This window comes from Neofelis nebulosa, chromosome 1, assembly GCF_028018385.1.
Source record: "Neofelis nebulosa isolate mNeoNeb1 chromosome 1, mNeoNeb1.pri, whole genome shotgun sequence".
Classification (NCBI taxonomy): domain Eukaryota; kingdom Metazoa; phylum Chordata; class Mammalia; order Carnivora; family Felidae; genus Neofelis; species Neofelis nebulosa.
The window spans coordinates 144,724,830-144,869,008 of record NC_080782.1 but is presented as its reverse complement, the minus strand read 5'-3'; the positions used below and the strand labels follow the sequence as shown (position 1 = coordinate 144,869,008).

Below are 144,179 nucleotides of genomic sequence, written 5' to 3'. Positions count from 1 at the left end.
GTTTTTGTTTGCTTTGGAAGTCTTCCCAGAAATGGACCTGTTGGAGCACATGTTAGCTCCGTTTCTCATTTTCTGAAGATCCTCCATAGTCAGTATTCCACAGTGGCTGAACCAGTTAACAGCCTCACCAACAGTACACACAGGCTCCCTTTTCTTGACATCGTCATGAGGACTTGTTACCTCCTGTCTTTCTGATCATGATCATTCGAACAGGCATGAGGTGATACGTTACTATGGTCATGATTTGCATTTCCCTGATAACCAGTGATGCTCAACATTTTTCACCGTGTCTTTTAGCCACCTGCAGGTCTTCTTTGGAAAAATGTCTACTCAGATTCTCGGCTTGTTTCTTAATTGGACTGTTGGTGTATTTGGTGTTGCATTGTATGAGTTCTTAAATTTTTGGATATAAACGCCTTATCAGATGCACTATTTACAAGTAACTTCTGCCATTTGACAGGTTGCCTTTTCATTTGGTTGGTGGTTCTCTTCAGTGGGCAAAAGCTTCTTCGTCTGATGTCATCCCAATTTAGTTTTGCTTTAGTGGATCTTGCCTGAAGAAACAAGATCATTTGATTTGCATTTTCCTAATGGCTAGTTGAATATCTTGTCACACACCTGTTTGCGTTTCCTGGGAAAAATGTTTACTCAGGCATTTTGGCTATTTTAGAAATTGGATTATTAGTGGCTTTTAAAGTTTATTTTGCTCTTGAGTTGTAGGGGTTCTTTATATATTTTGGATATAAACTCCTTACCCGATTTAAGATTTGAAAATACTCTTTCCCATGCCATCAGTTGTCTTTCCACTTGGTTGATTTTCTTTTGCTGTACAGAAGCATTTTGCATCGATGGAGTCCCACTTGTTTACTTTTTTATTTCATTGCTTGTGCTTTCGGTATGCTATCCAAAATATCATTGCCAAGACCTATGCCATCATGATGCTTTGTTTCTTCTAGAAGTTTCATGGTCTCAGATTTTAGATTGTGGGTTAATTTTTGTCAGTGATGTAAGATCGGAGTCCAGTTTCATTCTTTTATATGTGACTGTTCAATTTTTCTAGCACCATTTATTAAACAGACTGTTTTTCCTCCGTGAAGTATTCTTGACTTCCTTGCCAGTTATTTGTTGATGGTATATGCTAAGATCTGGTTCTGGGTTTTTGATTCTGTTCTGTTGATCTTTTTGTCCATTTTATGCCAGTATCATGTTGTTTTGTTTACTGTAGCTTGGTAGGGTAGCTTGACATCAAGAAGTGTGATGTTTCTTGCTTTCTCAGGATTGCTTTGCTCAGTTAGGGTCTTCCTAGGTTTCATAAAAAAATTGTGGGATTTTTTTTGTACTTCTTTAAAAAATGCCATCGGGGGCGTCTGGGTGGCTCAGTTGGTTGAGTGTCCAACTTCTGTTCAGGTCATGATCTCACGGTTCATGGGTCTGAGTCCCACCTTGGGCTCTGTGCTGATAGCTCAGAGTCTGGACCCTGCTTTAGATTCATGTCTCCTTATCTGTCTGCTCCTTCCCTGCTGTTTCTCTCTCTCAAAGTAAATAAACACTTAAACAAAAAATGCCATCAGAATCTTGATAGGGAAACACCACACAGTTTTTAACCAGTCCCTAAGAGATTGTTCGGGATGGAAATTACTAAAATTTATATGTTATTTCTGTGTTCAGGATATACTGAGATCATCCTGAGTGAGTGGAGAATATGTATTGCTAAGTTCTTTCTAGAAACAGAATCCAAACAAGACAAGTTAGTGTGGAAGTTTTTCATGAGTACCTCCTTGATGGTTTTTTAAATTTCACAATAAATATATGAAAAATAATTTTTTTGCAATATGACATATCTGGGGATAGTATTTTTTTTATATCCTAGAAAAAAACAGAACATAACCTTCTTTATGAAACTTACACTCCAGGCAAATATTGCCCCCAAATAGCTCCAAAATGGGATGAACTTCAGTGTGATTTTGTAGCAAAGTAAGAAGTTATGAATTGTTTATTTGCCAATACCAAAATAAATACAGAATGAAAAATGAACTTTTCTGGTATTAGAGCAAATCTAAATAAAATCAAATGATTTGACTTTTCCCCTAACCCACTTGAATGTTTGTTAGTCAGGTAAAGGTTATGCTGCAGTATTCTTGATCAGCTCTGTCTGTCTGTCTCTCTCTCTTTTATTTTTTCTTATTTAATGTCCATTTATCATCTATTCAACACTGGGTTGTTCCATGAAGAAAAATGGGAAAATTATTTCATCTGTAACTATAAGAGGTGTCATAGTTGCTAACAACAATAAAAACCCCAAAACACTTGGCTTACTAATCTTAAATTGTTTCATATTAATGTGCCTCTCTGCAAAGGTATGGTAAAGGTAGATGTGTGTTAAAAGAAGAAGGCAAAGTGAGCTTCAGCTCAAACTGCAATTATAGTTTGTCCTACTCTTTCTGCAGTAAGGAAGGGGAAGTAGGAATTGAACCAAATACCACTGCTGAGATGCTGTGATGATGCCCCTGGTAATGGTTTTGGTGGGAACTTGAGAGCACTTCATTGTGTATACAAGGTATTTAACCTTTCCTGATGTTATGGAACACTTCATAAGGAAATTTTTCTGTCTTGAGTCTCTGATATTTCATAGCCTGATAACACTGAGAGTCAAGTATGACAGGACATAATTTGATGAGTGTGAAGAGAGATAACCCTTGCTCAAGAAAGCTTACAATCTAATGGGAATAGCTATAAAGACTTCTTATTTTGGGGGGCCCCTTGGGTGGCTCAGTCAGTGAAGCATCAGACTTCAGCTCAGGTAGTGATCTCACTGTCCCTGAGTTCGGCCCCGTGTCGGGCTCTCTGCTGATGGCTCAGAGCCTGGAGCCTGTTTCAGATTCTGTGTCTCCCTGTCTTTCTGTCCCTCCCCTGCTCACGCTCTGTCTATCTCTGAAAAAATGAATGCACCTTTAAAAAATTTTAAAAAGACTTGTTATTTTTGGCTTTTTAAAAATTGTTCTCTGATTTAAACCGTGACTTGACAAAATCATAGCTAGATAAGCTAAAAATCAAAGCAAAATACATCAAACCTTTATTCCACTTTTGTTACCTGGTTGAAAAAGTAGGACGTTTTATTTTATTTTATTTATTTATTTTTTAAAGATTTTTTTAAATGTTTTTATTTATTTTTGAGACAGAGACAGAGCATGAGGATGGGAGGGGCAGAGAGAGGGGGAGACACAGAGCCCGACACAGGGCACGAACTCATGGACCGTGAGGTCATGACCTGAGCTGAAGTCCGACGCTCAACCGACTGAGCCGCCCAGGCACCCCAAAAATAGGACGCTTTAAAACTTCCTTCCTTCTTCTCTTAAAGTTGTGGTTTTCTAATTAATACTTAGTTATTTGCAAAGATCTCGTTTCACCCATTGGAGACTGGGAATGAAAAGGTACAATGAATGTAATGTGACCTATATCATGATGGATGATCCTTGTGTCCTAACAGTAGGGACAAGTATATTTCCTATAAACTGAAAAGGCGGTCTTGGGTTTTCTGTGCTGAGACCAGGAGTAATTCACATACGAAAGTTGTGCACAACAGGTGAGCATAGGTAAACACGAGTCAGATGGAGACATGACTGGAAAGAACACTTTGTTGCATCAACCGATTTACAATATGGTGACTGCAAACCCCAGTAAAAATCTCAGTGGTCACACAGCCAGATCTAAGGGTGCCCAGAGGTGTCAGAGGTGGCTCGATTGGCCCCAGGACATGGGATGGAGAGCCTCAACATTAGCACAGGGCACAATTCCCCCTCCCAAAGGATAAGCCATTCTTTTTTGGTTTTGTTGGTTTGTGTGTTTGTTTAAGGATAAACCATTCTTAAGAGAAACACTACTAAGGGATTCTGCTGAGAGCGGTATAAATTTTTTCCCAGTGTTCGAGACTTTCTAAATTTCATGACAAGAGTGGTTGAGCTATACTTTTTTTCACGCTTACACCAAAGATTTTCCCCACGTTCCATTGGTGACCTTATGCACTTAAAAACTTTTATAAGTAAATACCAAGTGCAGGCACGGGAAACAAGTACAGCTAAACACCAATTACAATAACACAAGCTCACGCAGGTCTCCCTGAACTCTGTAATTCGCGTTCCATAAATTTTACCACATCAGTTTCAAGGTAAATCCACACTGTCGGTGGATCTGTGGCTCAGCCTTCCAGCCCCACACTTCCCCTAGTGGTCTGAAAAAAATGAAAACAGATCTTCCTAGAGAGTCTGCCATACGACCAGGGGCTTAAACACATGCAGAATCTTTCTGAGTCTCTAGTAATTAATTATCATCAGTGGTCTCATTGACAGCTGGGGGCCACATTTAGCCGAACAGCTGTCCTGGGTTGGACAATGCTATGTTTGTTCTAAGCCTCTTGGGTGATTCTTGCTGTATGTAAAACAGCAGCAGTCAGACTCCCATTTGCTTCCGCGTAGATGCTTTATGACTTGTGCGTCAGGACTATGGCAACCCTTCAGGACCACTGAATGCCTGGTAAATACCGTGAGATGACTCCTTAGATGTGAGCGGAGAGAACAGGAAATCATGAAACCACAAGTGGAAGTGAAATAGAACACCCAGTAAAACGGCATGAAAGTATGGAGTTGGTGGAAGGCTGACTTAATTATCCTCCTCATTTGGAAATTTGTGGAGAGACTTGAGATGGAAGTTCAAACCCTCAACAAGAACCTCTGACTGCCCAGCTAGAGAAAACAGTTTGGTGTAACATACGTCTTAGCAGACTGTGACAAACGTAATTAAGAGAGTCTAGCCTGTTATTAGATCTTGAGGATCTGTGAATTACCAGATGATACTCTCCATGCAATATCCGGTGCCCTTATCTTATTCTTTAAATATCAGCAAGATATAGCAGTAACGCACCACAATAAATCTCAGCTTTGGAAGGAATATAGTGAAGGAGGAAAATCGGGAACTTGCTCTGTTACCCAAACACAAGTTCTCAGACTTGAGAGGCCAAGGGGTAATATATTCCTCATCTTGTCCTCAATTTCCTTTTGGTGTTTTCAACATGACCTATGAAATGACTTTAGTCTCCGCCAAGCGTGCGAAATACTTATTTTCCTATTCACAGGAGGCTCTGCAGATAAATTCCTTGTTTATCTCTTTGCTTAGCGCCTATCTTCTGAGGAGTTGTGGCTTATGAATTGAGGATTAAGTCAAATAAATGCCAGAGTGGGGAGTAGAAAGGAGTCTAAGGGGTCACTTGTGAGTTCACGGCAGCTCAATCATGTCCATTTTTTTTTTTTTTAACTTGGTCAGATTTATAAGAAGCACAATCCAGCAGGGTTTGTTCAGAGACTGTGCACATCGATGAAGACTTCTTTCCACTGTTGGTCACCTAGGATTTTCACTGGGAAGAGACATGGTCACACAAAGTGAATGGCAGTAAACATGGCAGTTGTGCTGGCCTTTGAGTATTTCTTTTCCTGGTTTCAACTTGACATTCCTCTGACATGAATTTGAAAAGCATTTCCTGGCTTTGTAAAACTCCCATCAACATCTGTTCACCACTATAAAAGTTTGTAGTTACGTGGAAATTTGAAATGTAAATCAGATAGCATTTTCTGTTACAACTTTCAATTAAGAAGAAAGAGCTGGATGTTGTAAGGGATTCAAGGTGAGCAGAAGGATTGTCCCATAAATACCTTTTTCTTCAAATCGAAATGCATGTTAGCCAATGTCACTTTCTCTTATGGTGTCGTTGTGGGTCTTTGTTTTACAGTTTGGGTCTTTGTTTTGCAATGGAAACTAAGGTCTTTCCCCCCACAATATTTCTTCTGATGGAAAACACTAAAAAGCTAATAGTATCAGGAAAACTGTTGTCTTAGTCTACACATGATTTAGGCTTACACTAGCGTTTGTTGATGAAAGTTGGAAACAGGCTTTGCTACATTCACACTTACTTCAGATGCCTCCCTTGTAAAGGGCAGGTTTCTCTGACTTCGAACCAGGTAGATTTTAACAATAGTGACATTAATGAAAAAGCTTTCCACAATGTTAAGTGCTTTGCAAAGCTACCTGGCATAAAATAGGCACTCAGTCATGGTTCTGGAATGAGTGAAGGCACAGAAGGAAAAAGGTACCATAACACCAGTGGAAAACTAGATAAGATCCTGATCATGAGCAGGAAGGCTTTTTATCCGTAGTCTGTGTATTTCAATGTCCTGATGGTTACATGTTAGCTAATATTTTGTTCCTCTTTTTTTTTAATTTATATTTATTTTTAGTTCATTAATTTTTTAAAAACTGATTTGAGAGAGAGAGAATGAGCAGGGGAGAAGGGCAGACAGAAGGAGAGAGAGAATCCCAAGCAAGCTCCACGCAGTCAGTACAGAGCCTGGTTCATGGCTTGAACTCATGAACTGTGAGATCACGACCTGAGCCGAAAACAGGAGTTAGATGCTTCACGGACTGAGCCACCCAGGTGCCCCAGTCTCTTGTTCCTCTTAATGAAAGAAATGTTTGGAGAAAATCATTGTTCAGCCAGTACAGGAAACTCCAGGAAATCAGGAACTATGTGAATAATTATTCCATATCAACTGGAGTGTTGGGAATTTAAAAACAAGTAGAGGCATATTGAAATTGATGGGTTAGAGGAGGTCTATCATAAAAGGGAAAATGTCATAAAGCCTTTCATTTTACGTCTTTATAATTCAACTTATTTCCCAGCCTCTATCTTTTTTATGGTCAACAGTGAACTTTGATATTGCCCTCAAGTCAGTTAATAGGTGGCAGTATACATTAATCACATTTTGACTCTAATCAATAGGATATACTGGTGGGCTTTGGTGTCAGACGGACCTAGCTTTGCAATTATGGTCAGCTTTTAAAATGTTTCCTCATGTGAAAATGGTCATAATGAAACTTTGCTTTTAGGGTTGGTAAGTATTAAGTCAGAGGAGATGTGAAAAGCATTTTGCCCAGTTTCTAAATGCGTAAGAAATAGCGAGATATTAACAAAACAACGTGGAGTGGTTCTTTCTGGTTAGGGTGACCATGTAATCTATCATCTGAGCCAGGGAGCTTTTGAAAGGAAAGCAGAGACCATTCAGAATGACACTGGGACACCAGGCATGAGCCAGAACTGTGGGCAAGAGGGGGACTAGAGTCACCCTGCTCCTGACGCATGTATCCCAAAGGAAAGAAGGTTTGCTAGACATCGAAGAGAAACAATACATAACATGTTGCTTGTAACAGTGATCAAGATGGCAATTGGAAGGTTCTAGAAATCCGCTTGATAGTGTGTGTTGTTGCATGGATAAGAAGATGTTAATCAGGAGAGGATAATTGTATTAGTGAGAGTTCTCTGGAAACCAAGAGAAGAGAAGAGTCCAGTGAGGACAACGATGCAGTGGGAGAGGTCTTTTGTAGGACAAGAGCTGTTCAAAGTGTGGTTTTTGGTCAGGCAGCATGGGACTCACTTGAGAACCTGTTAGAAATGCAAATTTTCTGGGCTCATTTCACCCCTCTGGGGTGGGACTATCTGGGTCTGGGGCCCAGGAATTTGTTTTAACAAAATCTTCATGTATTCTCCGCACACTCAGGGTTGAGGAGTACTGTTGCAGGAGATCGAGAGATTTCTGAAGTTGGAAAAGCAACCTTAAATGTAGGCCAATCTCCTCATTATATGTTAAAAAAAAAACCAAAACACAAAAAACAAGGCTTTTGCTTTTTAATGTTCATGTATTTATTTTTCAGGGAGAGAAGGCAGGGAGAGAAAGAGAGAATACCAAGCAGCTTCCATGCTGTTAGCACAGAGCCTGATGTGGGGCTTGAGCCCACCAACTGTGAGATCCTGACCTGAGCTGAAATCAAGAGTTGTATACTTAACTGACTGAGCTACCCAGCCCCCCCAAAAGAAACCAAGTCTTGATAGAGTTTAAATATGTCAATTAAATCCACAAAATTAATGTAAGGGACATTACAGGTACAATCGGGGTTTTTCCTTGGTCTGTTTTTCTAGCTCATTTTATTAATGGAATGCCTGTCTACTCATGTCCAAATATCCCTTATAATGGACTTTGGGATATAATCTGTCCATAATTAAGAAGGACGTACCTGTACCAATCAGTATTGTGTCCTAGTCCACAAATACAGAATAATTCAAACTATGCTTGCAATATATGAAAGTTTGGTGGTTCTTATCATGAGCTGTTTTTATTTTTGGCTCTGATGAATGTATGTTGCTGTAAGTCAGATATTCACGTGTTTTAAATGAAATGCATATGATTTATAGATACAGAGATAAGAGTTTAAAAAGAAGGGTGACAGAAACGAATAGAGCAGGCACCAAAATGAGGATGTTAGTCTATTGCGTGGCTTAGACAATTTCATGGGGAAAAAGAAACGATAGAGTCAGAAAAATAGAACGTATACCTCAGGATAATAATAGCGGACATTTATGGACTGCTAGTTCAATGCCAGGCAACATAGTGCTTCATGTGCGTTATTTAATCCTCATTGTTATCGTGATAGAGGTAATGTCATTATTTCATTTTTAAAAAGGAAAACATTTTTTTAATTTTGTTTTAGAATAAGAGCATATGCTTGTGGGCAGGGGCACAGGGAAAGAGAATATTAAACAGGCTCCATGTTCAGCGTGGAGCCTGATGCAGGGCTCGATCCCGTGACCCTGGGATCATGACCTGAGCTGAAATCAGGAGTCCGATGTTGCACTGACTGAGCCACCCAGGTGCCCCCAAATGAGAAAACATGTAAAGACAAAGGCAGGTTAAATTGATGTCCTTATATTTAATTATGTAGCCCACGATTTTAGATACTTCAGTTAGATTACATATACCCTAGGCTACGTCAATCAATAACAACAGCAAAAGCAACCATCGAAGGTTGCTCACAGAAAGATGGATGAAATACAGCATCATAAAACAAATTTAAAACAAGGAAAATGAAGGAAAAGTGATCACATGTTATGAAAATAGAAGCCGGAGAGAGGAGAGCGCACAAAATAAAAGCAGTACAATAAGTGCATTTGTTAAAAATGGGCCACATTGGCAACTAATATCGAGGAAGAAAATAACTTACGAGATTCAGAGAGTCCATAAAGTATAAAAATAGAGCAACATTTGGAAAAAGTTGACTGCTACGGGTACTGAGAACAGAAAGAAATTCCTCTAAGGGGCCTCACGAATAATAATAGTATTAATCGCCAACATTTAATCAATCCAGCACTTGGCTTCCATTACCCCATTTCATCATCATAGGAAATTGGGAGTTAGTCTAAACTGGAATATGGGAAAGTTGAGGTGAAGAAGAGTTAAGTTAAACACCTTAACATTGCACTGCTCGTGAGTAGCGGACCCGGGATTCCACACCAGGTCTATTCTGGGTCGCCAGCCCACGCTCTTGATGACCAAGTCACATGCATTCTTGCGAACTTCCGTGTTGTATACGGTGGAATACATTGAAAAGGAAACCTTGTGGGGCGCCTGGGTGGCTCAGTCGGTTAAGCATCTGACTTCGGCTCAGGTCATGATCTCGCGGTCTGTGAGTTCGAGCCCCGCAACAGGCTCTGTGCTGACAGCTCAGAGCCTGGAGCCTGTTTCTGATTCTGTGTCTCCCTCTCTCTCTGACCCTCCCCCGTTCATGCTGTCTCTCCCTGTCTCAAAAATAAATAAACGTTAAAAAAAATTTTTTTTAAAAAAGAAAAGGAAACCTTGTGCTTTTTCACAGCTCCCTTCAGTAGGGTACAATGAAATCAGTTGAGGCAGAATTGTGCTAAAACAATCCTAGTGGCCGCCAGCGTGGCAGGAGTGAAAAATGGATTGCTTGTGCTGAACTTGTGTTGCACCAGTGCCTCAGGATGGAGCTTCACAGGTGGCTGGCCATTCTCTTTCAATGTGAATGGATGATAGTGATGAGGAGAGGGGCATCTAATGTGTACCTACATGGATGGCAGAAATCGAGGGCGTCAGCTGTCGCTATTTGTCCCAAACTCCTTGAGCCTGCTTTAAGTGATGCTACCCCCTTGCCATGTGCTTTGGCATCCAGTTGGAGAACAGACGATCACTGACCGCATGACGAGAACTCCATGGAATTGTCAGAGGTGTTGGTGCTGCCAAACACAGCCCAGTTGTGGCCACCCAAATGTAGGGAGAGGTGAGGGAGGGCTAGGACCGGGCAGGGATTTCTGGCAAGTACAGAGAGATGAGTACCTAAATATTTTTCTTCCCACAAAACAAATACTTGTCTTTGTCATTGACGTGTCCTTCTAACTAGTGGGATGGTGACTCTCACATACTGCAAATGAGAACTTCATTAAAAACAAAAACTTGTTGTGGAAAAGTGTGATTGCATTTGAAATTCAGCATTACTTTGGATAATGGAAGAAAAACAAGAGCTGTTAGCTTTTTGAACTAAAAACGTCAACTGTTGTAAATTTCTTGAAGGATATGAAAAAGTCTTACACTTTTTTTTTTGCTTGCTGTTAACAGCTTTATTGAGATGTAATTGACATCATCAACTGCATATATTTAAAGTGTGTATAATTTGATAGGTTTGACATATGCCCTGTGAAACCATCCTGGAGTTAAGTGTGAACATATGGATCACACCCAGAAGTTTCTTCCTGTCCCCTTGGAATCCTTCCTTCCTGTTCCTCAATCCTCATATCTTCCCTGGCTACCACTAATCTGCTTTCTGTCCTGTAAATTCAGTTTGCATTTTCTAGAGCAGGTGTTGTTGAACTACATGGCCTTGGAATCAACTGCTTGTTTTGGTAAATAAAGTTGTATTGTTACACAGCCATGCTTATTCATTTATGCATTGTCCAGGACTGCTTTGGCTCGATAATATCAGAGCTGAGTAGTTGCAACAGAAAACCCCATGATGTGCAAATAGTCACCATGAGGGTCTTTACAGAAAAAGTTGAATCCCTAGTCTAGAGTTCTTGATGAATAGAATCTTAGGATATGTCCATTTGTTGGTCTGGCTTCTTTGATTAGCCTACTTAGTTTGAGATTTGTGCATGTTGTAGCATATATAACATATATTTTTTTGTATTACTGTGTAATCCATTTTAGGGATGTACCAAGACATTTATTCATCTATATATTTATGCATATTTGAGTTATTTCCAGTTTGGGGCTATTATAGATAAAGCTGCAGGGACCTTCCATATACAAGACATTGTGTGGTCATACTCTTTGTTTTTGGATAAAAACATAGGAGAGGAATGATTGGATCCTATAATACATACACGTTTAACTTAGTAAGAAACTGTTAAATGTTTTCCAAGTGGTGGTGCCATTTTTCTATTTCCACCAGCAGTGTATAAGACTTTGTCCCTCGCATTCTCACCACACTAGCTATGATCAGTTTTTAAAATTTCCACGGTTCCACACATGACCATATGTAGCAGTATCTCATAGTTTTAATTTGCATTTTGTTAATTACTAATGATCAAATTTCTTGTGCATTTTTGCCGTGTGTGTGTGTGTGTGTGTGTGTGTGTGTGTGTGTCAAGTGTCTACTGAAATATTTTGCTTGGGGCACCTGGGTGGCTCAGTCGGTTAAGCTTCTGACTTTGGCTCAGGTCGTGCTCTCTTGGTTCATGAGTTCAAGCCCCACATCAGGCTCTGTGCTGACAGCTCGGAGCCTGGAGCCTGCTTCAGATTCTGTGTCTCCCTTTTGGTCTGCCCCTCCCCCACTCACACTCTGTCTCTCTCTCAAAAATAAATAAACATTAGAAAAATTGAAATGTTTTGCTCACTTGATTGGCTTGTCAGCTTTACTTTTGTTGTTAACTTTCTTATTATTGGGCTTGAGGGTTCTTTCTGTGCTCTGGATACAAGTCCTTTACCAAATAAATACTTTGCAAATACCCTCTTTCTGCCTATAGCTTATCTTTTTTTTTCTCTTAAAAGTATCTTTTGAAGGCAGGAGTTTCTGAAGTTGGTAAAGTTCAATTTATCAATTTACTCTTGATGGATCATGGCTCTGAAGTTATATTTAAGAAATCTTTACCTAGCTCAAGGTCACAGAGTTACTCTCTTATTCTTTCTTAAAGCAGTTACATAATTTTAGAGTTTACATTTAGATCTGTGACTCATTTTGAGTAAATTTTTGCATATAGTGAGAAGTGGGGATAGTATTTTTGGTCTTTCTTTTCTTTTTCCTTTTTTTTTTTTTCTGCATACAGATATTCAATTGCTCCTGTAACATTGGTTGAAAAGATAATCTTCTGAAAGATCGTTATCATCTTTAAAAAAAAATCGGTGGTCTATATGTGTGGGAGCATTTCTGACCCTCTCTTCTCCACTTACCTATTTTTTTCACAGATGCCTTGATGACTCTAGGTTTTTACATTTTTTTAAATATGTATTTTTAAGTTTATTTATGTTGAGTGTGGGAGGAAAGGGCAGAGAAAGAGGGAGAGACAAAGGGTCCCAAGAGGCTTCTCACTGTCTGAGCAGAGCCCATCACGGGACTTGAACTCACGAACTGTGACATCATGACCTGAGCAGAAATCAAGAGTCAAGGCACTTAACCCACTGAGCTACCCAGGTGCCTCTAGATTTTTTTTTAACGTTTATTTATTTTTGAGACAGAGAGAGACAGAGCATGAATGGGGAAGGGTCACAGAGAGAGGGAGACACAGAATCTGAAACAGGCTCCAGGCTCTGAGCTGTCAGCACAGAGCCTGACGAGGGGCTCGAACTCATGGACAGAGAGACCATGACCTGAGTTGAAGTCGGACGCTCAACCAACTGAGGCACCCAGGGGCCCTGCCTCTAGATTTTTGAATCTTAAAACAAAGTAGCACTGACCCTCTGGCTTCCTACATTTTGAAAATTGTTTTGGGTATTCAGTGTCATTTGTATTTCCATCTGAATGTTAAAATTAGCTTGTCTGTTTTTAGATTAAAAAAAAAAAAAACCTGATCCATTTTGTTAGGCTTTCACGGACTCTATAGATCAAAATGGTGAGAAGAGAAATTTTAACAACATTGACTCTTTAGACCTATGACTCCATCTATTTAGATCTTACTTAATTTCCCTCACCAGTGTTTCATAGTTTTCCATATACTTTCCATTTTACATTTTAAAATCAGATTTATTCTTAAGTATTTCATCATTTCTGATGCTATATTATATTTTATAATTTTAATCTCTGTTGCTAATATATAGAAATACCATTCATTTTTGTCTGTGGATCTTGAATCTACCATGAACTTACTGATGCTAGGAGCTTTTTGTAGATTCCAACCGACTTGCTAGGTAGAGGTCGATATGATCTGTGAATGAAGATGGTTTAATTTTTAAGTCTCCGTTCTGGATATATTTTATGTATTTGTCTCACCTGACTGCACTTGCTGGAACTTGGAGTACAGTGTTGAATGGCAGTAGTAAGACCACACATCCTTGCCCTTGTCCCGATCTTGGGAGGAAATAATTTAGCTTTTCACCATTATGTGTTAAATTAGCTATAGATTTTGTTTCCCTCCCTTCCTCTCTCTCTTTCTTCCTTTCCTTTCCTCCGTTCCTCTTTTTCTCTTACTTTCTTTCCCTTTCTTTCTTTCTTTCTTTCTTTCTTTCTTTCTCTTTCAGTTTTTTTTTCTTTCGTCTCTCTCTCTCTGTATTTTCCTTTCTTTCTTCTCTTTCTTTTTTTTCTTTCTGTCTTGCTCTTTTTTCTTTCATGCCCTTTACAGGTTTTGAGGAAATGCTCCTCTACTCCTAGCTTGTTCAGTTTTCATCACAAATGAATGTTGTTTTTTCTCAAATGTGCCTTCTGCATCTACTTTAATACGTTGAGGGGTGCCTTGGGTGGATCAGTCGGTTAAGCATCCGACTTCAGCTCAGGTCATGATCGCATGGTTTGTGGGTTTGAGCCCCGTGTCGGGCTCTGTGCTGACAGCTCAGAGCCTGGAGCCTGCTTCAGATTCTGTGTCTCCCTCTCCTGCTCGTGCTCTGTCTCTCTCTCTCCAAAGATAAATAAATGTTAAAAAATAAAAATAAAAAAAATACATTGAGATGCATTGATTTTTTTTTTAAAGTTAAACCAAATGCATTCTTGGGGTAAACCTCAGTTTGTCATGATGTTTTATGTTTTTTATAGACAGATTTGAGTTACTAGAGTGTTGCTCGGAATTTCTGCATCTGGGTACATGAGATCTCTTGGTCTGTGAAATTCCTTTCTTGGAACGTCTTGATCCGCTATTGATAGGAGGTTAATGCTGGCCGCACAGAATGAGTTGAGGTGGGTGCCCTCCTGGTCAATTTGCTGAAACAAAATAAATAGATATTATTTTTTTCTGAAATATTTGATTGTATTGCCAGTGAAGTTCTCTGGGTCTACATTTCTCTTGGTGCCAATGTCGTTACTATGTATCCATTTGTTTTATTAGATACAAGTCTATGTAAGGTTATCAATTTATTCTTTTTAATGTTTATTTATTTTTGACAGAGAGAGACAGAGCATGAGCGGGGGAGGGGCAGAGAGAGAGGGAGACACAGAATCCGAAGCAGGCTCCAGGCTCTGAGATGTCAGCACAGAGCCCGATGTGAGGCTCGAACCCACATACTGCGAGATCATGACCTGAGCCAAAGTCGGTCGCTCAACCGACTGAGCTACCCAGGTGACCCCTATTTCTTCTTGAGTGAGCTGTTGTAGTTGGCATCTTTCCAGAATTTTGTTGACTGATTGAAGTGTTCAAACGGATTGACATAAAGTTGTTAATAATATTCATTGACTATCCTTTCATTATTTGTATGATGTGTGCTGAAATTCTCTTTCCTGACAGTAGAAGTCTACGTCCTCTGTCTTTTTTCCACCTGGTCAGTGTGGCTAGAGTTTTATCTACTCTATTTATCTATTCTCAATAAAATTTGATAAACAAAAGCTTATGGTTGCTTTCCTCTTTCCTCTTGTGTTGATTCCTACTGTAACTTGTATTATTTTCGTTGTTCTTCTTGCTTTGGGTCTAATTTCCTCTTTTCTGGTGACTTAACATGGAGACCAAGGTCATAACTGTGAGACCTTTCCTCTTTTCTAATGCAGGATCGCGTCATCATGTCCCCCACTAAGTATTTTTTTTAGCGGCATCCCACAAATTGATCCATGTTGCGCTTTGACTTGTACTCAGAACAAAACATTTTCTATGTCGCTTTTTGATTTTGACCCATTGAATTTTGGGGAGTGTTACTTTACAAATATTTAGGGATTCCCCGAGATAATCATGCTGTAAACTTCTATTCTAATTCCACTGTGCATAAAGAATTTAACTTAAATTCTTTGACATTTATTGAAATTTGCTTTTCAGTTTAGATTATGGTCTGTCTTAGTAATTGTTTCTGTATGCACTTGAAAACAACATGTAAAAAAAAATCTATCGTGCTCTTCTTGTGTAGAGTGTTTTGTGAGTGTCACTTGGGTCAAATTAATGGGTAGGAGTTTGCTACTGATTTTCTGTCCACTTTTTCTGTCCATTATTGGGAGGATGATCAAAACCTCTGACTATAAATGTTGAATCGGTATATTTCTCCTGGTGAGTCTTTCAATTTTTACTTGATTAATTCTGGAGATTTTGGAGATCTAAGTGCTTAAACGTTCAGGATTACTCTGTCTCCTTGATGAACTGACCCTTTATCATTTATAAAGTGACTTTTTTTGTCTCTGATAATATTCTTAACTCTTCGTTGTACTTCAGTAGTAATGTAGTCACCCCCACTTTCTTTTTATTGGCATTAATACGGTGGACATTTTTCCATCCGTTGACTTTTTAACCTGATTTAATCTATCTTGACATTGTAAGTGCTTGGTCTTGTAGACAGCATATGGTGGCCTTCTTTTTTCTATTCAGTCTTACGATCTGACTTTTAATTGGGATGTTTAGGTCATTTACACTTAATTTGATTGCCCATAAGCTAAGATTTCATGTCACTTTCCTGATACTGGTTTTCCATTCGTCCCATCCATTCTTTGTTAATTCTTTTTGTGTTGTATTCTGGATTGTTCAAATATATTTTATATCCCTATATCCCTTTGGGGGTTATTAGCTATACATACTTGGCCCTTTTAGTTATGGGCCTTGGTGATATATAGTCTACATCTTGGTCTCATGTTACCTTTAAGCAATATTACCTCACTGCAGGTACTGTAGAAGAATCTTACCATAGCAAGTTGGATTTCCATCATGGCCTTTATGTTTAAACAGTTAACTTTTGAAAACAAAAGAAATGATCTTCTATGTGTACCGTGTGGTTACGATTTCTTGTACTCTTCTCTTGTTTGTTTACGTTGACAGTCAAGCTGCTTTCATTTTTTATCCCATTTATATTATGTGATGCAAGTGATGATACCTCTCAAGTTTTCAGAGACTTTTGAATTTTTAATTTAAAATTGATATATTTTGTGAGAGATGTTGATAGCGTGAGTGGGAGAGGAGCAGAGAGAGAGAGAGAGAGAGAGAGAGAATTCCAAGCAGGTTCCATGCTGGCAGTGCAGAGCCCCATGCAGGGCTTGATTTCATGAACTGAGAGATCATGACCTGAGCTGAAATCAAGAGTCAAACACTTAACAGACTGAGCCACCCAGGTGCCCCTCTGTGAGAGAATGTTTTTCGTTTGTCTTAATGAAAGTCATCTTAGCTGAATATAGAATTCTCTGTGGACAGGTTTTTTTTCCCAACCCTTTTGGTACTGGAAAATGTTATTCTACTGTGTTTTATACTTGAATTATTTCTAATAAGGTATCCATCATCATGCTGATTTTTGTTCCTCTCTAGTAAATATCTTCTCTCTGGCTGCTTTTGAAACTCTCATTAAAGCTGGTTGTGAGCAGATCTCCTGGGTGGTTCTGTTGGTTAAGCATCCAACCCTTGGTCTCGGCTCAGGTCATGATCTCACAGTTGGTGAATTTGAGCCCAGAGTCAGGCTCTGTGTTGATAGCATAGAGCCTGCTTGGGATTCTTTCTCTACTTCTCTCTCTCTCTCTCTCTCTCTCTCTCTCTCTCTCTCTCTCTCTCTCAAAAGAAATGAATATATTAAAAAGAAAATGGCTGTGAGCAATTTGATTGTATTTTTCTTGGTGTATCTGTCTTCGTGATTTAAGTGCTTGGAGCTAGTTGAACTTACTACACTGAGGGGTTTAGAGTTGTCAAATTTTGAAAAAAAAATCTCATTAAATATTTTTTCTGTCTACCATCTGTCTGTGGTCTTTCAGAGACTCCAATTACATGTATATTGGATTACTTAAAATCTCTCCCTATCTCACTGATGGTCTTTACATTTTTTAAGTTGATTTTTTTCTCTTCGTGTTTGGTTTGAACAGATTCCATTGCTGTATGTAAGAGTTGACTAATCTTTGCTTTGGTAATGCTTAATCTGCCACTAATCCCATCTACTTTATTTTTCTTAAAAAATTTTTTTAATGTTTATTTATTTTTGAGAGAGAGAGAGAGACAGACAGAGCATGAGCAGGGAAAGGGCAGAGAGAGAGGGAGACACAGAATTCGAAGTAGGCTCCAGGTCTGAACTGTCAGGACAGAGCCTGATGCGAGGCTTGAACTCAAGAGCGGTGAGATCATGACCTGAACCAAAGTCAAATGCTTGACTGACTTAGCCACCCAGGTGCCCCCCCACCTGCCCACCATCTACTGTATTTTTTGTCTTAGAGTAGTTTTTTTTTTTTTATCATTGGTGGCTTGATTTGAGGGCTTTTTATGTATTCCACATCTGTGCTTAACTTTTAAAAATACATGGAATACAATGAAAACCATTCTAATATTCTTGCCAACAAGTTCTGACATATGTGGCAGTACTCGGTGTGATTTTATTAGTTATTGTCCTCCTTTTGATGTGTTCTCTGCATGCCTGGTAATCTTTCATTGGATGCCCAAACTTGTAAGTTTTAATTTTGGAATGCTATTTTTATATTCCTATAAATATCATTGTGCTTTTCTTCTGGGAGGTTGTTTGATGCTCTTGAGTCATGGTTTTAGGATTCCCTACGTGGGTCCAGAACAGTGGCTCAGTTTAAGGCTGACTGTTGCCTCTTAGTGGGCCAAGATCTTCATGATTCCACCCAATGGACCATGAGCTCTTAGTTTTCTTTTATTCTTTGACATGGCTTTCTACCTGGCTTTGGGTGTTTTTTCCTCATGTGAACTCATTGATCAGTGCTTTGCTAAATACTTGTGTGGGACTTGTGCACGTCTCCAATTAATATTAGTGAGAGTCACAAGCTACTCGGTGCAGTTCTTTTCTTGCCGGCACCCTATGAACTCCAGCTGCCATGAGAGCCCCGAGTTCTTAAGTCCCTCCCATTAACTCATGTGATCCTCTGGGTTCTGCTTCATTCTCCTGCTATATACCCCTTGCTGTAAGTGTTTCAGACCTGCAGGCTTGGGCCAATTATAGGACTTGCCTCATTTATTTTGCCTTTCAGAGCCCACCGTCTTTGGTTGTTGGATGTCCAGTGTCTAGGATATCATTCTTTCATATATTTTGTGTGGAATTGCTTGTATGAAGTGACAATGTAGATCTGGTCCCTGTTACTTGATCTTGAGCTGACTTTACACTTCTTGGTACCTGTGCCCAAACAATTTTCTCCCTCATGGTGGCTGTGGAGATTTTGAATACCTCATTCTGGAAAAGCCTTCCTTGAGAAATACATCTAGCCATTTTAAGAATTAAACTTGATATTGAAAGGTTAAGTTCACAAAAGGAAGCAAGATGTTTTTATTAAATGTTTCTGAAAGGATTTTATTTGGATGTTTTGTGTACATTTGATGATAATTTTCTTCTCTAAAGCTTTGCATTTCACAGTTATAATTACATAACAAGAAAATGTAATGAATTTTAAAATCTCTCCTCACTTAGTTTTCCTCAGACCCATCCAGTTTTCCCCGGTGTGTTATGCAAATACCATAATTTTTTTTTTCTTTTTTTTTTTTGTACCATAGCATAAGAAGTGCTGGGAAATGCTGACTTATACAATCTGGTTGTCTGAAAAATGTTGACCGAAATCCAATTTTACATGGAATTTTGGGACACTTTCGACCTGAAAACTGTTGGTGGAACAGTTCTCGGGGAAGGATTGCTGTTTACGTGAGTGGAGAAGAGGTAGACCGTCGCTTGACAAGCGTTGTTTCTTTAAGCTGAGCGCTTGAAAGGCATTTCTTAAAAATGAATTAAAAATAAAAAGAACTGCATCTTGAAGCAAGGGCTGGGTTCTGTAGTCAAGGTCTGTAGCCAAAATGATGTTCAGTTAGATTTACTTTTGAAATTCTCTTAAATCTTTGGTCAAGTGAAATATGCATGTTTGTATATTGAATCCTAGGCTGTAATTCTTCAACATGCTGAAATTTGAGAGCCATTGAGTCTAAAAGGAACACAGAGAATATCTAGGTATAGATGTTTGGGCTTCCAAAAATATCCCCAGTCTAAGATTTTCATTTCCTATTTTAAATAGGGGAAAGGTAGAAATGCCTTTTGGAGACCTGGAGGTAGAGAGCAAACACCTATAGCCGGAACACATGTAAATAGATTACTTTGTTCTTGTGAGGATTAAAGGAAACAGTGGAGTCTTAACTTATGAGGATTGGTATATAATGAAAATGGTTTATGATTTAAAGCCAGAGTAAATTAGGGGCACCTGGGTGGCTCTGTTGGTTAAGCATCCGACTCTTGGTCTGAGCTCAGATCATGATCTCATGGTTCGTGTGTTCATGCCCTGCATTGGGCTGACAATATGGAGCCTGCGTATGATTCTTTCTTGCCCTCTCTCTCTGACCCTCCCTCGTCTCTCTCTTTCTCTGTCTCTCAAAAAAGAAAAAAGCTTGAGTAAATAAAAAGCCCCTTTAAGAAGATACATATTTTTTTGGACTGCAGACCCCTAACTCTGAAATAAAGCATAATCTCATAAATTTCAAGAGTCCCTAAATAGAAGTTTTTCATCTTTTAGGCTATGATGAAGTCCAGGTGAAAAAGTAAAAGCTAATTAAATAGTTCATATTGGTGAGAGCCACGAACTTCTCTGAGCAGAGAACTGAACATGCACCCCAAGATGCTAATACCTCTTAATGTTTGGAAACCCATGATACAGAGAAAAAAAAAGGATTTCAGAATAGCAGTTGAGAAAATAAGAGTCTCCCTAGGTGTGAGAAGACTAAGGATTGAGTAGGCATGGTTTCCTGGGGTATTCTTTCATGAGGATGCCTCTTAGAATTATGGGATGTTGAAGAGTTAGGTACAAATAATTTTGAAAAGGGCACCAAGCCCCCAAAAGACAAAGTAAATAATACCTTGTTTAGGGATCTATACCTAAATGACAAAATATATACACACAAAAATGGGCAAGGGGTGATCAACTAAAAACATATTTGAGTAGACAGTGGGTTATGTCTGGGCTGAAGTAGGGTAATGGGATGGGGACAGAACTCCTAGGTAGTTGGAGTGGTAATATGACCACGGTCTTCTACTTCTGACTAGGGTGAGATGTTCACAGGGATTCGTTTTTGTGACTATGCTTTACAACTGAGATATTTGTCACATCTATGCTGCTGAAATATTAAGTATTAAATAATGCGATGCCCTTAGAAACTGAGAAACCAAAAAACCATAGTGTTAATCTTCCAGCGTTAATAAAGAATTTTGTATATTGGAGGTTTTAAGTAGATATAAATATGTAAGAGAATATGGCATAACCTTGGCAGCCTTACATCTCTATAGAAAATGGGCGAGTGATGGATTCAATCGTACAAATTTAAGAATTGTACCAAGTGCATAAACAGTGTGGGGATATTAATAATACTAGATTCACCATATTTATAAACTTAATTATGTTGAGGAGTTGCACTTTGGCGATTTGTATGGTCAGAGATAAGAACTTGAAGGAAGCGAATGTCACAGCTTTAACGAATGGTTGTTAAACATGTTAAAATGTTTTTAGCCAATTTTAGCCAGTTTTAGCTGTAATTGAGAAAGAATTGCTAAAGTCTGGTATATTATAAGTAGAGGGTATGATGGGTCGCCTGAAATCACAAGCTAAAGAATGAGAAGTTTTAATTAACGAATTTAATAAAAATAACGTGTTTTGTTAATAATTTTATTAATAAAATACGTGTTAAACCAAAACTAAATTTCCAGTTTTCCTTGTGAATAAAGAAAACTCCTTTTTATAACGCATAGCTAAAGTACACTTAAACAGGTTCACTCAGTTAAGGCACAGCCATGAATCTGCATTGAATTTACAGAAGGTTTGGTGTCCTTTTATGAAAATTGGCGACTCTTAAATGGATAGGTGCCGGATAGAAGGCCCCAGTACTTGCGCTGGCACAGGAGGTCACTAGTCTGTAGCAGGCATAGTCAAACCTTGTTAAAAAAAGGAGTTTACATTTGCTGTCAGGCGGAGAGAGATGCTAATGACGGGCTCCAATTTTAGAATGCAAAGGAAGATTCCAACTATTTTGTTCTGGGGAAAAATATTTCTGACTAGCGGTAACAAGAAACCCATCTCCACTCTTGAAAGAATAAAAATGAAGAAAAATATTTAAGTTCATTTATTTTGAGACAGAGCGAGAGTGCACGAAATGGGGAGGGGCAGAGAGGGGGAGGGGAAGAATCCCAAGCAGGCTCTGTGCTGTCAGGTGCTGTGAGCAGGGAGCCCCCTGATGTGGGGCTCGATCTCTCCAACTGTGAGATTTGGTGGCTTACCCAACTGAGCCACCCAGATGCTTCCCAAATGAAATTATTAATTAAAGCCCACCCTCAAGGTCTAGTAATTGATTAATGAGATGAACAAGTTACCATAGTCAGATTATTAGCTTTTACAATTAAAGTTGAGTCACGGCTTTCACAATTGCTGACACTCATTGGTCATTTTCCCGTCTCCTTGATGTCAAGTAGTTCGAAGTGGAAGGGAAGTAGCAATACCTACTTGATTTGTTGTCATTTTCTTGAGTTTTTACTAAAGACTCAAGATACTGTAGGGTGGTGAACTGGGAAATTGTCTTTCTTTAATATTGTCCACGAAGCACATACCTTGCTTACAGTCATGGAATCTTGAATCTGGCCCTGCCCTGGCATGGGAGAGAAGACAACAGAGTGGATGCAGAAACGTGTCAAAATGAAATGCCACCATTAAATCTCACCTTGAAAATCGAGATTGCTTATATATCATATTGTCATTATGGGTCTCCTTTGAGATTGGGGACCATATTCTACCGTAAAGGGAAAATGAATCCAAGACAAATTGTGGGAGGTCAATGAACATGGAGGCTTTCGGCAAATAAGAGCCCAGAATGAAAAGGATGTGGACCCTGGAGCCTACTTTGAAGATGAATGAAGAGTGGTTTCCTCTTTGGGAAGGAGCTGAGATCACTCTGTGAATTCAGAGATTTTTACTTTCTCACTGAAACGAGACAGAATGCAAACACAGTTTTAAGCATGGAGAAGATTGGAGTATTTTTTTTTTAAGAGCAAGGTGTTAGGCTTCTTGGGAGAGAGAAAATAATGTGATGGGTCAGGATATAGCGTGTGTATATGAGTACGTGTGTGAAAGAGATGAACAAGAGAAAGATATGTAAAGAGAGTGAGAGAATACTATCCTTTTTTTTCTTTAACTTTATTTTCAGAGAGAGGCAGGGGAGGGGCAGAGAGAGAAGGCGAGAGAGAAACTCAAGCAAGCTCTGTGCTATAAACGCAGAGCCCAATGTGGGGCTTGAACTCAGGAACTGCAAGATGATAACCTGAGTTGAAATCTAGAATCAGATGCTTAACCAATTGAGCCCCCATGTGCCCTGGAAATACTACCCTAATTATACCAAATCAATAACATATTTTTTTCTATAGAAGTGTTCTTTTTTTTTTTTTTTCCATTTATTTATTTTTGAGAGGCTGAGTGAGAGTGGGAGAGGGGCAGAGAGAGAGAGACACAGAATCTGAAGCGGGCTCTGGGCTGTCAACACAGAACCTGATGCGGGGCTGGAACCCACAAACCGTGAGATCATGACCTGAGCCGAAGTCGGATGCTTAACCAACTGAGCCACCTAGGCGCCCCATCTGTAGAAGTGTTCTAAAAGGAATGCATTGTTGTAGTTTCAATCCAGGTACTAGTTGTATAAGGGTGGAAAACCCCATTTAATTACGTCGATGGTACTTAAGGTCATGTAACCTTGTTAGAAAACTTACTTGACTTTCTTTAGACAAAGTGGAAATTCACTTGGTTTTAGCTTGGTAAAAATCCCCCTCATCTTCTCATTATACTTGTTGGTGCATGAGTAGGTACAGAGAAGCAGATAACACACTGACAACTTGGAGGCCCATGTGTGAATGTCTGTTAGCACAACTCGTGGCAGTTAGACCAGATGTTGGTGAAATCAGTGCGTTTTTTCTAAGTGTGAAGTCGCCCCCATTTCTGAACAGAAAAGACTTACCAACTCAAAACTACAAGGCTGTGCATGAGAAAGAGATCTAGATTCAAATTCATTAAGACAGAGATGGGTAATAAGATACCTTAAAATAACCAATGAGGAAAGTTCCTTGTGAATGATAAAGCTCCTAGATTTATATGTGAGTAAAATTTATCTCCTTGGAAACTTTTTTTCCCCCCGGGGGAAAATGAGAGCTAAATTTCCAAAAGTGGCCGAGAATTTCAATTACTAGAGCCAGCTGAAGAATTACGAGACATACCTCTAGGATGTGAATTAAATAAATCACGTTTTTCAGTGACTGATTTCTACTTAATTTTCTGCTAGAAGTAGAGAGTCCTGAGATTTGGCTGCCTCTCTTGCTGGTGATGTCCAGTGTCCCTGCATTAAGTGAGGGTTATCAGTCACGACATTATTCTAAGCCACGGACACATTGGAAAGCAATGGATCACCAAAGGTAACATGATATATGGTGACTATCAAAATCTGCATCAAAGTTTGCTTGGACAGTGATGATTCACGGTTGCAAAATATAAACTGTGGATAATAAATTTGTAAGTTGAGGAAGTTTCCTTCTCATGCTGTGGGAAAAGGGTATTTGCAACATTTAAAAAATGAGTGTATGCCGGTGTTCTGAAATGAGGGGATAAATCAGAAATCTTTTATTTATTCATAAAACAAAGAGCTTTTTTATCTTGCATTGCCTGTGACCTTAACCTCTCATAAACTGAGCGTAATCCCCCTACCCCCACTCCTGCCGTCAGCCTTTTCTTCTGCCAAGGAGAAAAGCTGTTGCCAAATTACCCTGATTGTTCTGAATAGTGGACAAATAATAATGGGAATGCTTTGAACTCAAGAAACACCTTTCATCCACAAAGCACGAAACACTTCAAAAAGAAAATAACCTCACACGTTCAGCATAATCACCGGCCCCCTTCTCGATGGGCGTGAGGGTGGGGTGAAGGGGAACAATTATGTGTTCTTCACGTTCAGAAAGAGAAATTAATACTCACCAAAGGAAATCTTCTTAGATAAGAAAGGGTTGAAAATACCGAGCGTAACTCAACAGGATCTAAAACTTACTGAACTCAATGATGAGCCAGTGGTTGAACGTGGATTTGAGGGAAATGGGGGCCCACCACAGCTAGGAAGGAGGGCAAAGCAAGAGGGGTGCCCAGGACAACTGTCAGAGTTGCCCAAATGCCTCACTGAATTGTGTGTGGGGCCACTTCTCTCGCTTCATCTTGGTGACAACGATTGTCCTGGTAGAGAGCAACACTTCTGCCTGAGGTAACATTGCTGCCCGGCCTGAGATACGTTGCTTGTGTGTACGTGTGTATGTATGTGTTGGGGTGGGGGGGGCAGATATTTTAGTTGGCTCCAAACTGTAAGGCAATACTGGCATCTGGCAGGCATTGGCCATCGATCATGAGATCCATGATTTTAATGGAGCTTGATATGGCTCCAGAGGCAATCAGTCCTCTCCATGGTGGGATTTTCCATCTCATCTCAGTAACTCCCAACTGAGTTCTGCTGCACCTGGTCTATTCAGAGACGGAGCAGATTTACATATTGAGCAATGGGAAGGGGACCCCAGTCTCTTTTCCCAGGTCATGGTTCAAAAAACTATGATTTAAATACTGATGGTGAAGAGGTTGGGCACTGTGAAGATTTTTTTTTACACATATTTTTAATGTTTATTTTGGAGTGAGAGAGAGAGAGAGACAGAATGCTAACAGGGGAGGGGCAGAGAGAGAGAGGGAGACAAAGAATCCAGAGCAGGCTCCAGGCTCTGAGCTGTCAGCACAGAGTCTGACATGGGGCTTGAGCCCACAAACTGTGAGATCATGACCTGAGCTGAAGTCAGATGCTTAACCAACTGAGCCACCCAGGTGCCCCTGTGACGTTTTATTATGATAATTAAATGTAAGACATATGACATACTTAGTCTTTGTTTAAATAGAAGTATAGAAAGCTTCTCTGTTTCTTATTCAGTATACATTCCAATACTTGGACCTTTCTAATTCTAATAGAACCTCATTTTTTCTTTTTGTTTTTTTCTTTTCTTTTTTTTTTTTTTTTAGGTATTAACCCTTTTCCAGTCAACTCTTTTGATGGGAGGGCATGGCGGGGGGGAGGGGAATGCTAAATCCAAGTCTGATGGCAGGGGTGGCTTCTGATTGGTTTAATCCTGGTGATCTCCAGCTCCCCTATCAACAATGGACTCAGGAGCCCAAGTGAGAGCGAATCAGCTAATTAGAGCTCTTCTTAGGGAGGTCATGGATATTGGTGTAAATTGGTCTGATCAATGTGAAGGAAAGAACTTGAATAGCATAACTGTGGAACTCTTCGTCTCTCCCACTGGACACTGCTCTGGTGGCTGCTAGCCTCAATCAAAATCACACAATCAAAAACGGACCTAGCTGATCCTGTTAAAGGCAGATCAGAGAGAGGAAGACAATCTGGGTTGTTGATAACATCACTGATCGATTAAATGAACAAAGATGGGGGGGCTATTGTGTGTGTGTGTGTGTGTGTGTGTGTATGTGTGCATGCGTGTGTGAAGTAATTACTGGTTAAAATCACTTTGAGTCTGAATTTACTGAATGAAAGATTTATTCACCTTCTCTCCTCTTCATATGGATGCCTGACGCTAGTATTATTTGGTGAATTGTACACCATTACGTGGGATTTGGAGACTAACCATCTTAAGAGCATGTATGTACAGCTTTCTGTAGAATATATGTGTATTTATGTGCAAATATACAATGTATTGAAATATACATACACAGTTTTACATATGTATTACTATACATATGTAATTACAGTTAATTACAGTTAATTACACTTACACATAGATTTTTGTATATGTAGATCCCCTATTAACCAATATTTTATACTTTTCATTTTTTATAATAGACGCACTCTGTTCTTTGTCCTGTAAAACACCCACCATCTCTTTGGTGATAAATAGTGCATTCTGAAATAGACTATCTCAATCAGGCATCCTGACAATTAGGTCAGTTTTCAGAAGGCAGTAGTGTTGGTGCAGATTCTATCTCAGGACATATGAATGAGACAGAGTAGATGATAAATTTTGAGATGAACTCTGATATGCAAGTAGAAGATGATCAAAAGTGAAGGGGAAGAAAAGCAGTGTGTTCAAGATTCAGTGTGTGGTTATTTATTTATATTTAAATTAATTAATTAATGAATTTAGCGACTTTCTCTGGGCTTCAGCCCCCTGTCTGAATTATATGTTACTGTGGGTTCACCCTGAATGTCTCACCTTCCCTCATCCTAAAAGAGCATTTCCTTCTTTCACTTTTTATTTTTTTTAAACAACATTCTTGGGTTTAATGATATCAATCTACGACACCACATGGCCATGGGCAATATTCTTCCTTTTTTTTTTTTTTAACATATGCAGCTAATTTTAGTAAGCAAGAACACAAAACAAAAACTGACTGTCCCTGCATCCTCTACCCCCCCCATTCTTTTTTTGTGTGTGTGCATTCTGATTTATTTAGTTATTTTTAAATTTACATCCAAGTATAGTGCAATAATGATTTCAGGAGTAGAGTCTGGTGATTGATCCCCTACGTATAACACCCAGTGCTCATCCCAACAAGTGTCTACCTTAGTGCCCCTTGCCCATTTAGCCCATCCCTCCACCCACAACTCCCCCAGCAACTCTCAGTTTTCTATATTTAAGAGTCTCTTAGGTTTTGTTCCCCTCCCTGTTGTTACATTATTTTTGCCTCCTTTCCCTTCGGTTCATTTGTTTCATATCTTAAATTCCACACGTGAGTGAAGTCCTGTGATATTTGTCTTTCTCCAACGAATGTCTCTTAGCGTGATAAACTCTAGTTCCATCCATGTTGCAAATGGCAAGATTTCATTCTTTTTGATTGCTGAGTCATACTCCATTGTAACATATACCACATCATCTTTATCCATTTTTTTTTAATTTTTTTTTAACATATATTTATTTTTGAGAAAGAGACAGAGCATGAACGGGGGAGGGTCAGAGAGAGGGAGACACAGAATCTGAAACAGGCTCCAGGCTCTGAGCTGTCAGCACAGAGCCGGACGCGGGGCTCGAACTCAAGGAACGTGAGATCATGACCTGAGCCGAAGTCGGAGGCTTAACTGACTGAGCCACCCAGGCGCCCCTCATCTTTATCCATTTATCTGTCAGTGGATATTTGCGCTCTTTCTGTACTTGGGCTATTGTTGAAAGCACAAGGAGCAGAGGATTTGTAAGAAAACCAAAAATGCCTTTCACTTTTCCTGTGAGGTTCAAGGCAGTAAATTTATTCTGAAGATCTTGTTGGATAGTTTAGGACTTTTGAAAATGGTGCACAATACACCTTCAAAAAAATAGTAACTGGTGTTTGTATTTCAAACTATACTTTCAAAGAAGTAGTGTAAGTCAAACTATGAATTAGCTCTTCTGGCCAAAAAACTCTTTAATATTTGTCAGAGGTAGAAGGTTTGCAAAGCCCATGACACCCTAAGCTGGGGAGTTCCAATGTCTGCTTGAAAAGGACTGTAGTAGGGAAAAGTAAAATTCAGTCAATGAATCCCGGAAAGTAAGAACCTGGAATCGTGTAGTAAGTCTTGAATGAAGAGTTTATATAGGTACTCAATAACCCCCATGAAGAAAACGGGTTTGTTGTAAGATGAATAAGATGGTGTAGTACATGCCTATGGCATTGGTGGACATCATGTCCATGCACCAAGGAGGTACATCTTGATTTTATGGCAACTAATGACCTCAGGAAACAATTTTTTTTTTTTTTTACTGTACGTGGAAAGCCCAAAGAGTTAACTGACTTCTTTGGCTTCTTCACACTGCCCTGTGCAATGCTTTATTCTTCATTTCTGCCTGCATATGCGTGGGTGGCAGAACCAAAATTTGATAGAGCATTTGCCTGCAAGGCAGACAGTCACATGGAAATGTAACTGGAGGAAAGTAAGTACCTACTCGTGCAAGAGTCCAAATTGTTTGCTCGTATATTCTGGAACACCATTGGAAACATTGCCTCCATAGAAGATGCCCCACACAGCAGCATCCTTGGGCCGCTTGTTAAGATAAAAAAAACAAAGGCTGTTACCTGAAATCTTAATCTTGTACGCAACAGAATTCTCTTCATGGATTTCCCTTCTTAAGCCAACCACTGGCAGGATTGCAGAGACTGGTTTACACAAACAAGTTTGCCCTCTACCTGCAACTAGGAATGGGGGTCAGCCTTTTTGTGTCCTATGACTGTGCAGTTTTCAGTGCTGGACCCAGACGGGGCTGCTGACACTTGGATAGCAACCAACAGGTGCTTCTGAGAACACCCTCAGGTACAGTCAGTTCTGTTTATGTTAGCATACTTTACATTTTAAGCAAAGCAATACCTGACCTCAACTGGCTTAATCAATCAAAGAATTGTATTGGCTCACTAACTGAAAGGCCCAGATCTACCCTGCTCTTTGGCATCGTTACAGGCGAGAGGTTTAGGAGATGACCATGGTTTCAGCCCTCGTTGTCTGGGACCTTCAGCCCTCAGCTCATTTCGGTAGGTACACGTCCTCTTTGTCTTCAGGCTGGCTCCTTGGGAGCAACATTGACTGCCATAGTTTCAATTTTATATTCTTAGGCCATGCTGTCTACAGGAAGAGAGGGTTTCCTTCTGGTCATTAGAGAAGAGAAAGGAAGTTTAGATCGCTGAAACTCTAGAAAATGTCTTCTCGTGACTTGTTAGCTTTAACTGAAGTTTATACCCATTCTTAGGCCAATAGCAGTGGCTAGGGATGGAATGTGCTGATTGGCCTAAGTATCAGGTTCTCCACCCCTGGATTTCACGCAGGGTCTGTCCCATCTATAACTCAGTGCAGACAATGGGGTTGGATTGTTCCTCATTGAAAAGAAGAGGAAAATGGATGACAAAACAATCAGAAAAGGTTCAATATGCAATTAAACTGCAGGTGGGGAAATTGAAGTACGTAGACATCAAATGTCTTGTGCATTGATTACAGATAATCCCCCAATGAAGGACTTTGAACTTGCACGGAGATGTTCCTTTCACTATACTACAATTTCTCTCTTTCCTTCATATTACATCTTAAAAAAAATTTTTTTTTAATTGTGTTTATTTATTTTGAGAGAGAGAGACCAACAGAGTGTGAGTGGAAGAGGGGCAGAGAGAGAGGGAGACAAAGAATCTGGAGCAGGCTCCAGGTTCTGAGCTGTCAGCACAGAGCCCGATGTGGGGCTCGAACTCATGAACGGTGAGATCATGACCTGAGCCGAAGTCGGACGCTTAACAGACTAAGCCACCCAGCTGCCCCAATATTATCTCTCTTTATAGTTTATTTATTATACTTTCTAACATTCCTATTGGGGGTTCTTTCCTGTATTTGAATATTATGTATATTTTCCTGGAGCTGAGTTTGGTTGACCATAAATTGAGTTTTCCAAATGTAAACATTATTTCAAATCTGCCTTGTGCAGAAAGTGCTTGTGGCATTCACTCCATTTGTGGTATATTAGGAAATGTAGTAAATCTTAATCCTTAATAGGCCAGGAGAAACTGATAATTTGGCTTTTCCTATTGTAATAAACCCTTTCAAAACTTCTGAGTATTCCAGATCAGGGGATATAGATCTTATTATCTTATATTCATAAATGTCTTGATGAATTCAGCTAAACTTAGTACTTTCGAATTAATCCTTATATATTGGTTTATAAAATGATTATCATAATTTACAATCTGTTTGATATTTATTCTCCATTGTAGCTCTGAGATATATTCTGTTGCTTGGCAGCTTGATGTGCATAGAAAGACATTAAAGGTGAAGAAAATCTCACTTGATTTATTTCTTTCATCTCAACTATTTGCTTGGAAAACAATGGTTAAATAGCTCATGAGGACTTGGGTCAAACAGTTGTCATTAATTTTAATTTTAATTTTATTATTTTTTTTTTTGAGAGAGAGAGAGAGGCAGAGAGAAAGGGAGAGAGAGACTACCAAGCAGGCTCTTTTCAGTGGAACCTGGATTTTTGGGTTGGAGTTTGTCCCAACATACTTTGAAGCCATAGGCAAGTGGGTCACGTATCAAATGAGATTGTAGCAAGGGACTATTGGTTGTCAGATAGTTTGCATACCACAAACAAAATCTGATATGGAAGCCATTGCATAAACAGAAAAAAGCAGAAGCATTCTAGTTGACCCCGTGGAAGGCTCAAAACTCAGTCGGCACTCTTGCCTCTTTCTGTCTGCCTCTTTCCCCTCACTTGGTCACTGAAGAACTTTGGCAGAACCCCAGGACTCGACAGAAGGTATTTAGAAAACCCCTGAAATGGAGGATTCATTTAGGAAATACTCATTGAGTATCTAGGAGATAGCAATCACTGGGCATTCTGTTGTGGGAACATAAAAAGTCATTGCTCTCCTGAAGTTTATGTCCTGGTAGGGAGACAGAAAAAGGCAAATAAATAATTAAGCAAGATGATTCTGGGAACTGATGAAAGTAGGAAAACATGAAGAGAGAGCTGTGAAAGCTTTTGGTATACCTCAAATCTCCCTATCCAGTGAGGGTAGACACGTAGTGTCACTAAGTTGACTTTTTCTTTAATGTTTATTTTTGGGAGAGAGAGTGCGCCAGCAGGGGGCGCAGAGAGAAACACACACAATCTGAAGCAGGCTCCAGGCTCTGAGTTGTCAGCACAGAGTCCGATGCAGGGCTCGAACTCATGAACCCAACCGTGAGATCATGACCTGAGCCAAAATCGGACGCTTAACCAACTGAGCCACCCAGGCGCCCTGCTAAGTTGACTTTTAAACTGGGTCCTGAAAGATGTAGGTGGAGGAACCACTTTTTATAGAAACAGATGTAGCTAGAAGGTCAGTGAGGGGGAAGGTGAGATTACAGAGGAAACGCAGGGACCCCGCCGGCTGGAGCCTTGGTGCCACTAAGTTCGAACTCAATCATGGAAACAAGTGGAATTGTGCTTGATGACTTCAAGCTGGGATTGGCAAGATTCCATATGCATTAGCATCATTCCTGTAGCTGCTGAGAGAGGACAGAAGCACGGAGTCCAGTTAAAAGGGTTTTCCTGGAGTCCAGGGAGAATATGACAGTGTAGATGCAAAGAAGTTGGGGGCTGGGGGAAAGGACTTCCTTTGTGGATGAATGCAACAGGACTTACTGATGGAGTAAATATGTGGGGTGAGGGACAGGGGTCAAGGAGGAAGTGTAGTTTTGTAGTTTAGCCCCTGGATACATGGGATGATGTTCCTGAAATGACAGGGATTGGAAGGGAAAGAGGCCAGGGTGGTGGAAATCCAGAGTTTTGTTTAAGATACATGAGATTTGAGTCAGCTTTTAGACTTCTAAACAGAGATGTCAGGTGGGCGATTTGATGTATAAATCAGGGGAAAGGTCAGGGCAATATAAATCTGGGAGTCATTGACATAGAGATGATATTTAAAGGAGCAACCTGGGGTGAGATCACCCGGGGGAGAGGGTGGGGACCCATGGCACTCGAGCATTTAGAGCTCTCTAGGAAACTCCAGTCTCAGTTCTGAAAGGTCTAATTATGACATGTAGGCTCCTCCTTATGGCATTTGTTGGGCTATTTCCACTTGAAGCTTTCTGCTGCCGCTTCAGACTTTGTTTCTCTGTTCCTTAGTTCTTTCCTTGTTCCCTCTCAACTGGGAACGTGGAAAGGGTACTGCTTAGCAGACGACGGATCTGTGATGTGTGCTGTGATGGTCAGATGGAGTCTTCACCAGTTAGGGTCGTGTGGGCTTCTTGCACTTGGTTAGGGGACAGAAGGGCTGTTGAGAGTTTCCAAGACTGTTGGATTTGAAGCCCACAGAGAACAAATCAGCATCTGAGACTCAGCAAGATTACTGGCCAAGCTTGAATGGCAGCCTAAACCCTATACATAATACACGTTTAGGTTTTGAAGCAAGAAGGGCTAGTCCTTTCTGAAAGTTCAATCCTTTGAATTGCGCCTCTATTTTTTTGTGCCAATTGACAGGTCCAGAGGGAAGTATGTCACCCTCCTTTGCAGGTATGGGAAACACAATGGGCAGACAGGCATTTATCTGTTGAAGGCAAGTGGGGGGTGGTGGTTAATCCCTAATCTGCATAGGCTCATTGAGAGGTTGTCTAGGAGACATGATAATCTGTCAAGATTCTTTTTTTTAATTTTTTTTAATGTTTATTTAATTTTTGACAGAGAGCATGAGCAGGGGAGGGGCAGAGAGAGAGGGAGACACAGAATCCGAAGCAGGGTCCAGGCTCCGAGCCATCAGCACAGAGCCCGACGCAGGGCTTGAACTCATGTACCATGAGATCATAATCTGAGCCGAGGTCGGACACTCAACCGACTGTGCCACCCAGGCGCCCCTCAAGATTCTTAATCCTGGCTTTCTGTCTGGTTCAATTAAAAGTAGTATCCTCACCCTAAAGCCTCATAAATGGAAATCATCACTGTTGAAAGAGCCAAAATCTGAAGATGGTGGCTGTAGTAAGGATTTTGAAAATGGTAATCCTAGCAAAGGAGTTGAGGGACTGGCTAACCGGCCATTTTATAGGTAGTGCATATATCTAACACCACCTGTTCTACATCCGTTTGGAAATCTAAAGACATTTCTGGCTGAAAATTAAAATGGCTAAAACTGGATTTGTAGTTCCTATCCCCTTTCCCAAGAACCTGTCCCTTCTGCAGATTTTAACTTTCTTTTCCTTTCCTTTCCTTTCCTTTCCTTTCCCTTCCTTTCCTTTCCTTTCCTTTCCTTTCCTTTCCTTTCCTTTCCTTCTTTTCTTTTCCTGAAATTTATTGTCAAGTTGGTTTCCATACAACACCCAGTGCTCATCCCAACAGGTGCCCTCCTCAATGCCCATCACCCACCCTCCCCTCCCTCCCACCCCCCACCAACCCTCAGTTTATTCTTAGTTTTTAAGAGTCTCTTATGGTTTGGCTCCCTCCCTCTCTAACTTTTTTCCCCCTTCCCCTCCCCCATGGTCTTCTGTTAAGTTTCTCAGGAGCCACATAAGAGTGAAAACATATGGTATCTGTGACCCACAAAAGCATGGCCAACTAATCTTTGACAAAGCAGATTTTAACTTCTTGATGAATGATGCCACTGTTCACCGAATTGCTGAGGCCCCAAACAGGATTTGCCTTGGTTTCTTCTGTTTCTCTCACCCACCTATTCAATCAGTTAATAAGCAAATGGTGAGCGTTCTACCTGCCAGATTCAGTCTAAATCTGATAGCATCTCCTCTCCTACATGGCTGTGAATCACATCTCATCCAAGTCACATTTCCCATGTACTAGTCACCCACTGTTGACCGTGCTGGTCAGCTATTACTACAACAAGGCTATGGCAACGCACCATTACCTACCCTCAGCTGGTATAGCAAAGATTTCTTCTTATGTCTACAGGTGGACAGGTCAGCCTTTAGAACCTGTCAGTTCTGGTGGGTAATTGACAAGCACAGGGTACATTTCTTTCATTTTTGCCAGTGGTAACTGATCTCCTGAGTGTCCCTGAATCTCTGTTGTTCAGACCTTCGGTTTGTTTGGGTGTGCTCTTTCCCATCCCTTTGTGGAAATTAGTTAAGACATGGCTGCGCATACTGTAAAATGAACGTTAGGCTTGGTGTGTGACCTAGCGCAAGAGGCACCCAGATAGCGTGAGGTGACAGGCTGTGTGCTTGGAAGGTGAGTTCCTTCTGCTGCTGCATGAGGGGGGAGCCTGAAGCTCCTGGGACCTCTCTTGTGGGGATTTTAAGATAAAGCTGAGGCTGGGAGGCAGGAGGAAGAGACAGAAAGAGCAGCTTTCCAATGATAACATTTGTCCAAAACTTGCCTGAAACCAGCATTACTCCAGGAATCGGTGCTTACAGGAGCCTTATATGTATTAATTATTTAAGCCTGTGGGCACTGGTGTTGTCTCCAAAGGGGAAGAAGTTCTGACTCATGGGAGACCTCGGATCCCAGCACCATCTCCCCTGGAGGGCGTGCCCTCTTTGTCGCGGAGGTAAAGACACTTAAGAGCACAAGGGAAACAAATACTCATGAAGTGCCTGGTGCCTTAGGAACATTCCCCAGATCCCCTCATTGAATCCTGAAGCAATCCTCATGGGTAAAGATTGGGCAGGGGAAGTCGAGGTTGACGGCCATGGGGAGAGTCCCCAAACTTGACTCTCATTCTGCTTCGATACAGGGTGGCCTGACGCGGGAAGCCATGTGCAAGGGCACCAGTGTCATTTGCAATGCAGTTGTGTTTCTAGCCTTTGACTCATCATGCCTCCTGCTCTCCTCCTTTTTATCCCCACACAACCAATTGGTTTCTCACCTGAACACATCTAAATGTATTTGCTAAATGCATTATTACGGGTCCTTGTGGCCATTCTGACAGGAGTGTAGACAGACTGCTTGATACTTAATGTTCAAGCATAAAGGTATCCACATTCTGGATGAAGGTGGAGGAGGAAAGGAAACATACTTTTAACAGCTCTGATCAATAAGACATTTGTCCAAATGAGCAGATTGATTTTATTTATACCTGCCGCAATGGGCCCTGGGCACCTCCCCTCCTCCCAGTGCATGCTGTTCAGAACATTGACAATGACAAGGCTGCTGATGATCAATGAGAACAGAAGCCACATTTAGCCATGGTTGGCTGCATCTGGAGATTTAGCTATTTGTGATTAAATGAATTAAAGGCAAAACGGTTGAATTTTCCCAGCCAATTCGACTCTCCTTAAAGAGCATTTCTGATCAGGTTAGAAGGTTTCTTGTTAACTCTCATGTGCTGAAAAGAGGTCTTCAAAGGATTGATTCGCGAAAGGGAGAGGAGGTTGAGGCTGAGACAGGAGCTGACTTGGGGGTGGGGGGGTGAGGATCTCACTGCACCACGCTCCGTTGTCTTATGGTCCTGGATTGTGAGTTCCATGCCAGACTCTGGACTCTCCCGGTGACTTTGACAAGACCCCATCCCCACGACAGCTAAGCAGCCTTCCAGAATTTTGATGGTGAAGTCCATCTGTGGGTGCCTTATGACTTTTTTTGAATTGTGTGTGTGTGTGTGTGTGTTACTATTTTCTGCAGTTCACAAATCATAGCCTGAAGCCTAACTTTCTCATCTTCTATTGTTACTGCTTAAAAATCTATGCTTGATCTCAACTGTGACTGTTAACTCCAACAACTTAGGCAGTTTTGATTAACATTTGGTAAATGTAGACCCTTCGAAACCCTGAGTTTCCATCTGACTGTCTGCAAGTCTGTCTGTCCTCGGTCTCTCCCCTGTTCCCCTCCATCCCTGAAAGGTGCCAGCAAAGCCAAAGAGGTCCCATGTCCTATATCAACTATGAATAAAAGTGGGTGGCCGCCTGGAGCCCTGGGTTAAGGGTTGAAGCCAGGCTGTGTCTCAGTTGAATTAGAAAGAATTCTGTAGTCAAGTAGGTACCGTTGGTGCCACACAGAAGGAGGGATGTCCTCACCTTTTCTAAGTGTCTGAAATGGGGTAGTAGAGGCTGTGCATTGGTGTTAGGTGAGGACAAAGAAGTACTTTTCATTCTCAGGCAGTCTTGGGCCTCCCAAGCTGCACCTGTCACATTGGCAAGATGGCTGAGAAGGCATTGTGAAGGCCATCAAGATGTGAGTGGCTTCCAGGGTCTTGTATGAAACAGTATGAGAATCAGGCTGAAGAAGCTGAAGAAGGTATTAGAGTCTTGTTTCTTGAGTTTCATCTGGGTGAACCTACCTGTCTGCCTGCCCTCAGAGAGCTGAAGTAACTTGGCGATGCTCAGTAAAGCCATTTTTACATGGATTTTCCTGTGGAAAATAATCACAATCTTTGGCTAAGCTTATCAGAATTCATTTTTCCCAGGATCATAAACTGTGCATAGTCTCTAACCATAATTAGTGCTTTTACGAGGGCTATATTTCTGGCGTGCCAAATCACCTTGAACACTTGGACTACGAGTTATCAGATGAACTCTTGTCCAGCTTCCCATAAAAACACAACATAAGATCCTAGTCGTAGAAAAATAGGGCTTTGCCAGAATAGGCCCCTCCCCCAACTTGTCTATTTATTAGCAACATAACCATCACTGTCAGGTTCCACATCTTTTATCAAATAATTTGTCACCTCTTGTCCACACCTATTAGTTAATCTGAATTTCAGTAGCATATACCAAGTTGTTCAGTATTATATCATGTTCACCTCCTATTTTTATTTTGAGGTTGTTTTCAGTTGTCTCCATCAAGAGAGTGATGGAGCTTGGGTTTTCTATTGATATTTATACTCTTGCAACAGTTACCAGAATAGAACAAAATGTATGAAGATATCTAAAAATATTAATATGAATAGTACTGTTTTTATCAAACGATGGCTTCCTTTGCTAGTCTAGCAATAAGAGACTAAGTAATAGGTCTGGCAAAAGAGAGCTCAGTATCTAATTCTTAGACTTCATTGCACTTGATGAAAACTCTTACAGATTCCTTCTCTGAGTTGGTCAAGTGCTGCCTTGCGTTGCTGAAACTCCAAGATTCATGTGGGTTTAGTTTTCTCTTACATGGTCAAGTCAGCCAGAGGAAGAATTTACAAAGTCAGTGAAGAACGTGGTAGGGATAATGAGCCTATTAAACATAACTTCATAGTAGAGGTGTCTCAGTTGTATTTCATGTGTTTAAGTCATTTAAACCCAATCTGTATAAAGAACTCTTTAAAAAGATTTTTAAAAAAAATTTTGTTTATTTTTGAGGGAGAGAGGGAGATAGAATCCAAAGCAGGCTCCAGGCTCTGTGCTGTCAGCACAGAGCCCGACATGGGGCTTGAACTCAAGATCTTACCGTGAGATCATGACCGGAGCCGAAGTTACGCTTAACCGACCCAACCAGACTGACACCCCTAAACCCTTCAATAGCACCTTTTTGGAATGTATAATAAAACTCACCTGAGAAAGATCGACTTCGGGTATAAATGATGCCTTGATGTCGACATCACAAAAAGTTTCTTATGCCCCCCCAAAGTGCTGCTAATTAAATTTATGGAAGTAGCTTCTCATTTAAGAGGACACATTTTGTTATTTTACGTATATTGTAGCCTTCTTATGAGTAAAACCTGAGATGTATGTCATAATGTATTCTACAGAAACAGAAAAAGCAAAAGCTTAACTTGGAGAAAAACAGTCCAGAATGTTCAAGTAACCCTGAAGGAATTGCTAAGTACGGCTCACAGTCTTCGAAAAGCAGAAATTGGTGTCACTGTTGCACACCCAACCTCTCTCATCTGAATTTGATGTCAGATGGAAGGGAGATCATTTTCTTTATGGTTTGAATTAGGCCAACGATTTGTAATGCCTTGCATCTGGTCCTCTCAATAAAAATGGACCAAAAAATGTTTTGAATTCCATTGTAAATTAAACTAAAAATTGTGTTATTCCAGATGTTGGTCTCCTGACTGGGAACTGTTTTCTGGGCAAGAATACTAATTCCTGAAATGTCAGTCTTCAGGTTCTTGGTGCTGTCGGTACTGTTGCTTTACCTTCCCTTTACATTTGGGATGAAAATACACAGTCTTAGAAGTGGAATGTTATATAGCCATTAGGGAATGGCCAGAATTAACTGATCAAGGTGTTTCAACTTGAACCAGGGGTTCATTACTTTGGTTATGAAAACTGTTCTATTCTTCTGGGGTCTTCTATTAAAAGATAAATATTCAGGGAGAGTTAAGATGATAAGCCCAAACTCAACGTGAAAAGGGTGAGGTGGATTATTTGACCCTGGATTAAGCTGTCAAGGAGCTGGAGGCTGTGGGAGGGGCATGGGACAGAGCCTGTGAGAAGAGATTCGGACTTGCCAGGAATACTCAGGTAAGAGGAAGAGAGTTCTTAAGCTTGCCTGATGACTAGAACTACCTGGAGAAACTTGTTGGCAAAATTATTTTTTCTTGTTGAGAAAAAAAGGAACAAAAGATTGTCTTTCTACAAATAATTTTTTTTTAAACTGGAAAAATGTCAAGGCACTCATTAAATCTGTAAAGGAAAGCTAGGCAGAAAGACATAGATATTGCCATGAGAAGAAAAAGAATGACTACCCTTGTATTCTCATCCTCGAGTCTGTGCGTTTAAAATGTAAATGACAAGTATTTTCCAGTCTATAAACTGAGATGAATTATTATCCAAGAAAGGCCATGGATGGAATTGGTAAGATCTCTTCATGAGCATTGAAGAAATGTGACGATGGCTTTTAGGTAATCGTTGAATAAATTTTAGAATGTAGCCGTGGATGAAGAAAGTATTGCTTTCAAGACAAGATGGCTATATTACCTCACAACAAAATATCCCTCTCTCAAATTCTTTTTTTTTTTTAGTTAGACAATAAGACATGGGCTTAGATAATTAAATAAGCAATGATTTGCTTTTTTGTGTGTGTTTCTGACAAGCGAATATATGGAAAGTATGTTGATCTTGGTAAGTCTTCTTAACACTAGTAGGTAATAATTTGCCTAGGAAATTATATATCACAGTTGTCGGATAATCATTTTTACATGGGAAAACTTAGAAACAGCTCAAGTCTATTTGTGTGTTAAAAATTGGAAAAATTCCCCCAAAGTCTTTGTTACATTTAGCATATTCAGTGATGTGAAGCTTAACTGGAAGGAAAAATCCAGAACTGAATAATTTGTGTTCTTTATCTTCGTAGCAATTCAGGAGCGGCCAGAATGGTGGATCTCAAAGCGTTGGTTATGTTGGGGGATAAACAATCTCGCAGGTTAGAACTGTGACTCTTGGAGCACCTGGGTGGCTCAGTCAGTAAGTGTCCAACTTCGGCTCAGGTCATGATCTCACAGTCCATGGGTTCGAGCCCCGCATCGGGCTCTGTGCTGACAGCTCAGAGCCTGGAACCTGCTTTGGATTCTGTGTCTCCCTCTCTCTCTGCCCCTCCCCTGCTCACACTCTGTCTCTCTCTCAGAAATAAATAAACATTAAAAACAATTTAAGAACTGTGACTCTTTACTGTGTAGAGCATAGGTCTTGTCAAACATCCATCCTTTGTAAATTATTTACTCTTACTTTGTTTAAGGCCCACATGACCATTACTACCTGAATAGAGTCATCAGGGACAAGGAATTGATTGTGCATTTCTCCTTTTCTGGTGACTGGAAGGTGTAGGAAAATTATTTCAGTGTCTTCTAGGAAGCCAAGTTCCTACCAAGTAAAGCAGTAGTTCCTAGAATGTCCTGGTGCAAGATACTCAATGATCATGTGACTGTATGAAGTGCTTTTAAGCAAAGACAATTCTGGAGGGAATACTGCAAATAGAATGAGGTCCTAAATGCATGTGTCACACAACTAGCTTTTACACATGTCCTGTGTGAAATTCTGCAATGTTACATTTTACAAATACGTGCTGTATTTGTCGTCTCCAAATTGCCTTGTACCCCAGGAAATCATACTGTTCCCACAAGGACACTAAGATGTAAAAAACAACCCAAAAACCAAAACCACACACACAAACACAAAAAAGCATAAATCCTCTCCTTTTTACAGAGAGAAACAAAGGCTTAGCAAGTGTCCAGTGACTTATCTGGGGTCATACCATTAGAAAGTATTTGACAGTGGAAAATAAAATCAGACCCAAAATAAGAACCGCCATATCTGGAATCTGATACTTCTGATTCATAGTCTCCTGCAGTAGCCCTGCTTGATCTTGTGAGCATTATCTCTAAGCTGTCCTTACGCCAAAAGGTCAACCATATCGGAGTGGGGGGAAAAGTAGAAGGTTTACTTACATGGTGCAGAGGCTTCGCATCCTGTGACGGGAAGGTGAGGGTAGTGATCACTTAAACTTTTGAGCAAGGTGATGCACTTGAAATCTAGGTGGCAGTGGAGTGGGTATTGAGGAGGGACACGGGGTTTAGGGAAAGGATTTGGTACGTTATTTTGAGCTCTCCTGTAGCGTTTCAAAGGTTATTGTGAAAGAATCAGACTGTAGACATCTCCCAAGGTGTCGAGAGAACACGCTTACTTACCATCTTAAGGCTTAGCCATGGAGCTGGAGTCCTGGAGAAGCCGGATATCAAGTGAGCTTGTCCAGGAATACAGCAGAGTTGAAAGCAAAGGGGCTGTCATGGAGACTTGGTTTGAAGGAGTGTGATTCTCTAGCCAACAAAGTGCTGCAGTCAGCTGAGAGACCATGTGGACGTGAATCAAAGACTTCGAGTCTCCGGACAGGAAAGCCAAGGTTAGACCCCCCCTTTCCCAAAGCCAGCTACCAGACCCTAATCAAGACAGGAGGACGAGGCAATACCACCAATTACCATTGTCCTGGAGAGGAGAGGAGCAAAGGACTTTGCCTGAGGGTCATAGGAAGTCTTTAGAAGTCAGACCTCACATGTGTCTGGCACTTGTGAAGACGGGGCCAAATCCATAAGATTTTCAAAATAGATTGGGGGTGCCCGGGTGGGTCAGTTGGTACAGCGACCAACTGCAGCTCAGGTCATGGTCTCGCAGTTTGTGAGTTTGAGCCCTGCGTCGGGCTCTGTACTGACGGCTCAGAGCCTAGAGCCTGCTTCGGATTCTGTGTCTCCCCCTCTCTCTACCCCTCCCCTGCTCATGCTCTGTGTCTCTCCATCTCTCAATAATAAATAAACAGTAAAAAATTTTTTAAAAATAGATTGAATTATCTTGAAGGAGATATATGTATGTGTGTGTGTATATATATATATATTTTATATGGACCAAACTGTTTTACAATTGAATAGCTCTCTGAGCTAAAAATATGCCTCTAACCAGCCATCAGGGGCTCAGTTACAAAAAAAACCTATTTTTTAAAAAAATGTTTATTTACCTGACAGAGGCAGAGAGAGGGTGAGTAGGGGAGGGACAGACAGAAAGGGAGGAAAAGAATCCCAAGCAGATACCATACTGTCAGTGCGGAGCCAATGCAGGGATCCAACTCAAGAACCGTGAGATCATGACCTGAGCCGAAGTCAACAGTCAGATGCTCAACTGACTGAGCCACCCAGGCACCACCAAAACACGACTGGAAAATTGCGGTGTGAATGAATTTTGGACCCCACTCCACTTAAATATACAGAGAAATTGTCCTTTGAAAGTTACTTATAATACACATGGATTTTCATTCAAAATCACGGATCCCAAATCGTACATCTTAGACTTTTATTTGGTTCAATAGCTAAAGCCTGAAAGTATTTGCAATTGCTATGGCTTTTATTTTATTTTATTTATTTATTTTATTTTATTTTATTTTATTTTATTTATTTTTACCAGTTAATGAGTGACTGGGTACAAAAATATATACACATAAGCTCAGAAAAAGTGCTTTTTATGATAGTCACTTAAATGGGAATGTTGCCATAAAGAAAGGAAGGGAAATGCAAATCTTAGCCTGAATTCCTTGAGGCAGCAAGAGTTGGAGGCCATTCACCTAGTGAATTGCATTTTGCTCACCTTTATGTGAGCTGTAGGGAGGGGAGTGGAACATTTTCCCACCCCTACTTTCGGACATCATACAAGCAGTGAGCCTTTCTAAATATCCCATGGTTATGAAAACTTGAAGAGAACCAACCATTCGCGTACTTACCTTAGTGTTGGAGTTTTTGTGGCATTTGATTCGGAGTCAAGAGCATCCGATAATTCAACACAACTTTGAGTGATGTCTCTGGGTCAGAAGTTTGATTATGTATTGTTCTCATTATGGCTGTAAGTTCTGTGATTTGTCTCCTCCCCCCACCCCCCCACCCCCAACATTTGGAAGATTCTCATTGTTAATATGTTAAATCTTTAATTGCCCACAGCTGGAAGTTTCTTTCGGTAATTATGAGATTCTTTTCTGCATTTATATTGTTTATCATCCTGTGTGAAATTCTGTAACAGCCCTCATTTAACTCTTCTCCAGGGCTTGAAAAATCGCCACTTTGGAGACAGGAACAAGATCCAATTAGATACTTAACGTGCTTTTGCCATTAGAGCACGTTCCTGTTTTAAAGTCGGCATGATTAAAATATTTTTGAATCATTCTCAATTGTGGTGATATTAAAATTCCTTCTAGATAGAGGCTTCAAACTCCTGATTGGAGCCTGAAAAGTTTTTTTCTTCTAAGGAAAAGTTGTTCCATTCATTTTTAATTTTTAGAAGCAAAAAAAAAAAAGCATTATGTGCATAAATGCTGGAGAATTTCCAATCTTTTCCCATTTGAAAAGTCATAAACTAGCTAGATTTCTTTGTAGACAGATTTATGAAATTATTACTTCATCTATTATCCTATCCAGTTTGAAATTTATTTAAAAACAGATTTTTCTGCCTTTGCCTTTGGCTTCATTTAATGTAAAGCTTTTAGCCTCAGTGAGATCCACTGAGTTGAAAATGACAGCCCTCTACAGAGATTTACTCACCATCACCACTTGGCGATCAATGGTCTTTTGGTTGAGAGGCAAGAGTGTAATTTACATGATCAAAGTACTCAACAAACATATATTAATTTCCTCTTCCAAAAAAGAGAGGTGAGATTTCCCTCTAAGTATGAGACCTTAGCTCAGGAGTTAATACAGACGTTTAACTTGGATCCTTGAAGCGTGGTGACGACTTCTTATCTGGGTGATGGCAAAGCAATTTCAGTAAGCGCTAACTCGAATCGTTCGATCTCTACACAGGATCTCTGAGGGGGGGGGGTTTCTTCCATATTCTGTGTAATGTGCCCCCCCCCCCCCCCGCTTTTGCTCCTATTCAAAGAACACTTGGTTCAGCACCGTGTGTTGCTGGCTGGTTGGCTGTGCCTGCATCTGGTGCGTCATGCCATGCAGTGGTGTGAAATTGAGTGAGCATTACCCACATAGCCTCTGCCCAGGAAGGACTTGCCGCACAAAGCGTTAACTACAGGGAATCAAGAAGACTGATGTACCTCTTTCGCCCACACACCAGAAGAGTCCATTGGTTCTCCTGTAAGAGAGATAGACCCCATGCAGAGTATTTTGCAGCAATGATAATGGCTCATACTTAGTGAGAATTTATTGATCTGCGTCGCCTGGATCATTCTGCTTCATTCTCACTGGGTCTTTGTGTAGTTGGGGCCATTACTTAGATGCGTGAAGCCTGGGGAACAGAAAGTGGTGGTTATTGCTGTGCCCGGGTCCCTCAGCCAGTACATGGTACGAGCAGCATGTGGATCCGAGCATTGTCCTGTAGAGCTTGGGTGCATAAGCTTCTGAGCTGTGCTTTTCCTAGGCTGAGGTAGACCCCACTTACCTTGATTGTTTGAAGTGTTGAATGATGGCAATGTGTGTCCAGGCTGCCTGCAGTTACTTACTTACTTTCTTTCTTTCTTTCTTTCTTTCTTTCTCTCTTTCTTTCTTTCTTTCTTTCTTTCTCCCTCCTTTTCTTTTTCTTTCTTCCTTTCTCCCTCTCCCTCCCTCACTTCCTTCCTTCCTCTTTCCTTCCTTCTTTCTCTTTTCTTCTTCCCTCTCTCCCTCCTTTTTCTTTCTTTCCCCTCCCTCCCTCTCTTCCTTCCTTCCTTCCTTCCTTCCTTCCTTCCTTCCTTCCTTCCTTCCTTCCTTCCTTCCTATCTTTCTATCTATCTTTCATCTCTAAGCAGGGACCATGAATACTGTATAGAGAGGAGGTAAAGGGAAAGGTCACCCCAGGACCCCTGGAGGGGGACAGGTGTGGGCATCAGGTGACCACAGTGGGCAGAACTGGCCAGGAGGTAGTGGGCACATATGTCCTTACCTATTTGCCTGCTAGGACACATTTGTAATCTGGTAACTAATAATACAGTGGTCGTTCTTTCCATCTCTCACTGTCTGTCATCCAGTAACCTGCACAGTACGGGCACTTAATTAACATTGACTTGAATAAATGAATCATGTAGATGCACCCTGAGAAAGTATAAATAAGAATGTAAAGCTACGTGCAAATTCTGGCTTATCTAGAAGAAGTGGTTTCTGGGTAGCCTGAATGAACCTTCTTGGGGGGCTCGGTAGCTCTGATAGGAGGTGGGTGAGTCATTGGCATAAGGTGAGCTTCCTCTTGTTCTTGGGGACAATACTGAACAGAAGAGCTGTTTGTGCCTGAAAATCTGCTGGCCTGCGTTCTCTAGTTCATCTTGATAGTGGTTTAACACCTAAATCATTCGAGGTACTGGGAGCACTGGCTATCTCTGAGTTAGTACATTTTCGATGTGAGAATTTGATATAAATTATTTTTGAGTTGGTTTTGTTTCCTTCCCTTGGTGGCAAAGTGGACATCTGCTGAGGCATAAAATACACTTTAGTCAGTGGCCTAAAAAGTGATTTAAACATATGCTTCCCTTTAAAGGAAGCTTTAAGGGGCACCCAGGTGGCCCAGTCAGTTGAGTGTCTGACTCTTGGTTTCAGCGCAGGTCGTGATCTCCTGTTTCGTGAGTTCGAGTCCCGCGTCGGGATCCGTGCTGATGGCTCGGAGCCTGCTTGGGATCGGGATCCGTGCTGATGGCTCAGAGCCTGCTTGGGATTCTTGTTCTTGATCTCTCTTACTCTCTGCTCCTCCGCTGCTCACATGATGTGTGTGTGTTTCTCTCTCTCTAAATAAATAAAAGAAAAAAAAATAAAGGAGAGTTAATAAGGAGTTGGACAGATGGGGGAATATTAATGCATTTTTAGAAGTAGTTAATAGCTTACAATTTATCCAGGAAAGGTGACACTCTTACTTCTGGAAATTGAAACGCAAATGTAAGTTGGGTGTTGCAATATATAAACATAAGTTGGGTACTTAAATTTTCTGCCTGGGCTGTTGTGGCCACACAGTGATTCTACAAAGCAGATGGAAGAAAGTTTACCATTGTCACAGGAATGCCAGGGGAACTATTTGGTCAACCCAACCGTGTCATCATGAGGCATCCTCACCATTGCTCTGGGAGTCCGGGTGGGCCTGGACACTTGTCATGTGGATGCCCAAGAGAGGAGGGAGACCAGTCCGGCATTAGGGTTTCAGAGGAGTTCATGGGCGATATGAGAGGCACACAGTAAATACTTTAAAATGCTGCAAAGCATTCTCTCTGGGCATATCAAGCGCTCACCATCAGGGGAAAGGAGTGTGACAGATGCCCTCCAAGTTACCTTGCTGAGCGGATTTGTGGACTCATGCTGCTGTTTGATGTGGCTTCCAGCAGCCCTTTCATTAAATCCATGCCTTGGGCTGACCTACAGTGCTCGCCTCTGCTCCGGTGCCCTTCTCTGCATAGGCAAATGGCCAGGACCACAGAAGGCTGTTCCATGAGCCGGGAACCTCTGGGGGGGGGGGGGGGGCGGGGGTGGTGGGCAAGAGGTGCCCTGCCCCTGTCTCCACAGGCCCTGGCAGATAGTGCAATTCCCTGCCTGGGAGAGCCATTAGTGTGACCAGAATGTGCCCTCCGAGAACCCGGGCCTCGCAGAACCTCACAGAAATAGCAACCAGCGACGGGGGCTGATTACCTCTCAGACATTTAAGTGTTTTCAAATGGAATCAACTTAGAAAATGGCTGAACTCTGGTAGCCTCTGCGGCGGTCTTGGCCCGTTTCTTGTCATTGGGTTTGCTTGGGCTGCCTGTGAGGTGCACAGCAAGAGGGAATTTTATGACTGCCTTTCCTCAACCTTTGCTGTTCAGAGTTACATGAGAGGCATGTGGTTCGTGCAGAACCAAAATGTAAGTAATGGTTGATTAGTGGGAAAATGAGCCTTGACTGTTAAGGAATTCCTCCTATGTGAATGAATCCTTGTGTTTGGAACTAGAAGGAATTTCTTACTTTGCAAGGCTTGGGGCCTTTGGTCAAGGTTTGACTCATCCACATGACAGCTTCAGGGCTTCTAGGCAGCAAACATGTTACCATTAAAAAGCAGTATCTTGGTGTAGTAAAATTCAGGAAATGGCTTTTGTACAGATACTGCAAGATGGGGCACCTGGTGGCTCAGTCGGTTAGGCCTACAACTGAGCTCAGGTCATGATCTCGCGGTTCATGAGTTCCAGCCCCATGTGGGGCTCGTGGCCTGGAGCCTGCTTTGGACTCAGTATCTCCCTCTCTCTCTGCCCCTCCCCCGCTCACACTCTGTGTGTCTGTCTCTCTCAAAAATAAACAAACGTTGAAAAAAATGAAAAAAAGCTACCGCAAGCACTTTTGCAGGATGACAGTGATGGTTCCTGGCCACCTCACTCAGCATCCATGTCCGCTGCTCAAATCGGAATGGGTTGCCATTGGAATGATATTGTCAGCTCTGTGGGACAGTCAGAGCACCAGACCCTATGCAAATTACAGCAGGGATGGGCTTTGCCCTTGAACAGCTTGCTTGTGAAAAGGCAATCCAGGTTCAGAGTGGCGTTGAAAAAACTGGTGGATGAAGTGGGTCCATTAGAGTCTCCCTCCCACCAATCTTGTCTGAAGCCTTCCTCTCACCAGGTGGACCTGGGATATTTATTCTCTCCTGTCCAAAGAGACATGACCTTACAGAAGTCAAGGGACAGGGCTTTTTTTTTTTCTTCCCTTTCTGCATTGTCCTAAATTTCTCTAAAGGGAGAAACATCCACAGATAGCACAACTAGCATACAAATTCTGCAAATACGTTTTCAGTTCCAAGAGTCATGGTGAAAGCGGCCAAGTTTTTCACCTGCCCATCTTTTGGACTGGCCCATGAAATGACTTGAGGCAAATGAGGTAATCCCTAGGGCTTCAGTTTTAGACCGTGTTAATTGAAGGGAGTTTTTTTGGGTTTTTTTTTTTTTTTTAATGTTTATTTCTGAGAGAGAAAGAGCGTAAGAAGGGGAGGGGCAGAGACAGGGATACAGAGAATCCAAAGCAGGCTCTGACCCATCAGCACAGAGCCCGATGTGGGGCTCCAACCCATAAATGGTGACATCATGAACTGAGCCGAAGTCAGATGCTTAACCCACTGACCCACCCAGGCACCCCTGAAGGGAGTTGGTTTTAAAGACTATTAATACTAATGTCCTGTTTGGATCTCAAGCCTTCTGATTTCCCTTGTCTGAATTTTTACTTTTTAAAAATTAAAGTGTCATTGACACACAATATTACACTCATTTCAGGTGTACAATATACTGATTTGACAAGTCTATATGTTAGGCTTGCTCTCCACAAGGGTAGCTACTAATCTGTCACCATACAACACTGTTACAGTCCCATTGATTATATTCCCTATGCTGTGTCTTTTCATCCCTGTGACTTACACATTCCTAACTGGAAGCCTCTGTCTCCCATTCCCCTTCACCCATTTGGCTCATCCCCCACCTCTTCTAGTATGGCAACAATCAGTTTTTTCTCTTAAAGGTCTGCTTCAGTTTCTTGTTTGATGATTCATTTATCTTGTTTTTTAGTTTCCACACATAAATGAAACTATATGGTGTTTGTGTTTGACTTGGTTAACTTATGATAATATCCTCAAGGCCCATCTAGGGTGTCACACATGGCAAGATCCCCTCCTTTTTCTTATGGCTGAGTAATATTTCATTATATATACACATTATATAATTCACACACACACACACACACACACACACACACACACCACATCTTATCTGTTTATCTATTGATGGATGCTTAGGTTGCTTCCATACTTGGCTATCATAAATAATGCTTCAGTCTACATAGGGCTGCATATATGTTTTTGAATTAGTGTGTTTATTTTCTTTGGGTAAATGGCCAGTAGCAGAATTCCTAGATCATATGGTAGTTCTATTTTATTTTGTTTTATTTTATTTATTTTTATTTTTATTTATTTTTGAGAGAGATGGGGGGGGAGGGTGAAGAGGGGAGGGGGAGGGGCAGAGAGAGAGGGAGTCACAGAACTCAAAACGGGCTCCAGGCTCCGTGCTGTCAGCACAGAGCCCAACGTGGGGCCCGAACTCACGAACTGTGAGATCAGGACCCGAGCCAAAGTTGGACGCTTAACCCACTGAGCCACCTAGGCGCCCCATGGTAGGTCTATTTTAATTTTTTTGAGGAATTTCTATACTGTTTTCCATAGTGGTTGCAAGAATTTATATTTCCACTAATAGTGCACGAGCATTCCTTTTTCTGTATATCCTTACCAACACTGGTTTTTCTTGTCTTTCTGACCGGCGTGAGGTGGTATCTCATTGTGGTTTTGATTTGCATTTCCCTGATGATTAACGATGTTGAGCATCTTTTCACGTATCTGTTAGCCATCTGTACGTCTCCTTTGTAAAAATGTCTATTCAGGGGCGCCTGGGTGGCGCAGTCGGTTAAGCGTCCGACTTCAGCCAGGTCACGATCTCGCGGTCCGTGAGTTCGAGCCCCGCGTCAGGCTCTGGGCTGATGGCTCGGAGCCTGGAGCCTGTTTCCGATTCTGTGTCTCCCTCTCTCTCTGCCCCTCCCCCATTCATGCTCTGTCTCTCTCTGTCCCAAAAATAAATAAAAAACGTTGAAAAAAAAAAAGTTTAAAAAAAAATGTCTATTCAGGTCCTGCACCCATCTCTTGATCAGATTATTTTTATTTTTTTATTTCTTTATTTTTTTATTTTGTTGGTGTTGAGTTGTATAAATTCTTTACACACTTTGAATATTAACCCCTGAATGGACACATCATTTATGAATACCTTCTTTCCGGTGGTTACCTTTTTGTTTGGGGGATGGTTTCCTTTCTTGTAAAAAAGCTTTTTATTCTGATGTGTTCCCGATGTAGTTGAATTTTGCTTTTGTTTCCCTTGCCTGAGGAGACATACCTAGAAAAAAGTGTGGCTGAGATCTTCTTTCTTACTAATGATGCTTTAGAGTCTACAACAGAAACATTGGCCTCATCGGGGAACTTGTCAGAAATCTAAATTCTTGAGTACCTGCCCCAGACCTACTGAACCTTAACTCTGGAGTGGGACCGACATCTGCTGCTGATACTGATGCATACTGCCTGGAGAATAGTTGGTCTTGGGTTCTGATGATTTCTATTTTTTAAAACCTATTTTGAGGGGAATGAAATCTAATATAATTTATGTCTACTGTGGTACAGCAAGTATAATGAGGGCTGAGCAAAAGTCCATTAACTTACTAAGTGTGTATGCATAATACTGAATAGACCCGTATCCTATGATACACATGTGCCCTCTTCGAAGGGCTACTTACCTGGTAGTCACAGAAACAAAATAGCTCCTGTCCTGCTCACAACCTGCTTGTTCTCTCACTCCTTCGCTCTTCGCAGACCTCTTCCTTCAGCAGAAAATAGTCTCTTACCTCACATTTTGCTTTCTTTGACTTCTGCTTTGATTGGACGGCATTGTCTTTGAGGGGGCTGGGAGACAAAGAGACCGGAAGCTTTCCTTACATAGAGCATAACACAAAGCTTTCCACGGCAGGAACAAAACAAAACTAAGCAAGCGATGTTTCTTCGAGTGACTGAGGCCATGATTTAAAGCCTGTTTACCTGGCTAATTATTAAAACGTGATAAACACTTTTTTTTCCAAAGACATGAGAAAAAGTGCAGTTTTTAGTCTACCTTCTGCTTCCACTGGGCTGCGCTTCCAACAGATGGCAGGAGGCATCTGGGAAGCACGCCAGTTAGGCGGGCTGATGGGCCCAGTACTTACATGGCAACCGCTCCTGGTCATTTCCATGAGTCAAGAGTACGGATCAGAAGGCATTAGCACTGAGCTTAAACATAAAACCTGAACTGTCTCCCAGAGTTAGACCGGAAATAAAAGGATCATTGAGTTGATAGAACTGGGGGAGGATTGTTAACTTTCTTGCATTTTAGGAATGATTTGTGTGCAAAAGAATGAATATGTGTGTGTTTTGCTCCTAATGACTCAAAGGTTACCTCTTCAATTTAAAGGACCACAGCCAGCAGTAATTAAGCATGTCGTTCCCTGCTGGCAACTGCTTGGTTGACGTGCTGTTTTCATCCCCATTTAGCTGTTTTCTGACGTAAAATACTCTAGAATCAACAAGGACGTATATGCGACAGGGAAAACATCAACTCCTTACAATTAGTGTCTCATAAAACTATGAATGGCAATATCTGAGAAGGCAGTTAGCTTTATAGAGCATGCAAAATTTATTCATGAATAGATCTGCAAGGATCCTTGGGTAAATACCGCCGAGCACTCCCAAGACACTGAATAACTTTGCAATTCTGATGACATTTCTTGGAGCCGGTGTGCAGCATAATGAAGGAACGTTCACATTTTGTGAAATGAATTGGAGGCAGCAGGATAAAAAAGAGAAAAATGCATTTGCCTTTAAAAAGTGAAGCACGTTGGACTTGAAAAAAGGCAGAAAGCAATGGGAAGGATTGAAATTGCAACAAGGGTATTAGGTTCAACTTCAAATACCCTCTTCCCCCAAGTATTTCCTTAATATGCCGTGGAGTTGTACGTAAAACGGAGTAACACAATTGAAAGGAGTATCAAAACCCACTTCACTTAAAATGAAGGTACAGTGGGTAGCAAGAGTTCCAGGGCTATTTCCTCCCCTGCCCTGCCAATACCAGTTAGCGCTTTTCTCTCCATCTCTTACGGGGGCCCAACCATTCTCTCCTCTAGCTGTAGCCCTAGGTTGCTGATGAGCAACTCCATGAAGCTTTGAGATGCTGCAAGTATTATATCTTTCCATTTTTGTGTTCCCCGTTCCCCAGTTTATAAGGGCTTAATAAGTGTTGAATGGGCCATGCCTGAATGAGTCCATAGGGAGCCTCTGGCTCAATAGACTGTTGGCCTGTTACCATCCTCAACTCCTTCTTCATGGTCTGTTGGTGCCCCCTGCTCATCTTCGGCCCCTTGCCCAGATTCTGACCTCGCATTAGCTTGGCTTCCTGTCATTTGGCTTCCTGATCCCTTGTAGCACACAAGACAAGTAGAGCGGGAACGGAGGAAGCTCTTATCGGAAGTTTCTATTAACAAAAGGGGACATTGCCTGGCGGTGGATTAATCGCTTAATTTTTCTCCTTCCTTCTCGTGTGAGGACCCCCTTAGGGCAGGATGAAAAATGTCCATCCTCCTTTTATGAATCTTTTGTGGCAGTTTTTTTGCAAAAACAGCTAGGTCTTTGCATTCAAAGGAAGTAGGAAAATGAATTGTATTGTTCATGATGGCTGGAGAGAAAGATTCCTTGGTGTCACTTTGGAGGCAAGTGGTGGCCGGACCTTTTCTCATCCCCAAATTCCTTCTTTCCACTACTTACCAAGCCCACAATTCTATAATTGATATTTTTCCCTATTGAATAGAAAAAGAAGGCAAATATCCCGGGAAGAAGTAAAAAAAATTACCCATGGTACAATACATTTGTAATAGAGGGAGATCACTATGAACAAACTGACCAGATCTTTGATCATAGAGTGGTAAGAAAGGAGGGTCTTGTACAAGAGGAACAAATGCTTACACAGAGAAAGGGAAGCTTCCTTAATAGTCACTGCTATGTATCCAAAAGAATGCTGCACTACTTAATGTCCCTTGCCAGCTCAGCCAATGTCCCCTAATGGCAAAGTGACAGGCTATGTGGGTGTTGAGTATGTAAGTCCTCGTAAATATGCTGATGTTTGTCTCCACTCTCTGGAAAGCTGTTCACCAAGTGATAGAGATAATGACATTAACTCTTTAATTCTGGGTGAGTGAATCAAGTGCGTGCCTTCCATTTCATAGCTACTCTGGAACATTCCCATGCTCTAGAAACAGGTAAATTATTTCTCCATCAGTTTAAGTCAGGAGGTTTCATTATCAGATTTGATGGACCGTCTTGTGTCTGGCGTTCAAGGACAGAAAAATCCTCTGAGAAAATTCCCTCAGAGATTGATTTTTTTCAAGGCTCAGGATATTTGGAGTATTTATCATCTTAGAGTTACTTTTCTCATAACTTCTGTTCTCTACAAGGAATTAGCATGTGTGGTGCTCAGTTGCTTGTGGTGGCTGAGAGTCTCCTGTTTTTCCTATGCAATTGCTGAGTTTGGGATTTAGTTATCATCATATGATTAGTGATTCATCACCTTACTTCTTCAAGGAGTGAAATGATGGCACTGATAGGCATGTAGATCAGATTGTAAATGGTTTATCTGTTCTTTGAACCCTAACTACATCCATGGCTGGTAAGTTAAAATCTCAATATTGTTTCCTGTTCCTTTGTGGCTTCATTTACATTCTTTTTTGTTTTGTTTTATTTTATTTATTTTTGAGAGAGAGATTCAGCATGAGTGGGGGAGGGGAGAGAGAGATAGGAAGAAAAAGAATCCCAAGCCGACTGTGCTATCAGCACAGTGCCCTATGCGGGGCTTGAACCCCTGAACCATGAAATCATCACCTGAGCCGAAATCAAGATTTGGATGCTTCTCCGACCAAGCCCCTCAGGTAGTCCTATTTACAGTATTCTTATTAGCCAATCCAGTTGGATGTTTCTGAGGAATCTTTTTGTAATGTGCCAGAATTATTATAGAATATATCTGAACACAATGAACCAATCAGAACAAACATCCCAGGATGGAAAAGCTTTTTCCATCGGCAGACCAATAACATAGGGTAATCAAAAAGCGCTAACCCCAACAAAACATCAGTAAAACAAGGGAACTCGGAAGGCCCTGTGTATGTCCGTAACAATAGGAGTTAGCTTCTAATCATACAGTTGATAACTGCTTGATAACATATTCTTGATAAAAGTAATAGGTCTGGTAGCAATAGCTTCTCTTTGCTTTGGGGCAGTGGCTTATGGAAAGCACATTATTTTGTGCTTACAACCACAGAATTTTAAATGCGGAAGCTAATTTAGTCTTATTTGGTCTAGCCTTCCTGTGAAGACTGTGCCTGGGATTTGGACTTTGCCTGAGGCAAAGGCTTGTACTTCTCCTTTACCAGAGGGTTTGATCCGAGGACACAGAGTGAGGGAAGAAGGGGACGATGAGGCAGGAGGAGATGTGAGAATACGTTGGCAAGCTGGAGGCAGTTAGGTGCATCTGAGGGCTCCGTTCTGTAGAAATCTCCTCCAGGAATCCATGTGAACTGTGGCTGCTGACAGTCAATTCTGGTGACAGATGGACAGGAACATGTTGATGGTCCAGTTTAACCACCATCTCCTCTTTCTCTCCTTAAGGGCTATTTTTCTTTTCCACTGGCAAATGTTCTTTGCTGGCCCACTTTTATTTCAGCGCTGTCTCCTATCTATTCAAAGCATTGTCTTGGCCTGGTTCAGAGCTGTGTTCCCTTTTCCTTTGACAATTGTACCGATCTCCTAACTTGTATTCACTTTTCTCCTGACTAAATTCATCCCATATACCATGCTCAGATTAATTTTATACACATCCTGTCCTGACAGTTATTTCGGGTTGATTCTCAATGTCCTCTCTGTTATGAGCGAGTCCACATTCCATAGCTTGGGTGTCCCGGTGAAGATGCTTTCAGATGCAAAACCATTAGAAAAAACAATTCTCGGTGGGTTAGGCAATACAGGAAATGATTTAAGAAATTCATAGCTGTGATCCAGCTTTTGCTCCTTAGCAGTTCTTTTGAGCCTGTGTTTGTGCTCTTGTTGGTTCCATCTTGAGGTTGATGATATGACCCCTGTAGAAGTTTGCAGATCCATCAGTAGAGGAAGACGGACCATTTCTTGCTTGTGTAAGAGTTAAGTGGCATTTGCCAGAAGGCCCACATCAGACAATCTTCTCATCTAATTGACCGTGGGCTTCTCATGAACCAATTCCTAATTATAGGTGGCTAAGGCTACCATGACTGTCCTAGGATACTGAGAATTGCTGTTGGGTTTGAGGATGGCATTAATATCACTGAGTCATGCAGGAGAGGGCAGACACCCAATAGTATCTGCTCCATACCCTCAAGACCCACCCACCGTGCTCCAGCTCTACTCATTTTTTAGCTTAATTTCCCACTATTTCCTTCCACCCACATGATAGCCACAGCCAACTGCTTGCTATAGTCCATTTTTCTTTTTTGGCAGTTTTTTACCCTATAAAATACCCTTTTTTCTTTGCTCCCTGTTAAAATCAGACCCATCCTTATAGGCCTAACTTCAATCTAAGCTTTTTAATAATTCTGCCCTTTGTTACTGAATGCCAAGTGATCTCCTCCTTACCTAACAACACAGTTTTTAGTATATTCTTTATCTCTTGTGTCAGATGGTCAGCTTCTCGAAGGAAGAGCCTGTAATTGATTTTGCACCCCTCCTTCCTGAAGCAGCAAGCCCCAGACTTCATACTTCATGTTTAACAGTTACTTCCTGAGGAAGTATGTTAAATATCTAAGAATTAGATGAAACCTAGGGTTTCAATTTGGGTGGTTTCTAGGAAGTAGGACCCTTGTGTTTTTCTCAGCTTTTTTGGTAATTCTACCACCCCATTGGGTTTAACTTCCTCACAGTATCCTCTAGAAGGAATCAGTTGTCTACAACTGAAAAAAAAAAAAGGAATACGAATTTCTCACTGAATATAATCCAGAAAAACAAGGCTCACCCAATGGTGAGATATTGCAAATACCTGGACTTACCAGTCGTTTTCTGGATTTAGGTTTTATGAAAACGAAACTATTCTTCTCCATAAGATGAGAGTAATGAGTGCTTTGAGGGCAAGAGCAGGTTAACTAAATCTGGCCGGGGAGAATTTGAGGTTGTGAGAAATTGGTTGGAGGCTGAACGTGACCACGTGAGCCTTCTGGAGTGGACATAGTGTGGCTAGTCTACTGCTTAAAACATGGCAGGGATTTTCAGCAATAAGTCATTAATTGAGACCACAAAGATCATGGGCTCATCCCTAGATGTAATCATGAAGGATGTGATAACGCCTATGAAGAGTGCATAGAACTCTATCGCCATGCCACCCCTAACTCCTTCATAGCCATTATGAGTGTGCAACGTCTGTTTCTGGCTGTAAATCTGTCATGACAGCAGAGAATCCAAAGAAGACATTTCCAGTTTATAACTCAAAAATTCACAAGTATGTAGATTAAAAGCAAACACATCCTATAAAATACTCACAATGTCGCTTGCATTGAATGCCACAGTGAAAGAAATGAATAAAGCTTGTTCTCCTCATTCCTTTATTAGGACAGCATTTCACCATAAATTGGCATTCTTGAAGGCTGACTTTGATTCTGGAATTGAAATAACATAAAGCATTATTAGGTGATCTTGCATCAGGTCTGAGATACTCTCACTGCTTTATTCCATAGTGGTAAAATTCCTATATTCAGGTAAAATTCATTTATACAGTAAAATACAGTAGATTTGGTGTTGACTTATTTGAGATCCGGGAAATGATAAGTAGATTAATTGACTTAACTTCTCTGAGTGTATAAAATATATTGGATAAGTTACTTAACCTCTCTATCTCATTTTCCTCATCTCTGAAGTAAGGATAATGCTAATAACTACGCTTTATGGTTGTTGAGAGGATTAAAGGGTTGCTATAGAACTGTCTGATGATGGAATTGTGCCATAATGTAGCCACTAGCTACATGAACCTACAGAGCATATGAAATGTGGTTAATCTGATTTAGGAACAGATCTATAATTGAATTTAACATAGTTAAAATTAGGGGGCCTGGGTGGCTCAGTAGGTTAAGTGTCTGACTCTTGATTTCATTTCAGGTCATGATCTCATGGTCATGAGATCAAGCCCTGCATCAGGCTTGACACTGACTGTGCAGAGCCTGTTTGGAATTCTCTCTTCTCCCTCTTTGTCTGCCCCTCCCCTGCTCTCTTGCACATGTACACACACACACACACTCTCTTTCTCTCTCTCTCTCTGTGTCTCTGTCTCTCTCTCTCTCAAAATAAATAAATAAACATATTTCAGCAGTCACATGGAGCTAGTGGCCACCATATTGGACTGCACAAGTTTGGATGAATCCCTGACTTACAAGAAACGATCGACAAGTATTAGCTGTGTTCAGCTTTTTCTCAGGACAAAATGTGCCAAAGAAAGGTTTCTTAGAACTTCACATATGTATGGCTTCTACCAGTTTGAAAGAGTTCAACAGAACATACCTAGGAAGTTGTTCATAACCCCGTTTTCCCCCATTTTTACAGCTGGAGAAACTATTTTGTATGGTATCAGTGGATACAGAACATTATGTATTTGTCAAAGCTCAGGGAAGTCTACCACACAAAGGGTGACACCTAATGTAAACTGTGGACTTTAGCTAATAACAGTGTGGCAATATCAGCCCAACAGTTATAACAAATGAACTGCGCAGATGCAATAAGTTGATAATAGAGGAAACTGTGCGTGAAAGGGTAGAGAGGGCTTTTGAGAACTTGGTACATTTTTGTTGTTCATATTCCTTACCCATTTTGTTGTGTGCATGTGTGTTTACTTAGTGAATTTAGTACTTTTCCACTCAAGAGAAAATCTTCTCAAGGATTTTCCAAATTTTGGCTCATTGCTTTACTTGCAAATAAAAGGGTAGACAATATAAACCCATACGAAAACTTTGATATAGCTAATAAACAGTTTAAATACTGGTTTAAAAAAATCATAATATTGATGGAGATGTTAAGAAATAGGTACCCAGTGCAATCCCAATGCACTAATATTTTCTGTTCCACCTGCCTGGGATGTTCTTCCCACACAAATACCTGTATGTCTTGTTTCACCATTCCCTTAGAGTTTCGCTTTGATGTCACTTTAAAAAAAAGGTTATATTTGGTCATGTGTATTGTGGCCATCTTGAAGGAAGTTGTGCCTTCACTCTATATACCTTTCAACCCTTAAGCTGTTAGATTTTTCTTTGTAACATGCTTAATTTCTTTTCTTTTCTTTCTTTCTTCTTTCTTTCTTTCTTTCTTTCTTTCTTTTTAGTTTGTTTGTTTGTTTATTTATTTATTTATTTATTTATTTATTTATTTATTTATTTTTTATTTGAGAGAGACCACATGAGCGGAACAGGGACAGAGAGGGGAGGAGAGAGAAAATATGAAGCAGGGTCCTCACTGTCAGTGTGGAGCCCCGTGTGGGGTTTGATCCCAAGAACCATGAGATCATGACTTGAGCTGAAACCAAGAGTCAGACGCTCAACCGAATGAGCCACACAGGCTCCAACGTACATAATTTCTTAAGACATTCTTAACTTATGGCCTGTTTATTGTTGATTTATGTTCACTGTTTTCACAATTCCTTAAAAGATGGGATTGTGTTGAAAATACATTTGTTCAGTGAAAACTTGGAAATCAACCAAATGTCCCTCCGACTCTAATATAATGAACAGAGTGGAGTGCTATAGGATCAAACCAAGGGGTTAAATGTTAACAATGGTGCACAGATTTGGGTGATTCAATATCAACCATTTCCCCACCGTGTATTTCCTGTGTATGCCTCTTAGCTTTTTACGTCATACTTTTTTTTTTGCGTCATACTTTTTGTTGGTGACTTTGGGAAAAAGTACAAAAATATATTTTGGTTATAAAAAGTCAAGCAATGCACAGATAACATATAAAAATGATCTTGTCATTCCTTTGTTCATGATCCTCAAATGGTTTTCTATCATCAAAGAACAAAATACAGCCTTACTGGAGCCTTCAAAACACTACATGTTATGTAGTCTGATTACCCTCTGATGTCGTCAGCTTCTGCCCCTTGAATGACTCATAACACTTCAGCCACAGTGATCTCCTTCATCTTTGACTATCAAAATATTTCTGCCTGCGGCTTTGTACTTGTCGCCCTGGCTCTCCTCTCTTAAAATACCTGTATGGCTTGTTCCCTCATTTCTTCCAGATCTTTCCTGTAATGTCACCTCCTGTACTGCTCATTATCTTCTGATTTCCCCTGATGGAGTTTTCTTCATAAATTTTCTTGGTATTACATTGTATTTGGTTGATTCACTTCCCTACAATACAATGCTTTATCTGCCTTGTTTACTTTGTTATTCCCACCGTAAATATTAGATGCCTGTTGAATACAACAAAGGATACATGTGATTATAAATACAGTTGTAGTAAGAGTGTTAGGAGAGAACATAGAAAGGTGTTTTGTGTGTGTGCGCGCACGCGCGTGCGTGTGCAACATAGGCATCAGCAACATTCATTTAACAGGTATTTCCTGAGCAACTTGTATGTGTCAGTCATTGTAATGGGTCAACGGGGATATAGCAGAGTACAAAACAAGTTCATGCTTTGTGGAATTTACATTCCAGAAAGATAAATAATGAGCAGAATAAAGAATCATAACATATGTTAGAAAGTAACAAGTGCTATGAAAAAAATGAAAAAATGAGAGCAGCGTCAGGGGTGTGCCGAGTACGTGAACGATACAAAATCAAGCAGCCGGGGTGGGCTATACTGAGAAGCAGAATTTGAGCACAAATTTAAGAGCTGGAAAGAGCTGGCCAAGGGGGAGTTGTTATTTTTTTTCAATTGAGGTATAAGTGGCGTATGACATAGTATTATTGTTAAGGGTATGACATGATGATTTGGCCTATGTTATCTTTTGACCACCATTACCCATTTAGCCCACCCTCTGCCCCTGCCTCTGCTAACCCCTGATCTGTTTTTTATATCTGTGAGTTTTTTTTTTAAATTTCTCATAGATTTCACATATAAGTGTGGTCATAGGGTGTTGGGCTTTTCCTGATGGATTTTTCATAGCATCGTGCCACCAGGGTCCATCCATGATGTCAAAAATTGGCAGGATTTCATTCTGCTTATGGCTGATTAACATTCTGTTGAATATGTATGCCCTATTTTCTTTACTCATGCATCCATCCCTAGATACTTCAGTTGTTTTCATGTCTTGACTGTTTTACATGGCAGTAAAAATGGGGGTGCTGATATTTAAGGCAGCAATTTCATTTCCTTTGAATAAATACAGGTAGAATTACTGGATCAAATGGTAGTTCTACTTCTGGTTTTTTGAGGCACGTCCACACCGTGTTCCATAGTGGGTACACTAATTTACATCCTCTCTGATGGGGCACAAGTATTCCTTTTTCTGCACACCCTGGCAAAAGGAATCATTGCTTACCCTTCTGATAATAGCCATTATAACAGAGGTGAGGTGATATTGTGGTTTTGATTTGGATTTTCCGTGTTGTTGAGCACCTGTAGGTCTTGTGTGGAAAAAGATGTATTCGGGTCCTCTGCCCATTTTTTAATTAGAATTTTTCCCATTGAGTTGGTTGTGCTGTTTATACGTTGGATTGTAGCACCTTATTAGAGAGATAATTGACAACTATTTTCTTCCAAAGTTGTTTTTTTTTAAATTTTGTTGATGGTATATTTAGACTGCACAGAAGCTCTTTAGCTTGATACAGTCCTATGTGTTTATTTTACTTCCAGTTGCCTTTGCTTTTGATGTCAGATCCAAAATACAACAAGAAGACTGTGTCAAAGAGCTTAACTCCTATGTTTTCTTCCATGAGTTTCACGGATTCAGGTATCATACTTAAATGTTTAATTTATTTTGAGTTGATATTTGGGGGCTCCTGGGTGACTCAGTTAAGTGTCTGACTCTTGATTTCGGTTCAGGATGTGATCCTAGGGTCATGGGATCGAGTCCCATGTCTGGCTCTTTGCTGAGCCTGGAGCCAACTGAAGATTCTGTCTCTTTCTCTCTCTCCTCCTTCTCCCTTTGCTCCCCCCGCCCTGCTCTCTCTCTCTCATAATAAAATTTAATTATATATATAGGGGAGGGGCAGAGAGAGAATGGGGAAGAAAGAGAATCCCAAGCAATTTCCACACCATCAGTGCAGAGCCCGATACAAGACTCAAACTCACAAACCATGAGACCATAACCTGAGCCAAAGTTGGATGCTTAACCAACTGAGCCACTGAGGAGCCTGAAATAAAATACTTTGAGTTGATCTTTGTATATTGTGGAAAATAGTGGTCCATTTTCATTCAGGCTATTGATATGGCTGTCGAGTTTTGCCAACACCATTTATTAAGCAGACTGCCCTTTTCCCATCCATGTGTCTTTCTCTGACTGACTTCACTTAGTGTGATGCCAACAAGGTCCATCCATGTTGTCACAATTGGCAGGATTTCCTTCTTTTTATGGCTGAATAGTATTCTGTTGCATATATATGCCACATTTTCTTTATCCATTCATCCATCAATGGATACTTTGGTATCTTCTTGGCTCTTTTGTCATAAGTTAATTGACCATATATGCATGGACTTATTTGTGGCTTTATATTCAGTTGCATTGACCTGTGTCACAGTTTTTATGCCAATACTCTACTGTGTAGATGACTATAACATCTGTAATAGAGTTTGAAATCAAGAAGTGTGATGCCTCCAGCTTTGTTCTTCTTTCTCAAGATTGCTGTGACTAATTGGGGTCTTTTATTCCATACAAATTGTAGAATTGTGTTTGTATATGTGGAAAATACCATTGGAATTGCCTTGAATTTGTAGATTGTTTTAATAGTACAGACATTTAAACAGTACTGAGTGTTCCAGTTCCAGGATGTATTTAAACATTTATTTGTGTCTTCTTCAGTTTAATTCATCAGTGTTACAGTTTTCAGTGTATGGATGTTTTACCTCCTTGGTGAAATTTAGTCCTTGGTATTTTGTCTTTTTGATGTAATTGTAAAGGAAAATTTTTTTTCCTTAAATCTCTCTTTCTGATACTTCATTATTAGTTTAGAGAAATAGCAGTGATTTTTGTATATTGATTTTCTATCCTGAAAAATTACTGAATTCATTTATTCTAATAGATTTTGGGTAGAATTTTTAGGGCTTTCTATATGTAATATGTGATCTGTCACTAATGACAGATTTTGCTTTCACCTTTATGATTTGGCTACCTTTTATTTTCCTTCCCTAATTACTCTGGCTAGGACTGCTAGTACTATGTTGAGAAAATAGTAAGAGTGAGTATCCTTGTGTTGTTCCTGATCTGAGAGTAAAAGCTTTCAGCTTTTCATTATTGACTCTGATGCTTTCCTTATATGACCTTTATTATGTTGAGTGATGTTGAAACTTTTGGTAATGAAAGGGTGTTGAATTTTGTCAAATGCTTTTTCTGCATCTATGAGGTGATCGTATGATTTTTACTTCTAATTTTGTTAATGTGTTGTATCATATTGGTTTGCAGATCTAGAGCCATCCTTCCAACACTGGAATATGTCTCATTTGATCATGGTGTATGAACTTTTTTTTTTTTTAATGTTTATTTATTTTTGACAGAGAGAGAGAGAGAGACAGAGCATGAGTGGGGGAGGGGCAGAGAGAGAGGGAGACAACAGAATCTGAAGCAGGCTCTGGGCTCTGAGCTGTCAGCACAGAGCCTGACGGGGGGCTTGAACCCACAGACCGTGAGATCATGACCTGAGCCAAAGTCGGATGCTCAACCGACTGACCCACCCAGGAGCCCCAGAACTTTTTAATGTATTGTTGAATTCAGTTTGTTAATGTATTGTTGAGGATTTTTGCATTCCTGTTTATTAGGGATATTAGTCTATCATTTTCTTATATTCTCCTTGTCTGGTTTTGGTCTAAGGGGATGTTTCCTGAAAGGAGTGCCTGCATGAGGGACAATTAGAGTACAGATTGTAGGCTGGAAGCATCCTTGTGTTGAAGGAACAACAAAGTGTGCCTAGAGCAAAGTGAGTCGAGGCAGTAGCGAGAGAGGGGATCAGAAAAGTAACAGGGGACCTTTCTTTTTTTTCTTTTTTTGGCTGGGTGTTGGAGACCACATAAAGGACTTTGGTTTTTCCTTGGAGTTAAATGGAGAGCTAATGCAGTCAACTGAGTTAAATGGTATGCCATTAAAGGAGTTGAAATGAAAACTCTGAAACAGAAAAATTTTCTGACGTTGAACTATTTATGATATAAACGTAAAAATCCAATGCAGAATACAGGTGCACTTGTCTTTAGGAAAATCACTGATACCAAATGCCTGAATCACATCAATGCAAACCTTGACTGTGATAATTCCCCCATGTTTAACTGAGGGGTTAAGTTCTAGTTAATCTTTTGTTAGAAAATATCAATTTTATAAACCAGATAGTAGAACTTCTAATAGTCTTGTATACATGCTTACAGTTGGCAGGAAATTTTGAGAGTTTAATATGCAATATTGCTAAGGTAGCTGGTCAAGTCTTCTAAAGACTAGAAAGAATAAAAATACTTGTATTTATAGATTGTATTAGATATTTCACAATTTGTAAACTGCTTTTCATAATAAGTAGTAAATGTTACCTGACAATTTATGACACAAATCCCCAAGATTGAAGGTGTATAGCCCAGGCATTAGTTTCATAGAACAATTCATGTCTGTGTATGCTATTTCTGCTGTTTTTAATTCAATTCAATTCTACTCTATATTTGTTGTGATCTCTGGCTTTAATATATATATTTTTTTTCTTTTTCTGGAGCAATACCTTGCTGGGTCATTCATGACCTGCGGACCCCTCTCTGATCTTTCCATTACATTCAGCTCTAAGAAAATACATGTACAAACTTATAATCAAATACAAATGACTGTCAATTCAAATGTTGCCTTTCTTGGAACACTCTCCAGGAGAAGAGTGGAGGTTTGCCTGGAAAAATATCAGACAGATTCTGGGCAAAGGCAAACTGGTGAGCATCGTGTTGGCCCGGAAACCTTTGCGTGCATGGGGAGAGGTCTGACCCTGAAGGCAATAAGTGCGGGTGCCATGGGCCAGCTGAATCAAAGCTTCTGCCTTCAAAGAACCTGCGACTACCTCTGTTCCTCAGGCGACTGAGGGCCAGCTAACCTCATTTCTGAGGTGATACCTCGGATCATAGGAGGTCCCAGCAACCAGGGAAAGAAGAGTTCTTAGGAAAATAAAAGCAGCTCCCCCTAACTGAGCACTTGTCCTGCACTTACACAGCTACACAGGCTCTAAGGTCCTACATTTCCAATTCTGCAGGTGTTTCCCAGGATTTAGAGCAAATTCCAGAGTCCGAATACCGATTTTCAATTTTTAACTAGATCCCCTACATACTAATTGTCCAGTACATTCTACTAGAGTAATTAAATTTTCCTGAGAGTCTCGTAATGCCAAATAAAGTAAATGGCCCAAAAGAATATGGGACATTTTTGTGTTTTCAAAGTCAGTTGGTCATAACAGTGTGTAGGAGAGCTGCTTAAATATTGTGATGTGAATCTATACCAAAAACCATAAAAAGCACATTATGATTTATAAGCATGAACCTAGGGAACTGCTCTTTAAAAGTCCTAAGGTATCCACTTGGGATGTTAGCTGTGTAACTTGGAACTTAGTCCACCCCTCTGAACCTCAGTTTACTCATTTGAGGAAAAAAAAAATAGTGGTTGTATTTTCATTGTCATTCAGTTCAAAATATTTAGAATTTTTTCCTACGAGTTTTGTTTTCAATACTTATTCATAAGTCTGTTTAAATTGCAGATATTTGGAGTTTCCCTAGTTATCTGACTGATGATTTTTAATTTAATATTGGTGTGGCCAAAGAGAATGCCCCATATCATTTCAGTTTTTTAAATATATCGATGCTTGTTTTATGACAGTACATACTCTTTTATAGTGCACAAGGTAGATTACATTCACCATATGAATGTGCAATGAAAATATTTATTTTGCAGTTGTCAGATATTATGTCCCTTAAATGCCAGTTAGATCCAGGTGGTTAATAGTGTTGTTCTGACCATGCAAGTCTGTACTGATTATTTTTGCCAACATGCTCTACCAATTGCTACTGTTAAGTGACTGTGTAATTGCTTATTTCTCCTTTAATTTTGTTCATTTCTGCTTCATGTATTTCAAAGTTCTATTATTAGGTGCATACATTTATAATTTTTATTTCTTTGTGATGAATTATCCTTCTTACCATTATGAAGTATCCCTCCTTAGTAATACTAGTTTCCTTGAAGTTTGCATTATAGTAACTCAACAGTTTTTATGCTTCTTGTGTTATATATCCTTTTCTTTCAAGTTATTTTCCTTTAAAAAATTTTTTTTAAATGTTTATTCTTTTTTTTTTTTTTTTTTTTTTATTTATTTATTTTTGGGACAGAGAGAGACATAGCATGAACGGGGGAGGGGCAGAGAGAGAGGGAGACACAGAATCGGAAACAGGCTCCAGGCTCCGAGCCATCAGCCCAGAGCCTGACGCGGGGCTCAAACTCACGGAATGCGAGATCGTGACCTGGCTGAAGTCGGACGCTTAACCGACTGCGCCACCCAGGCGCCCCTTTAAATGTTTATTCTTGAGAGAGACAGAGAGAGAGAGAAAGGGCGACAAAGCATGAATGAGGGAAGGGCAGAGAGAGAGGCAGACAGAGTCCAAAGCAGGCTCCAGGCTCCAAGCCATCAGCACAGAGCCCGATGTGGGACTCGAACTCATGAACCATGAGATCATGACCTGAGCTGAAGTTGGATGCTTAACCAACTGAGCCAACTAGATGCCCCACTATCAATTTATTTTCAATTTGTCTGTCTTGTAGAAAGCATGTAATCAAGCCATCTTTTTTTTTTTTTTCTTAATTTTAGTTTTTTGGGAAGAGTTTCAGAAGAATCGGTATTAATTCTTCTTTAAATGTTTGGTCGAATTCTCCAGGGCAGCCATATATTTCTGGCATTTTTTGTGCTGGGAGGTTTTTGATAATTGATCAACCTCTATTTATTATCGTTCTGTACAGATTTTCTATTTCTTCCTGATTCAGTCTCGGTAGGTTGTGTGTTTCCAGGAATTTATCCATTTTTTCTAGGGTGTCTAATTTGCTGGCATAGAATTGTTCATCATAGTCTCTTAAGATCATGTTTCTATACTATCAGTTATAGTGTCTCCTCGTTCCTTTCTGATTTTATTTGAGTTTTATCTCTTCCTTCTTAGTTTAGCTAAAGGTTTGTCAGTTTTGTTTATCTCTTGGAAAGACCAGGTCTTAGTTTCATTGATTTTTTTTCCCCCTTTTATTTTTACTGTCTCTATTTCATTTATTTCTACTCTGATCTTTATTATTTCCTTCCTTCTTCTAACTTTGGACTTAGTTTGTTCTTCTTTTTCTAGTTCTTTGTGGTATAGAGTTAGGTTGTTTTTCTAGGATCTCTCAAATTTCTTAGTATATACCTTCATCACTGTAAACTTTTTTCTCGGAACTCCTTTTGCAGCATCATATAGATTTTGGTATGTTTCCATTTTTAATGTTTTGAGACATTTTAAAATTTTCCTTTCTCTTTTGACCTGCTGGTTGTTAAGCATGTTGCTTCATTTTTAGATTCAAATCTTAATGTTGTCACCCATGCTGATAATCTCTGCCTTTGGTTGTGGTGTTTAGACCCATACCATTTACTGTGATTATTGTTATGATAGGAATTTGGTCTGAAACTTGATTACCTATCGGCCGTTTGTCTTTACTGTTACATGTTCTCGTGTCTATCCTTTGGGCCTGCATTTAGATTTTTTCATTATTTTTGTATTCCACTTAAAAATATCTGTTGGCTTTTGGCTATCCTTTGTGTGTGTGGGTTTTTGTTTTGTTTTGTGTTTGTGTTTTTTTGGAGTTGTTGTAGTGGTTATAACACATATAACGAACTTACCACAATCTACTTCGGGTTAATCTTGTATCCATTGAAAATATAAACAGTTAACAATAACAACAGTACCTTTATCACCACCCTTAATATTCTCATATATATTACTTTCATTTATATTGGAAACGCCACTAATGCCCAGATATCAGACCTTTATTTTCTTTCACCTTCCATTGTTTTTCCTACAAGTAACTTTTTTCACTTACTGGCTGTTTGTAATTTCATTCTATTTCTCTGTGTAGTATGCATATTTTTGTACAAAAATATCATGATGGTGAACAGAAGTAAGCCAAAGGAGAATATTAACAGGCGATATAGATAGGGGGCATGGAGCCAGACCATGTAGGGCTTTGTAGGCCATTGTAAGGATTGTGGCATTTAAGGTGGGAGAAATGAGACTTGACAAGTTCTCAGCAGAAGGATTGGCAAAATCATATAAAAATGCTGCTATGTCAACAATAAACTGTGGGGCGCCTGGGTGGCTCAGTGGGTTGGGCATCCAACTTCAGTTCAGGTCATGATCTCAAGTTCATGGGTTCGAGCTCCGCGTTGGACTCTGCACTGACAGCTCAGAGAGGGAGGCTGCTTTGGGTTCTGTATCTCCCTCTCTCTGTGTCTCTCCTCTGCTTGCACTGTGTTTCTCTTTGTCTCCTGTTAATAAACAAACAAACAAACAAACAAATAAATTGTAATCGCTTAAGGGTAGAAGCAGGGAGGCCACATAGCGTGTAGGTGCAATGATCCAGGCAAGAGATATTGGTGTCTCAAATCAGGATGTGGCGACTACTGTTTGAATTGCTTACAGATTTTGTTAGTAATGCCAATAAGATTTTCAGATGGGTTGGATGTGGAACACGAAAAAAAGAGAAAAGTTAGGAAGGACTCTCAGATTTTTGACTTCTGAAATGGAAAATTTGGAGTTGTCATTCAGTGAGAAGGGAAAACAATCAGATGCAGTTGTTTCGGTGGGGGAAGAAACTGAGTTCACTTATGGAGATGTCATAAATGCAATTCACTTATGGTCAATGTAACTCATGAAAGGGTTTTGGACAGAAGATAGACGTTTGGAAATTACCCCTTAGAGATGGTATATAAAGGGATGAGACGGATGAATTTCCTTGCATAGAAAAAGTATAAATAGAAAAGAGAATAAGAAAAAAAAACCCTGAGCTCCAGCATCTTGCTATAATTAAAGATCTAGAGGAAAAGGAGGAAAGTAAGGGATTTGGGAGGAATAACTATTTAAAGAGAAAGAGAATGAAGGATGTGTATTGTCTGGAAGGCAGGTGAACCAAATCTCTGAAGGAAGTGAAATGAATGTTCTCGGTCAAATGCTACTGATAGGTCAAATCAAATGACACTTGAGACTAGACCTTTGGGTTTAGCCGCCTGGAATTGATGTCCTTGATGAGAGTCATTTTGGTGCAGATGTAATGGCAAGAGGGAAGTCAGAGTGGTATATGATTAAGAATGGATGGGGAAAAAGAAAAAAACAGGAAGATGGGGAAATTGGAGGCAAGGTGTAGAGATAATCTTTCCAAGTAGATTTGCTGAAAAAGGGAGGAAAGAAATGGCAAGATGGTGATAGCTAATGGGTAAAGTGAGGTCATGAGATGATTAATTTTTTTTATTTTTACAATTTTTATTTACTTTAAAATTTATTTGGGAGAGCGTGAGCCAGAGAGAGGGGCAGAGGGAGAGGGCGAGAAAATCTTAAGTAGGCTCCATGCTGAGCATGGAACCCAATGCATGGCTCTGTCCCATGACCCTGGGATCATGACCTGAGTTGAAATGAAGAGTCAGACACTCAAGTGACTGGGCCCCCCAAGGGCCCCAAGAGAAAACTTTTTTTCTTTAAATGGAAGGGATGAGGGTGTATTGGTATGCTGATGGGTATGATCAAAGAGAGAAGGGAATGCTGATCAGGAAAGGAAAAGAGTCACAGTTTCCTGACCAGTGTCCTTGAGTATGTTCACCAACACAGAGAGATTGGGTAAAGTTGAGTGCATGGAGAGATTGTTTTGCTAAAAAGTTAGCAAGCAGAAGTTGTAGGGTTAGATGCTGACAGTTAGTTGAAGTGGTCGGTAGAGGATGGGAATATTGTCTTCTGACTGCTTCTGCTTCCTTGGTGAAGTGAAGCCAGATCATCATCCGCAAATGAATGTTGAGGAAGAGGATTTGAGCTTTTGATTGAGTGAGAACTTAAAAAACCATCATCCAGGAGAGTCAGTGGACACTAGCAGTATTTTATTTCTTCTGAGTGTTTGGAAATTCTAGCAATGTACGTTTTGGTGTGGCCTTTTTATATTCATCTTGGGGGCCCTTGGTGGGCCCTTTTAATCTGAAAAACTATTTGTTTCTTTTACTTCAGGCACAAAGAACATCATGAACAAGTTCAAAGAGCTCCATTAAGAAGAATCCTTATGCAACAGAATGTTGGAGTGATAGTTTAGTGAAAGGATAGTAAGTTTCTTCAGTAGATGAGAAAGTTTTAAACATTAGTAAACTCACGTGTTGACTAGCATGTTTTAGGAAACATATTTGCTTTGTACCAAGTCCTTCACATGGAGTTGATTTTCCCCATTTCACCATCCCGTGGTGTGCCTAAAAGCCAAGCATGTATATTAAATTTTTTTTGATGTTTATTTATTTTTGAGAGAGAGAGAGAGACACAGTGCTAGTGGGGGAGGCACAGAGAGAGGGAGACAAAGAATCTGAAGCAAGCTCCAGGCTCTGAGCTGTCAGGACAGAGACTGATGCGGGCTTGAGCCCACAAACAGTGAGATCATGACCTGAGTCAAAGTTGGACGCTCAACCGACTGAGCCCCCAGGCACCCCCAGGCATGTGTATTAAATAGTAGCTTGCTTGAGTATTCGTTCTTTTTACCTCCTGTTCTCCTGTTAATTGCGCTGAGAAGTTGCTTCTTCAAACTCAGCCTTCTTGCTTTGGATTTCTCCCTCTGGATTCCTATATTTAGGAACCTCTTTGAATTACTAACTAGTGTTTGGCTCTCAGCTTTGCCTCTCCTTCATGACAATATCCCTGTATCTTTGAGTGGTCCCGTTCCTTCACTGGGCATTTGCTTTGTGTGACTATCTACCAGTGACCATAATTTCTGGACCTTAGTCCCTTTCTACCAACCCACAAAACAAATCACAGGGAAATAAAAGAGGTGAGATCTTTAGGTAGAAGTCTAAAGTGGGTTAGAATAAAGAGACAGACTGGAAGCTAGGAGAATATGCTATAGCTAGGTCCCTGGTGAATAAAGTAGTAAGGAGGTTCCAAATTAGGGCAGTACAGATTTTATTCTTCAACAGTTGTGTTGTGACAAACATTACTCAAAAGGTGGTATTTCTCATATATGCTTGGGACCACTTTATTTCATTAAGAGTATACATTGAATATATTGAAATCGCTCAATAAGTTAGTAGTAACTTTTCAGAAAATGGAGATAACACATAGAAATGTGCAATTGGGTCCAAATTGTCCTCGATGTCTTTAGCTGGGTCCAGGATGTTACCTCATGCTATTACCACTCAAATGTGCATCACAATTATGCCAAAGATACATAGAATACTTTTCAATTCTTAATTCATTTTCCGTTAAGATCTGATCTTCTTGGGGCACCTGGGTGGCTCAGTCGGTTAAGGGTCCGACTTCAGCTCAGGTCATGATCTCACAGTTCCAGAGTTCGAGCCCCGCATCAGCCTCTGTGCTGACAGCTCAGAGCCTGGAACCTGCTTCAGATTCTGTGTCTCCCTCTGTCTGCCCCTCCCCCACTCACGCTCTGTCTCTCTCTGTCTCTCAAAAATGAATAAACGTTTTTTTTTTTTTTTAAGATCTGATTTTCTCTTCACAGTAGAAAGTTACAGGTACATTGTCACAGCAGACACCTGTGTGCAGTATTTAGAATGAAAACCGTATTTATCTTCTATAATGAATGTTAGATTGATAGTCGCTGTCTCAGCTAGCAGACGTCAATTCAAATGGGATTTACTTAATAAGGAATTCATTGCAGAGATAATTTATTGTAGAAAGTATATTGTAGAATTTGACACAGGGATGCTAGGAGTTTCTACTAAGTCACCAAATACTCAGGGGACTATCAGTGTGTTCCTTGTTCACACATAAGGCATCTCCTACAAATGCAGATAGTGACAAGATCAGATGGGGCTTACCTTTGGGTAAAAATCATTACTATTTGAAAGGATAACTTCTGTTTGTCTACACAAAGGTAAAATGCTTTTATGATTGACTGAACTTTGACTTCAGATTCTCGGGTTTTGCTATCCCATAACCCATTCGTTAACTTCACCTGGTGGGTTCTGCCCAGGTTTATGGCATTAAGCCGCGACAGAACTGCCTGTTTCTGACCCCACTCTAGACTTTGAAGGGGAAATGGTGGCTTGTTGGAGGTCTGCCTCTGCTCAAATTATTGACATATTGCTTGGTAATTCATTTGGTTTTGTGCAGGTATAACTTCTAGTATATTTGTGCAAATCACTCCTTTGTTTCCATTTCTACCTTTGCTTTGTCCACATAGGTCCACAGAGTTGGACATGGGCCAGTTTTTCTAGACAATTTCATGTCAGTTCAACCCCAGAGTGTCTGGAGAAAACTCTATAGCAACAATCTCATACATTTTCATTCAATTTATTCTTTGAATGTTAGGAAAGGAACTGAGCAATCATGGCCCTGATATTTCAGTGGCTAAACTTGTTATTTTGGAAGCAGCCTTATGATTTAAATAGAACTGAACACATCGACCTTTGCACCCCTGCCCTGGTTTTCTTATACAGCATTCTTCTCATGAATGGCTCCAGAGTGTCCTCTGGGTACCCTGCCTGGCAGGAGAATGGGTCCTTTTGATCACACAATTGATTCCCAGGGTCTCCTCACACACTGACAATTTTTACTAATCAAATTAACATACGGTTCATCACCCTAGTGGAAAATATTTCTCATTTAGAAGGAATTACTAAACCATGCTAAAAATGGGTGTCACAAACACTATAATATGCTCGCATTACGTGCCACGGTAAAATCTGCCATAGGGCACAGAGAGATGCTTGGAGGGCCAGAAACACATGGAATATGAAGGATTTCTTAAGCTAGAGAAGAAAAGCAATAAGATGGAGGGGAAAGCCAAAGGGAAAGTGACCAGTGTCCCCTCTTGAACATGTTCACTGCTGAGAGACACCCTCCAGTTTCGATTTTTGTTGGGATCTTGACACATTAGCCTGACAATGGGTCTGACCTACTTAACGGTGTACAGAAATGGACAAAGTGACCAAGAGAAAAAGGTGGGGAAGCTTCTATCTGTTATATCTAAATATTCTCTCAATTGAGCTTCTATTAGGTGTCCTGCAAAGCACTGAGTCACTTTACAGGTGCTGTCTTATTTAATTTTATGTATAGCTCCATGATCAAATGAGGAACCAAGAATAGCTGTTTAGAGACTTAAAACATTGTGAGAAGAAATGCACTGTGATGAATGGGACTTTTTAAAAAGACACTAGTGGGCATGGTTGGTACAAGTGTAAGAACTCATGGTGATCATTTAGGAAGAGAAAAACAGACACATCTGTTAGATACAGCTTACCAGATTAAGTGTCCCTAGGACGGAGGAGGGTTGTGACTGACTTTCTGTCGTCTGGAAACCGTAGCATTGGGTTTCATGAATTTTTCCTGATCCTCCTGTCCCTCAGGTGCACAACTGTCCACGTAACCAGTTCTACAATTTGTTCTGGGGACTTTAAAAAATGTGTCTCAAGAAAAGCAATTCAGAACGTCAAGACCAAGACCCAGAACTGTTGGGGCAGTAACTTAAAATGTCTTCTAGCCTCTTCCTCTCTTTCCACCCAGTGAGTTCTTAGTTATGCCAGTAGGGCAAATGTTCCATGCAAAGAGATGTGGAAAAGACAGGGCGTGACACACCCTGTCTTTCTCAGTGCCTTCACTGGTAACAAGAATGACCTGGAGAGTTTTGCTTCTATTCTGGTGAAATGTTTGTTTGAAGCATGTCTTTAAAAGCAGGTGGGGTTGCATGCTTGTTAGGTCTCAAATGGGTGGTTGAGTGGTTCGAAGATAAAGTCTCTTAAACCAGCTTTTTCCCTCTTGGACTTTCCAGCCCTCTTCTCTGGCAAAATGCACCAACACAGAACGTCACGGTCTTAACCCTGATCTTCGTTCTTCGTTTGCTTATACCGTTTAATAGCTTTTGCATTCATTGTCACTGATAGACCTCAGATTCTACCTGTGATTGATTATTAATATAATATATTGAAGATTTTTTTCCCCATGGATGGTACATGAGTTTAATAAGACCCTATCCCTAACAAGTACCGCAAGACTCAATCCTGGGCAAAAATATTACACTGCTGCTCTACCCTGCAGAACTGGAAATTTTGAACAGCTGGATTTGTTTGTCCTGAATGTTCCATGTTGTGTCTTGGAGTCAAACATAGTGTCAGAAAAGTTATTAAGAGCTTCACCTGTTCTTAATGCCAGGGCCAGTTGGAAGCTGACAGGATTTTCAGCTCTAATGTCTTTGCCAGGTTTGAAAAAGCAATTTAATAGTGCCTGGGACCTCTTTATGAATGTGTGGTTCCCCACTGCTTGTGAAGAGTGGCTCTTGCCCCCGAATCTTTGAACAATCACCAAAGAAGACATTGCACGAGGGGGGTGGAAATGGTGCATATTAACTGCGACAATCGCGCACAATCCAAGATGAATGGTTCTTTCTCCTCTCCCCTCATCCCTGGTGATTAGAAATAAATTTGTTAGGTATGTCTAGGAGACTAATTACATCATCATGAGGAATATCCCAGTGGGAAGATCTTTTCTTTTCAGATCAAAAGGATGGCCAGCGGCTACTGTGTTCAATCCAGTAATCTGCAGGAGATAGTGCTGGGGATGGCTAAGCGGCTCCGCTCCTCGGGAACATCTGATCACAGAAAATGATGGGAAATTAACCATGTATTGGGGAGGCAGCTGCAAAACCTACAGCAAACGGGAATGAGGGAAGCACTCACCAGGTCAGAGGAGATAAAATGGGAAAGGAGCTTATGAAAGGTGGAGGCCGGGTGCAATAAGAAGAATCTTGATTTATTAGAGAAGCATTTTATTTATTATTATTAATATTATTATCATTATTATTACTATTAAGAGAGAGAGCAAGCTGGGGAGGGGCAGAGAGAAAGGGAGAGAGAAATCCCTAGCAGGCTCTGCACTGTCAGCACAGAGTCCCATGGGGGGCTTGAACTCATGAACTGAGATGGTGACCTGAGCTGAAACCAAGAGTCGAACACTCAACTGACTGAGCCACTCAGGCACCCCACAGAGCAGCATTGAGAGGAAGGAATCCTGAATGTTAAGTTTTGGCTCTGATCCTTATAGACGGTTTCTTGTCTCAAGAGTCTTCCCCAGATTGTTAGGAAGATTATGTAAGTTAAATATGAAACACCGGATCTTGTTTTCATAGTGATACCCGATCTCATTATTTTTTTTTTTGAATTTTTTTTAACATTTACCTATTTTTGAGAAACAGAGGGAGGCAGAGCATGAGCAGGGGAGGGGGAGAGAGAAAGAGAGGGAGATACAGAATCCAAAGCAGGCTCCAGGCTCTGAGCTGTTTGTTAGCACAGAGCCCGACGTGGGGCTCGAACTCAGGAACTGCAAGACCATGACCTGAGCCGAAGCCGGACGCTCAACCAACTGAGCCACCTAGGCGCCCCATACTCAATCTCATTATTGATATTTCAGCTGACAGCCACTCATTTTTCTTACACTTAGAATGTGGCATGCAATTGATGGGCATATTGGTCTCAGGTTAGAGCCCATGGAACTCCCAACCAGGCCCGGAATGCCAGGAACAGCCAATACTCAGTCAGTTTCAGTGACAGTGGAGAGATGTTTTTATCCAAAATATATATGGTAAAATAATAGTACACAATTCTTAAAATACTCAGAGAAAGTCAGATTCTAAAATAAAAATATTTATGAAATAAAGCTTTGAGTCCTATACGTTTTCATGACCTGGGAGAGACTACAGATCATCTAGTTCAATATCCACAATTGACAGAGGGAGAGAAAGGCCAAAAATGTCTAGCGACTGGTTGTATGGTCTGGTAGAGAATCCTGGGCATAAATCAAAGATATCTGCTCCCCTTCCACAAGGTGGAGCAATTGCCAGAAAGTGACAGCGCAGGGATAGACCTTCCCCGGCTCTTTCAGAAAGGTGGGGCCATTCACCCACATCTTGGCAGGAGAATGTGAGTGACAATGATGTCAATCTGTTGAGAGACAAAGGAGGGGTAAGAAACTGGTGTGCCTATATTCCTTCCCTCGTCCATGGATTGGGATTCCGTGCCATGGATAGCTTTGGAAGCCATATGTTCAAGATGACACAACCATATTTGGGCCCCTGGATGATTGTGTGTAAGGAAGACTTTCACTCTTTCTACCCTGAACTTTCTTTTCCAGTAATTGGTATTTCTGAGCAAGACCCAGATTTGTTTGGTGTTAAGCCAGGGTTTCTTTATTGCAGCAGTTGGCTTTACCTTAATGATGTGGAACTTTTCATAATTTACCTCTACAAGGACTATTTTTCTCCACCTTGTACCCAAGTAGAAAACATGCCACTAGCCATCTAAGCCTTACCTTACTTTTTTTTTTTAATTTTCAAATGTTTTTTATTTATTTTTGAGACAGAGACAGAGTATGAGCAGGGGAGGGGCAGAGAGAGAAGGGGAGACCCAGAATCTGAAGCAGGCTCCAGACACTGAGCTGTCAGCACAGAGCTCAACGCGGGGCTCAAACTCACGGACTGTGAGATCATGACCTGAGCTGAAGTCAGACGCTCAACTGACTGAGCCACCCAGGTGCCCCAAGCCTTACCTTACTTTTAAACACGTTTTTGGATCGCTTCTCGGCCTTTTGGCTAAGATCAAGTATAGTATCTGTTCTTACCAGTTGAAACACACTTTTGGAGGTAAGTACTTCAAGGAGAGAGACAGTCTTTCAGAAATAGGGAATCAGTAGCGTCTGGATAAGCCATATTTTGCATGTCAGCTCCTGAATAATTAGATTAATAATTAACCCCCCCACTGTATGATTGTTTTCTTCTTCTATAAGAATAAAAGTTGAAGGGAAATTTTTACCAGCATTATGGCATTTATTTGCATTTATTTAGCGTGGTTGTTTTTACCACCTGTTTGCATATTTATTTCTAGATGGATTGAGAATCAAGGCAAAGCCAAAGGCAAGTTTCAGTGTAGTCAAACTGGTAATCACATGTGCTTAGCGGCTCAGGAGGCAGATTGTCTAGGGGTAAATCCTGAAGATAACCCCTGTCAGCTCTGCCATGTGGGGATATTACACCTCATTTCTGTGGTCTCAGTTGCCTTACCTATAAAATAAGATTGTGATGGTCCCTATTTGATAGAGCTGTTAAAATGGTGAGATGAAAAAAAAATCTGCAAATCGCCCCACATAGGACCATACTCAACAGATACTGTCTTGGGGCAGAAAATGAAGAGGGAACACCCTATTTGATTAATGACTTTTGTTAAGGCATCCAATATGAAAAGCCAAGAATTGTGAGAACAAGTGTAGGAGGCTTCCAGAAGCTGACCTACATGTTGATAATGTTTTTGTTCTTCGAACATCAAGGTGGGGGTCTGTAAGCTGTAATGCAAGTAAGAAACCATCAACTGCTTACCATCAGCATGTTGTAAGGTTCGTAAGTGGATTTAATAGGTGTTATGCTCCTTTGGCTTAGCTCCATGATTTCCCATAGTGACTAAATGATAAAGTATGGAAAAGATTCTTCATTAGCTGTAATGTTCTACTACAAATGCACCCATTTGTTTCCGCATTTGCTATAGGTGTATCAAGTGTTGATCAGATACCCTACACTTGGTTAAGGACTGGCATGGTACTTGAACGTGTACCATGGTGTAGTCATAGGTTCTGCCACCAAGCAACATCAAGTCTAGTGACAGATGACAGACAAGTACATGAAGCTTTATAATCAAATGTGCCATCGTGCAGGGATCTACAGAGCAGTACGGAAATAGGAGAAAATGACAAATGATGTTATTGTTGTTGAAATACCCTTTCCTTCCTCTTTAGAAGAATCCACAATCTAAAATTTCCTTCAATGAGATTTCAAGGTCAGGATGGGGAGATTATCATATCTTGATAAAATTATTAATAATGGAAGGACGCCTGGGTGGTCCAGGCATGGTCTCTTGATTTGAGCTCAAGTCATGGTCTCACAGTTTGTGGGATTGAGCCCATGTCAGGGATTCTCTCTCTCCCTCTCCCCTGCTCTCTCCCTCTCAAAATAAATAAATAAACATTAAAAAAATTAATGCTTGCAGCATAATACAAAATCTGCATTTCCTGAATATTATAGTTTATTACCTAAGCTAAAATACTGGTTTGGGTTTGACTTTGGTCAATACTTACCCCATGTGGCTCCGTTGCTTGGCTGTCATTACAAAACGTCCATTTTTAACATCATAGTGACAAACAGCTGTTACATAAGCTTGGACTTTATCTTTTGAATTTCGCTATGCGTAGACTATGTTCGTTGTACGTCCAGTTGGCAATTCATGGAGGAATCTGTGAGAGCCCAGGTTTACTGTCCTCCAAAGGAAGCTGTTAGAATTCCTTCAGATCTTCATGTGACAGTGGCCTCCCTTTTCCTGACCTCTTGTCATTGGGGCAAACTCTCACTGCTAGGCCGAAGACAAGGTCTTCAGAACAAACCCCGAGATATGCAGCCACAAAGGTCCATGGGCAGAACAAGTTGGGGACAGAGCAGAGAGGATTTTCTAAGGAAGCATGGTCTTTCCTGTTGACCAGTCGTCAACCATATGCCTAGAGCGTATGACGAATGGCACTGTGATCGTCGATGCATTTGAAGGATGATGTGCTAGCAATACAGTTTTAAGTTTTAATCTAGTAACTTTTTTGTTACACAAGTAATGCATGCCTGTTGTGGAAAACAACTCTAGATGAACAAAAACATAAACAAAAATTACCTATTTCCTACCTCCAGTGGTTTCTAGGTACTTTCTTTGCATATATAATAAAACCTTGGATTGGCAGTAACTTGTTCTGCAAGTGTTTCACAAGATAAGCAAACATTTTTTTTTTTAGGTTTTTAATGTTTATTTATTTTTGAAAGAGAGACAGAGTTTGAGTAGGGGAGGGGCAGAGAGAGACAGAGACACAGATTCTGAAGCAGGCTCCAGGCTCTGAGCTGTCAGCACAGAGCCCGATGCGGGGCTCCACCCCACGCACTGTGAGGTCATGTCCTGAGCCATTGTTGGATGCTTAACAAACTGAGCCACTCAGGTGCCTCGACAAGCAAACATTTCTAATAAATTTTAACTTGATAAACAAGCCACGTCTCGCAATATGAGTAGTACCTGATGCCGAATGTCACACGATCACAACTGAGCCAATGGTTCTTGAAATTCACTTTGATATACAAGTGCTTGGGATTATAAGCATGTTTCTGGAAACAATTATGCTCTCAAATCAAGGTTTACTCTACACATACATATTATTCATGTTGTATTGTAACCCTCACATTATTATGAACATTGAGGAAATATCTAGAACTAGAATATTCTTGGAAATGATCGCAATGCCCCTAGTATATTTGATATTTTATGATACTTTTGCTATATCTTATATCAAATAAGACTTTGAATAAACTCTGGGGGGAGGGGGAGATTTATGCATATCGCTCTTCACCGAATACTCTGCAGCCCTGTCATACAGTGGAAAGAACATGAGTTTTGGAATAGGACAGAAATGGCTGAAATTTGAGTTTGTACACTTGGTGGTTGTGTGATCTCGGCAAATTATATAGGTTTAATCACATGAAACTGCCAACATCTAATCCTTTTTGACTGAAAAATGGTGATTTCCTCTGGTTCAGTCTGAATCTTCAACTCTCCGAGTATAGCTTTCTTAACTATTAAATGTAGAATGCTACTCTCTAACAGAATTGACGTTGGAATTAAATCAGATAATATTTATTTTTTTTCATATTACTTATTTAACTTTATTGTTTTTTTAATATGAAATTTTTGTCAAATTGGTTTCCATACAATACCCAGTGTTCATCCCAACAGGTGCCTTCCTCAATGCCCATCACCCACTTTCCCCTCCCTCCCACCCCCCATCAACCCTCAGTTTATTCTGTTTTGAAGAGTCTCTTATGGTTTGGCTCCCTCCCTCTCTTACTTTTTAAATTTTCCTTCCCCTCCCCTATGGTCTTTTGTTTAGTTTCTCAGGATCCACATAAGAGTGAAAACATATGGTAAAATCAGATAATATTTGTAAAATACCTAGTGTATAGTAGATGTTTGACAAATATTAATCCCTTACCCTGACATCTTCACTGGGAATACACAATACCCTTAGGGGATGTGTGAGTGTGGATCCTCATGGAAGCAAAGGCTAAGATGGATTAAAGGGGCAAGAAATTTGTTGGGAGGAATGATTTTCAGGGAGAAGGAGGATCGATTCAGGAAAGGCCAGGGAAACTGTCAGACTGTGTTGGAGGTCTGGTCTTGACTGAAGGAGAAAGAGAAGAAGGCAAGATTGGGGTCAGATGTCTTAGACCACTGTACAGTTCTGAGGGAAGTCTGTCAAGGCTATCAGCAAAGGGGAGTCCTGTGTCATACAGGCACCGGGTTGCCTTGATCTCTCTACTAGGGTCATTTGTTCCCTGGAGGCAGTAATGTTCCCTAGAGCACAGAAACCGGTGGGATTCTCAGAGGGTAGCTCCTGGAGCTACCCCGGCAGAAATTGGAGGGGCACGTTCTTCTGGCCACCATTTGTGAATTCCAGACATTAACCAGTGCAGTGTGTTCCTCATTATTTTTAGCAAGATTGAAATTAGAATTTGGGAATGATCAGGATTTGGAAAACGGATAATTTAAATTTTTTCAGCATTATTTATGGCATCTCGTCAATATTTGCCTCCACATTCCCCTCACAGTGAAATCCGGACTGACTTGACTCTGGCCCTGTTCTTGGTCACGACTTGGATCCCTTGTCTTTTGGCTTCTCTTCCCCTTTACATTCTTGGAGCTTTCTAGGCCCTGAAGAATGACACTGGGATTTTAATAATCATTGATTAGCAGTCTCTTTTTATTTTGGTTTTGTTTTTCGTTCTTTTTATTGAGATTATAGGAGTTCTGATGTAACATAAACATAATTTTGTCTCTGAGTAAAAGAATCCCAGAGACAGAAAATAGAAAAGCTGATTGGGTTAATACCCAGGGACCAGAGTCATCACGACTCTCCAATTACTGCCAGTGATATTACCGCCTGTAGTTAGGATAATGATGTTGTAGTTTTTGAAGTATTAATAAGCTGATGAGATAGTATGATGCCTCAGGATAGAGTCTCTGGCTTTATTTATTTATTTATGTATTTATTTAGGGGTGTTCTATAAAGACAGAGGAGGAAACTGTAAAGAGTGATACAGTATTTTAGTGTTAGGCTGTTAGGAGATACTATAATGTCATTTTTCCAGTTAAGAAAAATCACATGGTAATGTCACATAATCAGGACCAGAGGTGATTTACAAACCTGTCAGGCATACACATTTTTCCAGCTTCTCTAGAGATTTCGTACATTTCGGCAGTCATTGTAATTGCGTTAGAGTTTATTCTTTGCAAAGCCATCAAAGTCAATGAGCTAATATCAAAGTTTATGTTAACAACTCAAAATAGTTCCAACCTTTAAATTGTTGACATGGAAACACATCTTTCTTCACCTTATCAGAACTCTGCACGTGTGCCTATGTGGACTGGGTCCTGGATTAATCAGAAATGTACTATTCGATCATGCCTTCAAGTCAGCAAGAGTTACGAAGAGAAAATTATTATTCATATATTCTGTGTATCTACAGAAAATAATCAGTCTAATGGTGTTGTGATGTTGGCTGTTTTTAGGCTGTTTTATTAAACTGGTAAAATCCTCAACACAACCTGAATTTTTCCAGCCCCAGCCCCAGAGTAATTAACAGATGTTTACTTTGAAAAAGAGGTACAAACCCTATTTCTCTGTCAATGTTCCATTTAAAAGGTGAATATATTTTGTGCATGTAGTGTGCAGCACTAAGAAGCAAATATGAAGGAGAAACTATATTCTGAACTGCAGACTCTTAAACCATGTTAGAAAAAGACCGTGGAGGGATCTGTGTTAACCATGTAGCTTCAGGAACATAAATGTCTGAACTTCATTGGCTCAGACAATGGCTGAGAACAATGGCTCCTTGTGCTTTTTTTTTTCTCCTTCAAATTGCCCAATTGTTTTCGTCTTCATTTCATTTGAGTTCAGTTAACACACAGTGTTCCATCACTTTCAGGTGTACATGCGGCTGTTTTGTGTCGCCGTACAAAGATATTACGATATTGATGATGTTCCCTGTGTTGTGCCTTTCATTGCTGTGACTGACTCATCTCATACCTGGCAGCCTGTGTCTCCCACTCCCCTTCACTCATTTTGTCCACATCTCCCCAACCCTCCTAGTCTGTCACCCATCAGTTTGTTTCCTGTATCCTTGTGCTTTATTTGAACCATTAGACCAATCATTTGGGACTGGGGGAATTTGTTAACCTGGGTAGCAGCTTGGCCGTGATGGCCAGAGTGAGGATCCTCATGCTGTTGTGCAACTGTACTTCTCACCTGGGTTGCTGCACTAGGATTTGTTTTTTGTGCAATGTTTGGGAAAATGTTTGGTGGAACCGTTGGGCTATTTTCTGGATACCAGGAGAGGAAGGTAGGATACCTTATTCAGAAGGAGGTGGGCAGATCAAGGGATGAGTAACCAGTTCACATATATAAAAATCCATTTTGGAGATTTCTTCCTCACTGTCCCTAGGTGGATATGAAATTTAAAACCGAGTGGAGGAAACTCCTGGCATACTTCCCTGGGATGTAACATAATTCATATTGCCCCCTTTGTAGATCTTCAGACATTTTCAACATTAGACCTACTGTGATTCTACTCTAAGAACCTCATCTTCTTTAGAATAGAATGTAATTTTCCTTTTTCTGAATTCATAAGACCATCAGAGGATAAGGATTATGACTGATGCTCTAAGTCAGTGAATAAAAGGAAAAGATGGATAATTTTACACATGACCCTAAGTAGGGGTGCGGTCAAGGATAATCAATTTGAGCCTCACAATAAAGGATATAGGGTCTGTGAGTTAATTGATAAATCCCTTTGGGTTTCAACCTTTATAAATGAAAAGCTGTCTCCCCCTATGTTGTTAGCATATAGGTCCATAGTCAGTAGCTTATTCATATATCCATCCATCCATCCATCCATCCATCCACTCATTCATTCAACCAACACATATTTATGAAGCATTTGTCATATGTCAGGCACTGTGCTTGATTTGGGGACACAACAATTCCTGCTTTGTTGGATTATAGATGTTCATGGCACGGGTTATAGGGCCAAGAGAGTATCGAATATCTATCTCTTTTAACTCTATTGCCAGGTCTTAGAAAACAAGGTACATGTGTCCTCAGTGCCTAGCCTAGGGCTATGCATTGTAAAATGGTATGTTGACTTGGATACACCTGGAGTATTTTTCCTTTGATTTAGAGCATGTAAAGTCTCTTTATTTAGATTCTTGCTAGTAGTAATAAGACAATCAATGATATGGTAGTTGGCATAGATCACACTTTCCCTGTCACATTCCATCAACTCCTGAACACATCCACAGAGCCGGTGGCTAATCCAGAATTCATTCCTCATAAGCTTTTCTGTGTGGGCCCAAAGAGTCAAATAAAACCATGCTCTCCCCTCAGGTTTATAGCAGCTGGAACAAATCCGAGTTGTTATTGTCAACTGTGATAATAGCTCACCGACTTTAATTAATTAAATCAAGAATAAATCCCCATACAGTTATCTTGACTCCAACATCATTGATTAAATTTTGGGGGGAAAGGGTGTAAGTATCCCATTTTAGGCGTCTTATTCACTGCATCTACATGATGAACTTCATCCTAGTTGGTCCTTTCTGGTCAATTTCTTATTTTTGTTGTAAAAATTACTGTATGCCAACAAAAAGATGGCTATCTGATTTTATTTCACGGGGTAGAACTGAGGAAGGGAAAAATGTAAATAATCAAAACCAAAAGTCCACATGTTTTTATGTGACTCTCTGCATTATTCTATGTTAGCCATGATTTTTTTTTTTAAAGACATCATTGTGGCACAAATAAAAGACATAGATGAAATGCCAAGTTGCAAACTTGGTTTAAGAATTCAGATATGTTTATAATATTAGTAGCTATCTTCTGGAAACTTATACTTAATGGAACCAAATACCTGTCTGCAAGGATTACCTAAAGGTCAAAATCTCCACTGTCCTTGGACAAAAGGTGCTGGTGTAAAAAATTCACTTGCTATTCCTTCTGGCTTGGATTTCAGGCAAGGAGCCAGGTGGCTTAACAGCTAAAGTTATGTTAGTTTCCTAAGTAGAATTTTAGATCACAAGAAGTCTTTTTTTTTTTTTTTTAATTTTTTTTTTTTTTTAGCGTTTATTTATTTTTGAGACAGAGAGAGACAGAGCATGAACGGGGGAGGGGCAGAGAGAGAGGGAGACACAGAATCAGAAGCAGGCTCCAGGCTCTGAGCTGTCAGCACAGAGCCCGATGCGGGGCTCGAACTCACGGACCGTGAGATCATGACCTGAGCCGAAGTCAGACGCTTAACCGACCAAGCCACCCAGGCGCCCCTATGAAGTCTTTTAAATGTCTGAGAAATTGGGGACCAAAGGATTCTGCAGTGAAGCGACCAGCTTCCAGAACCCGAGTTTGACAAGTGACAAGTAATCATAGACTGCCAATCTTCCCCTGAGATGCTAATGAACCCCTACCCTTCCATGACCTCAATAATTCACCAAATTCTTCCATGGGCATTGGTTTGCCCATTAGGTTTTCCTCTAGAAGGGGAGGCATCATTATCTCTCTATTACAAGTAAGTAAACTGAGGCTCACAAAAGTGAACTGATGAAGGAAGTTCACATGGCTGACAAGCAGTGACATGGAAAGCCAAGGGGCTTTCAATCAAATTAACATCTTTCTGTCTTCCTGGACACACATGGCCTAGCTCTCTTTCACTAATCTCCCACTAGGCCATGCAGAGGGAAACGATTCAGTGTCATAACTCCAGAGACACTTATCTATTTACTAAAAATTTTTTTAATGTTTGTTTATTTTTGACAGACAGAGAGGGAGTGCACGAGGAGGGGAGGGGCAGAGAGAGGGAGGCATAGTCCGAAGCAGGTTCCAGGCCTTGAGCTGTCAGCACAGAGCCCAACGCGGGGCTCGAACTCACGAGCAGTGAAATCATGGCTTGAGCCACAGTCAGATGCTTAACAGACTGAGCCATCCAGGTGCCCCACTCCAGAGACACTTTTTAAAGATTAGTAGTTTCCTAGCGAAATCGCTATTTTTGACAACAGTGACCACATGTGTCCACTGGCAGGGTACAAAATTAAAAATTAGATGATCAACAGCAGAGTCAATCCATGACAGACTGTAACTTTACTAATATTTCACAGAATGTATGACAAGGAAATTACATGAGCATCAACACTGACATTACTGTCATCGATTAGGGGGCTTCTTTATAGTTAACATATCATTGTATCATTTTGGCAAAGAAGTAAACGATAAGATCTTCTAATAAAGAAGTTTATTATTTTTTCCTGTAGGTTTATTCAGGGTTGCAAAAGCATGTAAGCATTTGTATTTTCTTTGAATTGCTTTCAAACCTTGAAATGGGTAATATCACCAAGGGATCGGTTGAAATAGAAAGGTGGACAAGTAGGTCTAGGATAGGGCCCGAGAGCTACATTTCTAACAAGCCTCTGGGTGTGGCCACTGCTTTGGCTGCTGATTGAAGGGCCAGGCTGGTAGTGACAGTGTCCTGAGCTTTCTGGGGGGGACTGACTACTATCTTTTCAGCTAGCCCCTTCCATGTTGCCCATGGAAACTTAGCGTCTGTTTTAAGTAGGTGGTTAAAAACGAAGTCTTCGACAGCAATTTTGTTGTGTTTTCACACGTTGTGTGGTCCTAATAGATGACTTCCTTCAAAATGTGTCTGTATCCCTTACACCGGACTTGTTATATGCCAAAACAGTTGACACAGCCCATCTTACCAGTTCTGTGAATGTCTTAGGTAGCCAATAACTCATCATCTCTTAGTTCCTACCTTCGAAAATGTGCTTCTTCCTATCTCAAGTGTTCATTCCAGAACTTCACGCGATTTCGCCTTGAGTAAGCATTTTCTCCCATGGTAAGTAAGTCCCTGTTTCATGTACATGGTTACTTGAAGACATTTATGGACTGTAATCATGTTTCCTGCTGAGCCTCCTCTTTTCTCGGCCATAAAGACATAGTCTCCGACTTTATACTTTCTTGCTTTATATTCCTAGCCCTTGTTATGTGTGTTCAATCCTTCACGTATTTTTATGCTGGTTTGCTGTTTCCTCCCTAAATTGGGGGTGGGCAAAGTGAAGAGAAGGTTATGTATAATTGAGAGACGGTGCTGATTTAGTCCTTGGAAGGACTATTTCCCAGGGATCTGAGGCACAGCAGGACATAGGGCAGTAATTGAGTGGATCCAGCTCTGGTCTCTTTTTGCAGCCCAGCCCCTGAGTGCTACTCACATTCATTGTTCATACTCCCATAAAGCACATGGTAGACTCTGCGTACCTAAAGACATCTATTTTATGGACTGCGTCTCCGCTAAGATTCCTTTGGGTCTTAAGATCTCTCTCATGTTATTTTGAATAAGGGAGGAAACAAACAAGGTTCAAGCTTTTCAGATACTTGTACGTATATAAAATAAACGCTAGTACAAAATGTCATCTATATTAGTCAGGGGTCGACCAGAGAAACAAGTAAAAGATACATATAAGGAAACAAATGGCAAGGAATTGGCTTATGTGATAGCGGTGTTGGCTGGGCAAGTCTGGAATCCACAAGGCAGGCTGTCTGGAAGGACAGGCTGGAAACTCAGGCGTATGCTGAAGCTGTGATCCACAGATAAAATTTCTTCTTCTTCAAGGAAGCTTCAGTTCTTCCCCTAAATCCTTGGAATGATTGAATCTAGGTGGTGATCTAGATGAATCTTCCTTACATAAAGTCAACTGAAGATAAACTTTAATCCCACTTAACAAAGTGTGATTGAATCCCAGTTAATCACGTTACAATGTGCCTTAACAGCGGCCCCAGATTAGTGTTTGATTGATTGGGCACCGTAGCTTTACTGAGCTGACCTAAAACTGACCATGATGTGACACATGGAGCTTTTGGCTATGTCTCCTATAATTTAAAGTGTCAAGCCACTTGTTTACCTTTGGGGAGATACTAAAGATACTTTGATGTAGTGTATGGGTCCCTTCCTTTTTGGTAAAGTGTGGTTATGGTCCTGCATCTGTTGTGGAACTTATTCACATGAAGTGTCCATGCCCACGTGTATGGAGATTTTCAATCCATGCATGATGGTGGGTTTCCCACTTCTGAGTCACACAGGTGTAGGCCATAATGACAGATGTAACCATGAAATAGAGGAATGCTTCTCAGACTTGAGTCATTTTAATATAACCTTCGTGATTTTGTGTCTGCATGCATTATTACTTCCACATGTATAATCTTCTAAATATATTACTTTGAAGTATATTATCTGTGTTTGTAGTTCTGGTAGCATGGTGGATTGAGGTAATGTTGAATACCCTCTCGCTGAAAAGCAGAAATTCTATTTTCAAAAATAGTCATGTTTAAAGGACCTAACGGGCTTGAGGGCCAGGGCAATGAGCCTGTGAGTTGATGCTAGGGAAACTGGGACTATATTAGGTCTAAATAGGAGTTCTAAGAGAGGCAACAGATGTTGTCCTGTATCTTCAGGAGGCAGGGAGATTGACTGAGGCCCTTTTTTGAAGATGAGATCCTAGAAGACCTGCCCCTTTCGACGCAAGAAACATATCTCCAACTTTTAAGGGAAGGGACAAGAAAGCTGCAGGTAAAAAAAAAAACAAAAACAAAAAAACTACCCCATTAGAAATCAAAACCTGAACTTGATTAAATAAATATAGATACAAAATTTGCATGTATTTTAGTTATGATATTTGGAACTGAGATGGAAACATGAGTGCAAAATCTAGTTCCCCATGATAAAAAGGAAACAGAACTCCTCTGGAAGGACACTTCAACAACATAGGGCACCTAAGAATTTCCAGAAGTATGGGTTGAAGGGCACATAACAGTGAAGATGAGCTCATAATGGGGAAGAAAATGTACACACTCACAAACAATGTTAGGAAACGTATGCAAGCAAGAATCAGAAGACAAGACCTAGGATCTTAAAAACTTGAATTAGCAATATGAGTCTGTAAAATACAAAGATGAAAAGTGATAAAGGAGATAAAAGTAGGAATAGAAGCTACAATGAAAGAATTGGAATCTATTGGCGGCAAAACATAACTGTAAAGATCCAAAAGGAACTTGGAGAAACAAGCAAAAGACCCTGAAATGTTAAAAATTCATGGATAATTGAAAGATTGTTCATATTTTTAATGTTCCACTGGTTTTCTTGTGTGGAGTGGGGTATTCCTTACTACTTGTGGTTGTTGAATGTTCAAAATAATAACCTTTTGAATCTTTCAAGCACAGGTAGCTCTAGATACTTCTGCTAAAGATGTAAATGTAGACATTTGAGAAAACTTGAGACTAGCAAACATAGGTTTCAAATTTTCCAAACCTTTATAAGAAATCGACAAGTCAAAGAAGTCAGATTATCCGCAATGCTTTATATACTCTTTAGATACTTCTTTAGATAAAGAACACAGACTCTTGACTAATGGTAATAGAACATAGTGATAGGATGTGACGTCACTCCTGTGATTAGGTAATCTTGCATGACACTCATGAAGGGCTTTTGGGGATAGAATTCAGATTCCAAATCACTTGCTTTGAATTGATAAAAAAAAAAAAAAAAAAGGAGTTTATCCTGATTGGACCAAACTTAATTAGTTGAAAGCCCATAAGAGGAAGTGGTCATGCCTTACAGACAGAGCTGTCCTTCTGCTGGCCTTGGAAAAGCAAATGGCCACGTCGAGAGCTCCATTTTTCAGGGAACTGTGAGCAGCCTTGAGACCTAAGGGCGGGGGGATTCTAGCTGACACCTACTGAGGTAAGAAGTTGACAATGGAGCTGCACGGAGAGGAATTCTACCAACTGAGGGATCGTATTAGAAGTGGATTTTCTCTTCAAGCCTTTGATAAGACTTTGATCTAGTCACACCAGAATCGCAGCCTGGTCAGACTCCCAAGCAGATAACTCCATAGAACCATGCATGGAATCCTGAACCTCGGAAACTGAGAGACAATAAAAATAGGTGGTTTTAAGCCCCTTAGCTTGTGGCACCATATTATGCAGCAATGGCAAGTGAATATATTCACACTGATAGAGTTTATGCCAGTAGTATGGTCACACTGGGACATCCCCTATGAAGTAGAAGACAGTTGTTACTCTACCTCTTGGACCTTTTTGGCGTCGAACATACTTGAGATGAGCGGTCTCATGCATTCTTGAGTGATTCTTAGAGGCGGGTCTAAATTAAGAGGTTTCTGCAGCAGCTGCAGGTTGTTTCTCTGCTGCTCAGTACTTGATTTAAAACACAGTTCCTGGGACGCTGTACCATAATAGAGACCGAGGGCCTGATTAGAAGATACCCATTGTTGATGCATCTAGAGCTACCCATCAAGAGCCGTGTGTTACCAGATGTACCAAGTCATGAGATCTGGCGAGGCAATAGTAATCTGTTGTGTGATGAACATGACGTACTTGGGATCAGGCCTGGGTAGAACCAGAGGACACTAACAAGTTACGTAAATAGGCGACCCAGACCTGTGTGTCTCCTATTACATCAGCCCCTTCATCAGCTCTTTTGGGAGAGTTTGGAAGGGTTTCTCTACAACCAACTCAAGAACATGCAAAATTCAGGAAGGGTTCACAGACGGGTCTTGGTGGTAGAGGGGAGCGAACCACCAGTCTGGAGCGAACCACTGTTACGTTATTGTTCCCCTCAAGGCTAGCCCTGCAGGGCATTATAAGTTAAATTCTTTTATTAGGCAGACATGTGAACAATACACTTAGTCATTCACTTTGGAAACAGAATTGTCTAGAGATGGGAACATGCACTGAAAGCCTGGCCAGTGGCAAAAAGTTGGTCCAGCTGGTCAAGACAGAGACCAAGTGTATGGGATGACTCATTCGATCCAGCTTCTCTCTTCAGTCACCTCCATAGCACAGTGGGCACCTAGACGGTGGCCACGATGGCAGGAATGAAGACTATAAAGTCTGCTCCTCCAACTTCGATACAACGTTGTCTTATCGTCTCTGCCTCGAGAAGAAAGATCAAATAAGATAAGGACTGGATGTCCGGGGTCCCTGTGAGGCAGAGTGGCTGCTGTGGTGGGGATGGAGCAGGAAGTGAGATTCCAGCGGGCTGAGGAATGAATGGGTGTGTGAGGGTGGACAGTCCTTGCAAGAAATCTGACTTTGAGAAAGAGGACCGAGATGAGGTGGTCCCTTGAGATGGGCATGAAGTTTAGGGAGATCGCAACACTGAGGTAGGAAAGAATGAGATACATTAAACTATGAGTAAGGAGGAGGCAGTAGGGGAGGAGATATAAAGATAAAGGATAGAGACATGCTAAACTCTCAGGTGCCTAAGAAGGAGGGAAGAAAAGGGGCCCAAGAGAGAGGGACGCACTGATTTTCTGGTCTTCAACAGAGGACTAAAATGAAAAGTGTCTTCTGTTTCGATACACAGTAAGATTTTGTATATCTGGAGCTCACTAATTTCTAATGCAGATGCCTTCAGAATTTGGAGTATTCTATTGGGGGGCAGAGCTAAAAGTCTGTAGCTTTGTGACATGTTTTATAACTATATTATAATTGCCTTTACCAATGAAATCAATAGTAAATAGTAAAGAGAATTTGAGAAGGATGTTTGTGCCACTGAAGAAATCTTAAAGAAAACAGCCAAGGCAAGAACCTAAAGCATTCTATTTGCATACCAGCAATGGTGTGCTAATTACAAATTGCTCTTTTGGACTACGGATTATTAAATAGGCTCTTTGGTTAATAGCAATCGTTAGCCTGGGGCTATAAAGTAATACAATGGCCGTATTCCAAAAATATTGTGTAATTCCTTATTTTAACTTGGAAAGCCCAACGCCTGCCTTCTTCCAATTATTCCAAACTAATGAGCTTTCGCTGCCACGCATAGAAGCATAGAAGGGAATTTGGAAAACATTGCCCGGTTTGCTGACCAGTACTAGAAAAACTTGAAGCTCTCTTTGTCTTTTTTCTTTGTTTCTTTTTAACCCAAAGCCCTTTTCCAGAGTCCGATTCAAGCTGGGCTCCTTTTGCTCACACCTGGTGCAACCGTTGGTTCCCACTTGGCACTGTTAAGTGGAGGGGGCCTGACAGCATACTGTCCTCCCAGACTCTGGGCCTCTGGATGCAGAAAGCCAATTTGCTTCTCGCTGCTTTGTCTTGGGCACCTCACAATGTGCTCTAATGACAGCTCAGCAGTTCTAATAGCCCTTTTTAATGGCTAAAAACAGACCCGGTCTGTCCAAACATAGCCTATTCACCAGCTCTCGTCAAAACAATTCAGTTTTGCTATATGATGATGCAGCAGACCATGGAAAGCAGTCACACAGACTCTATTCAAGTCCCAAGTTGGACCCTGAGGCAAAAGCAAGTCGACCCAAGCAATGGTCATATTAAATACTTTTTTTTTTTTTTTTACTGTCTGTTTCTGAAATAGGGCTTGTGTTTCAAGGGACAAGGCAGGCAGGCTCCATTTGCAAATGCAGCTCAGCACAATTTGAAAAAAATGAGTAAAGAAATTGGGTCCTTGAAGGGGTGAGGGATTTTCATTTTGACTGTAGTATATCATTTATACTTGACCACCTGTGTTTCACAGCACAGAGAAGAAAGTCTAAGGCTAGTTTGTAGGTAATGGAAGTCTCAACGCAAAGGATCAGTGACCATTCTGTTTTTCTCTTAAGGCAACAATTATGTTACATATCTGTATCCTTACTGTGACATTTTGACTTTTAGATCTTGGCCATCCGGTGGTTTTCAGCTCAATTTCCTTACATTGTCCTGACCTACAAAGTATAGCAATAAAGGGAATACCAAGTGACACTTAAAATAAAAAATAACTAGTTTCCCTGGGCCCCCTTAAGGGTGTAATTTTAAAATGTAAATGTATTAATGATCCTTCAATGAAAAGGTTCTTTCCCTGCAGTCTGCACATTTTTTTTTTAAAGGTGGATTTCTAGGCAAACATTAAAAGCACATTTAATGATGCTTGCCACAAACTTGAAACCGTTCTTGTCATATGCACAAAAATTATAAAAAGTTGGATGATTATTTGTCTTGGTCAGTGTGCAAGGCTATAGTTTTCAGAATGAACTGTATACATGATTTAAAAATATGGCTAATAGTCAATGGGACTGTATGTCAAATCGCTGATTACCCCATTGGGACTCGATGGAGTAGTAACAGAGACTTGCAGCCCCAGATGACAGGTGTATGAACTCAGGATCTCTGCTGTACATGACCTTCAGGGATGCAACGATGGTTGGAAGTCTCCAGAAGCAGCGTAGAAAAGTTAAGAGTTAAAACCTATTTTCTAAGGGTGCTGTATTTTTAGTGGACTGAAAGCAGTTGCTTTGTTTCTAAGAAATGGGACTGGTTGTTGAGGGCAGGGAAAAAAGAAATAATCTGTTCAGCAGGATTAGTTAATAAATGCAAGCTGTAGGAATCATTAAGCCATAGAAAGGTACGGAGAGTGGAGTGGTTGAGATGAGGTCATCACTGGTAATGGGACCTAACTCAGGGTAGCCTCTGAAGGGGAATGTCCCAGGAATCCATGAATAATGGATTCTTGACCTCAAGCCCTGTGCTCATGGAAGTATCCACTTCTGCTTGGTCTCCTTGTTGAACCGGGATGCCTGACACATGTCGAGACCAACAGTAAAAGGCAAGGAATGACATTGAAAGCCAAGAGAGGAGCAGAGACGACTGCTTTGCTCTGGAAAGAGTCTGGAGCTGATTGAGTGCAGTCAACTTTCACCTGGGTATAGAATGGGGTTCCCCGTGGCTGCTGATGCTTGGAGCAACATGTCCCTGCAAGAAGATGTAGCTAGTTCAAAGACAAGTTCTGAGAGAGTAGCACATGAACACAGCAGTTAAAGCAAAAAATTCTGCCTGGGTATGCATAGTGACTTCTGGCCTGTGTCACAATCAGTGTACCGTCACAACTACAAAGTGATTCCAACTAAGGTGGCCTAAGTCCCAAGTATAAAAGATCTGACCAGTGCCTAGTGTGCCAGCTGGAGCATATGTGCCAGACTTGAATCGGTAAATCCATCATATTTTGAGTTTCTGAGTGTCAGAGTCACGTCTGCCCTTGCTAGACCCTGAAGAGGTCTCATTTGGATACAAGAACCCCCATTTTGTAACCCAAGTTCAAAATGGATGGCACTGCTAGCTTCAGGGAGCAAAGATACAAATATTTTCCCGATGCGTTGTTGTAGTTACGCCTGCGTCTGGTTTAGAAACATCTGGAGGCCAGCGCATTAATACATTAGGGTTTTGTGGAGGGGGCAGGCATGGTGGAACTGAGGCAGATTTTTCTGTTTTGTCATGCCACGAGTCTGCCGTTTTGTGCTCTGGAAAGGGGGACAGCTCCCAGTTTCCTTAGCATTGTAATGCCTCAGGCGATATATCAAGTTCACCTCGAGTTGGTGGTAAAGCAAATAATTTATAATATCTCTCCTCCGTTGTCCTTGGTAGTGAGTTTTGCTTCAAGCTAGTTCTAAAATTCAAACAAGAATGTCCCAAATAGGGCCTAATAGGGAAAGAGAGCAAGCGGGAAGGATCTGGAGCACATTTTATTTTTTAGCACCTTTAATGAGGTACTCTGAGCCTGCCACTCAAGTGATTGACTGGCTGCCTTCAATATGCTTTCCAAGGCATTTAAGAAGTGCAGTATTTTCTTTTTCTCTGTTGCCTATATTAGTGACACTAAATATTTAATCACTAACTAGGGCTACAGTAGCTGCAGAAGTGATGAATAATGGGCCCCTGTACACTTGTGAACTCTCTGTTGTTGGCTGATTAGGTTGGCTTTGCCTGGAGAGATGGAACGCGGATGGCTCGCCACCTGTAGTCAAAGAGAAAAAGGGGATGCTGACAATGGATGAAACTTCATGTAGGAAGGCCGCTGTGTCACTGCCATGTAATTACCACAGTGGCTTGAAGAATTAGATTCGGCTAATTTTTTTTTTTTTTTCAGATCTACCACAATGTCTTTTAAATCCATTCTGAAGGTACCATTTTGTAAGGCTATGACCTACTCTTGTACCCAGAGTTACTCTTCCTTTTTTTTAACAAATAGAGAAACTACATCATGGAGAAACGAAAGGACTGGTCCTTCATTGTACATCAGTAATAGTGTAAAAATGGACTAGGATAGGCCGATTTTATTTTAAGAGGCTCCTATCACAAACCTAAGATAGAATCTTCCTATCCTGGCCTTTCTTACAGAAGCCGTGAGACCACGGAAGTTACCTACCTTCCTTAACCTGGGAGTTTTCTCATCGGTAACACGGGGACGGTAACACGTCTCTCAAATAGAAATTTGTTAGTCTGACCATCACTGACGCGCGTCAGTTGCCTGGCCTGGTTGCTGCACAGAGCAGGCATTTTATAGATGGCAGTGTCTTGGCAGTGGCTGATACTGTCTGGGCCTCTCGAATGTGTTAGTTCGCTACGGCTGCCTCCACAAGGTATCACAGGCTGGGTGGCTTACGCAGCAGATAAATATTTTCTCACAGTTCTGGAGGCATAGCAGTGCTGATTCCTTCTGAAGCCCTGGCTCAGGCCTTGTCCTTGGCTTGTCCTTGGCCATTTTCTCCCTTTGTCTTCCCTTGGCCCTGCCTCTATACAACTTTACGTCCAAATCTCTTCTCATAAAGGACACCAGCCATGTTGTACTAAAGGCCACCCGAATGACTGCATTTTTACTTCCTCCCCTCTTGAAAGATCTGGTCTCCAAATGTAGTCACTTTCTGAGATGATGGGGCTTGACTTTAGCATAGGAATTTGTTTCTGTTTGTTTGTGTGTGTGTGTGTGTGTGTGTGTGTGTGTGTGTGTGTGTTGATGTTTGTTTTTTGTTTGCTTGTTTGTTTTTTTCAAGGGAAGCAACGCCTTCAGCCCATAATACTAACTTTGAATAATAAATAACATTAATCTGATTTACTTTATTATCTTCTGGTGGTATATTTATTCTAAGGGGTGGGGAGAGCAAATCATATATTTCTGTAGAATACAGAAAAGCAGTTGCTACTTTCTATTTATGTGTTGAACCACGTTTATTCCCAAATAAGTGACTTCATCTTGTGGGGTAACTAGATGCAGCTTTTCTTTTTCTTTTCTTTTTTTTTTTTTTTTTTTTTTTTGGTGGGGAGGCAGGGAAGTGATCCCAGGAAGTGTCAATAGGAGAAGGAAAATGGAAGGAAATGGAGAAGACCGGGCCGCTAATTCAGGGATCGTTGGTGACTGGGTTCTGTGTGGACAGTGGGAGCTCTTTCCCACTGGGGAGACCTGGTGGAAGGGCTTTGAGATGGCCTCAGAGCTCTCTAACGCTAGGGATGGGGAAACTGGGTGTTGACACACAGATTCCTGCCTGTCTTTTGAGGGCTGCCCCTAGGGCCATGTCCATTTCTGGAAATTCCCTCTGTTTGACATTGGCAGGAGTTGAGGGATAGTATAGTGGTGGCAGGAAGCCCGGGTGGATACAGTAAAAAGGGTGAATGCAGAGGAGACAGGTGTAGGGCAATTTTGTTTTGTTTTGTTTTTGGTCTTACTTGCATACAACCAGTACATGTCTACTTTGGATTTTGATGGTTGATCACAAAAACACAGTGTTATTCTATTCTATTCTATGTATTTAAAAAATGTTTTTAATGTGTATTTATTTTTGAGAGAGAGAGAGAGAGAGAGTGCATACAAGTGGAGGAGGGGCAGAGAGAGAGAGAGAGAGAGAGAGAGAGAGAGAGAGAGAGAGAGAGAATCTGAAGTGGGCTCCAGGCTCTGAGATGTCAGCACAGAGCCCTCTGCCGGGCTTGAACCCACAAACTCATGACCTGAGCTGAAGGTGGACGCTTAACCACCTGAGCCCCCCAGGCGTCCCATAAAAACACAGTTTTAAGAGTACTAGTGTGGCTACAAAACATCTTCAGCACCGTCTACAACTACCTACATTGTCCTGAATGGCAGTACAAGCTACCCGCCATGTTGAATGGAGAGTAACATGAAATAAATTGGCAAAGGCACGGTATAGCTTAGTAGTTCAAGCTACTGGCTTTGAAACCAAACCAACCTGAATTTATATGTGAGATTTGATGCTGATTAGCATTGTGAGCTTGAATAAGGCACTCCTTGAGTTTTCTCTTGAGTAAATGGATATACTAATAGTTGACTCATTGAGTTGCATGAGGGGTATATGAAAATCTTGTTATAATAACTTTCAAGTCATCGATGCTCCATAGAGTAGCTATTACCATTAGGAAGATGATAATACCAATAAACAGGAGGATTTGGGGATTTTGTGTCAAATAGGTTTCAGTAGCTGTGACACATGATTAGGGACTTCTCTTTTGGTCTAGTGTCAGGAGTTGTGCGTTCTAGACCTCAATTACTCATTTGTGAGTCAAGTCATCTGCTTACTTCCTTTGTCAAAAAGAAACAGTATCAGGTCACCTGGGTGGCTCAGTTGGTTGAGCCTGTGACTCTCGGTTTCAGTTCAGGTCATGATCTCTGGGTTTGCAAGATTGAGCCCTGCATCCAGGGCTACATCAATTTTATTTAATTAATTAATTAATTAATATTTAAAAAAAATTATTTATTTATTTATTTATTCATTTATTTTTAAATTTTTTTTTCAACGTTTTTTATTTATTTTTGGGACAGAGAGACAGAGCATGAACGGGGGAGGGGCAGAGAGAGAGGGAGACACAGAATCGGAAACAGGCTCCAGGCTCCGAGCCATCAGCCCAGATGCCTGACGCGGGGCTCAAACTCACGGACCGCGAGATCGTGACCTGGCTGAAGTCGGACGCTTAACCGACTGCGCCACCCAGGCGCCCCAAAAATTATTTATTTTTGAGAGAGAGAGAGACAGAGCACAAGTGGGGGAGGGGCAGAGAGAGAGGGAGACACAGAATTGGAAGCAGGCTCCAGGCTCTGAGCTGTCAGCACAGAGCCCGACATGGGGCTCGAACCCACAAACCATGAGATCATGACCTGAACCGAAGTCGGATGCCCCACCAACTGAGCCACCCAGGTGCACCTCAATTTTATTTTTAAAAATAAAATAAACAGCATCAAAACCTGTGGATATTTGCCATTTTGACCCAAGAATTTTTGGGAGGTTTAATCCGATTGATGAAACTATATGCAATCAGTAATGTATGAATATAAGCATTTTTATAATCCACAATGGTGTTGTGCCAGCCTTTTCCTCCTCTTAAATTTGTCAAAGCAGGATTGAAATATAACCTTGAAATCTTCTAAGACTTTGTCCCTTCTTTGCCACAGATCCTGAATACATTCTATTTCTAGTTATTCATTTAGAGAGTGAAAGCATGGAGTTTAAGTTTGAGAACATTGAGTGTCACATATGTCCAGGTAGATAATATGTAAGTTCAAAGAGTATCCACTGAATCTGATTTGATAAATCTTAATGGCCTGGTTCCCTGCATTCATCATTGGTGTTCACTTACATCTCTGTGGAATCTTGCCCTTTTCTCTCAGTTGCAGGTATAACCTTGTGATATCAGATGAAAGTTTCACTCTTTTACAGACACATTATCTTGAGCAAATGTTTGCCATTTTGTGAACTGCCCTCAGCGCTGTGTGAGAAAAACTCCCTACTCTAAGCTGTTACTTTCTACCTCTCTCACTCTCTCTCTCTCTCTCACTCTCTCTCTCTCTCTGTTTGTCTCTTTTGGGCACATTTCCTTTTTCCTTGGATAAAATCATTGTTCTTTCCAATCCATTTGATAACATTTTTTTTTAACTATAACTGCCTTCGGTGACCCACATCTTCCCACCGAACTGAATTTGCCTGTCAGTCAAACCCAAAATTAACCTTCCTAAAACAAACCTTTGTATTTGCTAAATGTAAGCTTTGGGAAAGATGGGTGGTGGTAATCTGATAGAAACTGGTGAAGGGGTATTTCTGAACAATGATGTGGTTTATTATTTAACAGAAGTACTATAGAGCTTGAGGTCATATATGCCATGGAGCTTAATTGACTGAGGACAGCCCCCCTTTGTCCTTCCCCGAGACATGAATTCCATTCTATTTGAGTCATTCTCTTTCATGCCATGCTACCCTGCCCCATCCCATCGCATCTGAATCCCTTTCTAATGCATGAACTATGAGCATGGCATTTTTTCTAGGTGGTAAGACCAGTGGAAGTCATCTGGAAGATTTGTCGGGCCCAAGGAAGTCTTTAATAGTAGGAAAGCAGGAATCTAAGTTCCAGTTTATTTTTCAGGCCAACCATATTATTCCAACATGGCTACTGTGAGTATGGATTTAGGAAGAAGTAAAACTCCTTCAAGGTACTTTCTTTTTTTTTTTTTTTTTTTTTTTTTTTTTTTAAATTTTTTTTTTTTTCAACGTTTTTTATTTATTTTTGGGACAGAGAGAGACAGAGCATGAACGGGGAAGGGGCAGAGAGAGAGGGAGACACACAGAATTGGAAACAGGCTCCAGGCTCCGAGCCATCAGCCCAGAGCCTGACGCGGGGCTCGAACTCACGGACCGCGAGATCGTGACCTGGCTGAAGTCGGACGCTTAACCGACTGCGCCACCCAGGCGCCCCCTTCAAGGTACTTTCTAAGATGAGCTCAAAAGGAGTCATTAGTCTCTATGCTTTATGGAGTAAAGAAGAGGCAGTGGTAGGCTAATGTAGCTCTTCGATGAGATTTAAATTTGCTTGTGGAAATAGGAACAAAGAAAAAAGAGCAATGAATGGAACTCAGTAGTAAATGAGTGGACATCATGGCACTCGAGCCAATGACCATGGCCAGGGAAGCTGATGTTCTCAAACTACACTTAGGCTCTCCCTGGCTTATCTGGTCCTCCTCTGCTGTGATGCTCTTAGTTCCCAGGATAGCCTAATATGCTAAGCTGGGCTATTTCATTCACAGACTGAGAGAGGGCCACCATTTTTCTTTTCTCCTTGATTCCTAAGAAGTGAACAGAAGCTACAAGGGACACCAAAGATTTCTAAGTCTATAAATAGTTGAAGAAATGAAAGCATAGTGTAGTGGGGAAAAAGGAAAAGTAATTTCATGTTCGTTGTTGAAACTATCTCATTGGAAGAGTTTAACACGACGGTGATAGTGGAAAGCCTTTATGGGTTTACTGAAAAGATTGGAACAGACACTAGACTTCAGACAATTCTATTCAAAGCTCCATTATTTATTTGCAGAGACAAAGCTACATATCCAATAAAAGGAAATGGCCTGCCGGCTAAACTTGGCCCTGCTATGTGTGACTTTCCGACCAAGTTTTGGATCATCCACAGTTAATTCCACACATATACTACAAATGGAAAAATTTACCTTACGTCAGTACATTTATTTTGAAGGATGGTAAAAATTCTCGAGATCAGCATGGTTAAGTTCACAGTGTTTATACCTTTAAAGTTGATTTGTATGCTTTGGGTTACTATTTTTATTGTGAAATAACTCCTAATATAAATTTGCAAGAAGGACTATAAACACTCTAGTGTATCCTTCATCCAAATTTGCCAGTTGAGAACATTTAGCCCCATTTGATTTCTTTCTTTCTTTCCTTTTTTTTTTAAGTTTCTTTCTTTATTTTGAGAGAGAGAGAGAGAACACGCATGAGCAGGAGACGGGTAGAGAGAGAGAGAGAGGGATAGAGACAATCTGTCAGTGCAGAGCCCAACATGGAGGTCGATTTCACCCCGAACCGTGAGATCATGATCTGAGCTGAAATCAACAGTTGGGCGCTCACCTGACTGAGCCGCCCAGGCACCCCTGCCCCATTTGCTTTCTCATAGTCGCACTCTGTCCACCTATAAATAACACCTCTTTTCTTTCCACTAGAAAGTGAATTGCCATTGACCCTCTTCTTGCCCTCCATACTTTCAGGCATTTCTCGCCACCAACCACTAGCATCTGTTTACATTTTGCCGATTCTACAGATAGGACCCTTTGGAGAATTTCTTTTCTTTCTTTTTCTTTTTCTTTGCAGTCCAGGATGTAATTTCAAGATTATGCATTGCATTTTGTTGTCATGCCACTTTGATCTTCCACCTAAAGAACTTTCCCAGCCTTTGTTCTGAATGAAACTGACATTTTTGAAGAGTACAAGTAATTTACTTCATACATTACCCCTTAATTTGAATTTGTCTCCAGTTTCCTTTTAATTACCTTCAAGTCACGGATTTACTGCATAAACGATGTGTTATTTTCAGTGTGTTACACTGCGAAGGTGGTCACCTTTTCTGTTAACTTAGATCACTTGGGTCAGGTAGTTTGCATTAGATTTCTCAACTCTAAAATGAATGTTCTACTCTTATAATTTAAAGGTAATTTGAGAAGACATACATTTTGACTATGTAAATATGCTGTACCTGACAAAGCGTTGACTCGTTAGCCCTAGTGTCTCTTGAGGATTCTTGCCTGAATCAATTGTTACAATGGTAGTTGCAAAAATTCAGTGATTTTTAAATTCTGTCATCTTATATTTATTAGTTGGCCTTCTGCTGGCTTTTTAATTTTCCTTTTTGTCAATACATTCTAATTTTTTTTATTGTATTAAATTTTTTTTTAACATTTATTTGTTTTTGGGAGACAGAGAAACAGAGAAAGACAGAGTGTGAGCAAGGCGGGGGGAGGGGCAGAGACAGAGGGAGACACAGAACCCAAAGCAGGCTCCAAGCTCTGAGCCATCAGCACAGAGCCTGATGTGGGGCTTGAACTCACCAACCACCAGATCATGACCTGAGCCAAAGTCAGATGCTTAACTGACTGAGCCACCCAGGCACCCCACTAATTTATTTTATTGAGTAGATTCTAATCTATTACTGTCATTATTTTGTTTTGAGGATTAAAGTATCCAGGCATTAGGAAATATTGTGGGTACCATGGTTGTTCCAAAACTTAATAATTTAAACTTGGCCACAAGATTCTATGCAACTTGGAGGAGGAAGTTGTTCTGTATCTTCCATTCTGTTCTGCCTACTGTCTGCCTTCAGAGCCCAACCTATATATGTGGAAGCCCTAGGTTCTTTTTTTTTTGTGGTTTCTAGGTGAGTTTGGCCCATGAGGAGAGCTTGCCTATAGGTGAAGGGGGGATGCAGAGTGAGATTAGCTATTTTTCATGTAGGGTCATCATTAAAGATGATTTAATTTTTTGAGAGGTTGTGAGTAAAGGCAAAACTCTTTACTCTGGATGAGTCCAAATACTTGCATTGTCCTTATTGTTCTGCCGTCTCTGATGTGTCTAGGTATAGTTTGAAAATGTATCTTGTTGAGGATTTGTTCACCTTCTAGAATCAGCACTCTAAAAAATTCCAGATATTTTCTCTTTTAATATCGGGTCTCGCTGTTCTCATGAACATCTCCTTTTAGAAAGAGTTTGGGGGGCACCTGGGTAGCTCAGTCTTAAGCGGCTGCCTTTGGCTGAGGTCATGATCTTATGGTTCATGGGTTTGAGCCCTGCATTGGGCTCTTTGCTGGCTGTACAGATCCTACTTCAGATCCTCTGTTCCTCTCTCTCTCTCTGCTCCTCCCTTTCTTGTGCGCGCTCTCTTTCTCTCAAAAAAAAAAAAGAGTTTAGAATTTTTCATGCTCTTCTTTGGGTCTCTTAACAGCCTTTTTTTTTTTTTTTTTTTTTTTTTTTTTGTATTTTGGCCTGATTTCTCTCCACTTCATTCTAGAACATATTCTCCTATATATTTGCAGTTCACTGGTTTTCATTTCAGGTTTAATTTGCTTTTGAACCCATCACTGCATTTAAACTTTTCATGACTGCTTTTCTTACTCAGAATTTCTTTTTGGTTTCTTTTAAAATCTAACTTGACTCATGTGAACATTTTATTTATTTATTTGTTTATTTAAATTGTTTTTAACATTTATTTATTTTTTGAGAGACAAAGCGTGAGCAGGGAAGGGGCAGAGAGAGAAGGTGACACAGAATCCGAAGCAGGCTCCAGGCTCTGAGCTGTCAGCACAGAGCCTGATGTGGGGTTCAAACCCGCGAACCAGGAGATCATGACCTGAGCCGAAGTCAGATGCTTAATCAACTGAGCCACCCAGGAGCCCCTCTTGGAACATTTAAAATACGCTTTTGTCAAAAAATTAGTTGCTGTTACATCCCTCGATTTTTCTGAAGGTGTCTATGCTAGGATTTATTTTGCTGCAGATTCTTTGTCATGGAAATTCTGCCATGTTTTATTTTGTAATTTGAGAATTGGTGTTCTCCTCGGTGGTGATTTTGATGTGGGAACTCCTGTGAGGCCTATCAGGTGTTGGCTTATGCCAGGAGTCCAGGGTTCTCGTGACGATTTTTTATGTGATTTCTCAGTTTGGAGACAAATAAAGCATGTGAAAGGCATAAACTGGAATTCCAAACTGCCAAGAAGTATCGGTCACTGTTAGGTGACCCTCAGTCCTGGATAGGATTGGCTGATGACCATGTATTGGCGGGTGGTTTGTTCTTGTTGGTGTCTTCATGGAGAAGCCCAAACAGGGTCTAATTTAATGCAGAGATGCCTCCCTTTGATTTTGCTTTCTCTAGGTCCATGGTCTCTTCTTGGTGCTTTGACTCCAGTGCTGAGATGAGACCAAAAATCCCATCTAGGGAATTGGGTCCCTCACACATTCATTGCTCTTAGTTCTTAAAGTTTTTTTGAGATAGAGAATGAGAGGGAGAGAGAGAATCCCAACCAGGATCTGCACTGTTAGCACAGAGCCCAACACTGGGCTCGATCTGACATCTCACCGGGCTCGAGTGACATCGGTCATTGTGAGATCATGACCTGAGCTGAAATCAAGAATCAGATGCTCAACTAACCGAGCCCTCCAGGCACCCCCGCTGCTCTTATTTCTAATTGTTACTTTATTTCTGCTTTTTAAGAGCTATTTAGATAAACTTCACCTTCCATAAATTCACCCATTTAATGCACACATTTCAATGGGTTTTTGTATGTTCAGTTTTCAGCTTTGACCACAAGTAAGTTTAGAATATTGTCATCACCTAAAAAATAAACCCCTTATCATTTAGTGGACTCTCCTGATGTCCCTCAGGGTTCATCACCCTGAGCCACTAATCTCCCTTCTATCTCTGTGGATTTTCCTTTTCAGAATATTTCATGTAGATAGAATCCTACCATATATAGTCATTTGTGACTGGCTTCTTTCCCTTAGCACAGCATTGTCAAGGTTCACCCATTTGTACCACGTTCCAGTATATTCTTTTGTGTTGCCAAATAATATTCCATTGCGTAGATACACCACATGGTAATTATCCATTTTTCAGTTAATGGGTGTTTAGGGAATTACCACTTTTTGGCTATTATAAATAATGCTGTTATGACTAGTCACGTACAAATTTTTGTGAGGACATATGTTTTTATTTCTCATGGGTATATATGTAGGAGTAACATTGCTAGATCTTAGAGCACCTCTGTGTTTAACCTCAGAAAATGTAAAGTAATATCTCATTATAGTTTTGATTTGCCTCATCCTTAAAAAATTTTTTTTAAATGTTTATTTTTTGAGAGAGAGAGAGACAGAGTGCAAGCTAGGGAGGGGCAGAGAGAGAGGGAGACACAGAATCTGAAGCAGGATCCAGGCTTTGAGCTGTCAGCACAGAGCCCTATGTGGGGCTCGAACTCATGAACCATGACGTCATGACGTGAGCTGAAGTTGAATGTTTAACTGACTGAGCCATCCAGGTGCCCCAGATTTGCCTTATCCTAATAGCTAATCATTGAGCATTTTTTTCTTGTACTTATTGGCCATTTTTGGAGAAATACCTGTTGATATCTTTCATTCATATAGGGATATGGATATTTGTCAGTCTCATAATTGAGTTCTAAGAGTTGCTATGTTTTCTAGATACAAGTTCATTATAAAATATTTGATTGGTACAAATTCCTTCCCATATTCTGTGGGTTGACTCTTCACTTATGATCCCTTGAAACCCCAAATTTTCTAATTTTGGTGTCAAACTTACCTTTCTTTTTCTTTTTTTTTTTTTTTTTAATTTTTTTTTTCAACATTTATTTATTTTTGGGACAGAGAGAGACAGAGCATGAACGGGGGAGGGACAGAGAGAGAGGGAGACACAGAATCGGAAACAGGCTCCAGGCTCTGAGCCATCAGCCCAGAGCCTGACGCGGGGCTCGAACTCACTGGCCGTGAGATCGTGACCTGGCTGAAGTCGGACGCTTAACCGACTGCGCCACCCAGGCGCCCCTTACCTTTCTTTTTCTTGTGCCATTTCTAAGAAACCATTGCCTAATCCAAGAGCACATGTTTATGTTGTAAACATGTTGTATGTTTAGCTTTTGCATTTGAGTATTGAATGTAGTTTCAGAATTTTTGTATATGATGTGAGGTAGAGGTAGAAATGAATTCTTTGGCATTTACATATCGAGTCTTCCCATCACCATTTGTTGAAAAGGCCATTCTTTTCCCTTAGAATGATCTTGGTACCCTTGATAAAAATCATTTGACCATGCATGTGAAGGTGTAGATTTGGACTCATAGTTTTCTTCTATTTATCAATATATCTGTACTCAATCCAGTGCCACACTGTGATGCATGCTTACTGGGGCTTTTTAAAAAAATTTTTTTTAACATTTTTATTTATTTTTGAGAGACAGAGACAGAGCATGAGCAGGGGAGGGGCAGAGAGAGGGAGACACATAATCTGAAGCAGGCCTCAGGCTCTGAGCTGTCAGCACAGAGCCTGACATGGGGCTCAAACTCATGAACCGTGAGATCATGACCTGAGCCGAAGTCAGACACTCAACCAACTGAGCCACCCAGGTGCCCCGTTGGGGCTTTGTAGTAAGCTTTGAGATGGAAAAGTATGAGTTTTCCAACTTTGTTCCTTTTCAAGGTTGTTTTGATTTGGGTCCTTTGAATTTTTGTACGATCTTTAGGATCAGATTGTCAGTTAATACAAAAAAAGATGAAAAACATAGGTGATTATTTTTTGGGGGGTGATGTTTTTCTTGGGGTGGCATGATTTTTTTTATTGTTGAAGTCAAAGTAAAATAACTTAGTGTTAATAGTTATAGGTGTATACTATAATGATTCAACAATTCTATACATTCCTCAGTGCTCATCAAGAGAAGTGTATTCTTAATCTCTTTGATCTATTTCACATATCCTCTCGCCTACTTACCCCTCTGGGAAGCCTCAGTTCTCTATATTTAAGAGTGTTTTTTGGTCTTGTTTTCACCTTTGTTCATTCGTTCTGTTTTTAAATTCCCTGTACGAGTAAATCATATGGTCTGTCTTTCTCTAACTTAGTTTGCTTAGCAAGATACCCTCTAGGTCCATTCATGTTGTTGGAAATAGCAAGACCTCATTCTTCATTATGGCTGAGTAATGTTCCAGTGTGTGTGTGTGTGTTGTGTGTGTGTGTGTGTGTGTGTGTGTGTACATACCACATCTTCTTTATCCATATCCATGGATACTTGGGTTGCTTCCATAGCCTGGCTATTGTAAAATAATGATGCGGTGTGCAGAGGGGTGCTTATATGTTTTTGAACTAGTGTTTTCATTTTCTCTGCATAGGTATCTAGTTATAGAATCACTGATCATACAGTAATTCTATTTTTATTTTTTTTTATTTTTATTTTTATTTTTTTTTAATTTTTTTTTTTTTCAACATTTTTAATTTATTTTTGGGACAGAGAGAGACAGAGCATGAACGGGGGAGGGGCAGAGAGAGAGGGAGACACAGAATCGGAAACAGGCTCCAGGCTCCGAGCTGTCAGCCCAGAGCCTGACGCGGGGCTCGAACTCACGGACCGCGAGATCGTGACCTGGCTGAAGTCGGACGCTTAACCGACTGCGCCACCCAGGCGCCCCCAGTAATTCTATTTTTAGTTGTTGGAGGAATCCCCATACTGTCTTCCACAGTGGCTGTACCAGTTTGCCTTCCGACCAACAGTGTGTCAAGGTTCCTTGTTCTCTACATCCTCGCCAACACTCCTTATTTCTTGTGCTTTTGATTCTAACCATTCTGACTGGGGTGCAGCGATAACTCCTAATGGTTTTCATTTCTACTTCCCTGATGATGAGATTGTGCATCTTCTCCTTTGTCTGTTGGACATCTGTATGTCTTCTTTGGAAAATTGCCTATTCAGGTCCTACACCCATTTTTAAATCAGGTTATTTGTGGGTTTTTGTTGTTGTTGTTGTTGTTGGTGGTGGTGGTGTTGAGTTGTGGAAGCTGTTCATATATTTTGAATGTTAACCCCTTAACCAGATATATTGTTTGCAAAAATCTTGTCCCATTCAGTAGGTTGCATTTTTGTTCCGTTGTAGGTTTCTTGGTGGTGCAAAACCTTTTCATTTTGGGGGGTAGTCTCAACAGTTTAACTTTGCTTTTATTTCCCTTGCCTGAGGAGACATCTCTAGAAAAAAAACATTTCTGTGACTGCTGTCACAGAAATTACACCTATATTTTCTTTTAGGAGTTTTATGGTTTCAAGTTTCACATTTGGGTCTTTAATCCATCTTGAGTTTATTTTTCTGTATGGTATGAGATGGTGGTCTACGTTCATTGTTTTGCATGTCGTTGTCCAGTTTTTCCAACATCGTTTGTGGATGAGACTGTCTTTTATCAGTAGTATATTTTTGCCTTCTTTTATTTTTTTTTAATTTATTAAAAAAAATTTTTTTTTAATGTTTTATTTATTTTTGAGACAGGGAGAGACAGAGCATGAACAGGGGAGGGTCAGAGAGAGGGAGACACAGAATCTGAAACAGGCTCCAGGCTCTGAGCTGTCAGCACAGAGCCCGACGCAGGGCTCGAACTCACGGAGCGCGAGATCATGACCTGAGCTGAAGTTGGCCACCCAACCGACTGAGCCACCCAGGCGCCCCTATTTTTGCCTTCTTAATTAATTGAGTGGGTGAGATTTTACATGGATTCTATTGAATCTGTAGATTAATTTGGCGAATGTTGCCATCTTAACACCTGTGAGTCTTTAAATTAATGAACATGGAATGTTGTGGCATTTACTTAATCTTGACTTTCTCTCAATGTCATTGTGTAGTTTTCAGAGCAACAGTTTCTCTTGTTTCGTTAAACTGTTGATAGCATTTTAAATGAGATTGTTTTACTGGTGCTTTTTACTATTATACACTGCAAAAGTATAGGAATAAAACAGATTTTTCTATACTTTATTAATTTAATTAAAAAGACATTTAAAAATACTTGTATGCTGTAACCTTGCTGAGCCAGTTGTTTTCATTCTAATAATTTTCAGTGAATTTCTTAGGATTTTCTATATACAAGGTTATGTCACCTACAAATAGAGATAGAGGCTTACATCTTTGCAATCTGATGGTTATTTGTCTGTTTGTTTATTTATTTGTTGCCTAACTGCACTTCCAATACAATGCTAGTTGGAATTGATGAGATCAGACATCCTTATCTTGTTTCTGACCTGAATGTTACACCTACTTTACCCTTGTGGGATAGATCCCACTTGTCAAGGTATACAATCACTTTGTGGTGAGGCTTTTTAGATCTATATTCATAAGAGTTCTTGGTCTATAGATGTTTTCCCTCGTGATGTTTTGTTTTGGATAGCAGAGTAACCCTCCATCACGGCGTAGGGACCACAGACTCTGCCTATTCTGACATTCAGTCACTTTTCTTAAGTAAGTTTTCCTTTATTTGCTGTGTATTTGTTTCCTATGGCAGATGTAGCAGATGACCACACACCTTGTGGCTTAAAACAAAGAAAGTTATTGTGTTGCGATTCTGGAGGCCAGAAGTCCTAAATCGGTATCATTGGACTAAAATTACAGTGTTAGCACTGAGTTGTGCTGTGTTGGGGTTTCTCGGGAAGGATCCATTCCTTGCCTACTCCAACTTCTGGTGGCTACTAGCTTTCCTTGGTTTGTAGCCACACCACTTTAACCTCGGTGCCCATAGGTCATAATATCTTCTTGGACTTTGTCTTACCAAATCTTCTGGTTCACTCTTGTAAAGATACTTTCAATTGAATTAACAGCTCAACAAGATAATCCAGGTTAACCTTTTGATTTTAACATGATCACATCTGCAAAAAAACCTTTTTCTTAAATGTGAACAGTTATGGGAGTGCCTGGGTGGCTCCGTCAATTAAGCGTCTGACTTTGGCTCAGGTTATGACCTCATGGTTCGTAGGTTCAAGCCCCACATTGGGCTCTATGCTGACATCTTGGAGCCTGGAGCCTGCTTTCGATTTTGTGTCTCCCTCTCTGTCAGCCCCTACCCTGCTCATACTCTCTCTCTCTCTCTCTGAAAAGTAAACATTAAAAAATGATTCAAAAAAGATAACAGTTACAAATTCTGAAGCTGACGACATGGGTCTCTGGGTCGCCATTATCCAGCTTACCACATGCTTGATGCCCTTAGGACAATTTCTCCAGACTTGAAATGTTTTTCCCTTTTAACTAATTTTTACTAGTTACGATTGCTGGTCAAAAATAGGTGGCAGATCTCCTCCATTGCCATTCCAGAAACATTAAAAAAAAAGATTTTATTTAAATTCCAGTTAGTTAACATACAGTGTACTATTAGTTTCAGATGTACAATTTAGTGATTCAACATGTAAAAGTTTTTAATCTAACATTTTCAACTATTTTTGGAAGAGTTTTCAGTTTATATTTTCTGTCCCTTTTGGGGACCTGGAACTCAATAATTTTAATAAACTCAGCATCACGTAAACCCAATTCAAAGCAGAACAGTCATGAGGTAATGACCCCTGGCTGCCAATAGGTATACATGCATTCGTGTGTAGAAGTGTTATTTCAACGGTGGGTTCTAAAAATGGATGCTATTTTATCCTAGTGGTTGATAGAAGTATCTGACAGAAGAAAGTTTTTAAAGGGGTCTTAGCAAATTCTACCTCTCATCACACATTGAAGGGTATTGTGGGGAGAAACATACCTGAGGTTGGCTATGATGATCAGAAGCTTGAAGTCTATGGGTTGGACGAAATCTTAGTGTTGACATTGCCAATGTGCATTCTCTTCTCTTTAGATAATTGAAAGTTGGTTTTCCTTTGGGAAGGGACCCGACCCTCATTCTCTGTGCATGGGGTGCAAGATGGACTCCATGCTGTTTGGCTCCAAGTTGCAGATGTTGGCGCATGAGTCAGCCATGGAAGGACAGCCTATTACCCTTGGCCCAGTGATAGGTGTATGAGTTAAACAAAGAGTGTTGGTGTTGTCAATGGTAGTTGTAGTAGTGTGGTTTGCTTCTATGTGTATGTATGCACATGTGTGTTTTCCATTGAGATTCTTTTTAATACAATTTATTGTCAAATTGGTTTCCATACAACACCCAGTGCTCATCCCAACAGGTGCCCTACTCAGTGCCCATCGCCCACTTTCCCCTGTCCCCTACCCCCATCCACTCTCAGTTTGTTCTCTGTATTCATGAGTCTCTTATGGTTTGCCTCCCTCCCTCTCTGTTTGTAACTTTTTTTTTCCCCCTCTCCCCCTCCCCTGTGTTCCATTGAGATTTAAACTGGGAAACTGTTGCTGGAACTATGTGAAAAGGGATGCTCTTTTTGTTGCATGATGGATGAGGTAAGAGGATGTAAGCCTAGAAATGCCAGATGCCAGTTTTGCTACTATTTGAGGAACACTATGGGAAAATAAACTCAAGAAAGAAGAATGTGGAGAAGGGAGAGAGATGGTTCTACGTAAGGCCATTTGGTAGGATCCAGCGGTGACCACTACCGGCAACAGTATAGGTTGGTCATTTATCTGAGGAAGTACATCTCTCCCCATATCCAACCTACTTCTGTGCACATAGACCTTCCATTTCTTGTGCCTGGCCAATCTGGGTTGAACCTCTGCCCCTTGAAACTAAAAAAAAAGTTCCCTGAGAAATAAGTGCATTCATGTTAATTTTCCAAAAAACGTATAAGCCAGATATCTCATCTAACATAGGTATCACACAATAACATTACTCCCCGGTCAGAAGTTGATCTAGTGCTCTTTGAATCCTTAAGATGCACCCGTTGCTAATCTGCCTGAGAGCTTTAAAGGTCGTTGGAATTAGGGATTTGTGTAGAAGAGGATGTGATGGTAGCCTCATCACTGTTTAGAGATCATGATTCTTTGTCTCATGTCTGTTTCTCCCAGGCAGAACCTCGCCGCATTCATACCCAGGTGGGGGAAGCATGTGCTTCCTAAAACTAGGTACTTAGGTCCTTCCTAGGGACACCCAATTACAAAGATCCCTTGTCAGCCAGACTGTTGCCCTCTAGCAGCAAAAGCCAGGAATCATCTAAAACCTTCTCCTGAGCCTTCATTACTACCAAGAACTCCAAACACAAACACCTGAGGGAACAGAGAAGCTCTAAGTCAGGATTCCTACCGAGCAGCAGGCATATTTTTGAACAAGCTTGAGTTGTCTCCTGTAGGGATCACGGGGAAAAGGAGAAATTGTAGGCTTAGAGTGTACGGTGGGATATTTTTGAGGTGTCTTGATACGGTGTATTGTGCTTGCTCGTGCTTCTGAAGTTTTGGGAGCAGAGCATGGAAGGTGGGTCGCTTGGCTTTGCAGGGACTCTGACACATCTGTGCAAATGGCAAGCCTTTCTTGGAGACAATGAGGGAACTGGGCCACAGGAGAGTAAGGTTTGGCCCAGCTGTGGTGACTTATTCTCTTCCCCGGGAACCAAGTATACAAAGTGGGAAGGCCAGGGTGGGGTGGGAGGGTGGGGTAGGCTCTGCTGAAAGTGCTGGTTATGGGTAGTGGAGAGAGCAGGGAAGGGTTTTGCTAAATTAGGAAATGAAGGAAAGAAAAGGATAAGATAACTCTTGTGATTTTTTTTCCCCCCAGTGAGATAGTTCTTTTATAGTTTGATGTCAGATCTTGGATAGAGGCCGTCTGTCTTTACTGTTCTAGGATTTCTTCCTTTCTTTTCTTTTTATTTTCTTTCCCTTTCTCTTTTCTGGAAAACATCCCTGGGACCTCAGTTATTACTCAGATATCAGAAATATTTTGTCATGTTAACTTAGAAAGGATAGGCCACCTGCTTCTTACACAGATCCCTAAACACTTGCCCCACCCCCCAACAAATCTCTATGGATATTGGCATGTTGAGATATTACTGCTTAATTTGTGGGAAGTAGACTCCTCAGAGACAGATGACCAAGAGGTGGAAAAAACAAAACAAAACAAAAAACAAACTCTGAAATGGCTTCCAGAAGGTTTTAGTGTTTTGTGATTTTGAGTTCTCTGGGGACAGACGAGAGGGATAGTCAAAGGAAACGTTGATATTTTACATGGTGAGATTTAACATCAATTTCCTCAACAGAAACACCTTCAAAAACAAATGAAAGCTGAGCTTTGAAATACTCAGCAGTGAAGTGTGAGTCTTACTTGCTCCAACATTATTGCTTTTCTTTTTCGGGCATACCTGGCCCATAGAAAGCTATTTATTTATTTATTTATTTATTTATTTATTTATCATTTTTTGTATTTTTAGGTTTTTCAAACGTTTATTTTGAGAGAGAGAGCGTGCGTGAGCGAGAAGGGGAGGGGCAGAGAAGGAGGGAGGGAGAAGCCCAAGTAGGCTCTTCCACTGTCAGCATGGAGCCCAATGTGGGGCTTGATCTCACAAAGTAGGAGATCATGACCTGAGCTGAAATCAAGAGTCTGGTGCTTGGGGTGACTGGGTGGCTCAGTTGGTTGGGACTCCGACTTGGCTCAGGTCATGATCTTGTGGCTCACAAGTTCGAGCCCCACGTGGTGCTCTGGGCTGACAGCTCAGAGCCTGGAACCTGCTTTGGATTCTGTGTCTCCCTCTCTCTCTGCCCCTCCCATTCTCCTGCTCACATACTCTCTCTCTCTCTCTCTCTCTCTCTCTTTCTCAAAAATAAATAAATAAATAAATAAACATTAAAATAAAATTTGAAATTATTCTATTTGGAAATACTTGGAGACTTGAAATAAGCTGTATAAATAGTACACTGGGTTCCTGAATGTCCCTCCTTCAGCTTCTCCCAATGATAACATCTTATGTAAGCATCGTACAGTATTCCGAACCAGGAAATAAACGACTCTAAAGACATTATTTAAATGTTGCCCTTTGTCCCTCCTAATGTCTCTTTTTGTTCTTCTTAGTTTATAATCCAGGATCCCATATTTCATTTTGTTATCTCTGCGTCGTTTCCTCCAGTCTTGGGACAGTTAATCATCTCTCTCTCTCTCTTTTTTTTTTTTTTTTTGTTTCTTTTGTCTCTTCACATCCTTGACACTGTTACAGGGTATCAGCCAATCACTTCCCCGAATGTTTCTCAGTTTGAATTTCTCTGCTTGCCTATCCACCGATGTTAAAAATTTTGTCAAGAGCGCTGCAGAAGTGAAATTGTGCCTGTCTCCCTGCCTTGTGTCAGGAAGAACTTGATGTTGATACATCTTTTCCCTGTTGATATTTCCTTCAGTCACTGACTAAAAAGTGGGGTCTCTGTGTTCTGCTACTGTGAACTTACTGCGTTGGTTTGCTAGGGTTACATGACAAAGGACCACAGGCTGACTGGCTTGAGGCAGTAGATACTTATTTCCTCATAATTCTGGAGGCTAGACATCTGAGGGCCATGCTCCCACCGGAGCCTCCAGGAGAGAATCTTTCCTTGTCTCTGCCAGATTCTGGAAGCCCCAGGCATTTCTTGGCTTCTGGCAGCGTAATTCCAAACTTGGTCTCCATGGACACATGGCGTTCTCATTGTTTCTGTCTACGCCTTTCTCTTCTTATAAGGAAGCCAGTTAAATTGGATTAAGGGTGCAGGAAGAACATGAACGTGAATTTTGGGGCAGACTGTCCTGTTCAGTTGGGTTACTTTTACTCTTTTTGTACCTTAAGTGCTTTGTAGGGGAGTTACTTTGAGATTGTGCACAGATCCATTTTCTCCGTAGACTTTGGCCCATTCATTTTAGAATCCCAGAGTGATACTTGCCTGCATCATTGACCGCTGTGGTGTTTGCAAAACGAAGAATTTCATTCTCTACCATTTCTTCTAGACTTATCAATTAGAATTCTACCATAAAAAAACTGTCTCTTTTCTTCCATGTATGCATATTTTAAATAATTTTTTTGGATTAGTATGGTCTCACTGGTTGCTATTAGGTTTATAGATTATAACCTATTGCTACTATATATATACATATATACACACGTGTGTGTGTGTGTGTGTGTGTGTGTGTGTGTTAGTTATATTTTTTTAATAGTCCCATATTTGGTCACTGGAAACCTTTTAATTTGGCCCCCAATGTTTTTTTTTTTTTATGTTTATTTATTTTTGAAAGACAGAGTAAAACAGAGCACAAGCAGGGGTGGGGCGGAGGGTGGGGGAGCCGGACACAGAATCTGAAGCAGGTTCCAGGCTCTGAGCTGTCAGCACAGAGCCCGACATGGGGCTCAAACTCACAAACCGTGAGATCATGACCTGAGCCGAAGTCTGATGCTCAACCGACTGAGTCACTCAGGGGCTCCTGGCCCCCATTCTTAAAGTCTGGCCACGTCTTGATCAGCGAAACCAGGAATGATTTCTTACGTCTCTTGATTTTTCTCTTTCTTTTCAAGATTAGGTATTGAATCTCCAGATTGAACTCAGAGTAGGGACTCGGGTTATTCCAGCACTGTTAATGGGTGTATTGTTTCATGAAATCACAGGATTCTTTAGTCCTTTTCGAATAATTTAAGACCTGGTTGTCTGACGTTCCTTTCTGAATATCACAGCTTTCTCCTTTGCCCTGGCATACATTTCTCAGCACCTGGGTTTCTTTGTGTTAAATACTAAGTACTTCTGACAATGCTTGCTTGGTTTTAAATTTCCTACTAACTTTAATTAAATACGCCCAGCAGCTTTTTACCCACTTCCCCAAAGCCTTAATTATAAGAGCATATCAGTACACAGAAACAATTACTAGTTCCTTCCTGTGACAGGGCGGAGTAAGTACATCTGGATAAATGTTTGTCGAAGGATTAAACCAAAGAGAGCCAATTTTCGTCTCCATTCTTTGGGCAAATGCATTTGCAAGTAGCTTTTGCCAACTTCATTTTGGACTGAACTGGTGAATACCTCCATACCAGTGATAACTTGAGGACTGGGGGTTGTTTGCAAACCTATTGTATCCCATCCGTGAAGCTGCTTCAGAAGTGAAAGGCATCGATCCTAATTGCAAACGCTCTGAAAAGTCAGGTTTCACCCCGAGTGTCCTTTTTATTGCATTTTTGGAAGATGGACTGCACCTCAATTGAAGACAGTACGTGTGCTCTGTAAAAATGTAGAGCATTTTGCTTAAGTATGTGCCCTTCTGCAAAGAAGTAATAGCATATGGCCTCAATAGAATTAAAGAGGATTACTTGTCACACATGGCCACCTGTTTATCCACATGGATGCATATTTTCATAAACCCTTGAACACAGACCTAGCATACTGAGACTTACCGGACAGGACTTGTTTGAGATTAAGAGACTCTAGGCAGTATTTTCTATCTAACTTTATTTGTTTCTATACTTACCGTAGAGTAAGTCTTTAATATGGGATGAACATTATATTCAGAATAATCTGCAAATTCCACTGACAAAATGGTTTTGTGAGGAGGAAGAACCTTGTTGAGTGGAGAGGCGTGAGAGTTGGGGAGTTACTGTGGGGAAGAGCTAAATTGTTCTGCACTTGGCATTTGAAGGGCAATGTGGGAGGCGGGAGACAGCCCTCAGCTATGGGATGTGAGACTAAAATCTGCATGGGTCGGGGGAGGAGCGGAGAGGGGAGCAGGGTCAGGAGAGGAAAAATGGAGGTAAGAAGAGGCAAGCCCAAATCCATACAAATAAAAACTTCAGGGAAGAGACATGTATGATGTGGATTTTGGATTTTTTGGCTTTGTGTCCCCCATCTTATAACCAGCGGTTTTTAGGAAATTCCAAAGTCTGAGTGCTATCCTGTCAGTTTTGCCCCTTGGTTTAATGCCAGCTTTCACAATGCACAGTGAGGACCAGTTTTTCAAGAGGTTAAAGAGACCCATGAGAAGCCAAGTTTTCTTCTTTGCACTCCCTTGTCATCTTGGAAATAGTTGTGAGCTCCGAAAGTAGGAGAATGGGCTATATGGAGCCACTCTTACCTGATCCCTGAGGAATAGGGAGTCTGCACACTAGGTGATCCTTCGTGGCAGGCCAAACAATGCAGAATTAGGCCTTCTCATCTCTATTTTACATGCAAAAGAACTGAAGCTTAGCCAGATTACATGGGGCAGGTAGCCAAGCCAGATTTTGAACCCAGGCTCTCTGATTCCAAAGCCACACAGGCCTCCTAAATTCTAGCCTTTACGACAAAGGGAGCTGTCAGTAAATGTTGAGTACAGTTCGGTAAGAAATGTCTTGAAGACCTCTTTTCAATAGAACATTGGATTGCTGGTAATGGAGGAAGGATGGAGTTGGGCAGAAAGTCATGATATCAACCCTTGGGGTGCATGAACACTCATGTGTGTCTTAGAGGAGTCCTACGTGGTGATCCTGGAGGATGGGATAACTTGCCGAGGTTCTAGGACTGGAAGTGGCAAACAAGAGATGTGCATGCAGGCAGCAAGGCCACGGAATCTCTCCTCCTAACTTTGTCCTGTACATTCTGTCCTTGAGATACAGAGTTCCGTGTGACGGAAGCGTGCCCATTCCACAGAGGTGTTGTTGTGATAATCCCCAAATATGCCCGAGTTAGTAGTCATATGCAACGATTGGTAGAAGGACAACCTATTTGTATCCATGTGGAGGGGCCTAAGAGTAAATTCCCTTGCAGCTCAGGTAGACTTCCTTACTCCCTCCCTCCTTTGTGCATTTCACTTCTCCCCAGTCCTACTGGCTTCACCCTTACAAAGATTATGAATCATGGTGGTGGTGTCTACGGCTAGGAGTCTACCTGACTCCATTTCACAGAAAGATCTGTTTAGCAGAGCTGGAGAGCAGCTCCCTTCAAGGTCTAAAATTCCATCCTTCCAGCACAATCCTCTAAATTGGGGAAGCGAGGGGAAAAAAAACCAACAATGCTCAGTGCCCCGCACTAGTTATGGCGGTGGATAGATCCCAGCTGTCAGGGAGTAACCCTCTTTTCGTGTGGATTCCAACTCTCCCATGGATGTGTATTCCAACTGGCCCCGTCTCCATCTTTAGCCTCATTTCCTCACGAGAGCATCAGCCAACACAAAGATTCTTTTTCGAACGAGCTGGCAGGGCTGTGAGTTCACTGCTGGCTCTTCTCAATGGCAACTTTCACAGTCGGGGTTTTGGCGAGAAGATCTACAGCTCCTCCTCAATTCCAGCCTAACAGGCAGTGCTAGGACTTGTTCCTGGAGAAGAATAGACAATCACCTCCCTAGAAAGAGATGGGTGGCTTTTAAGGGGTTAACACGGAATGATCTTGCTTAAAACAATGGTGGGAAGGGTGTTGGTAATGGTGAAAACATACGCCCCTGATTCTTGCTCTGTCTTATTTTACTTGGCTGCTGTCATAAGCAATAAAACTTCTCCTTTGTGTGACTGCTTGGCATTGTCGGAGGTGAGAGCTAGAAAATGGTGCCCTCTTTCTGGCTCTGTGCTGATTTCTCACATAAGCAAAATAGTTCACCACAGTGCACCTCTTTGCCTTTCCTTGTCTAAGAGAGCTAAAGTGCTGTCCTTGCTTAGACACCTCTGTCCTCTGTTTCCCTTTGCAGCTTAACCACCTGGCACACTTGGGGCTCTGGATTGTGGTAGAAAACCGGGAACGAGTCAAAGGCTGGCACTGGCGAGAGAAATCGCTAAATAACTGAGTGAATTTAGTGTCCACACTGGACTGTTAGCATTGAATTTGGCCATTTCCAACAGACTGAAGCCTGGATCCTTGGAGAACAGGGAGAGCTCTGAAATCACGAGCTTCATTCACTGCACAAATGGTATCAGCACACCATTGTCTGGTCCATCTGGTCAACCATGAGGCCCGAGCAACTCTTTGTCCTCCAGGAGAAAGAGAAATTACAAGAACAAGTGGTTTGGAATAGATCACTCTTTCATATAGCTTATAAATACATATGTGAAGCTGTCTACACAGATTCTGGTCAGATTAGAAATGTGCATTGTGGAACGCTGTCACTTGGGAAATGTTGCTACATTTGCTCGTTTCCATGTTAGGATGTTGTCCTCAGAATAGTCTGCCACAACCTCGTTCTGGGCCACGTGGGAGTGATTCTGAGTGTTGGTGGGCAGGGGACCAGGAGCCTGGCACACAAAGAAATGGTAAGAAAGATTAAGAGTGTCTCCTCCCTGGACCTTTTGGTCTCATCTGTAAGTGGAGAACACAGTAGGGCACCGCTGTAACTAATGTCAGAACAGGGCAGTGCCTCAGTCTACAGTGAACTCCTCGCTTGCTGACCCCTCAGAGCCTGGAGCTTGCTTCGGATTCTTTGGCTCCCTTCCTTTCTGCTCCTCCCCGGCGTGTGTTCTCTCTCTCTCGCTCTCAAAAATAAATAAATGTTAAAAAAGAAAAATAGAGTCTCTGCTCATTTTATAGGAGGGGCTAGAGAATTCTCATTAAGAAAAATGCTGCAGATGCTTATGTGGCTGCTGAGGTTGATGAGATAGTAAAACAGGAGAGAGAGTTAATTAAAAGCGGATACATCCATTTGACCCTTGAACAATGCAGACGATGAGGCGCCCACCCCCCTGCACGATTGAAAATGTACGTGGAACTTTGGGCTCCCCCGTAACTTAATAGGAGCCTCCTGTTGACCAGAAGCCTTAGCAATAATATAGTCAATGAACACACATTTTGTATGTTATATGTATTAGATAGTGTATTTTGACAATAAAGTAAGCTAGCTGAGAGAAAACATTAAGGAAGAGGACACCATAAGGAAGGAGAAAAACATTTACGGTACTTGATGGTTTTTATCAAAAACAAATCCACAGGTGAGCAGACCAGGCCAGTTCAAACCTGTGTTGTTCAAGGATCAAGTGTGTGTGTGTGTGTGTGTGTGTGTGTGTGTAATTGTGTATGTGCGACACACATAGGTATCTATAAATGTATATCTGTATATATACATATTCATACTTGTATATATTCAAACACATATCTCTGATAGCTTAACTTTGAATACATATTATATGGTAAACCGAATTATATTGTCAGTGATATACGTCATAATGGTGTTCCTCCTCATCTTTGAAACACACCAGAAAATAAAAGCAATCTTTAAAAATGGACACTGTTGGGGACGCCTGGGTGGCTCAGTCTGTTAAACATCCGACTTGGGCTCAGATCATGATCTCACAGTTCTTGAGTTCGAGCCCCACATCTGGCTTTCTGCTGTCAGGACAGAGCCGGCTCTGGATCCTCTGTTTTCTTCTCTCCCTGCCCCTCCCCCACTCATGCACACACACTCTCTCTCTCCATCTCTCCCTCCCTCTCTCAAAAAATCAACATGAAAAAAAAAAGGACACTCATGTTTCAAGACCAAAAAAGCTGACCCTGTTAACATGCTTGCCCTGTGATTTTCTTAGGTTTTCATAGTCTAAAAACTCCTCAAGGAAAGTGTTGGTAGCCTCAGTCAGCTTTCCTTCATTAGGAAAGCAATGTTCCTTCCAAATAGCATTTTTTAGAGAAACAGTGTTTCCTGGTTAGATGGTCTGTGAGCTCTCGGCATGGGTCTAGTTAAGGAAATGTCTCTCAATGCCTCTAGCAGCATCACAGCCCTGCTGTGGGCAGGAATCAGGAAAGCTTGTTTAAAAGTGCTCACAAAACCTGTGTCAATCTAAAAACCTTTCCACTAACTATAGCCTACCTCTGTTTTCCTTTGTCTTGTTTCCATATTCTATGAAAGGGAGAGATAATCATTTTTTTCCCTCCTATTTTGTTCATTCCAGTCCCCTTCGGTAACTTCCTAGAATCTTGAATTGTTTTCTTTTTCTTATGACCTTTCTAGAAGCTCAAGGATTCACACCCAGCCTTTTTTTTTTCCTTTTACCCAGTGAGATCTATAAGTATTACTAGTTCAATGAGGTGTACAATTGCTACGCTACCTATTTAAACTCCCATTAGTTACAATCTTAGTTGTTAAGCATCATTAAATAAGCATTCCCTGGCCTGAGCGTCTAACACCTCAAAGTCACGCAAATGCTGGTTCATGAATTCTGATAAATACCTACGTACAGTTTTGGGCACAGGCCACTATGTTTTTCAATCAGTATGAGAACCTTTTAAGGATAAGTGATGGAAATCAGGCATACATACTTAAAACAACAGTGCCCCCCACCTCCCCCGCCCAGTGACGACTAACAAAAGAAGTCATACCCAGTGTAGCTGTTGTCAAGCCCTGTTTTCAGTATAATAAAGCATCTAGCTGAAGTCCATTACGGAAAGTGCCTATAGTCACCCTATGCAGCTGTTTGTTCAAATATACCATACTAGCTGGCAGATAATAGGTGAGGGCTTGTATGTACCAAGCTAGGTCATCAATATAGAGGAGACCAAGTAGTTCAAGGTAGAGCTCTTGCCTGTAAGGAATGAATAATCTTAATAATCCAAGGTGCTGTAACAACTTGGGAAGCAGGCGGTCAGCAGGATTGAAGAATTAGGTATAGAGAATCGAGGAACCAGCCAAAACAAGACCATGCTCACTACCAACCCAGGCAAAGGACTTTGACGTCCTTCTATCAGGATGGGAGATAGTTCCCAGTCCACTTGCCTCAGAGCCTACATAAGGGTCATATCCGTCTACCAATTATGATGGTCCCTATGTCATTCAGAGTAAAGATGGGTGGATCATCATCTTGTTTCTTTGCTAGTCCCTTAGAAACCAATGTACTAAATTTTCTTCAGCTAATAATCTTCTAATTTTCCAACATCTTATCCTAAAACCGCATTTCTATGTTTATAGACAACCAGGGTATACTATGTTTCCCTTTTCAAAAACAGGTTCAGTGTGTGTTTTCAAATAATGTCATGGAGGTGTGGCGCTGGAAGACAATTGAGAGATTCATTGTAAGTGACAGGCTCGGAGTAATTATTTGCATGATGCAATATAGGAACATCACAGCATTAATCTGAATATTTAGGTGAAAATGACATTTTTGGCTTTTATTATGCAAATAAACTCGCCTCTGTCCTTTATTTCACTTTGAGTACAAAGAGAGTAGCTCACTTATTATGTTCTCAGGTGGTAGAAATTTAATTCGTTTAATCTGATACCTCAAATCAATTAATTTCTGCCTTTTTAAATGTCTTTTCTGCCTTTTGTAATTTTATGTGTTCCTTTTCCTGTGGTGGTATCTTTTAGGAGTGAGACAAGTTTTGGAAAGTTGTTTCATTAAAAGTATAAAAGAAGAGAAGAAAGAGAATAGATAGCAAACATCAATCTCTGTAGGACAATTATCAGGAAAATAAATATAGCCAAATGTGCAGCTATCCTAGAAAGCCCTTCATAAACCACAGTATTGCCTCACATAAATTTAATAGGAACCAATCAATTTGCTCTCATTATTTTTTAATGTCTATGCACTGCAAAAGTGTACACATGACTCTAAACTAAATGTAATTGTGTCTGCAAACCAATAAAATAGGGCTCATTTAGCATCTAATTCCAAGGAGGATTATTACCCATGGGTAGACCATAAGTACAATGACCCCTTCCTGATCTATAAACGAGATTATCTCAGATAAGCGCATGTACTTGATTTGGTGAATTATAATTTAATAAATGTTTGCCATCTCGTGTAAGTTGTGGTTAAGATTTTTATTGGAACCACATAGTTTAACTTATAAAATTCCATTGTCAGGCAGGTTTCGAATGGAGTCTCTCCGACAAGGAATGGCCATAATTCGGGGTGTCTCGTGGCTCAGTCGGTTAAGCATCTAGCTCCTTCCTGATCTCAGCTCAGGCCATGATCTTGAGGTTCGTGAGTTTGAGCCCCACATCTGGCTCTGTGCTGGGAGCATGGAGCCTAGTTGAGATTCTCTCTCTCCCCTTCTCTCTCTGCTCTTCCCCTGCTCACACATTCTGTCTCTCTCAAAATAAATAAATGAACTTTAAAAAATTCCAAACAAAAATGGCAATACATAGTTCTGTCGGAACCACACCCCTCCCAATGACATATGAAAGAATCAAGCAATTGGATTAAATGTAACTTCCAGAAGCCTGCTTCAGATGGTGTGTCTCCCTCTCTCTCTTCCCCTCTCCTGTTTGTGCTCTGTCTCTCTCAAAAGTAAATAATAAAACATTAGGAAAAAATTCTAAATGTGACTTGCAGAGAAAAACCTGCTCAACCATTCAAGCTTCTTCTCACAGTGGTTCCGTAGAATTTTGTTTTTAAAAATAGTGGTGGAAATGGAGGAGGGAGAAGATTTCAAGAGCAAAAAGATAAAATTGTGTCCCCCCCCTTTTTTTTTTTTTTAATTTAGAGTGTTAGTAACAAGGCTATATGAAAAGACCTGGCCGATTCACTAGGCTAAAAGTTGCAGAGCTGCAATGCTCTCTGGGAAATTATTTTCAAGATGTTGAGAATAACACGTTCTTCAACTTGAGTGACGACTTACCTTTATAAAAATCAAAAGGTCTTGAAAGCTCATTTTTCCCTCTCTTTCTCATGAGGGAAGACTCACGTGAAACCTGGAAAAGAATCTATCCGTTCAAATTAAAGCTAAGATGTCACCGAGCCCTTCAGAACTAACTGAAGTATCTCACACCTTGTATAGTTGAAGATCTAAAACTCTCTTTTGCTTACTCTCTTTTGAAAGAGGCTTCTCAAATTAGACTTGGTGGAAATTCAACAGTGTCAAGCTAACCACTAGCTGGTGATGAGTAAAAAAAAAAAAAAAATTCTGGCAACAATAGTGCATAAAAAGAAATGCACTGCTGGTGAAGATTTTGCTTTCATTTATTTATTTTTAAATGTTTATTTTTGACAGACAGCGACAGAGACAGAGTTGGAGCTGGGGAGGGGCAGAGAGAGAGGGAGATACAGAATCCAAAGCAGGCTCCTGGCTCCGAGCGGTCAGCACAGAGCCTGACGTGGGGCTCGAACCCACAAACCGTGAGACCATGACCTGAGCTGCGGTTAGACATTTAACTGACTGAGCCACCCAGGCGCCCCTAAAAATTTTTGTTTTAGAATCCAGGTTCACAGATTCTGAAGTGGGATAGTATGTGCTTAGGCCCTGTCCCCATTCCTTCCTTTTCTACCAAGTAATTTTTCTGTAAAGCTTTTTCTGTGTAGCTTGGCGTGAGTGACCCAGTTGTCTCATCTATGAGAAGTGAAGAAGAGGACTAAATAAATTTGATTATTCTCAATAATAAATGACGATGATTACTTTCTGTCTGCAAAATGTCTGTCATGGTATCTTGACCATAGGAGGTACTTAATATTTACTACCAGGCCACTCTATGTTCACGCTCTCAGGCTGTCACTTCAGCTGGTTTGCACATGTCTACTGCGTCAGCCGAGTTTTACCCTGGCATTTCATGTCTGTGCCTAAGTTCTTGAGAGGAGCCCCGAAAGTGGTAACATAAAGATGTATAGCTTGGATCCATTTGCAGGTGTGTAGCAACAGGTGCAGACTGATTTGGAATAGGTTAATTCACCAAACGCATCCACCGAAGTGCAGGCCATAGTCCTTGCCTGCAGTTTTGGAAAGACGGTGGTGGGCTTCCTCCTGTGGAAGGCAAAATCGCTCTAGATTTGCCCTTGAATTGATTGCCTCCCTTCCCTTGATTCTCAGTTACCCGTGGTCGTCGGTACAATCGACGTTTTTCTCTACAGGCTCTCTCTACCTTGTGAACATAGTGCATCTGTCCCATTCAAATACACATGAATAAAGCGTGTGCCACTTGGGGAGGATGGAGGTGAGATTCTTGTGTTACATATTCCGACCAGAGAATGTACATTTTATTTATTTATTTATTTATTTATTTACTTATTTACTTATTTACTTATTTACTTATTTATTTATTTTATTGTCAGGTTGGCTAACATACAGTGTATACAGTGTGCTCTTGGTTTGGGGGGTAGATTCCCGTGGTTCATCTCTTCCATAGAACCCCCAGTGCCCTCGTCGATGCCCACCACCCATTTTCCACCCCACACCAGTCCGAGTGGCTAACATGAACAACTTGGGAGACAACCCATGCTGGTTAAGGATGTGGAGAAATGGGAACCCTCGTGCACTGCTGGGGGGAATGCAAACTGGTACAGCCGCTCTGGAAAACAGTGTGGAGGTTCCTCACAAAATAACATATATGTATTTCAAATGAGTCCCAATTATTTGATTTCTCTAGTTCTGTCGATCCATTTCACTGCCCTAAAAGGGCCCCACCCTCCACTACAACCCCAGGGTTCCCCAGCGACCTCTACATTAGTCAAGAAAATGGTTCTGGTTTATACTTGACAGGACAGAGCCACTCTCGGGACAATTTTGCCCACTCTTGTCCTTGAAACTCCCACTGTCCTTCAGCTTCTATGGCTTCAGCTTCTCTGGTATCCCTTGTCACCTCTGAGACAATCTTCCTCGGTGTCCTTTAGCCTGGCTGGTGTCAAAGTTTCATATTGGTGACCCTTTCTGGTTTCAGGTCTGCTCAACACCCATTCTTTGAGTTCAGTCACGCATGTCATTTTAACCACTTTACATCAATGACTCCTAATGCAGGCTTGCTTGCATTCTGTGAGATCTATACCAAGAAGCCCAACTTCCTCCTGCGCATCTCTCGTCTAAAAGTAGAGTCATCTTCAAGGTTGCATCTTTTTATTTTCTTTTTCTCCCATGTTCTCCTTAGTTGCATGCCATTACACCCCCCCCTCCTTTTTTTCACTGTACAATCAGTCAGTATAATTATGTGGATCTTTTCGTTTTTGTCTTCTAAATTTGCATCGACTCAGTCTTCCTCTGTTCATCCCTACTACCTCTTTCTTATTTAAATCCCCATCATGGGGCGCCTGGGTGGCGCAGTCGGTTAAGCGTCTGACTTCAGCCAGGTCACGATCTCACGGTCCGTGAGTTTGAGCCCCGCGTCAGGCTCTGGGCTGATGGCTCGGAGCCTGGAGCCTGTTTCCGATTCTGTGTCTCCCTCTCTCTCTGTCCCTCCCCCGTTCATGCTCTGTCTCTCTCTGTCCCAAAAATAAATAAACGTTGAAAAAAAAAATTAAAAAAAAAATAAAATAAATCCCCATCATCCTTCACCCATTATTTATGATACTCTCTGCATCAAACATCTATGTTGCTACTCCAGGATGTGTGGTTCCAAAATATGCTGCTTTTGCTTAGGGATTATTTTGAGCTGAAGACAATTGAGAAGAAGCAGATACAAGAAAAGCTATCTGTCCTCCCCCTGTTTGCCTAAAAGCAGGATGTAAATTTGTGAAGCTGTCTCTCCCTTCCTTTCTATGAGGAGAGAGAATTTAATCACAAGAGAACTCTAGACTTTTCTCAACCCAGAGATAGCACCTAGAAGAAGCCAGCACAGCCCTTTCTAACTAGCTATTATCTATCATTTCCCCCCATTTATTAACATTTCTGCAACTTTCATCCCTAGAGGCTCGAAATCCTTCCATTTGGCTTTGTCAATTCTCGGCAACATTTTTGTTCTTAGCTACTATGTTATACAAGTTCTAAATACCCCTTTGAGTTACTCATCACTGAGTACCTCTGTGTATATCAACAATATACATATTAGTGAACTTCTTTGTTACTCCTTTCTTAATCTGTCCTTTGTCTAATTTGCAAGGACCTAGCCCCTGAATCTAAAATGGGTTGAGGAAAAGGTTTTTTTTTTGTCTCCCCTACATATCTTTGCCTTCAATCTTGCTACGCTAAAATTTGTCTTTTATCATTAATGCAATCTACCCCCAATGCCTATCTATTTATACTATGATTTCTCTTTCTGCAGATTAAGTTTCTGGTTCCTTACCATGATGTCCTTGGCCCTTTCCTAGGAGGACTCTGTTATGTCCTGAGTTCCACTGCTTGCCTGGAATCTATACTCCATTGCTCCAAATTCCACAAATGCTGATCCATTATTGTTGACTGTAAACATTAGGCTGTTTCACAACCCAGTATTTTGTGCCAGCTGTTCTTTCTCTGGAATATTCTTTCTCCATTTGATTTACCTTGATAAAATCTGTTCATTCTTTACTACTCAGTTTACCAGTTACTTCAGGCGGTAGTTTCGTGACCTGCCCTCCTTCCCCACATATCCCAAACTGGATTCATTTCTTTTCCCTGCTTCCATAGCACTCTGGGGAAACTGCAGCTAGAGTTATCTGTTGTCTACGAACCGCTTGTAAGGATATTGAGAATGAAAACATTACCTTGTTCTATGTGTATTCCCATTGATTAGTTCCACTGTAAATAACTGTTGAAGTTATGTGAATTCTAGCCAGATAGAGCATATTTGACTTGTCTTAAAGCAATTATCCCAGAGTAAAAATTGTGCAAGTATCTTCAAAAAAATATGGCATACATAAATCACTGTGGATATTTTTTCCCAAGGTTTTTTTTTTTTTTTTCCTTTTCTTTTCTTTTCCTTTGTTCTTCTTGCTAATTTTTTTCCTATGTAACAAGAAGAAAGTACTGATTGGGCAATTCTTAGATTGTTTATGGCACTTTAGAGATGTATGGAATAAATTAGGCCATCTTGAGGACCGCAAATCTTTCTTCAGTAAAAAGTACTCAGTGACTGAAAAAGTTCTAATCCCCCAGCTGCACTTGTGAGGCTGGAATGAATTGTTAGTGACTGAATGAAGTGTCTGTCCATCTGGTCAGTCTGAAATGCCAGTGTGGAACTTAAAAGAGGGGGTTTGTTTTAGAAGACAGATTTCTGTTCTATAAATGCAGGAGGGTGCAAATGCAAGGGTTAAAAATAAACTTGAAAAAGTTTATAGTTAACAGAGATACCCTGCTACAAAAATGCTGTGGGAAAACAACTTGAGGGAGAGAAAACAAAAAAAAAAACACCAAACAAATGTTGAGAAATCATAAGTATGTGGTGGGGAAGTCATAGACGCCTCCAAACAGAAATGCTTTAGAAATTCTCTGGAGCATATTAAGTTTGTTTAAATATATAGTAGTCCTGTATGTGCTGTTAAAAGTTTGGTAGTTGTCTTGAGCAACGTTGTAAATGGATGCCATTAGAAGTTTGTTTCTCTATTTGAATGGAGTCAAGGGAATGTTTTTTACAAATCAAAGTAGAAAGATACCATGATTTCTTTTTTCAGTGTTGTTTGTGACAGTAAATGGGGGAAATGAGACTAGCCCCGTAAAATGCCATACTAATAAGGTTGGAAGAAATGGCAACACCATTTAATACTATTTTCGGTTTTTCAAATACAGCAGGGTGGTAAGGATTGCATAAAACATCCAGCAACTTGTCTCCCAGAGCTTTTGTTACAAAAAGGAATAAGGAAGGCATTTTAGGTGATACAAACAAACTTGGTTTCACACTTTAGGAAGTGGGCAGTCTCCTTTCAGAGAACTGTGAAATGGCCTAGAAGGCAAGAAGCCTTTATAGGGTAGGGAATAAATAACAAGGATCGACAAATAGAAATGGTCTGATTGGCTGGGGCCACAAAGTCAATGTGTTAGGGGTGAGAAGGCCCATATTGCCTCACGTTTGGAGATCGGCTAACTAGTTACAGTGAGTTTCTGGTCAAGCAGAGCTTTCAAAGGGACACGAAGAGTTCTCATAGTTTCTGCACCCCCAGCAGTACCAGGTCCATCTTGGGCTTGGACCGTTACTGCAACACTTCAGTATCTGGGGATGAAAAGACAGCTTTATGCTCGTTTCTTTCTCACATTGGAATAAAATGAACTTGCGTATTTAAGTTAAGAGTGTGGCAGTGACTTTCAAGCAATTAGTCCGAGGAAGCTGGAAAATCGCTTACAAATATGCTTATCAAACTTTACATAGAATTGTAGAATTGGGAATCAAATCTCTCCACTCATTTCCTAATATCCTTTACAAAGGTAATAATGTTCCCAGGCTTCCTATGTTACGAATGTCAACAGCCCCACTGGGAATCCCAGGCTCCACTCCCAAACCTCACCCTCACCTCCCGGAGATATTTCAAGGTTAATTATTGTGCAGTCTAACTTAAAAATCTTGGTCTGTGTTGATTGTTTTTTTCCTTGTGCCTTAATGTCAGGAACCCATACACTATAGCTTAGGAAAGAAGGTCTCAAAGCAGATTAGTGGAGTGGGGGGTGGGGAGAAAGCACAGATACTGAGGGTGGAGTCTGGAATGCTCCAGCGAATGTGGCCAGAATCATTAAGGCGCTCCTGACCCTCACCTATAATTTGTTAAATGGTTCTAGACTGGTTTTGGATACATGCCCTCCCCCGACGCTGAAATTCTGCGGCTTTTCATTTTATATTCCCTCTCTCCCATTCTAGGACTTCGCCTCTCTCCCTACCCATTCTCCAAAACCAGAACAGAAACACTTGGCTTTCTGTTGACTCATTCTTTTTCTTCTCTTTTATCTTAAAAGCAACAACTAAAAGAGAAAACCTCAAATCTGAAGAAAGAATGAACAGTAGTCATACCCTCTCCCTCCACCAACTGGCAAATCAGGACTTGTAAATTAATGAGGTAGTTTATAGGATAATCTTTTTCTGACCTTTAAAGACACCTGATTTATCATACATTTGTCTTAAGTTTTACTGTCTCCCTTCAATTTCAACTATGTCATATCTGTTACCAATGTCGTATGATGAGAATTTTGTAATTATTATTTTCTTTATGGTATGAGGGTATGGTAGCCTTGCCAAATGTCAGAGAATAATTAGGATGTTGAACAGGTTAAGCTTTGATAGACTTATACCTCCTGAAAGCACCTTTCCGTTATGTTGGCTCTCTTCAAAGAGTTCTTTTCAAAGCTCATACAGAAGCCTCAATGAAGCTTCACTCAGACTGTTTTCCTAGACGGAAAAGACAATCCTTGTCTTCTGTGAGCCCCCTTCCCACCCTCCCCCCTGCCAGAAAACCCCCAACAAATTGCCTGTATCTCATTTTCATTCATTTCATAAGACATGGCACTGATAAAGACTTTAGAGTTGGACTTTTCAGAACATGATACATATCATCTCCTGTGATAGTTCTTAAAAATATACAAAGTATGAGCCCTAAAGACTCTTAGATGCTGGAATTTCAGGCAGTTTATGGGGGTGGGGGTGATGAGATGGAGAGAGGGGCAGAAAATTTGGTATGAAGAAGTCTTTTCTGACGAATTTTTCACCTAGGCTTTGGGATACATGTTTGGGGGACATGACGTGTGTCCACAGTCAAGTAACAGCTACAGATGAGCTCCATGAAGTCAGTCACGAATCTCCACCAGCCACCCTTTGGAAACTTGTTGCGTTGGAAAGTCTCATTTGCATTGAACTTTCGTAAGTGTCTGTTATCAGGATCTTTACTAGGTTGATGGAATTGTCTGTCTGCTGACACTTCATAGTTTGTCGTTTTCACTCTTTGGTATGTAGAGAGCCTGGAAAATGGCAAAATATTTTCATAAACTCTATAGATACCCTTTTCTCTGTGAGAGAAGGTGTGGTTTTTTTGTTTTGTTTTGTTTTGTTTTGTTTTGCTATTGTTGGTGTCCACTGCACCCTGCCCCCACCCCAGCCCCAATGAGGCAGTAAGGATCCCAATCTATATCTGCAACATTATAGTATAAAGTTGTTAGAGGAAAGGAAGTTAAATAATAGTATCATTCTGGTAAAGAATAAATATGAGGAAACCCATAAAAATTCACAGATTTTCCATTTCCGCAGATGAGTCAACTGGGGGAGGGTTGCCCCCAAAGGGTATGTGTCAAGATAGTTTTTGCCTTTTAATAAAAACAGAAGATGTGTTAAGGGATCTAGTGCCGGGGTACATTCCTTCCTTATGTGTGCCTGCAGTTTTACCTGAGTTTTTCCTTTTGTCTATTTTGCAGAGTTCTCATTCATAATTTCTTTACCACCATCTCGCCTCTCAGGTTCAAATCTCGCTCTTCCCTACTCCTCCAGATCACTGTCCTTCACTCCTCCCACTCCTTTGGGTATTTCCCTTATGTTCAAGTTGTTTCTCTTCCTATATCTTGGTTAGGAGCGTGCTGTGGGCTTCCTATCCTCTGCAAGTTGTAGAATAATGACAAAGATGTCCTTCTTCTCCACTGAAGGATCGTGCTCCAAGTTTCTCTTAAGGTTGCTGTCTGATAATATAAACCTTCTCAATTCTCTTTTATGTCGTTGTCTGCCTTGATCTTGGAGATGACATCGAACTGGTTAGGCAAGTGTAATCCTCTCTGTTTACAGATGGAGAGACTGGAGGCTCTGAGACATGACCCCTTGATTAAAATTACACACTTGGTCAATGATGGCAGGAGACAAGAGCTGGGGCTCCCAGCTCTCTGTGTTGTGCTTGGTCCCCGAGCCAAGGCTGGGAGTGATGTTGGAATGCAAGGTCTTCAACTGCTGTGAAAAAAGGGTTCATCATTATAATCAACAAAGGTGCAGAGGATTTTCCCTTAGGGAAAGCGAGAGGGAAACTGAGGCCAGTACCCCTCTATAGATTTACAAGTGTCAAAGTCTTTATCTGTAGGTCTCAAAAGCTTGCCACAGAATGTATTTCTCTATTGACAGCAGACCTCATGGATATTTTACACATATACCTTTATACCTATATTATGAAATATAATCTATTTCATGAATTTAGACTTGATGAAATATTTTCAAGTCAGGAATATTACATTAACAGGTGAACCTAACCTCTCAGTTAAGCTAGTGATTCTCCACTTGTAGTGAATTTCCTTCTATACAAGAAGCCCACTCAAACCTAAGATGCTTTGGGGCACCTGGGTGGCTCGGTCAGTGAAGCCTCTGACTTTGGCTCAGGTTATGACCTTGCAGTTTGTGGGTTCAAGCCCCGCATCAGGCTCTGTGCTGACAACTCAATGCCTGGAGCCAGCTTGGGATTCTGTGTCTCTCTCTCTCTCTGTCCCTTCTCTGTTGATGATCCCGGTTTCTCTCTCCAAATAACTAAATTAAACACACACACACACACACACACTCACACACACACACACACACACACACACACACAAAACCTAAGATGCTTTGTCCTTGCTATCACCCCAGCTCAAATTCCGTACCCTAGATTTTGTAAGCTCTGTTTTGTCATTAAGGACTCAGTTCAGTAGGTGTCAGCTTAGAGAAGACTTTTTTGAACAGCTATCTAAAGTTGACCCACATCCTTGGTCATACTCTTTCACATCATGATTTGTTTTTCATGGCAGTTATTATCACCAAAAATTAAGCTATTCATTATTTGCTTACTTGGGTTTTTTTCTTCCTCACCCTCTTGCCAGAATGGAACTCTGAGAGAAGTATCCTATCACTTATTCAACACTGTGTGTTTTAGTTGTCTATTATAATTGTAATTTATTTTATAAATATGTCCATGTCTCTTGGTCACCAGGGCATTCTGAGCATTTAGAAGCATGCCTCACTCCCAGTAGATGCTCAGTTCATCTTTACTAAATGGATGAATAAATCGAGGACAGCTATTTCTTGCACAGATTCCCGAAAAGTGACCACCCAGCCACTGTTGGAGCTGGAATTGAGGAAGCCAAGAATATTTTTCAGTAGTTTAAATTATAATGCCTGTTTACATATTAATGAAAATCAGCCACCCCCATTTTTTCATTCAACCCCCCAGCAGAGGTCAGCTTTCTGCTTATGGATCGAATACATCTAATCTTGCTTCCACTCTGCATCCATTGAAATGATGGACAGTAGTGTCCTTGTCCTTGCCATGTGTCCTCTGTTCAGAGTAAACCTTTTCCATTTCATTTTGCCATGACTCATATTGCATAATTTTTCAAATCCCCATCACCCTGACCTCCCCCCTGCCCACTTCCTCTTGCAGTGGACTTGAGTCAGTCTATGATCCCCAGATTTTTCATTAATTAATTAATTATCTAAATTTACACCCAAGTTAGCTAGCATCTAGTGCAATAATGATTTCAGGAGTAGAATCCATGAATTCATCCCCTACATATAACACCCAGTGCTCATCCCAACAAGTGTCTTCCTCAATGCCCCTTACCCATTTAGCCCATCCCCCTACCCACAACCCCTCCAGTCATCTTCACTTTGTTCTCTGTATTTAAGAGTCTCTTATGTTTGGTCCCCCTCCCTGGGCTTATGTTAATTTTGCTTCCCTTCCCTTCTGTTCATCTGTTTTGTATCTTAAATTTCACATATGAGTGAAGTCTTAGGCTATTTGTCTTTCTCTGACTGACTTGTTTCACTTAGCATAATACCCTCCAGTTCCAGCCATGCTGTGGCAAATGGCAAGGTCCATGCTCCTCTTATAAAGAATTCCACCAAGTGTAGGAAGGACCCTGACCTCCTGCCTCCAGGAGGGGTTGGGGGAGTGTGGTTAATGGCAAGGGTTTTAAAGCCATTCAGATCCAGGCTCAAAAACTACCATTAGTATGGGCTGGCTTTGGGAAGTAGGGAAAGTCTCTAAGTCTCGGTACCCTCAATTGTAAAATGAGAATACAAAGAGAGAAAAAGATAATCAGACCTAAAAACCATTTGTTTTGGTTTGATCACACTTCTCCTCCCATAACTTCTGATCCAGCTGAGAAACCAACACAGATATATACCAGGAAGAAAATATCAGCTTTATTGAGAGATCAGATGGTACAGATAGTATTATCTAGAATATAAACTAATAGTCTACTTTTTTTCTTTTTTTTTAAATTTTTCATGTTTGTTTATTTTTGAGAGACACAGAAAGAGTGTGAGCAGGGGAGGGACAGAGAGAGAGAGAGAGGGAGACACACAATCGGAAGCAGGCTCCAGGCTCTGAGCTGTCAGTGCAGATCCTGACACAGGGCTCGAACCCATGAACTGTGAGATCATGACCTGAGCCAAAATCAGAAGCTTAACTGACTGAACCACCCAGGCATCCTTAGTCAACTATTTTTCTTACGTACTTTTTACTCAAACTGCCCTTAAACCAGGTTTCCCTGTCTTTTATTTTTTCCTTTATCTTTTCCTTAAGCAACTAATTTTATAAATCTAGTGGAAGATTCTAGGTATATCTAGATTTCCTTTAAAAAACATAGTCTTGGGGTGCCTAGGCGGCTCAGTCTGTTGAGTGTCTGATTTCGACTCAGGTCATGATCTCGCGGTTTGTGGGTTTGAACCCCGCGTCGGGCTCTGTGCTGATGGCTCAGAGCCTGGAGCCTGCTTTGGATTCTGTGTCTCCGTCTCTCTCTGCCCCACCCCTGCTTGTGCTCTGTCTCTTTCTTTCAAAACTGAATATACATTAAAAAAAATTGTTAAAAATGTAGTCTTATATGATGCCAGACTGATTATCTCTTGGATTAGTCTTTTGTAATTGGATCAGGTATGTCACCAGCAGTTGTATCATCTATCAATTCGATGGGGTCAAAGTCCCAGGTTTCTTTTCTGGCATTTTGAGTATGAATATTGATGAAGATGAGGTCAATAGCAGCATTGCACGGAGTATCACTGGAGTTTTTGCTCTACCTTGACTTATTAAGACTGAAGATGTGAGTAACTCCCATGTCATCTCAGCAATGTCTCCTCGCCCTGTAAAGAAGAATGTAGTTGCAGATACTCTCAGATTCTTGTTTTGAAATACATTGCCCTGTGTCTACTGCTTTGCTTTGCTACATCAGTAATCGTAGTTTCTAAATTCCAATCCTTAGTCATAGTAGAGTTCATTAGTGGGTCTAGAAATGACTCTTGGAACTAGGAAACGTTTGCCCAATGGAAGCTCTCTCACTTGATTCTTCAAAGATTACTAAGAGGAGAACAGCCAAACCCACCTTCAAAGTTCTGTCTATATGCGAAGAAGTAATTTGAACGGGCCTAGAGACTCAGCTTCATTAAAAGGGTATTTCCCTACTATCGTTTTCCTTATCTTTGGCTCTAATTTCCTTTTAACCATGTCTCCTGTACACTATGAAGTGCAAAGATTATGCTCTTTGATAGCCCACCTGGAAAAAGGTAACTGTGCTTCCTGTTAGTGTTTGATCATTTACCCCAAGCAGTGGGCCAAATCCTTCCCCCTCCTCCTTAGAGTCAGGCTCTTAACATGGATGGAAAGTCTCACTGGTTATTATCTCCAACCCTAGTTTAAGAAAAACAGCATTCTTTGTCTTCTTATTTGTCTTTGAGTGTCATGGCAATATTTGTGACACTATTGTTTTTCTTTTTCCTGGGTGTCCTATCGTTATTACTATCTATCACGCCAACCCAAGCCAAACAAAACAGGAACCACCAGAGTTGTAGAAATCGCTTGCTGTGTTGCCAAATTCATCTTTTGGTAGACAGTTGTGATTGTATTAATGTTTATTATATTCAACATTCTGTCCCTACTAAGTCATGACTCTGAATCTCCAGAAAAGGGATTCGATTCATCAATTTATTTGAACATTAACTTTTATAAAATTTTAACAAAATTCAGACTGGGCCAAGAATTTCCCTAGTACTATTTTAATTTTTTTTTTTTTTACATTTATTCATTTTTTGAGAGACAGAGACAGAGACTGAATAGAGCAGGGGCAGAGAAAGAGGGAGACGCAGAATCCAAAGCAGACTCTAGGCTCTGAGCTGTCAACACAGAGCCTGACATGGGGCTTGAACTCACAAACCTTGAGATCATGACCTGAGCCGAAGTCAGACCCTTAACTGACTGAGCCACTCAGACTCCCCGCACTATTTTAATATCTAAGGTATTGGAGTCATCGTTAAAAATTTCTCTGCATTATCTCTTTTTCATCTTAGCTAGTACAACAGTACATGTGCCCCAGTGATTTCCTCACTTTGTAAAATGGCACATCATTAGAAAGAAATTTAATAATTTATGAAATCTCAAAATGAGGGAAGATATATTACATATTGAACATACATACATGATAGAATGTTATGCAAACGTTAAAATATTTATGAAAATGTTTAAATAATGTAATAACATATAATGAAAGAAAATTACGAAAAGTCAAATAATTAAAAGAGGGCAAGACACCAAAATGTTTATTGGATGTGCTAATATAGAAATGAGCGATCAGGAGTGATTTATGTACTTGTATCCATGTTACCTTAAGATAGGATTGCTGGGAATTTTTTGTTTTTGATTTCTTTATTACAGAAGCAATCAAGTAAATCCATTAACATCATAAATGATGTAATCAAAATTACCCTTATTAGACTATGAAAATATTTTCTTCATAATTACTCCTTACTCTTAGTCCAATCAATGCCAACATAGGCAACTATGATTTAACATCATCAGAGATAGAGTTTTAAATGAAATTGTCAGTTTTGCCTATGTTTGTTGCTTGATTTGAGTGTTTAGCACGTCTCAGGTCAAATCGAGTCATTTACAGTTTCCTGAACACGTCATTTCTGATGTTGATTTCGGTTATATAGGCTATCTTTTTCTTTCTCTCTCCCACTCTTTGCCTCTTCATCTATCCATCCATCCATCCATTCCTCTGTGATAAAGACCGAGAGATAGACAGACGCTTACATGGTACACAATACCAGTGCTATACTTATTCTATGAGATAGTTATTATTTGTACAAAGCACAATTTTCTGGAACCATATTCTAATTATATGCCCCAGGCCACTCAAAACATATCTGAATGATACATATGGCATGTTATTAGTAATAATGAAATTTGGGTTTTCTGAGATTAATATGCTGTCTGGTGACCACGAAGGCAAGTATGTAATGCTGTAACAATTGTTCCTGGGTCCCCATCTTGGATTCTCAAAAGGACTCCTAGATTTTTCTACCTTGATGCTATCTTGATTTACAGCCTTAGTCTTATTTCTTCTTTCTCAATTTTTATTTTAAGTCTTTGGATGCAACTGGTTAGACCCCTCTTAAACATGCTCTATTGCCATTGAAAGTGCACTTTTTTAAAATAGGAAATTATTCCACAATCTTAAATCAGTGTTTCTTGAAAACTAGTCTGAGTACCAACTTGCTGTCTTGAATAGCAACCTGAGTGTTCATAAGGAGCCCCCCTTCCCTGCAGCAACTGAGTATTACTTGTTGGTGACAAGGTCCAGGAATCTGTCTTTGAACCACTCTCCTGGATGATTATCATACCCAACAAAGTTTGAGACCCATGCATTAAATTCTCATTCCGACAACTAAAGTCCATTCTGTAGCACCATTTAGATGGCCAACTTGTTCCTTTCCTCCTCCTCTTCGTTCTTGTCTTTCCCTCTGTTTACTTCTACATATTTTCATATCCATATTCCCAAGCTTGACTTAAAGTGAAGGTGAGAAAAATGGCAGCCCCAGCTCTGTCCACCCAGGCTCCACAGACAGCTGAAACATTCCAGCACTCAAGTGACATCATTGTTGGACTGCTTAGGAATTAGTTGATACTTTCATATGTGGAGTACTCCACTGTGTGTCAAAACATGTTCTGTAGCAATACCCGCCTATTAATTAGTAGGGTCATATTTTCAGAGAGCAGCTAACACTGGATTCAATATGATTCAAGTTCATTTTTCTTTTTTTTAGTATTTCTTACATTTCGATTCTGGGAACTTGCATAATTTTAGATTATGTATCTATCGTTGGGCTGAATTTGGAGCTCTTTAAAAATGACTTGTAACTATGATGTACGCCGTCTGAAACCAGTCGGTTACTGTGTGTCATATACACTTTCATTAAAAAGATGTGATTATCCCTACAAAGGAACAAAGAGGGTTTTATAGAGAAAAACACACAAAAGTGAAATTATACCTATAGTGTGATTATAACGTTATAATAAAAGAGGAAAAATACATAGAAAAAAAAGCAAATGTAGATGTTATTAAAAATAGTTGTCTTTCACTAGAGGTACTCTTGATTTTTTTCCTTTCTTTTCATATTCTGTACTTTTATCAGTTTTTTACTAAAGACCTACTACCCTTAGATGAAGACCTAAAATTCATTATTTTAAAGGCCACCTTAATTTCAGAATTAAATTAGGGAGTAAAAATAATCTCCTGCTCTTTTTCTTAACCCAGGAAACACGATGTTAACCGGATAGCCTACATTTAGAATTTGGAAAATTGCTAGCTTCCGAAAAACTGAAATGTTAACCTGCAAATGGGTTTTTTAAAAAAGAATACATCATTATTTTGGGTTATTTGAAAATTTGGGAGAAATAAGAAAAACAACCATACTGGCAAATCAACAAGGATAATGAGTTCTAGCCTAGGCTTTTCCAATTATTTGTTTTTTGCATGTATTCTTTATATTTGATTTGATTTGATTTGATACCTGGTTTTACAAATTGAACTTTGTAGCAAATGCTTTTCTATTTTATCATAAACTTTTTATAGAGACACCTTCACTCACTAGGCAGTTAGTGTTTTGAGTCAAGTGTTTTGAGTGCCTGTGCCATAGATTATACGGCTATTATCCTATGAATATTGAACTTGTATACATGTTTCTTTATGTCATAAATTATTTTTTAATATTGCAAAAAACCACACCATGCTTTGCCTTTTAAAGTATCTTTTTCTCTCCATCTCTCTTGCTCTTTACTTCTCTGCTTCTTTCTTCACCCCCTCATTCTTTTTCTTTCTTTTTTATCTTAGAGATTATTTTCTTAGGCTAAGTTCTGAATAGTGGCATTGTGTGATCAAAGAGAATTGACATTTTTTAAAGGCTCCTAGCACACACTAAATTGTTTTTTAAAAGTTGACAGATTTACATTCCTACCAGCAGCATGCAAGAGTTATCTGGAAAGTTTTTAAATTGTGAACTTGGAGATGTTTTTGCCATGTTTGTTTGTTTGTTTGTTTTCCCTTCCTGAGCATGTAATCATACTGACTGGTTGATACCTTGTTATAGAGAAGCCAAAGTAGACATTTCCTTTGATATAAAACCTGAAAAGCTTGTCTTTTGGGACATTTACTAATAGATGACCTAACCCAACAGCTTTGACAAATAATGACAGTTTCCTTTTGGAGATGTTTCTTTAAAATTTTTTTTTAACATTTCTTTATTTGTGTGTGTGTGTGTGTGTGTGTGTGTGTGTGTGTGTGTGTGAGAGAGAGAGAGAGAGAGAGAGAGAGAGAGAGAGAGAGAGAGAGAGAGAGATACAGACAGACAGAGTCCGAGAGGTAGAGAGTCAGAGCACAGGACGGAAGGGTCAGAGAGAGGGGGCCATGGAATCTGAAGCAGGCTCCAGGCTCTGAGCTGTCAGCACAGAGCCCTACACGGGGCTCAAACCCATGAACTGAGAGATCATGACCTGAGCCAAAGTCTGACATTTAACCGACTGAGCCACCCAGGCGCCCCTGGAAACGTTTCTGATAGCAAATTAAGGCAGCCAGATTTTCAAGGCACATTAAATATCAGATCAGAGTGCACATGCATGCTGTAAATTGAGGGTATGTTTTAAGGCCAAAGTGGTAGCCCAGCTAAATTTTATATAGCCGTAACCATACCACAAGTTTAGGACAGACAGCACTTTAGTTGCATGGTACCAACAGACAAATTTGAATAGATCTGAACCAAATACCATGAGAATTGTTTAATTCTTAGTCCCAATGATGAATGGAGATTATATGCATTTTTTTGTTTTGTCTTCTAAGACCACACAATCCAAATTGTCTTAATTCTCTGAAATGTTGAGGACGGTTTCCTCTCCTCGTGAAAATTCCTGGTGTGGTTGTTTTCCTGGTATCAGCCATCATTCTGTGGCATGACAACAGCTCATATTCCAGGGACTGATGCACTCCAATCTCTCTCCTTTTCTGTTAACTGTGAGGTCAATAGTTAAGTTCATCCTGCCCCGGACTTGATGTCGGATGGCAGTGGTTTTAACAGTTGAGTTTGGCTTTGGGTGGTTTGGGGTGAGCGTTCCTGTGGATGGATCTTCCAGTGCATGCTTATGCTTATGACCTTATAAAAGAGGAAGCTAAACCTGACAGGCATCAAGTGACTCGCCAGGTCACAAAATAGAGTCAAGCGCAATGTCCAAATAAGGTAGGCCTTCTGGCTACGAATAAAACTTCTTTTCCCTTTACCATAAATGGAGATAAGCCAGTAGTTTTTCTTGGGAAAGTTCATTCTAATCCAGTAGGACATGTTCAACAGAGTCGGTCAACGTTAAGGAACAGGGGAGTTTGTGTACTATTTAAGGACGTGAGCTTTGCTGTCAGAGTTGTGTTTAAGTTTCACTACCTAGCCTGATAACCTTGGGCAAATGACTGAACCGCTCAAAGCAAGGGTTCCATCTGTAAAAAAACAGCATAAAGTAAGATCGTACGTAGGAAGGTGTAAAACACCGTTTGGCACATAGCATGTACTCGCTAAATGATTTTATTTTTATATTAAATTTCTTACTTAAATTATATTTTTTACTCATTTCTACAAGAGTAATCCAAAACTAGTTTACATAAATATTGTTACTGTAGGCAGTTGATATTAATGTCTTACATATTACATCATACTTAAGACTATCACGGCATTCTAAAAACTAATAGCCCTAGATTTTATTTCCTACAAAAATTAGAAGGTATGGGGCATCTGGGTGGCTCATTCAGTTGGGCGTCTGACTCTTGATTTCATTGCAGGTCATGGTCTCAGGGTTGTGGGATCGAGCCTGGCAATGGGCTCCATGCTGAGTGAGGGGCCTGCTTGAGATTCTCTCTCTTTTCCTTCTGCCCCTCTCCCCTGCTCATGTGCATGCGCTCGCGCTCTCTATCATTCAAAAAAATTTAAAAAATAAGAATAAATGAATGAATAAATAAATGAATAAATACAGTATAAAGGTAAACAGAAATCTTCTAACTTAGGAGTGTCTTCAAGTGTTTAGGTCAGAGCCACATGTAGACGTTAATTAAAAAAAAATTTTTTTAATGTTAATTTATTTTTGAGAGAGGCAGAGACAGAATGCGAATGGGTTAAGGGCAGAGAGAGAGGGAGACACAGAAGCAGGCTCCAGGCTCTGAGCTGTGTAGCCGTTAATTTTTAAAAGTATAGTAAGATGCAGGGCCTTGTCTTGGCTGTCCTGGGGAATCATGACCAAATGAAGAAGAGAATTAACGATGTTGAAGAGTGTGATACCGCTGTTTTGTAGGAATTTTTAAAACCTAGGACAAAGGGGCTCAAAATGGGGATACAACATTTCAACTATTTACTGGAATTCAGAGCTAATCAATACAAGGAGTAGCAGGTTTTCTACCATTTCTTCATGCATGTGATGTTTCAAGGGAAGGAGGGGATAGAGGTCAAGTACTTCTAAAATCCAAGGATTATATACTTGGAGACCTAAAAATCTTCCTGCTCCCAGTCTTTTAGTCCATTAATTATAGGTGATGAACTTTACAAAGAATTAAGCCAATTAGCTCTGATGTTGCCAATCTAAAAAGCTTTAGAGAGTAGCTGTGAGCTTGGGAAGAATTTAGAAAACACTTGAATCAATTCTCAGATTATCTAAGATTTTATTTTTTTTTATTTCCTTAGGCCACATGAGACACTGTATTGAAAACACTTTTTGTTTCTTCAAGTCCTTCTTCTTCTGTGGCTGCATACTGAACCCCCAAAGAAAGAGTTTTCTGTTTATTGTGTTCAAATAGTTTCCTGGGCAAAGGTCATAAAGTAATAAATTGAGAATTTAACTTCTAGTGGACTAAAAACTAAGGAAATGAATTTCTATCTCTATTACCATAAATCGACATAGGTGCTGGCCATGGAGTCTAAAACACATGACCACTTTCCATGTCATCTGTCAAACACAGATTGTTCACAGGTGGCTGGAGTGAATATTTGGCTCTTAGATTAATATGTAATCAGGGTTGCAGGGTTTTTTGTTTTTTGTTTTTTTTTCTTCCCAAGACAACTTACTCCCATGAAATAGTATTTGGCTCCTCTGTAGGTTTTTTGAAGGTGATCAAATGACACTTTGGTACATAATTTTAAACAAGTCTCTTAGTGAAAGTTTTACAAGTCTTTGGCAATAGTTCCCATGGCATGATAGTTATTTTCTGTCCTACATCACTCAAAATGGAGAAATAAAATCAGATATAGTTTATATTCTAAGGACTGTTCCTGATTGCAGTGGTTCTTACAAGTGCCAGAAATGAGAATCATCTGGAACCTTTCCTAAAAAAAAAAACACAAGAAATTCTTCTTCCACTCTAGATTCAGAATTATTCTTTTTTTTTTTAAGTTTTTTTTTTTTTTTTACAGGATTATCAATTCGTGAATGGGACCAAGAATCTGAACTTTCCCAAGGCAGCTCAGGGATTACTTCGACTGGATGAGTTTGAGTCATCAAACTTGCCTTCAGTTGACAGGGAATAAGGTCTGAGAGGTGGATAGTTGCTCAAAGTCAAACACTTAACTTTCTACATCACAAGAGATGCCCCTGATCCCTTGAGCTCAGACATAAGCTCATGCTAATTTTGATGATGGTGACCGCTATCATACATAAAACTGTGTGCTTAAGGGGCCACTGCACAACTGTGAAGCTTAAGGAAACTGACAAAAATGTGTTAGCACCTCATTCTTGAGTAAGAAAACCCAGCAAGCTCTAAAGCGACTCCTGTCAAAGACATCTGGAGTGCTTACTCTGAGAAACTCCTGTTCTTTCTTTTCACATATATCTATGTGCAGAAGAAGCTTGGATTTCACTCAGCTTCTCCTTAAGAAACTAAAGCAGTAGAGATCAGAATTTGGAAATTCCTTAACCGATGGAACTGCAGAGTGAGACTATGAAATGGTAATGTGAGCTGGTGAAAATAGGAGAAAGGGTTGTGGACATTTCTGCTCATAAATACTTGGGGTTAGATTAATGTTACAATTGATCAAAGATGACACTTTTTCTTAACTTGCCCTAAGAACAGACATTCACTTTCGGGACACCTGGGTGGCTCAGTCGTTTGAGTGTCCGACTTCGGCTCAGGTCATGATCTCCCTGTTCGTGAGTTCGAGCCCCGCGTTGGGCTCTGTGCTGACAGCTTAGATCCTGGAGCCTGCTTCGGATTCTGTGTCTCCCTCTTTCTCTGCCCCTCCCCTGCTCACGCTTTTTCTCTGTCTCTGTCTCTCTCTCTCACTCTGTCTCAAAAGTAAATAAACTTTAAAAACATGATAAGAACGGATGTTCAGTTTTGTTACGTTTCTTTCATTTTTGTTCCATTTGAATTGTATCACAATTCATCTTTCATCCTTACTTCTCTCCTATTCGTCTTTTTTTTCTTGGCTATCTTTCTTACCCTTCTACACTTTCCTCATGGTTTCTCATGTAGGCTATTCTTGCCATATGTTCCCTTACTCACTTTTGTTTGTTGAGTTGACACAGCCATATTGGCACCAACCTGCCAACCAGTCAGAGATCGCCTTCCGTTCTGAAGATGGTTCGCTGTTCATAGGAACGTGGTTGTAAAAACTCTTGAGGGAACCTAACTTTGAAGATGCTTTCTGTTAATTTTGTTCTGTAGAGTTGGAGTTATCGAATGGATTTTTAAAAAAGTTTTAATTTAAATTCTAGTTAGTGAACATACAGTGTACTGTTTAGGTGTACAATTGAGTGGTTTAACACTTACCTGCAAGCAGGGTTGCTCATCATGATTACGGCCCTCCTTAATCCCCATCACTTATTTATCCCATTTTCCCTTCTACCTCTCCTCTGGTAGCCATCATTTTGTTCTCTGTGGTTAAGAGTCTATGTCGTGGGGTGCCTGGATGGCTCAGTCAGTTGAGCATCTAACTCTTGATTTCAGCTCAGGTCATGATCTCAGGGTTTGTGAGGTCAAGCCCCGCATTGGACTCTGCACTGACAGCATGGAGCCTGCTTGGGATTCTGTCTCCCTCTCTCTCTCTGACTCTCCCTTACTCTCTCTTTCTCTTTCAAAAATAAACTTGTTTTTTTTTTTTTAAAAGAGTCTGTTTCTTGGTTTTCCTCTGTTTTCCCCCATATATTCATTTATTTTGTTTCTTAAATTCCACATATGAGTTAGCTCATATGGTATTTGTTTTCTCTGACTTACTTTGCTTAGCATTCTACTCTCTAGCTCCATTCACATCATTGGCAATTTCAAGATTTCATTCTTTTTTATGGCTGACTAATACTCTATTGTGTGTGTTTGTGTATATCTATATCTCTATATGTTTGTTCTCTCTCTCTCTCTCATATATATACACACACAGACACCCATCACATCTTCTTTATCCATTCATGAGTCAACAGGAGGACACTTGGACTGTTTCTGTAATTTGGCTCTTGTAGATCATGCTGCTGTAAACAGCAGTGTGCATGTCTCCTTTTGAATTAGTATTTTTCTATCCTTTGGGTAAATACCTAGTGGTGCCATTGCTGGATCATAGGGTAGTTCTATTTTTAACTTTTTATTGAATGGGTTGAATGGAGCTATTGCAGCTTTCCTTTTATCTCCTCCAAGTTCACGTCTGGGTCATCCCAGTGGACCTCTCCTCTTAGAACCTAGTCATCGTGGGCTTTGTGTCCTCTTCAGAGGCTGCTTTATTCTTGGTGGATGGGAGTGGATGGTGGGTGGTCCAGACGTATTTTGGCACTTAAATTCCCATCCCCAAACTTTCCGGTGTCCGGGCAGTAACTCTGTCATCACTCACCTCTCTCTTTCCTCAGCCTCTTATTTTTCAGATACACATTAAAAAATAGCCTTTTATGGAAGAACCAGATAATCCTTTTAAAACTAAATGCTAAGCCATCTTTTGCGTTGATACCTTGCTTGTGGATCGAGTTTTGTGTCTAATGTTATGTCTCCTCCTCCCCACCCTCCCCCCACCTCCAACCAGCACCGGGCTTTTCAGTGTTGAAATAAAAAAAAATGTAGATATACGTTAGGCTATTACCTGAATTGATTTAATTTCTTCATCATAGGCTTGAAGTGCTCTCCCTTATTATGTAAAAAAAATAACCCATTTGTCCTATGGAGGGAAGAAAATATTTGTGAGGAAAGCAGATAGTTGTAAAACAGAGCACAAATGAGCCACAAACTTGAGAGATCACCCATAAGGAAATCTGATAGGACCCCAGTTGGGATTGCTTTCACAGGGGAAGAACAAAAAGGAAAGTTTTTAACAGGGTCTCATTCATGGTGAAAACATGGCTAGAAAACAAACAAAAAAATAATTCCAGGAAACTAGATGGTATGGAAGGGATGGAAATAGTCGACAGACGGCAACTGAAGATTTCAATTTAAGGTTAAAATACGACATAGACTTGAACTGAACCTTCAAAATTTCAGAGCCAGAATATTGGAGAGTCTTCGAGGTTTCAGTTAGCCGCTCTTAGCTAAAATCTGAGAGCCTGGATGAACCCAAACTGTTCGAATGGATCATAAAGTACTTTATCGATGAATGGTAGGATTGGCTACAAGACTAGGCCATGTTCACAGTTGTATTTTTAGCCTAGTGATCAGTTTTTTGGTAAGTCTTCAGGTTCAAAGAGGCGAGTTACGGAGGGCCATAAACTTACCCAGCTGTTCTGAGAAATGTTTTATGTTTAGTGGGTGTTTGTTTCTTTAATCATCTAGAAAAAGTTGTCATCATACCAGGTCAACCGGCTTTTCTTTGTCTTTGTTATGACTGACTATTGAATTGTTGAAGAGGGCAAGCTCCAAGGGTTTATTTTTATTATTCGGTGAGCAGTGCTGCAGTGTAGTGTCTAAAAAATACACTTATCCATTTAACATAGCCTGGTGTGCCAATTTGACTACTGACTTTTCATCTTGCAGACTGCTTCGTGTTTGGCCTCTAGATTCCACTCTACAAAAGTACACTTCTTTTCGTTCTCACCCTTAATCATATGTGGGATGAAGGAGCCTTTGCTGTGACATCTTCTAGAACAAAGGTTCCTCAAAGCTCTTATTTTCTCTACTCACAAACTGTGGGCTCCCTCTCTGTTCTCTTTCTCCCAATCTTTCCTTTATCTTCGTCTAAATCAGACTTTAGTTGTCCTGAATACCTTTTCAACTTGAAATTTAGCAAGAGCTGTATCTTAAAGGGAGGACAAACTATATCATGTGTTATCCATTAGAAAAATGAGTGCCCCAGATCTAAACGATGTTGGGTCATTTTCAATGTAGGACCGTAAATTTCTGGAGTTAGCGTTCATTTTTTCCCTATCTTGAAACATTGAGGTTAGGTAAAAAGTAGAATAATTAAATTAAAAACTCTTTAGAGGAAGGGAAGAAAAAAAAAACCCACCACAGAATGCTGTCATCAATGAAACCATAAAACTGTAAGGAGCAAAGACTATAGCGAGGTCAAGGGAAATGGAGCATGGGTCATGGAGAGAAAATTCCCCCAAGAATCGTATTTCAGACAACTGCTGTTGGAATAAAACCGCTTCTGGGCCCATGCTTAAACTTAATCTGTAGTTACTGTTGCATATAAGATCAGTATCAAGGTGGTCCTAGCATATAATAATGATAATAGTAATAATAATAATAATAACAACAATAATACTATTATCTCCATTATGTAGAACTTAAAATTTTGAGACCTTTCTCTGTCCATTAATCCTATGATGTCAGATCTGTCAACAATGCTTAGGCAAATACTGTGATGATCCTTCCATGTTCCTCTTAGGGTGATGTTTCTCTTTGTTTTCTCATTTTGCACAGAGGGAAGCCAAGTCACTGTCACATGAAAAGCAGCTAGATGGAGAAGCCTGTCAGATGAGTACTTGCCTCCCTGGCACTGTCCGAATGTGCAGGGACCCCCCCAAGCCCGTGTCTTCCTGAGGTACATTCTGCCTGTCCGAGTCCTACTAATTGACATGATCTTGCCAGATGTTCTGGTCTGTCTGGTGGCAGAGTTTCATGGGAGAATTTGTAATAGGACGGTTGCCCAAATGGTTATTATTCTGTTGCTTTGCTGGCCTCAGAGGGGTATTATACACAGAGGGAACATTACCCACAACACAGTGTGGGGGAGAATGAATCTGAGAGCCCCTGGAAAGGAATGCGGCGTGAAAACAAGGTCAGGGCCTCCCGTTGCTTTCTGACTTGTAATCACCGTTCGGGGCTTCCAGACAGCTGCAGGAGGCCCCGGTAGCATGACTGTGTGGCTGTGACATGTGTGAGTAAATGCTGGCTTCATTCTGTGCCTGAGATGTGTGCTCCCTCCACATCCACGGAAGGCTGCGCTTTTGTGGGACCCGGGCAATTTTGGAAGGTTGGCTTTTGTGCTTTGTAACTTTAGAAAAAGCTACTGATAGAGCTGACACTTTTTTGGATTCTCCTAGAACCCCCTCCGTACAGTAAGATTATTTCTGAACCTTCTTCACTACTAACTGAAATAAACACACATAATGAGAATTTGGTGTCAGGGAAATGTTCAGAAATGGCATTGTGTTTTTAAGGGGTGGAAGGAAAGCTCAAAAGTCTCAAACAACTGGAAATCACCCAGCTGCCTTTTTGAATCTGCTTAGTGGATTCAGTTACAGGTTCTACAGACATCTATGTTGTGAAGCATTTGTCTGCTTTGAGTAATGTCAAAATTAGCCGTATCAATAAATAAAGCTCTTACACAGTATGTACAAAGTGGGTCGTAATTATAAAGTTATTCAAGATCGTGTTAGGGAATTTATAAAAGGATGAATTGAAAGAATCAGAAAAATGTTGACTCTGACTCCTATTTCTTATTCCACCTCCCATTGTTAAACGTTTTGACCCAATAGTGTAATTCCTTCAATTCACTGTGTGTGTGTGTGTGTGTGTGTGTGTGTGTGTGTGTGTGTG

General features: G+C 40.6%; 1 pseudogene; it reads left to right on the top strand.

Moving 5' to 3' along the window:
- The first annotated feature begins 74,853 nt into the window (after positions 1-74,853).
- On the top strand, positions 74,854-74,937 carry LOC131490080 (U2 spliceosomal RNA; annotated as a pseudogene).
- The last annotated feature ends 69,242 nt before the right edge of the window (positions 74,938-144,179 follow it).